Source organism: Pogona vitticeps, chromosome 3, assembly GCF_051106095.1.
Source record: "Pogona vitticeps strain Pit_001003342236 chromosome 3, PviZW2.1, whole genome shotgun sequence".
In the NCBI taxonomy this organism is placed as follows: Eukaryota; Metazoa; Chordata; class Lepidosauria; order Squamata; family Agamidae; genus Pogona; species Pogona vitticeps.
Genome location: NC_135785.1, coordinates 206280285 through 206424463, shown reverse-complemented (window position 1 = coordinate 206424463; position 144179 = coordinate 206280285). Strand labels below are relative to the sequence as shown.

Genomic DNA, 144179 nt, shown 5'->3' with positions numbered 1-144179 from the left:
GTGTTTTTGAACTGCAACTCCCAGAAACTCCAGCCAGCACAGCTGGTGGTGAAGGCTTCTGGGAGTTGCAGTCCAAAAACACCAGAGTAACCCAAGGTTAAGAACCACTGATTTAGTGAATAAATTCTTGAACAGCCTCATGGAACTCTTAAGCAAAAGGAGGCCTCCCCGTGCCTCCCCTATAAACTATACATGTGGCAGTGTCTAGCCAGTATGTGAGGTTGGCTGAGACACTTTCCATCTCCTCAAGGTTTTTTTTAATTGCTATTTTAAACAATAGGGAAAGACTTAGCTTCAATCTGAGTCACTTATGGTGATCAAATTTGGAACATGGCACATAGAGGAACAGAGGTCCTCAGAATTGTATTTGCATTGCTGGGCAAAAGGCAGGATTCATATTCAGATTGTGAATGTAGAGAAACCAGCCTTCCTTTGAAAATTATGGGACTTTCCAGTAGAGAAATGTTGAGTGGAAAAGCAGTGCGCTGTCTCTCTGAGTATCCATGGTAAACAACTTCCTCTATATGTTAATTGCATTTTCTTTCTCAGAAATCAATGAGTCATTGGAACACTTTTAAAATAATTATTCTTTCAGTTATCCTTTCGGATTCCACGTTTCTTGCTTTCTGTACCAGCATCTCAGTTAGCCACCTGCTATGTGGTTGATAAATGAATATATAGATGGCATATGTTCTTATATTACCTTGAGGAGAAACTAATATATTCTGGTGGGCGGGGGGGAGGAAAGACTTTTAAAAAGAGTCGTTGCTTCCCAATGGCTTAGTTAATTTTGTTTTTCTTTCATTAATCTGAAGATTCTTACAATATCTATACATAAGGCGTAGCACATGTGATGATTAATACCCTCATTGGAAGTGTTACTTTGTGAGACCTGAATCTCCTTTTGATGTCCTCTTCCATGTAAATGATATTATCTGAAGAAAGTGTCTGAGCCCGTCTGCCTTAGGGTGAAAAAAAAGATACTCTTGAATCTTATGTGCAGACGCTGGTTGGATTAGGGTTTCAATCTTTAAAACAAATAATAGGATAGAATCAACTATCTTGTAGGCAGGAGACTGGCCTAGAACAATTGCACAGTTCTTCCTCTAGAGTCTAGAAGAAGGGAATGGACAGTGGCTCAGGATAATTAATCCGTGGGGGCAACTGCTGTCCTTCACTATTCACCGCAAGGCATTAAAGCTGGCTGAACATTTTAGCACCTCTGAATAAGCAACCTGTTCAAACAAGAATGAAGGTGAACTGAGGCCTTTAAAAAAATCTTTTTAACCTGAACTAGCCCTCTCAGGCCCTACCATTTCCCACTAAGAGGGAAGTCTTAAAGGCAAGACTTTTGACTACCATTTAACCTCTCTCCGAGAATTCATGCTTGGAATGCTGCTGGTCCTAGTGCACCCTGCTTTGGAATGGTGGAATTCTTGGGGAAGAATAGACTGTCCCTACAACAGACATGGTGGCACTGTGGGCTAAACCGCAGAAGCCTGTGCTGCAGGGTCAGAAGACCAGCAGTCGTAAGATTGAATCAACGCAATGGAGTGAGCTCCCGTCACTTTGTCCCAGCTCCTCGCCAACCTAGCAGTTCAAAAGCATGTAAAAAATGTGAGTAGATAAACAGGTACCACCTCCGTGGGAAGGTAAAACAGTGTTCCCTAGTCATGCTGGCTATGTGGCAATGGAAACTGTCTTTGGAGAAGCGCTGGCTCTACGGCTTGAAAATGGGATGAGCACCGCCCCCTAAGGTCGGACACGACTGGACTAAAAAATGTCAAGGGGAACCTTTACCTTTACCGTCTGTTAGTGCTGGTTCCAGATGAGGGGTTTCATGACTTGGACTCAGGGGAGCTTTCCATTATCTTGTTATTGGAAGCCCCTATTTTCCAGTGGTTATCATCATCATCACACCACAGCTTCCAGAATCCTCCAGCTAATGTGGAAGTTTCTTGGAGCTGTAGTCCTAACAAGGAAAATTTCCAAGCTCTGTCTGTCATTGAGATCTTCGAAACATCAGGATTCTCAACACCTGGATAGAGAGAACATATGTGCAGAATCTATGTTCAGAGCATTTGAACACCCAGCATATGAATGGCAGGGGTGCAGGACCAAAAAAAATAAAACAGAACAGCTGGGGCTGACAGAAATGTGTCCCGTTTCCATAAAATGTAGTTTTTGAAGAGGCAGCCATGTTAATCTGTGCTAGCATATCAAGCATAAACAAAATGAAAATGAAAAACAAAGAAGACAAAAATGCTGTGGCATCTTAAAGACTAACTGCTATATTTTAATGTGAGCTTTCATGGACAAATCTGAGAAAATGGAAATATAGCAGTTAGTCTTAAGGTGTCACAATGTATTTGTCTTCTTTTTTAAATTTTTAATTTGTTCTCCATAAGATGTGGATCACATGCATGAGAATGTCTGAACAGGATACCAGTCATTACTTATATCTGCTTCTACTCCTTTTGTATCTGATTAAAACAAAAGCAACAACAGAACTATGGTGATCCGACATTTTGCCGAATACTGTCTACTTAAGAACATGCAGTTAATTCGGAGATTCCAATTACAAGAATAGGTCTCCCATGGTGATTTCTATGGTTCATGTGTCTGGCTGACAAATGAAAGATGTAACAGATATATATGTAGCAATTTCACAGTGCTCTTAATAATCACATGATTTTAAAAAAATTCTACCCACCCACACACAAGAAGCACTATTAAATCACTTTGACTGACTAAGTCAACGTTACACAATATGTCTTCTGTTGTAATTATAGTTCTATACTTATTTGGGATACATCACATGGAGGCGACATTGATAGTGTGCATCAGTCACACTTGCCTGCTGAGCTTCTCTAGCAACACATGGGGCTATTCTTGTGACATCACAAGAGTTGCTGCCCAGGATCAAGTTTTGGACATGAAATATCAGGGAATGGATTACTACTGACCTGACAATTCTACTACTACCTAAGGCAGTTGCATCACTGTGCCTAATGCAATGAATAGCAGGCAACTGGCTTGACTGAGAAAGGTTGTCCAAGGGAAAGGCAGCTAGAAGGCCAACTAAGAGGTGCCTAAGGTTGTCTGACAAACACAACTTATGGAAGATACAGAAACATTGCTACAGAGGTCATATTGGGAGGGTAATGAAGAAGAGAATGAAACCAGTCAATAACAGAGATGGGGGAGAAGTCTCAATTTTGTGCAATACTTGATGGAATTAATCCCATTTTATTAAATCTGTTTTGCTTTAGATAAAGGGACTATAACCTTTTGAGGCTGGCCATCTTCTGGCACATGCCTCAGATCCATACAAATTTTAAAAGGGCTTCTAAAGACTTCTAGAATGTAGGTTCTATATCATTTTGCTAAGAGTAGTGATCCAGAACATTTTTATGGTATCTCTTCTGAAAAGCCTGATCTAGCCACCCAGAGCGGTCGACCAGACCAGATGGGCGGGATATAAATCAAATAAATAAATAAATAAATAAAATAGATAGATAGAGTGAAAGAAATCTATAAATCGATGAATGATGCTGTCATAAAATGTCTTGCAGAAAGCCTGGGAAATCGTTGCTTAATGAGAAAAAAACTGTTTACACTATGGCTGCCATAATGGATGGATAGCATCTACAAGCATGCCCTTTCTGAAAATCACATCTATCAGAAGAAAACTGCAAAAGCCTTTGAAAATAAGATAATGCTTAGCACACACTTGGTATCCCTCTGTTTATTCGCTACAGTACATAGTAATTTGAACCTTCCATTCCAGGCCCTTCTTCATACTTCTTTCTTGGTTTGGAAAGTAATAATTATGATTTTTTAAAAAAATTATATCTATTTTGACTCTTTTCTTAGTTTTGCAAATATTTTACTCCATTATCAATTTTCCATGAATGATATTTGATGCATTTGTTGTATAGTATTGTTTCTTTATGAAAACTTTGAAAAGGTTCTTTGATTAAATACGAATGCTCAAAAGTGGTGACATCATTGTTGGAAAGAGTTACAGTTAAAAATGTGGAAAGGAGGATTTGATTCAGATGCAGGTGGGATGTTAACTGCCATAGATACTAGTCTGCACAAGTTAAATGGAAACCTGATTCAGAATGGCCTGCAGGCTGACAGACATTCAGAGCAAAATAGTGTAGTGACTCATTGGTCATTTCACCTTGCTTGGGTGAGAAACAAAGGAGTGTTCATAGGGCAATTAGACAAAAGCGGAACAGTTTTGGGAAACTGTTTTCTCCAAAGCATTTTTTGGGTTGAATGCTTGGATCTGCCTTTTCCATAACTAATATTCTCGTCTGCTAACAGACAAAAGAAAATTGGCAAAGTTGGCACTGAGCACTTTCTTATATTATCCTCTAGACCAGGCAAATGTGATCTGATCTACAATAAAATGTTGCACAATCAAGAGTTCCTTTCCATGGTCTCATTTTTATTTTATTTATTTATTTGATTTATATCCCGCCCATCTGGTAAGTTATACCACTCTGGGCAGCTAACAACAAACATGTATACAATTAAAATAATATAAATCCATGAACATGATTACTAACAGAACATTCCAAAAGATAATAAATGATAGATAGACAAGAGAAAGAAAATTAAATTAAATGCTGGCAGGAGGGAAGGCCTGGATGTAAAGCCATGTTTTTAGTTGGGTTTTAAATGTACTCAGCGTAGGGGCTGCATAAATCTCAGGAGGGAGATTGTTCCAAATGCGAGGAGCCACCGCTGAGAAGGCCCGGTTTCGAGTCGTTTCCCTCCGGGCCTCCCTCGGCGTCAGGCTCCTCAGCCTCACCTCCTGGCTCGCGTGGGTGGTCCGGGTAGATCTTGGTGGGAGCAGGCGTTCCGCCAAGTATCGAGGTCCCAAACAATTTAGGGCCTTATAAGTAAGCATTAAAACTTTGAAATTGATGCGGAACCGAACGGGCAGCCAATGCAGTCTGGCCAGGGTAGGAGAAATGTGGTGGTATTTTCTCCCTCCAGTAAGGAGCCTAGCCGCTGCATTCTGCACCATCTGAAGTTTCTGCATCAACCTCAAAGGCAGCCCCATGTAGAGCTTATTTGGGATACAACAGAATTAATACCCTGAAAAAGGGGTCATCAGTCAAATGACCCCTTTTTCAGGGTATTAATTCTGTTTCCTCACATTTTCAATTCCACTCCTCAACAATCTGTAATCATTGAGCCCACAGAGCATGCTCAAATTTCAGATGTCTCCTGACCCTTTTTAGGTTTCTATTTTATTAAAGGAACATTTGAGGTCTCTAGGTGTCTTCTTCTGACACCTCCTTGTATGGTAATAAGTCACATCACAAAAGCTCCACACATGAAGAATGAGTATTCTGGGGGGAAAAAGAAACCCATATTAAGGTAATGTTGTTTTTTTGGCTAAAATGAAAGTTCACAAACACTGCACAAACAAGTTCTCCAGAACTCTTCAAGAGGCTTCCCCACCCCACCCCCACCCCCAAGAGATGGAGGAATGGCAGATATTTAGTCCGTGGAGTTGGCTTAATAAAGAATATTACCCTGAAGTGGGTACCTAGTGTGGTGTAGTGAGTGATGGATTAGGACTTTGGAGAACCAGAGTTTGAATTCTCACTTGGCCATGGAAACCCACTGATAGTATGGAACTGGTAAAACCATTCCTTAAATATTTCACTTACCTTGAAAGCCCTATAAATCCATTCCAAATGGATGGGACATAACTGATTATTATCTGAAACTAAAGTTTGATTGATTGTATACCAACACTCACTAACAAAATTTAATGTTGAACAACAACTAAAATATGAGTCCACAGTAAAAACCCAAAGCCTCTGTATGCTAGGTTTTTATGTAATATGGATAAAATGTGGATTGTATAAATAAATGATGAAGTATTTTTCACTGGTATAAAATTATTACCTCAAACCAGTGTGGTCTACTGGCTATAGCATCCATCAAGGACTGGTAAGACCAAGATTCAAATCTCTACTAAGCAATAAAAATAATTCTGAGACCTTCTAGGCATTTACTAGCTCTCTTTTTATTGGTACATATAGGGAAAATAAACTAACTGCAAAGCATAAATTGATTTTAACCAATTTCCTTAGACCAAACTTATTGGAGGGGGCAGCTCTTACTGTCAATCTGTCTTTTGTTTTAATGAATATGGTATAAAGTTCCTAGATCTTGATGCCATGAATAGAAATGTGTTGAAATTAATGAAAAAAATCCATGAAGGAAATGTGCTAAATCAAGGCTGATGAACATATGTTCTAAAGCAAGGTGTTTTGAATCATCATACATTTTGTCTTCTGACTCACAGTTTCAGTGACTGTGAGTCTCAGAGATTTTGAGGGCAGAAAATTTCTCATAGTGCTGGTAAACTTAATTCTTCTTCAAGAAGAGAGGTACTTTTAAAGCCATTTTCCTCTATAGATACAGGTAGTCATTTAAAAGGATGGGTGGGCAAAGTGCACCCTACAGGCCCCATGTGGCCACCAGGGGTCCCAAGGAAACGTTCCCTTGCCCCAACAGCCCTAAAATCTCCCCCCCCCCAAATTTTGAAATTGATTGGAAAGTCCCCATATATCCTCTGGAGGTGAGGTTGTTAATCTTATCATGTTTCTCTGAGTTGGTTTAAGCAAGGGACATCTTCCCCCTCCCAATAGACTGGAAGCAATTCAGAACAACTTAAAAGGAGTGCCCTCTCTATGGGCAGGAGATAACACAACAGGATATATTTTCAGTTAAAAAATATTGGCGGTCATTGACATGGAACTGAGTAGACTGCAGATGGACTTTGTTGCCCTGCAAGAGACAAGATTGCCAGACTCGGGATCTGTCAAAGAAAAAAACTTCTCATTCTTTTGGCAGGGAAAACCATTGAATGAGAGCAGGGAATATGGTGTTGGCTTTGCAGTCAGAAATACTCTGCTGAGATCCATTGTTCCATCGACTGTGGAATGAAAGAATCCTGTCTCTGCAGCTCCACTCATCAGCGGGACCGGTCACCCTCATTAGTGCATATTCACCAACACTGTCATCCACAACAGACATGAAAGACAAATTCTACGACAATCTGGCAGCTACTATCAAAAAAGTCCCTGAGAGAGAGCCACTGTTCATTCTCGGATATTTTAATGCTAGAGTTGTTGCTGATCACAATTCTTGCGTTCATCCTGGAGCGTTCAGCCTGGAGGCAGGCAGTGCATCATGGCCTCTTCCAATTTGAAGAGACCCTTGTCCAGTAGGCTGAGGCAAAGAGGAAGTCACAAAAGCAGCAAAATCAGAGAGCTGGACAGGGGACAGATGGGATTTGTCTTCCGTGTGGAAGGGATTGTCACTCTCGAATTGGCCTTCTCAGCCACACTAGACGCTGTTCCAATCCTCCATACAGAGCACGTTACCATAGTCTCTCAAGACTGAAGGATGCCTAATGATGACAGTAATCATAGGTCCATTTAATCTCCTCTCAGCCACATCCAAGAAAAATGCTGATAAGTGCCATCTCATTGTCTTCTCACCAAACAACCAGAGGCTCAACAGCTATAGAGGTCAAGATGGACATAGGCCAGATCATAGGGATTCCACAGCCCATTTGAAGCTGCTGCAGCTGTTCAGAATGAGGCCCTTTTTGCTGGCACAGAAAACCCAAGCCAGGCTAAGGATATCCAGTCTGCCCTTTGCAAAGATGGTAGCTGCAGCTTCCCTACCGTAAAGGAAGACGGAGCTGCCATCTTTGCAAAGGGCAGCCAGTCTCCCTTTTTACGTGCATGGCTGGGAGCCCAGAAGGAGACCTCAGCAGCAGCAATTAAGGTAAGGGGGTGTTGGTGGGTAGGGGCTAAGGTAGGAAAAGGAAGGGGGTGTGGGGGTAGGCTGTTGGGGTGGCTGACTGTGCAAGGGGGATGGCTGCCTATCTGCCAGACTGGTGTTTTGTTGTTGTTGTTTTTTAATAGGAAGGGGGTGTCGGTGGGGGTGGGGGAGAGCTAAGGTAGGGAGAGGAAGGGGGTGGGAGGGTAGGCTGTGGGTGGTGGCGGCTGCGCATCTCCCACCGATTAGCTGATCGGCAGCCGGTAGGCAGAATGGTGTTTGTTTTGTTTTGTTTTGTTTTTTTAATATGACGCATGAATAAAAACTGGTAAATATTCAGCCCTTTGTATTTGTGGGGGTCTCTGGAACCCACAAATATGAAGAGAGAAATATTTAATGACTTGGCTATTTTCGTCAAAAAAGCTGATCTGTTTTTATACTTGTCCCCATCTCTACACACGATTATCAGCAACAGCACTGTTTCTTAAAACAGTGAATTTTTTTTCAAATCTGAAAGGTAACAGACACTGAAGGGCTGAAGGGTTACAGATACTAAACTGTATGCTGTATTTCTAAGCATTTCCAGTGCTTATTTGAATTTTGTTCACATGATTATTTAACTACTTAAGCAAATATGCATAAGCAGTCTGATTTTTTCTCTGTTTTCTTCAGCTGCCCGTCTATCAGTTTTGAACTGCATCTTTTTTCCCCAGCTGCACATTTTGTTTCCAATTGCACACTTAAAAAGGCCCAGAACAACAGCAACTCACTTCCACATCAACCTAGGTTCCATTCGAATTTAAGCCAAACAGGTCTAACTATCTTACAATCCATTTTTTTGTTTGGGACATTGAGATTACAAACATGAGAAATGATAACAACATTTTGTATCTATCATGAAATGTGTAAATCTGTTCAGATTCATCTCAACAGGGTTCTCATTTATCCAGTCCCTAAACTACACACTGTACCTTTCTTTTCCTGGATGGATGTCATATTTATATACATATTTCTCAAAATTCACACATTTTGTGTATGTGTTTTTCACATTGATGTGTTTTTTTCCTTATTAAGGAATGTTAGCATGGATACTTCAAATGTACTATTTTTGCCTGTACCTTTCCCAAATGTCTACCTTTTTTAAAAAAAAAAAAGTCTTATCTTGTCTTGTAAATTTCACCACAAGCTAGGAAAAGTATAGATTTTGGACAGCAAATTGCATTAAGATCTCTTTCAATTCCAGGCACATTGAAACAGAATTGGATAATCCTACATTAAAATGTGAAGCTCTCCTCAATTTTTAACCAGTCCTTAATTTATACTTAGCCAATGTCAAGTACCGTTTGAGACACTGGATTATGTTGCGAAGAAGCAAATACATAATCTTGTCATTAAAAATTAAGAGGGATTGGGAACTAACATACGAATAATTGTATGATCCAAGCTTGCCACCTGGTGGTTTAAAAAATCCTCTCCATTACTAACATCTCTTAAAATGTTTTAGAAGGAGAAATGATGTCAATGAAGGCGGGACAATGTCTACTGGAGTAATTTGGATTTACTTGTGCCGGGAATTCAAGTGTGTTTCAGAGATCTTCTTGCCAAGAACATAAAGACACACACTCAAGTATGTATGTTACGAATATGTTTTAGGAATTATAAACAAATCATTCTAAATAATAGAACCAATTCCAAGCTAGCCAGCAGGATACAGAACAAGACCATTCAGATATAAGTCAAACTCAGAGTAAACAGAATATTACTTGAAACAGTAAAAGCTGAAAACAAACAAGAGTACTGAAGGAAACAAGGCATTTCATTTCATATTCATAATGAAACATGACAAATAATATGCTGTTCTGGTGGGCCTCTCTGTCTTTGCTATAAATCTACAAAGTGGTCACCAGAAGCTGCCCTGGGCCTTGTTGAAGCACCAAAAGAAGGAAATCCAAAAAACTCAGTAAAATAAATAATTGTTAAAGGAAGTTGTATATGAAGGCATGAACAAATCTTCAGCTTTCAGAAACATTTTGTCCCTTTCGTATTGCTTTATCTTTTTGGTAGGAGGCCCAGCTTCTTCACTTCTAATGAGTATATCTGACATATTGCAGATGATGGTGTCTAGAGCTGGAAAGAGAGATGCATCGGCCTAATTCCAAGAAGCCCTCAAGATCATCTGACATTATGGTCACTGCTTGGCCTACCTGTGCTTTTTAGCCCACCCACCTGGAAACCTTTTTTTTTTGCATGTGTGTGCTTGCACAAATACACATGTGCTAGAAATGTAGGGAAATGATAAAGTGGCCTAGAAGGAGAAAGAGCTATGGGTGCCTCAAACTACAGTGGCAGGGTGGCATGCTCTCTCTGTTTAGTCCATAGTCTACTTATAAGCTAAACAAGCAATTCAATAATACCATAAAGGTACCCCAGGTCCACCTTTGGCAGACTGGAAGCAAAGTTATGTTTTCTCTGTTCACAAATATTTGAACAGGAGTACTCCTGCCTAAGATCCTTCAGTGACCTGCTATAGCAGGTGATTGATATCAGAATATTATCAGGATTTAGTTCCTTATTTCATCTCATAATAATTTATTGTAATGTCCAGACTCAGAACTATGGTTCATTGAAACTATAGTATACCAGGAAAAAATAATGACTTATTTCAGGAAACCATAATGTAGTGAAGGCTTGTCCTTTTTTGGTTACATGCTGCCCAGTCCCTACTGATTTATAGCAATTGTATGAATTAATGACTTTCCAATGGGTCCTGCCATTAACAGCCCTGCTCAAGTCATGCAAACTAAAGCTTATGGCTTTCTTTAGTAAGTGAGCCCATCTTAAGTTAGGGGGTTCTCTTTTCCTCTTGGCTTCCACTTTTTGCTGTCATTCCTGTCTTTTCCAGTTACACTTGTCTTCACATGGCATGTCCAAAATACAATACAGTGGTGCCTCGCTTAACGGTGATAATCCATTCCAGGAAAATCGCTGTTGAACGAAAACATTGTAAAGCAAAAATAAAAAGCCCATTGAAACGCATTGAAAACCTTTCAGTGCATTCCAATGGGCTTTAAAACCCACAGTCCAGCGAAGATCCTCCATACGGCAGCCATTTTTCGTGCCTGTATAGCGAGGAATCCATCCCTAAACACAGCAGGGAGCCATTTTATTTACCCGGTGGCCATTTTGAAACCGCCGATCAGCTGTTTAAAAAAAGGCGTTTTGCGAAGAATCGGTTCCCGAAGCAGGGAACCAATCATTGCAAAGCGAAATTCCCCCATTTAGACCATCGTTTTGCGATCGCAACTGCGATCGCAAAAAGATTGTTGTAATGCAGATTCGTTGTAATGCGGGGCAATCATAAAGTGAGGCACCACTGTAGTCTTGGTTTATGTCATTTTAGCTTCTTGTGAGTGGAGAAGCTTGATTGGATCTAGAATGTATTTTCTTTCGCCTTTCTGGTGGTCCATAGTTTCTGTAATGCTCTTATCCAGTGCCTCATTTCAAATGAATCCAGTTTTCCTTCCCAGCTTTCTTCATTTTCTATCTTTCACACCTATACATTGTAATCAGGAACACCATAGCATGGATGATCTCAGCTTTGATTTCTAGTTACCCTTCTATCTCACCATTTTCTTCTGATTTCTTGGCTGCAGTCTGCATTTGGATCAATGATTCCGCCAAGGTATTGAAAATCCTTAGCTATTTTATTTCTTTAATTTCAGCATAAAGGTTTTTTTGTTGTTACTTTTGTCTTTTTAATATTCATCTGTAATCTTTCTCTTTCACTTTCTTCTTTAATTTTCCTCAGCAGTCATTTCAAATTATTGCCTTTTTCTGCCAGTAATATGGTGTCATTTGCCAACTAAAAACCATATTCTGCCCACAGTTTCCAGACTGAGAGCCATTTTGTTGTTTTCCATATTTGTTGGCATAGCCTTCTGCCACCAACCTCAAACAAAAACTGCCACTCCTAGAGAGGAGAATCTCAATTTTTTTTAATTTAAAACATTACTTTTCTTTCTTTTTTCCTCTGGGGTTGGCCTGGGAGCCTGCAAAAATGCAATTTTTGCCCACTTTTGAGCCATGGGGTCATGCAAGGGGAGTGAAAAACAACCATTTCATAGTATACAGGTCTTTTTAAATATCTGCATTGCCTTGAAACACCATGCATTAAATACATCAGTTATGTTTGGCAGTGTACACAGCATCTGAAAAAAATCTAAATGTACATATATTTGAGAGTACATTGGCACAAGCAGAGCCTGTAATTAGAATGTTTTCTTGTCACTCTGTCCATGGTCAGTCTCATTCACAGTACTTTTTTTGTCTTCACACTTGGAGTTCTCCAGTAGCTTACAGAAGCCAAGTTGACTCACAAGGGGTTTTGAACCTGGCAGTTGTATTGCCCAGATGCCAGCTGCTAACATATTCGCTAGCGCTCAACAAGCACTTTAACCAGTGTCTGTTCCCTCTACCCCAGGCCTAGGAGACTTAATTCTTAATCACATGAAAACAGAGGATTGCCTGGGGGGCACTTTCAGAAGTGACGTATGGAAAAATACCTTCTAAATTTTTAAAGTAGTACATCTTCAAAAGCAGAGGAGGGCAAGTGGCCCTTCACATGTTATCAGGCTGTAAATCCCACTATCCTTTATTATTGTCACTACTGACTAGTGCTGCTGACTAGCGCTGCGATTTGCAGTCCAGCGACCATTGTCTACCCTACATCTAAAGGATGTATTATGGCATTTATTGGTGGAACGGGAAACAAAGATTCTTGTTGCACAGAAATATTGCTTAAAACAGAGTAAAGGATCTGCATTACAACATTTCATATCTCTCACATATATAAATACGAAAATCAATTACCCACCATCTTCTTAAAATTGACATGTTTTAGTATTCTGTATTATGACACATTATTTGTTTCTTTCTCTGTGGGATGTATGTACTTATGTCTCTGATTTAAAATTCTCACCTAATGCTAGTATTCAAAAGTACTTTTCTTTGTGGTTTAATAAATTGCATGGAGACAAAAATACATATATGGCATGTTAAAATAGTAAAATACAGGTAAATGTAGATTTTAAGCCAGAACTCTTTTTATTAAGCATAATACCAGAGAGCTTTGATAATCAGAATGTATACTTAACACTGCATATTTTAACAGCCGCAAGGATTATATTTGCACAATATTGGAAGAATGAAGAAACACCTACAGATCAAGAAATAATTAAAAGATATTGGACCGCACAGAAATGGACAGACTGACACTGAAAATCAAAGGAAAAGAAGATACAAAATATTATCAAACATGGAACCTGTTTTATCAATGGTTAGAAGCACGTTGTATAGATTAAGAGCTTAATATGTATTGTAGTTATATTAGCAAATGATTATAAGCTGAACCCAGGTGATACGATGTTAAATAAGCATGGGTGGACTTTATAAACAATAGTAATAAGAAAAAAATTAAAAATTGCTTGTAGTTATGTACAGCATATGGTCTTTCTCCCCCCCCTTTCCTTTTTTAAGTGACCCTCAAAACCATCTTCACTGAAATGTCTTTATAGTGGTGTTACTTTTCAAATAAAAGCTAAAATAATTTATGCCACACCACATAGTTGCTGAAGATATCCCAGTAATAGAACAGAGTTTGCTGCTACTATGTGTGGAGTTTTCCTATCAGGAAGAAAAATTACTCTTACCACAAAAAACAAACAAAAACTACCATGTGCACATGAGGGTTTTTTCCCCCTGGAAACATGAAAGATCTGCTGGAACAGATTTGAAATGTATGCTATGCTTATGCCTGTAACAACAGATACTGTATATGGAATACAGAGTTCCTAAGCTTTTCTGTAGAGATTTTCTATGGTTAAGTCGTAATGGGTGTAATTTTTACAAGGGTGCCTCTCTTTTTTTGGCTGAAGTAGCTACTAGGATACGAGATTTTAAAGTTATACTAGCAAGAGAGATCTGAAACCTTGTTACTTTGGACTAAACCTTTCTTGATCCAAAGAGGGCCACTTGATTCACACAGTGGCAGAAATCTAGTAGTAAACTGCAACTAGAATAGGCCCATTGAGTCAACAGAAATTATGGAGGAGTTGACTCACCAAATCCCCCTGATTCAACGGGCCCATTCTACTTGCAACTAACTATTGATTTCTGACATAGTTAGACAAACCAGTAAGGAATATATATTCACAGAGCATTTCCAAGGAGCAGCATCAAGGTAAGAAGCACATAACATTAGTCAACAAAGTGCTAACAAAGTGTGCAGAAACATGGGCTAGGAAGAAACCTATTGTTCTTAGAAGAGAGAAGTCCTACCAATACAGTCATTGGCCAAGTGCTGAAAGACAAAGAACAGTCTGTGGCATAACATAACTGTGATTTGATACCAAAGTCAAGGACTGTCTGGAATGTATGGAGTCAGCGATAGTGTGAAGCTCTGTTCCCAACAGTTCAGAATACAGCCAACAAAGCATTTATACAGATGCTGCCAGTCCCACCTATGGCACAACTGATCATCCCAGGGTTAGCAACAGGCTTCAACTCTTGAAGTTTCTTATTTTCAAGAACCTTTTTCTGCCTTTTCCTCAGCTGAACCCCTCTGTCCTGTTTCTTCATTCTTGGGGGCTTAAGAATACTTCACTTTCAGAGTCAACATCTTAACTCCTTTCCTCTGAGGAAAGTGGGTCCTTTGCTATCATTTTGAAGAGCTACAGATCATCCTGGATGCCAGTGGCTCCTGCATTATTCCACCTTTTGATGTTCTGAACCCTCATATGGTGAGGATTCATCTACTATAGCTAGAATACCACACATAGATTTAGCAATTCATTTTTGGTCTGAAACTGCAGCAAGGTGGGGGGAGGAGGAGGCAAGGAATCCCTTTTTGCTGCCACCTGCTAGTGGGAATTGTAACACCTAATGCTATTGCTTCTGCTAGAATCAGGTATACAGCAGAGCAGGGATGCTGGCAAGTCCTTGAGCCCAAGTCCGAGGCCATGGGTCTGAGTCTCATGTCACAAGCCTCAAGTCCAAATCACGAGTCATTGCCCTGCCCACCCCCAGGCTCAGGACTTGGGACCCTAAGACAGACTATGTGCCTCCCAGATGATAGGCAGGTGCATGCAAAGAGACAGTGAGCTGACTTCCCTTCCCTAGGTGGCCCTTGCCTCTGTGTATGCCCTCCTATCAGCTGGGTGCCAGGTGCATGGGCAGAGGCAGCAGGCCCTTGGCCCTTGGCTCCTTGAAGGAGAGTGAGGCCTCCTGCCTCTGAAGGTGATTATTGCCACCAAGGAGAAGGGGGTGGGGAAAAAACAAGGTATAACCTGCATAATTAAATTGTAAATGGCCCAGAAAGTGCTTTAAGTGCTATGTGGTGGTATATAAGCAGCTCACTTTTTTAAAAAAAGTAAGTAAAAAAAAAGGTATGGACACCAGCCTGTCCTCCAAAGCAGTGCTGATATTGAGTAACTGGTAGGTACTGGACTTTCTGCCACAATGGACTCCCTTCATCCATGATAGGGGGTCTCCTCCTGGTATGCCTACTGCTGAGACTTGGATTGTGTCCAGGCAGCTTAGCTATATAAGCCTCATTCCTTGGCATGGAAGACTGTTGGATACGTTGTCCTAAGACTGGATCTAGGCCGTCCTAGCACATCTCCTGCTCTATTCTATATCTTTTATGGTTGACAGTAAATTGTCCTTTGACAATCCAGCCTCATGGTGCAGTGGTTAAACTCCTGTATTGCAGCCAAAGTCTGCACACAACCCAGGGTTCAATCCCAGTTAGCTGGCTCAAGGTTCACTCAGCCTTCCAGCCTTCTGAGGTCAGTAAACTGAGTACCCAGCTTCCTGGGTCGGCGATAATATGTAGCCTGCATAATTAAACTTTAAACTGCCCAGAGAGTACTTTAAGTGCATGAGAGATGCTGCAATACAGAAGGAATGGAAAGCATACGAAAACAAGGAAGGAATGATAGAAAAGACAATGTCTCAAATATCAGCTCTAAGGTGGGCAGTCTGCAAAAGCACATCGTTGGAATGACAAAAAAATCTAATTAAGAAAACAAAAATATTTAAACTTAAACAAATTCTTAGTTTAAATAGAGAAATATCAGTGTTTATCTTTGTCATCAGAAAATATCCCTGAAGCTGATGCATAAAATAAAAATGCTGACCAGTCATTTTGGTAACTAGTCTAGAATTTTGGACCAAAAATAAGGAAGATGCTTTCTCCAGGAACATTATGAAGGTGGTAGAATGACAACTGAACACAAATAGTCACAATTGGGGGCCCCTTATCTTCAGTAATGTTTGCATATTTGCATAATCAGATGCCCTGATTTTTTGAGAACACAACTTGGAAGCAGCTAGTATGCAGAGGAAGGGAAAAGTCTATTTTGTTCTTGTGAAATCTAAAAATACAGAGAACTTGATACAAACTTAGTGATTTTTGCCAGTTTAACACTGTGTAGTTTTATTAGCTCAGGGGTCAGCAGAGGGTAACTTTGGATCTATTGGCCAGTATACTGTACCTCAGAACAGTAAATTGCACTGGAGTAGGTCCACTAAATCAATGAGAAGTTTGTGACTCAATTCTTCCATGCATTCCATTGATTCAGATGGGTCTACTCTAACTGAAACTTATATTAGCATAGTATATTTCAGTCAGAGTAGACCTATTTGAATCAATGGAACCTATGGAGAAGTTGACTAACTAAATCCCCATTGAATCAATGGGCCTAATTTAGTGCAATTTAGTATTCTTAACAACAGGATTTTGGCCATCATATAGCTGTGCACACATAGCCTTTCAAAATTCTCTGACCTGTTTAGTAGCAAAGAAATTATGAAAACAAATTCCTCAAATTTCTCCAGAGAAAGAAATTCAATCATTTCTCAGAAATGAGACTACAATGCCCTTTGAGGGATCATTTGTATACATTCAATAAGGTAAAAAAGGTAAAGATTCCCCTTGACAATTTTTGTCCAGTCGTGTTCGACTCTAGGGGCGGTGCTCATCCCCGTTTCCAAGCCATAGAGCCAGCGTTTTGTCCGAAGACAATCTTTCCGTGGTCACATGGCCAGTGCAACTTAGACACGGAATGCTGTTACCTTCCCACCGAGGTGGTCCCTATTGATCTACTTGCATTTGCATGCTTTCAAACCGCTAGGTTGGTGGGAGCTGGGACAAGTGATGGGCGCTCACTCTGTCACGTGGATTCGATCACGACTGCTTGGTTTTCTGACCTTGCAGCACAGGCTTCTGCGGTTTAGCCCACAGCGCCACCACATCCCTATACATTCAATACATCACATATATTTTCACATCCCATGATATTTTGTAGTTTCCATCAATGTATCTTGGGATTATAAACATTGCATATAGAGATATTTCCAGTAATCCCAATCAGGGTCTTCAATTCAAGTCTAGTGGAGTAGTTCTAATTCAGAAATTTTTTTCCTTGTTCTTTTTATTGCCATGGTTTATTGCCTTTCCTTCCTTCCTTCCTTCCTTCCTTCCTTCCTTCCTTCCTTCCTTCCTTCCTTCCTTCCTTCCTTCCTTCCTTCCTTCCTTCCTTGAGTTATACGTTGGCTTATTATGAAATCTTAAGCTCCAGTTTTTATTATATGGTGTAAGTTTGTCATTGGCCCATTGCTTTAAAATAACAGGTAAAAAGAACAATTAATAATTAGCAGTTACACTCTGTGCATACCTACTCAGAAATAATTCCTATACCTTGTGTAGGTATACTGGCAAAGTGGGAGTGACATCACCAGCAGTAGCAGATTGCTGCCAATTAAGGAGTACATCAATGTAGGTTTTGGTTTCTCTCTCTCTCTCTCTCTCTCTCATTGTACACAAGTCTTGCATAAAGCAAAATAGAAGCAGGGACTTTTCATACAGTATTAATTTGCTAGTGCCAGTGATGTCATTCCCCCTATGCTGACATGGGTGCACAACATGATAGTTGCCAACATGTCCTATACAGTTTATGACCAATTAAATCTGCGCCCTTAATTAATTAATTATACCTATTGCACATACCATACAGAGACCGCATATTTAAAATACTAGAGTATAAGTACTTCATCTATTTGTCATGTTCTCCTAAATATCTGAAGCTTCTCTGGAATTCTCAACCAAAGGAAATATCTTAGTCATGTGTACAATGGCTTTATTGCCTAAGGATCTTGCACAGATCACAGCATGATACGAATGCCTTGTGCTGTGCAGAGTGAGACATTTGTTCAGTTGCCTTCAGTAAACAAGCCATTCTGTTTCTTAGTGTCTGTGTCCAACTCCATGCTTTAAAATCCAAAAGACTAACCATAACGAAAAAAATAAGTACATTGTTTCTTGTGTCCAGACTCTTGACTAGTAAAAAATTGCTACTCAATTCATTTCCTAGCATGTGGGGTCGGGGGGGGGGGGGGAAGCAAAATATTTTATTTTGTTAGCAACTCCCTAAACATTCAGCACTGGCATTAAGAATTAAAAGCTAACTACTAGGTACAGAAAGAATAGACTGAGCTTTAAAGTGTCACCCACTCCCGATCCCTCCCAAATAAGAGAGGGTTACTGTATATTCTCAGCAATACAGATGATAAGAATATTTATGTTGACTCCAGTATTCTTTCCACTTTGATCTACTGTGGGTAAAATGGAGGGGAAAGGTTAAACTTTTGAAGAAGTGTATTAAAAAATCAAATTGCAATTCTCCTTCTGCAGCAGATAAAGTGTGTGCCTCTTTGCAAATCCCTAGCAATTAGGTTTCTCCAAAGCATTTTTTTTTCAAAAAAGGAGAGAAAGAGCTTAACAGAGAGTTTCTATTTACTAAAATACATGAGAAAAAGGGAAGCAGGAAAACGCTGAATTACAAGGTAAACAGATGGAAAGCAGAAAAGTCTGACCACTTCTGCTTCTCAGTCAGAGCTCGCCTGATTGCTGAGAATATTAGACTAGAAGGTCTGGCAGCAGGTTGCTCTTCAGCCTCCAGGCCACCATAAAACATTTTTTTTCCATAAGAAGAAAAGGCCAGTGTCTCCATAGTGAGTGTTTCCACACATGATTCTTTTTTGTTGAGAGAAGCAGCCTGACCTGGTGCCTCAGAAAAGTGAAAGAAACAGCCTTTTCTTTCAGCAGAAACAGAAGGATTGGCTGTCTTTTTTCCTACCAAAATAAAATATCCCTGCTTCTATTCAGTCTTCAAATCTTTTAATATAATACCACTGTATGCGAGAAATCAATTTTATTGATATTTATGGGCATGGGAGAGGACACAGATTTTTTCCATCCCTGCAAACATAGACCATAATGATTCAGTCAGTGCAAAAATTAAGTGATTTCCTAATGTTGATTTATTTTTAGACAGGCCAATTTACAGGGTTATATTTATCCATCTTTTACTTGCACTGCCACAGTCTGACCATGAAGTGGTGCAATCTCAAGAAGACTATTCTGCATTGAAGACCTGCCCTAATATCAGTCAGTTAATGAGACTGTCAGTTAATATCACTGTTATTTCTACAGCCAGAGAACTGAAGAGACAAATGTGGGATTTTCTGATTCAGGGAAGATGGACGCTGCTTGGTATGGAAACTGGTGACATTAGCCTGATTGGCCTTGGATCCCACACAAAACAACAGGAAACAATGTGGGAGAGGAGGTGTCAATTGGTGCCACTCCTCAGTCTTAGGCCATCCCTCTTCCTTTTGAAAAGGTAGAGCAGTTGCAAGCAACTTGTTGCATTCACATAGATAGGAAGAGCCTTATTGAATCAGACCAAAAGCCCCCCCTAGTCCTAATGTGCTCACAGAGTGGACAAACAGCTGCTTCCAGGGAGCCCCGCTCAAGATAAATGTGTAAACAGAACATGGCTATGTGTTAGAGACTGCAAGATAAAAGATGCAGTTATACCCACTTTATCTTGCCATCTCCAGACAGTAGCACCCAAGGTTTTTGCAGTGTAGCAAGTAGTAAGCAGATTGGGACAAAAACCACTTGAAATGTCTCCACCTGTGAGATGGTGAAAAAATTCATTTTGGGAAGCAATATTATTCCGTTTCAAAAAAAAACTGTTGTGTACAGAGAACATAGCTAAGGGCTAAATCCAATTGTTAGTTCCAACTACTATAGACTCCACTGAACAGGGTTTACGTTGACTTAAGAGGATCGCACATATTCAGTGAATCTGCTTTATTCAGGATTAAAATTTGGCTTTAGCCCTATCCAACAATTGCAATTAATATAGTTCCTCGGATGTTCAAAATGAGCTCTCAAAAGTCATGGATAAGCTTTAAAAAAGTGAGTTTTTAAAATCTTATTATTTGATTCTCACCTTTTCTTAAATATACTCTTCAGGTTACCTAAATGTACTCTGGGATGTTTATGTCATCCATGGGATATATTCGAAGGTGTCTTGTGACTATAGCAGGTGGGAACATTTTAGGATAAGAGAAATTTTAGGATAAGTTCATAGAATATTGCCTGTACTAGTTAAACTCTTCAACAATTTTGTTGCTCCAAAGTCTCTGGAAGGCACATTTTAAATGCTGAAACTGGGAATTAGAGACTTGGTCAATTTCCCTCTTTTTTTTCAGAAGCATGTGAATTAGGAAATGTTAACATTAACAGTCCACACAATTAGGTTTACCGGCAAAGAAGAAACCCTTGGACAAAAAGTCATGTCCACAGATAAGCAGGAAATGTAGAAAACATGTGTTAAGCAATTTACAGCTTACATTACATAGTAGCTCGACTGTGTTTGATCAACGTTTGGCTGAACATGGTTATTTAACTGCTTCTGTATATGCCCCATTTCTTCCCTTACTTAGATCATAATGTTGTTTTTTTAAATTTGCCTTTAACTTGTTAGTACCTCTCCTTTGAAGGAGAAGAAAAGAAAACATTAAGGATGAGAACAATACCACCGACCTCGGTGGAATTAATTCTGTTTTATCCATGTGTTGAGAAAACCTCTGTCTGATTATTGTCCAAGTGAAGTTCTCTTACTTGACTGAACTTGCAACATACAGGTTTGGGTCTCATATTTATTTATTTTTTCATCAGTTCTTCCAGGAACATGAGGATAATCAAGAGCAACACTGAAAAAGTTAAAAGTGAACTTTGAGTAATATTGTGGCTACTGGATAGGAGAATGAATTCATCCATCCACTTTCAGTCATTATCTCTCTAAAGACAGGACATGAATCCTTTTGCTTTTAGCTATGAAAGTGTTGAATTAGGGTTCACATCTTTCCCCTGAAAGGCTCTTTATGTTTAATACCTATATGGTAGACAGGTGGAAACTGATATTTTCGATGCTGGGAATAGCTATAGCTTTTCAATCTGGATGGTGCAGAAGGAGAATTATTTTATTTTATTTTATTTTAATGCCACCTTTCTCACCAAGGCAGAAGCTCACAATCAATGAAAACAGCTTAACAATGCTATTTTAAAAAGGAATATATGGCACATTTCAATGTTATTTTGTAACATAATAATATTGAAACATGCCATTTTAAAACACTTTAAATGTACCCACTCAGTTCAGTACATGCAGCATCACATTATCTCCCCTCCTTCTCCACTACTTAGAAATTTGCCTTGAAGAAAGGTCTTTTTCCTCTACTAGAACGACAAGCCTTTCCAGCCTGGAAGCAGCTGTTAAAAGGCTTCATGTCATATCCTCACCAAACAAGCCTGTGAGGAGATATGAAAAGATGGAGAGGTTCATACTGAGCCTGGACTCAAGCTGTATGAATAGCCCAAGCTATACACATCATAATGACTGACACTAAATTGGGCATGGAAATGGACAAGCAACCAGTGGAGCTCCTGTAATAAAGAAGCCATATGCTCTTTGTTGTTTTGTTGTTTAGTCATTAAGTCATGTCTGACTCTTTGTGACCCCACGGAGCAGAGCACGCCAGGCCCTCCTGTTTTCCACTGCCTCCCGGAGCTGGGTCAAATTCATGTTGGTAGCTTTGATGGCACTGTCCAACCATCTTGCCCTCTGTCTTCCCGTTCTCCTCTTGTCTTCACTCTTTCCCAACATCAGGGTCTTTTCCAGGGAGTCTTCTCTTCTCATGAGATGGCCAAAGTATTGGAGCCTCAGATTCAGGATCTGTCCTTCCAGTGAGCACTCATGGTTGATTTCCTTTAGAATGGATAGGTTTGTTCTCCTTGCAATCAAGGGGACTCCCAAGAGTCTCCTCCAGCACCACAATCCAAAAGCATCAATTCTACAGCGGTCAACCTTCTTTATGGTCCAGCTCTCACTTCCATGCATCGCTACTGGAAAAACCATAGCTTTGACTATGCGGACCTTTGTCGGCAAGGTGATGTCTTTGCTTTTTAAGATGCTGTCTAGATTTCTCGTCGCTTTCCTCCCAAGAAGCAGGCATCTTTTAATTTTGTGGCTGCTGTCACCATCTGCAGTGATCATTGAGCCCAAGAAAGTAAAATCTATCACTGCCTCCATATCTTCCCCTTCTATTTGCCAGGTAAATTGAGTTTGAGACCCCTGCTCTAATGATTTTAGGGAAACGTGTCATTTTATACACAGAAAAATACGGTATATAGCACAGAGTGTGTAACTAAAAAAGTGAATGGATGGATATTGCACAGTTCAACTGCTAGCTTGTGCTGTTTCATCACATGCTTTCAAATAACTAGAAAGTAACCATCCTAGTTTCTTTTAGGAAAGAAGAATGCAGAGAATTACTTTTAGGTATAACTTAACAGTAACTAAATGCTTTCTGAGTAGAGATGAGCACGAACTAAAAAATGAAAAGCAAAGTGGCTGTCCAACAAGGCCTTACAAATAGTAGAGAAAAGAAGGGAAACAAAATGCAATGGAGATAGGGAAAGTTACAGAAAATTGAATGCAGACTTCCAAAGAATAGCAAGGAGAGACAAGAGGGCCTTCTTAAATGAACAGTGCAATGAAATAGAGGAAAATAACAGAAAGGGAAAACCAGAGACTTGTTCAAGAAATTTGGAGATACAGAAGGAACATTCTGTGCAAAGATGGACATGATAAAGGACAAAAATAGTAGGGACCTCACAGAAGCAGAAGACATCAAGAAGAGGTGGGAAGAATACACAGAGGAATTATACCAGAAAGATCTGGATGTCCCGGACAACCCAGATAGTGTGGTTGCTGACCTAGAGCCAGACATCCTGGAGAGTAAAGTCTAGTGGGCCTTAGGAAGCCTGTCTAATGCTTTCTTGCATTTCCTTTTCTTTGAGATGGTTTTTGTTGCTGCCTCCTGTACAATGTTACAGGCCTCCATCCATAGTTCTTCAGGCACTCTGTCCATCATATCTAGTTCCTTAAATCTGTTCTTCACTTCCACTTTGTATTCATAAGGGATTTGGTTTAGATTATACCTGACTAGCCCAGTGGTTTTTCCTACTTTCTTCAGTTTGAATGTTGCTATAAAAAGCTGATGATCAGGGCCACAATCAACTCCAGGTCTTGTTTTTGCTGACTGTATAGAGCTTCTCCATCTTTGGCTGCAGAGAATACAGTATAATCAATCTGATTTCGGTATTGCCCATCTGGTGATGTCCATGTGTAGAGCCTCCTCTTGTGTTGTTGGAAAAGAGTGTTTGTGGTGACCAGCTTGTTCTCCTGACAAAACTTTATTAGCCTTTGCCCTGCTTCGTTTTGAACTCCAAAGCCAAACTTCCCTGTTGTTCCTTTTATCTCTTGACTCGCTACTTTAGCATTCCAGTTCCCTATAATTACCATCTTTCTTTGGTGTCAGTTCTAGAAGTTGTTGTAAGTCTCCATAGAACTGGTCAATTTCAGCCTCTTCAGCATTGGTGGTTGGTGACTGTGATGTTGAAAGGTCTGCCTTGGATTCGTATTGAGTTTGTTCTATCATTTTTGAGATTGTGTCCCAGTACAGCTTGTCCCACTCTTTTGTTGACTATGAGGGCTACTCCATTTCTTCTATGCGATTCTTGCCCACAATAGTAGATATGGTAACTGTCTGAATTGAATTCGCCCATTCCTGTCCATTTTAGTTCCCTGACGCCCAGGATGTCAATATTTATTCTTGCCATCTCCTCTTTGACCACATTCAGGTTACCAAGGTTCATAGATCTTACATTCCAGGTTCCTATGCAGTATTTTTCTTTGCAGCATCATACTTTCCTTTCACTTCTAGGCGCATCCGCAGCTGAGCGTCCTTTCGGCTCAGCTTTCGACTTTGGCCCAACCACTTCATTAGCTCTGGGGCTACTTGTACTTGTCTTCCACAAGGCAGCAATCCATCAAGGATATGCTCTTTGTACCCAGCCCCAATCAGCAGCTTAGTTACAGCATTTTGAACCAAAGTGCCAGAACAGTGTAATATAATGCTAGTTAGGATTCAGTATTGTAAAGGTCTCTATGCCTTTATTAGGTATCAATTCCCTTTAAAGATTTTTTAAAAACCTGATATTTGCAACTGTGGGCCTAAGCACACCTTGCAAAAAAAAAACTCCAGTTATACTGATTCTTTCCATACCCCTGTTCTACTGATTCATTTATTTTTGCAGTTACGTGGTATATATACTGGTCCAAACATTCCCATTGTTTTTAACCATATTGATGCATTTCTTCCTATTTGAACCTTTATAGCAGGCTACATTGCTCTTAATTTTGAATCAGTTCATTTTCTCTACTGTTTCTTGGGATAATCAGGCACCCTTATCCTTTTTTAAAACAAAAAATAGCAGAAATGATACATTGACAGTGTAACAGAGAGGTCTGAGCCTTCTCTCCTCCTCCCCTTTTTTCTTCCCTCATTTACCTGACCCTTTGCAAAGTATCATGAAGAGCAGGAATGAAAAGAGAGAGAGAGAAAGTTCCTTTCTTTACAATTCAAAGCAGCAAGTGTCTCTGCTCAAGCCCGTTTTCACCCAAAAGGGAGGGAGGAAGGCTTAATCCTTTGAGCTGTCTCCTTTGAGCAACGTAGTGTATTCAAGCCAATTTGTCAATATACTTTTAAGCCAATTTGTCAATATACCTTTAAAAGAAAAATAATATTTAAAAGGGGTACAAGTGTAGTGACCATGAAGTGGTCACAATGCCCAGAAACTCTACCCCTTTGCAAAGGAACTAAATCAACAGCAACATTCACACAAGCTGAAACTATAAGTAATGAAGCAATTAATCATCAATACAAAATAAACAATCCTCCCACCAAGGGGGAAATAAACTGGAAATAAACCATTAGCCAGGAAAATGAGTCTATCTTGGATGTGCATTGTGTGAAACTATCGGGGAAAAAATGGCCAAATAAGTATAACTGGGGTTCTTTTGGCTCGTGTGATGAGGCCTTGTGTTTCTTACAAAGGGAAGAGAATAAATTATTGTGAGCTTTCTGCTCCTTGCTTCTTCTTAAATTTTCCTCTGTGGAGTTGATTTGCAGAATATATTGTAACAGACAACACTGTAACTCCATTCACAGAAGGATGTTATTGCAAATAATATGGCGATAAGCGCTGGAAGTTTTCCTTTTTAGTTTAAAATGAATATGCTCTTTCTTTGTTAAGAGCACCTCCCTGAAATATTTTTTCTCTCTCAATAAATGTTGTGCTGTTTACTCAGCATTATAGCATAATATGGTAAATAAGCATAGAATATAAAGACTTACTATGCCTGAAATGCAGTAGCAGGTTGCAACTAGAGTAGGCCCATTTACTCAGTGAGGATTTGATGAATCAACTCCTCTGTAAGTTCCATTGATTCAGTGGGCCTACTCTAGTTGCAACTAATTACTGGATTTTACATAAGAAGAGCCCTGCTGGGTCAGGCCAAGGGTCCATCTAGTCCAGCTTCCTGTATCTCAAAGTGGCCCACCAGATCCCTCTGGGAGCACACAAGTCAATTATGCACCTGTCTCCTGATGCCCCTCCCCTGCATCTGGCATTCTGAAGTACCTTCTTTTTAAACCTGGAGATTATAGATCCCCATCATGGCTTGTAACATGTGATGGACTTTTCCTCCAGAAATTTGTCCTCTCTTAAAGGCATCTAGGCCATATGCCATCATCACTTCCTGTGGCAAGGAATTCCACAAACTAACAACACACTGGGTAAAGATAATATTTTCTTTTCTCTGTTCTCACTCTTCCAACACTCAGTTTGAGTGGATGTCCCCTGGTCCTGGTATTGCATGAGAAGGACTGCTTCCCTCTATCCACTTTATCCATCCCCTGCATAATTTTATATGTCTCAATCATGTCCCCCCTCAGGTGACTTTTCTCTAGACTAAAGAGTCCCAAACACTGTAGCCTTTCCTCATAAGGGAGGTGCCCCAGCCCAGTCATCATTTTAATCACTCTCTTCTGCACCTTTTCCAGTTCCACTATGTCTTTTTTGAGGTGCAGCGAACAGAACTGTACATAATACTCCAGGTGCGACCTTACCAGCATTTGGTACAATGGAATTATAATGTTGGCTGTTCTACTTTCAATCCCCTTTTTAATGATACCTAGCATGGAGTTGGCCTTCTTGACTGCACACTGGGTTGACACTTTCATCATGCTATCCACCACCACCCCAAGATCTCTTTCCTGATCCATCATGGACAGCTCAGAACTGACCAGCTGATAAATAAAGTTTTGATTTATTTATTTATTTATTTTGCCCCAATGAGCATTACTTTACATTTTCTTACACTGAAATGCATTTGCCATTTTGCCACCCAGTTTGGAGATATCCTTCCAGAGCTCTTCACAATCCCTTCTGGTCTTCACCACCCAGAAAAGTTTTGTGTCATCTACAAACTTGGCCACCTTACTGCTTATCCCTGTCTCCAGGTCATTTATGAACAGGTTGAAAAGCACCAATCCCATTTTGGCCTACATTATTTATTTATTTGTCTCATTTATAAGCTGCTTTTCTTCAGATAAGGGGACTAAAGGCAGCTATATGTTATATGAGTATTGTAGCTGTAAAGTAGTAGTAAAAAGAAAGTAAAAAGAAGACAGTGCTTTTGAGGATAATTCAAGTTCATTCTTTAGTAGTAGAAGGCTGAGCATCCAGATTGGTGTGACTAGAAGTGCTGAGGTAGCCATGAGCCCTAGTACTAATGTAACTCCTATGGTTATTTGGTTCAGCCCAGTGGATGGGGAAATTCTTCAGAAAAGGCTGTGATTGTCGGTTTTTCAGTTGAGAGAGAGACGGGGGGGGGCAGGAGTGGAATTTCTATTCCTTTGATAATTAGGCCTTAATCACCTTCACCTTGGTTTAGGTAACAGGATTTGAATGTCTGGGTGCAGGGACATGAGTGCAGGAGGGGGGCACAGCAAAAATATTAAGAACAGAAAAAAAGAGAAAAATATTGGGGAATTTGTTTTGCCAAACTCCCTCTGATCTCATTGTCATTAAAAGATGAAAAAGCTTTCCCACACACCTTTCTTCACAAAAGATCGGAGTTCACAACCACTGAATTGTGTGCCAACATTCTTGTAAAGCTGGCATGAAACAAAAGGGCCACAGACCATGCAAGAATTTTGACTGGGCAAGAAGTCAGATTCTAGCAGCACGAGTCCCTGAAAACAATAGTGATAGCAGGATCAAAGTGGCAAGCACAGTTGAGCTCAAAGAAAAGACAAGATGGAGGTTCAGCTCAACTTCCTGTTATAGTATTGATCCTTCACCCAGTAAAATATCCTAACAGATGTTAGGGACACATAAAAAAGCCAAGAACAAATGCAACATATTCGCCATAATTCTCTGTACCTTTAAGAGAAGCACAAATGCTCCGATCACTGCCAAGTCCCCAACTTTGGGCAGGGCGAACACTCTTTGCCAGCCACCCGGGAAAGAGCGAGACTGTTTGAAGTCTCTCAAGACTTGCATGTTGGGGTGGAAAGCTCAGGGTACTTAAGGGGCTTTCCACCCTCTCACCACCCTCTTCTTTTTCGGGCACCCACCTGCCCTCTCTTTTTCTAGTGTGAGTTTTTCTGGTCGCCTTTCAGGGTCTGGATAGGAATTTTTGACCTTCATCCTGATTGGCCTTTGGATGGGGGGGGATATTTCACCTATCCTACACTGGAAGAGGGTTGTTGGCAATTCGGTGGATAATTTTTGGTCACACAGGGAGGTAGTGTGGAAAGAACAGGTATTTTCGAAGTGTCCCAATTGTAATCTCAGGTAAACCAACAGCGCATCCGACCTCCCGGCACTGCGGATCATGCGATTACAGTGCCTGTGGAGGGAAGATGCACTGGGCCACTTCTGGACCAACATTCATCAACTAAAGATTGCTTGAGGTCTGGGGATGTTTATTAGCAGCCGACTGGGTTCCTGCTGTTTGGTGACTGCTGTAATTTGGGGCTGGGGACTCACCCATTTCTTGATCAAGGGGTATTTGGATACCCCTGCCTTTCACCTGTTTCCTCATTACAGCAGGCCCCCTCTTTTTTGCCAAAAGATGGCAAATTTCGTATTTGAATGTTATCAATAAAGTATGACCCATATTTAACCCATATCATTGTCTCGTGTCTTTATTCTGGGATTGGGAGGGCAGAGAGAGGACTTCTCCTCTGTGCAACTATTACAGGTACAATAACCTTGTCTCTACTTCATGAGATCTCTCCGTAGCGCTGCTGCCCACCACTGTATCACCTGGACAGCTTCAGCCTCACCATTCTGTATATGCACTATGTTTTAGATGCCCACTGTATAGAAACAAATATTGTAAGAATATTCTGTTTTGTGACTGCATTAAAACATTCCATGTACACTTGCTATTAAATAAAAAGAAAACGGGCAAAAGCATGGTGGCGAAAGCAAAACAGTGGGAAGACTTCAGGAGTCACAAGTTCTTTTCCTCCAGCCAACTGCATGCAAGATATTAACTGTTCCCAAGTTTCCATCACAGACAGATGTGTTTCTGAACTTCCATCACTCATCACCATTCCAGAATGGATAGTCTTCAACTGGTTGAGCTGAAACAGAACTCGTAGTAAGTTTTGGCTGCAGAGTCAAATGACAAAGTCACCAAGTGGAGTCCATAGTCTGTGTCTCTGTACAATATCCAGGGTGGATTACAACCTAGTTTTTAAAAAATCTGTAATTTTAAATTTTCAATATTGTATTCACTGATCTTATGGTTTCAATCTCTCTCTCTCTCTCTCTCTCTCTCTCTCTCTCTCTGTGTGTGTGTGTGTGTGTGTGTGTTTCCTTCACTCCCATGCAGTTCAAAGCAGCATGAAAGAATTTTTTCCATTGTCATGAGCTGCCCACCCTCTGGAAATATATTTGTTTCCATGGCCAAGAAAGTTATTTTAAGACTGGAAATTAACATGTACCTCCCACCTTTCCCGAATGAGTGTCTGAACTCTCTTCCATCATATTAAAGGAGGAAAATTACAGATGAGATAAATTGATAGCTCTCTTTGAAATGTAACCTCCTCCTTCTTTCCTCAGAAAAGCCAATCTAACTCTCACAGAGCATGTACCAATCGGAAATATTCAAAATATGCAGAGAGCTTTATCTTCTGAAACTCTTTTCAGTTCGGTTAACAAAGCATATTTCCCACACTTATTTTTACAGCAATTGGTACAGGCTAGTTATTCACTGTTTCAAAAAATGTGTCTCTGTGGCTGCAAATTTCTATGTGAGGTTTCTAAAGCTACATATATACAATTGCATAACTGTAAAACTGTTTATCTACAGGTCTTATCAAGTGGATATAAAGAATTTCCAAATAAATTCATGATATCCACTACCTACCCTAAATACAGGTTGATTAAATCCACCCTGATGTCATGATATGGTGAAGGGGCCACAGGCTGACTTCACTTCCAGGCTGGCTGTCACTTCAACTTTAGTTCTAAAATTTACCTAGCAAAACCAGATTTCACATGGTAGACAGGCAAGGGTGCATTTACACTTCCCCCATATATGTTCCTAATTGAATTGAATTGAATTTATTGTCATTGTTAGTTGTTACAGAGAGCAGCAACTGGATTTTTGACAAGCCTGAATAGCAACCAGTTGTGCATGTAAGTGCACAAGTCGGTGCCTGCTGGACCCAGAACTAATGTCTATGCTGAAGGTGTCCCTGCCCAATCTATTCCTGATTGTCTTGCATTGAGCAAGGTAGGAGGTCTGGGTGGGACATCAATTCCTATTCACTTAAGAAGAAGTATGAGCATCCATAGGACTGATAACCCTAAATCACACCTTGAAATTTCAGGGACAGAATGAAAGATTGTCAGTGAGTATTGTGATGTTGGAGAGATGGAGGAGGCAAAGGTTAGGGGAGCAAATATGCTCTTGGGCCATCTGATTGTGGAAACAGACATGAAGGTAAATTGCTGCAGAACTGAAGTACAACTTTACTAATAAATATGGCATCCCAGAGTCAGGCATGGTGGTGAAATGTGCCTTACAGCTACAATGGCTGCCAGCTTTCCCACTAGATCTCAGATTCTCCATGACCTACCTACAAGACTTATGATACATGGGGAGTCCTTCCAGGCTTTGTACTGTTGCAGGTCATGTGGAACACTCATTGGCAGCCCATGGGACATTTTTCTCTGTCCCTGTGTTACTGCTCAGAGGGCATGTACAGTAAGAAGGCTCACAAGTTGCAGTGCTCATTCCTCACTCCCTGCCTTGTTCCAAATTGCATGATGGGTCCAAACGCATGTTCCCAACAGTGCTCCTGCTTCCCCCAGTTCCATTACCTCACTTTGGGCTTTTTTGTACACTAATTTGCACAAGAGTATTGCACACTAATTGGTGAGCCATGATGCCAATTAAAAATTGCTAGAGGGATGCCACACAAAAATCAGACTCCTGGCCATGTACTACTCACCCTGCTGACTTGGAAATACACAGGAGTTTCCTAAGACTTGCCAGCACCTCGAGACATGGTCACCTACTTTCAAAGCCCCATCTCCTCTGGTAGGCACCCACTCAGAGGCAGCACTTAGAGGAGGTGGGGCAGGAAAGGCAGGCAATTCATGCCCATCTCTAGAAGCCACTGTCAAATCTTCCCACTCATTAAACAAGGAGTGGAGAAAGACTAAGAATGGAATTTTTGATGTGCTCTGTGCTCCATGTATGTAGATGCTGTCTGTTTAGGCACAACACATAGTAACCAATTTAGTTGATTCTATACTTATTTCAATGTACTAGTTTTAGTATTTAAACCAATAATTCCCAAACTCAGATCCCCAACTGTAATCAGACTTCATCTCAAAGATGGTTATAGACAGAAATTCTGGAACACTTCTCAAACATCATCTGGTGGCCCAGGTTTAAGAACCAGTACTTTAAATGATATGGGCTCCAAATATTTGAATGCTAGTTTTTCCCCATATAACCTGTCCATACACTCCAGTCCTTACAGAAAGCCCTCTATGCTCCATTGTGCTTAGAGCACTCTTGGTAATAGTATGCAGGTTATAGAAATAGTAAGTACTCTTTGCCACATAGAATCTATTCAGCCCTGTTACTACACCCCTTCAAACACCAGCTAACCATTGTCTTTAGATAGACTTTTTGCCCATATTCAACATTACTATAAACTGCTAGTAATGTTGATGTTTGGGACAAACAGTACAACACACACCTAGCATTCATCCCCTCACCTCCAACCCTCTCACATTGTTCCATATTTGTGGATATAAATCAACTAAAGAGATTAAATACTGGTTGTTTATGTAGATTTTCTAGCTAGCAGCTGGCTTTCACACACACACAGAGAGAGAGAGAGAGAGAGAGAGAGAGAGAGAGAGAGGGAGAGAGTTGAGACCTCTGGGGATTCTGCCCTCTTAAACTGAGGAGCAGATTATCTCTGGCCAAGCTAAGAAGGATTGGCTCCTTTTCGCACAGCTGAATCCCTCAAGAACATGGTCTGCAGATAAGTGCATATAAATCTGTGGCTCCTGTCAAAAACAAGGGCAATGTTATAAAAACTTAGAAAAAACGGAGGGGGAGTACATAAGGGTTGCATATGCCCAGAATGTTGCACTTGAAGGAATCCAGAGAACTTTTCTAAAGTAACTGCTGACAAGCATATGAAGATTTCTGTTGGTTTAAGAGACCCTGAATCGGTTGGAACAGAATATTGTGTACTGTTATTTGAAAGGATCCACAGTCTACTCTGCTCCTTAATTTTGCAAGTATTAACCATTCACTGAACCAAAGTTTAACTCAATGACATGTTTGGCTGTACTGCCCATTCTATTTCAACTAAAGGTAAAATAAGGCTGCTGACTCTCAGTTACATCATTCTTTTATTCCTGCTTAGGAGATTTGACCCTTTCTATTGCACAAGTGAGATACCCAGTTTGATGTAGTGGATAAAGTGACAAACTACGACTCTGGAGACTTTTATGTATGCATAAACAAATCCTGGACAAGGATTGAAAACTGCATTTCTTTATTGGGCAGCCAGGGTATTGAGAATAGTTGTCTTTTTGAACTGCCTTCATCAGCAGCTGCTTCCCTGATGGCCTTAGAGCAGCATGCTCCGCTGGATAAAGGAGTGCAGCCTGACCTATCAGCTCACACAGGAACAATTCTCATCTGCCTCCTTTCCCACTTCTGCTTTGTGCTGGGAGGATTCCAGCTGGTCATCAAGTGACTTCATTACATAACAGTATGAATGAGTTGGCGGTTGAATTTGCTTGTCTCTCGCATAGTAAGTCATTATTTTAAACTGCTAGCCATTATCAATGCTTTGCAAGTGTATAAACACAATAAAAATGAATTAGTATGAAAATATGGAATGGGTGCATTCTAAGTGGCATACTGGAACCAGTAGAGATAAACTGGGTAGAAAGAAGATGCAGGGTCCATGGTCAACATTCAAAATTATGCATTATTCATTTTAAACAAAATTCATTAAAATACTGAACAAATGTATCAAATCAAGCCCTCTCCCCCATTCAATTTCATTTCTGTTGCTTGAAGAAAGCAATTGATTTAAGTGCCATCTCACATTTTCAGGAATCAGGGAGAGCAGCCAGTTATTTAGCTGTGATTCCCAGAGGAAACATATAAAACTGATCAGAGCTCTCCATGTTAAATAGCAGCTTCATTTCAGAAAACATTCATGAAGGGAGTCATCACTGTTCCTCTCAAATGTACCAGTGTTTATACTGGCATAAATGTCTAAGGAGCAGACTGTTCAACTTGAAGTGTAATGTTCTATGAAAGGAGTGTTTAGCCTGTGAGGGCTTAGTGTATTTTACTTGTAAGGCCTACAAAACTAATGGAAAACTGGGATTGTCAGAGCAAGTCTCTACTGTAATGTTAAGGTTATATTATATTAAGGGTGGTCTAAAGAGCTCTGTGGAAACTCCATCTCATTCAAATGAATTTTTTTCCTTGTGGAATCTGGAGTTCATAGCTTGACACAAGATCATTGATATATGAAGCAGCATACAGTATATGTCAGTTTTGAATCTTTGTATATCTTTATATTTTCATCAGATTTCACTCATTCTTTAAAATTAATACAAGTTACTGATCTGTGTCTTAAGATTTTAGTATGTGAATTGCCTGGTACATTTGATGAAAAATATTTCAAGTACCCAGCTAGACATGAAACATGTCTGAGTGAGTAAGAAAGCAAGAAAGTCCAGTTGCCATGACTCAACTTCCAGATATATGTGCATGTATGTGTGTGAGAGAAACAAATTATGTGGATGCCATGCACTAAGCAAATATTGATGTGCACCGCACACATACAAACATTCCCGTATTGAACCTTTGAATCCTGTCACTAGATGGGAGTGGGGGAGAACTTGGGCATCCAAGCTTTAAAGCCATATTGCATAAACATTGCCTTCCTCCTGCACTACTGGACCAGATAAAAAAGAAAATCTCAGTTCTTAAAATTCAAAGACCTTTCTTTGCGCTTCTTTCTGTGTATGGCCTTATCCTCTCTTTCCCTCCTTTGTTCACGAATGGGTTTTCCTTATTTTCTATGGAAAAAGATTAGTTCTTAGAAGAAAAATCTCCCTGCATGCCAAGAGATGACAAATTTTGTGATCCTCATGTGCCCGTGTGCAGAGAGTTTAGTTATAAGAAATCACTGAAATCACTATAGCTTTTACAGACCAGGGTTAATGATAGGACTCTGGGACTCAAGAAGATGAGGAGGAACTGGCTTGGAAGAAGGAAGATGTATCCAACTGGACCGCACATATTTTTTTCTTTTCTATGCTTTAAAAATATTTTAGCCGAAATCCTATTACTGAGGTGTGCTAGCATAAGGGAAATCATTTAAAACTGTAGCCAATGGCTGTTAATTAACAAAGTGCTGGCAACAATGGCAAAGTATTCTTCAGTGATCAGTATAAGCACATGTGGTAAAAGGTAAAGGTAAAGGTTCCCCTTGACAATTTTTGTCCAGTCGTGTCCGACTCTAGGGGGCGGCACTCATCCCGCTCTTCAAGCCATAGAGCCAGCGTTTTGTCCGAAGACAATCTTTCCGTGGTCACATGGCCAGTGTGATTTAAACACAGAACGCTGTTTACCTTCCCACTGAGGTGGTCCCTATTTATCTACTCGCATTTGCATGCTTTCTAACCGCTAGGTTGGCGGGAGCTGGGACAAGTGACGGGTGCTCATTCCGTTGCGTGGATTCGATCTTACGACTGCCGGATCTTCTGACCCTGCAGCACAGGCTTCTGCGGTTTAGCCCACAGCGCCACCACGTCACTCCTAAGCACATGTGGTAGTGGTGTTTTCTAAAAAAAAGTTTGTATTGCAACATACAGTTTTTGACCTCACCACATAAAATTTCTGACACCTAATGCACTGTTATTCTGTAAATATGTGGTCAACCAAAGTATGTTATCTAATCGAAATGTATTACCTCTTGCACCAAGATCTGTCCTGCGGTGCAGTATAGGAAAAATGGGTCTGCCTGCATAGAAATATACATGACCAATGTGCAAGTATTTTCAGGGAAAGATACCCTGTTTCTGATTAATTTAGTCATGTAACCAAATACTTTTTTGGAATGTAATTTCCTTTCTGCTTCCAAGAAAATTGACTTGAGAACAGAATTCTCATGTGCTTCCTGAACCAACTGTAATCATGACGGCATGATGCTCTAGGGAATGAGTCCTTTTGATAATATGGACAAATGTATTAGCTTCTGTAATAGGAGATGAGAAGTAGGTCAAAATGAAGCAAGCACTTTTTTTCTGAGAAAAATTATTGCACTCGATTGCAACATGTCCTAGAGTTTGTGACAACTCTTGTGCCTTCCTCCTTCGTAACTTGAAATAATATTCCTCATATCAATATTTGATGTATCACTTATGTCCTGTTGACCAAAGATACTTGTCTGTCCTAATCATGCCAGTCCTATTAATCTGCCTATCTGTGATTTGACTTTGCCACAAGACAGTGAAGATTTTTAAGGAAGATTAATGCAGTTGGAAATTAATAGTGCAGAAGAAACCAAAATCATGAGCTTTTGGAAAGTAGGTCATCCACAAATGCTCTGCAGACATGAAGGAGCTCAATAAGTATCACATAAATACTTGTTAAAAGTAAATCATGCTTGCCTATTTAATGATAGGATGTTTTTAAATCTTGTCTTCTCTTTTCAAGAATAAAACAAAATAGAATCTTGTCTTCAGCAGCCATTTAGGTTACTTAAATTCACAAGCTGGCCCCAAAGTGAATGAATTAAAGGCTATGGTTTACTGCCACAATCATATAATCTTTGTTTACTGCCAGAAGAAATAATAAACCAGAGAGCAGATGAAATTCAAACAGAGCTGGAATGATACATCAGTTATGTCTTAGGTTGATGAACAATTATCTTCATATAGTAAAATGTCAAATTTTCCTTCCTTCTAACTTTACCAGTTTTTATTACCTATTTTTCTTTTAAAAAACAGCATCTTCCTCACTCTACCGCAGCACTACAGTACTGGCATAGTCAAACTGATCATACTACTGAGTATGCATAAAATGAATCCATGTCACCCAAATCACTGATTTTGTGTTTTGCCACCCATGTAGGCAAGTCAGCTGGCTGGATAGCTCAGTGAGTTAGGTATTTGCTACAGAGCTGGAAGTTGGTGGTATGATTCCCTATTCTGCCTCTAGGGAGCAGAAGCAGCCTATGTGGCCTTGGGTGAGCTGCACAATCACAGGGCACCCCCAGACGAAGGAAATCGTGAAGCCCTTATTTATTTTATTTATTTATTTAACTTATATGCCGCTCACTCTACCCAAAGGTCTCTGGGGAGCTTACAACAATTAAAATACAATAAAAAATAAAACGATTAAAATACAATTAAAATAGATACTCTAAAAGTTGCCATCAGGACCCACAGTTGATATTATTTCAATAAAAAGCCTTCTGGAACAGGAAGGTTTTGGCCTGGTGCCGAAATGTTATCAGCGTCGGCGCCAGACGAATCTCAGTTGGGAGAGCATTCCATAGTCTGGGGGCAGCTGCCAAGAAGGCCCTTTGTCTACAAGCCATCCCTCTTACCTCTTTGAGGGATGGCTCTTTCAAAAGGGCCCCCTGGCTAGATCTTAACTGCCAGGTACGCTCATATGGAAGGAGGCAGTCCTTCAGGTATCCAGGGCCCAAGCTGTTTAGGGCTTTACATGTCAAAACAAGCACTTTGAATTGAGCCCAGGCATCAACTGGTAACCAATATAATTTAATCAGAATCAGCTTGATGTGTTCCCTAGCGGCCCCACCACTCACCAGCCATGTAGCTCGATTCTGGACCAGTTGCAGTCGCCAGACCGTCTTCAAAGGCAGCCTCACATAGAGCGCATTGCAATAATCTATACGAGATGTTACCAGTGCATGTGTAACTGTCATGACACTCGGCTCGTCCAGGTAGGGCCGTAGCTGGTACAATTTCCGCAGCTGAAGGAAGGTGCCCCTGGCCACTGAGTCCACCTGGGCTTCCACAGTTAGACTGGATTACAGGAGCACATCCAGGCTGCAGCCCCTGTCCCTTAGGAGGAGTGTAACCCCATTCAGGGCAGGGAAATGGCCCTCCAACCTGTCCAGCGAAGCACCCACTAACAGCACTTCCATCTTGTCTGGATTGAGTTTCAATTTATTAACCCTCATCCAGTCCATTATCAGGTCCAGACACGAGTTCAGCACAGAAACCCCTCATCTAGATTGGTGGAAAACGAGAGGTAGAGCTGAGTGTCATCAGCACATTGCTGACTCCTCAGCCCAAACCTCCTGATGACCTCTCCCCGCGGTTTCATGTAGATGTTAAAGAGCATGGGGGATAGTATCGAGCCCTGAGGAACCTCATGACATAAATGTCATGGGGCAGAGCAATTGTCCCCCAGCACCACCCTCTGCACACGGTCAGCCAGGAAGTAGCAGAACCACCATAAAACAGTGCCCCCAACTCCCAACCCAGCCAGCCTATCCAGGACGACACCATGGTCATTGGTGTTGAAATCCACTGAGAGGTCCAGGAGTATCAACAGGGTCACACTCCCCCTGTCTGTCTCCCAGCAAAGGTCATCGCACAGGGTGACCAAGGCAGTCTCCGTACCAAAACCCAGCCTGAAACCCGATTGAAATGGATCCAGAAAATCTGTTTCATCCAGCAGTGCCTGGAGTTGCCCGGCCACAACCCGCTCCAACACTTTGCCCAAATAAGGGAGGTTTGCCACTGGTCGGTAGTTAACCACCAGCCTTGAGTTCAGGTTAGGCTTTTTAAGAAGTGGTCAAATTATTGCCTCTTTCAAGGTGGTAGGGACCACTCCCTCTCTCAAAGAGGCGTTCACGGCCTCTTGGACCCAAGTGCGACCCCCCCGGCAGATCTTCCAATTAGCTAAGATGGGCAAGGGTCGAGCAGAGTGGTGGTAGAACGGACAAATCCAATCACTCTGTCCACATCCTCTGGTCTCAAAAATTGAAACTCATCCATTAATGTTTGATCTAAGCACGGCACACTGGACACATCCTCCGATTTTGCAGTAATGGTGGAGTCCAACCCACTGCAAATCTGAGTGATTTTTTCCCTCAAAATAAATGGCAAACTCATCACAGTGAGCTGATGAGCAGTCCGTGACCTCCACCGGATTTCCCGGTTGAAGAACATCCTGGACCACCCGAAACAGCTCTGCTGGATGACATTCTGAGGAAGCAATATGGCTGGAGAAATATTGCCATTTTACCAGCCGTATTGCCACAAAATAGGTCCGATAATGGGCTCTAAGTTGTGTTTGATTAGACTCCCAGTGGGACTTCCTCCATCTGCGTTCCAGCCATCTCGCCCGCAGTTCAGAAGTATACCAAGGAGCTGTCTGGGCTTGGCGTACAGGGAGAGGGCACGTAGGCGCAATCATGTCAACTGCCCGGGTCATCTCCCTATTCCATAGGGTGACCTGAGCTTCGACAGGAGCGCCGACCATATCAGACGGATAATGTCCCAGAGTGTCCAGGAAACCATCCAGATCCATTACTCTCCGAGGGCAGATCATCTTAATAGATCCCCCACCCTTGCAGAGGGAAGAAGCTAATAGACTAAACTTGACCAGGAAGTGGTCTGACCATGACAATGGGGTCACAACCAGCCCCTCCACATCCAAACCACCATCCTCCAGTACCATTGAGAAAACCAGGTCTAAAGTATGGCCCTTCTCATGTGTAGGGCCAATGACACATTGAGACAGACCCATGGTTATCATGGCGTCCATGAAGTCCTGAGCCACCCCAGTAAAGGCAGCCTCAGCATGGATGTTGAGGTCCCCCAGCACCAACAGCCTGGGAGTCCTCAACACCAGGTCTGAGACTACCTCCATCAGGCAGGGAGACTGTTGGTTTGCAGGGTGGGCGGTACACCAACAGAATCCCTAATCTGTCTTGTGAGCCCAACACACAATACAGGCCCTCAAGACCTCCTCTCAAAGGGATAGGAAGCCTGGTCAAGGAGACAGAACTCCTATAGACTATAGCAACTCCCTCTCCCCAACCCTCCAAGTGACATTGGTGCTGGACCAAGTACCCAGGCAGACACAGCTAGGAGAGGGGGACACCACCGTCCTCTCCCACCCAGGTCTCAGTAATGCATGCCAGGTCAGCACCCTCATTCAGAATTACATCATGGATGAGGGCAGTCTTATTTTGTACTGACCTGGTGTTCATCAACAGCACCGTGTGGCTCGAGGGTTTGCTGATATGGTCACCTGATACCATCTGGTTGGGGGTAGGACTAGAAGAGGAGATATATGTAAAACGGTGTTCCCTAGTCACGCTGGCCACATGACAACAGAAACTGTCTTCGGACAAGCGCTGGCTCTACGGCTTGAAAACGGGATGAGCACTACCCCCTAAAGTCAGACACAACCGGACTGAAAATGTCAAGGGAACCTAGAAGTAAGGTATCTAACCTCTCTTCTCCTACATAGGCATGTTCTACCCCCATCCCCATTCCTTCCCCTACCCAGCACCAACTCAATGGCTGCCCCCTCCAACGCCCTCCCCCCTTCCTGTTCCCACATTTCCACTGTGGGTTTCTATGCAATCTGATGGCAATTAATAATAACAATTTTTAAAAAATACCTTTCTGAGTATTTACTACCTAGAAACCCTTAAAACGGTCAACATAAGTCAGACTTGACTTGATGACGCATGATTATTATAAGTGGGCAGGTTGCAGGTGTCTTTTTGTTTAAACTATCAGACCTGTACTATCATGTACCTTTAATTCCTATCTGTAATGATCAGGTATTTAATACTTATCAACATTTAGCAATATATGACCCTTGATTACTATACAGTGATGCCTCGCTTAGTGAGCACTCCGTTTAGCGACGAAATCGCTTTGCAATGAACTTTTTGCGATCGCAAAAGTGATCGCTTTGCGATGTTCCCTATGGGGGAATTTCGCTTTGCGATGATCGGTTCCCTGCTTCGGGAACCGATCGTCGCAAAGCGACCATTTTCGCACAGCTGTTTCAAAATGGCCACGGGGTAAACAAAATGGCTGCCTGCTGTTTTCTGGGATGGATTTCTCGCTTAAAAGGCACCGAAATTGGACGCGCTATGGAGGATCTTCACTGAACGGTGAGTTTTAAGCCCCTAGGAACACATTAATCAGGTTTTAATGCGTTTCTATGGGCTTTTTAATATCACATAGCGACATTTTCGTTCAACAGCAATTTTTGCGGAACGAATTAACGTTGCAATGCGAGACACCACTGTATATGTATTAATTGTGAAACAACTAAAAAGTATTTGAACTCCTAAACAATATGCTAGTAGTGTGTGTCTCGTCAGAAAGTCACATTGCTCTTCCATTCTAACATCTGCTTTGGTTTTCCACAGTATTTATGGAACCACTCAAGGTATTGTTGAGTGTAAATCTGAATATACAGTATGAATCTGCCATTTGATGGTAACACAGAAAAATTAAGCATCCTCCTCTAGCACTGTTGGACATGAGGTTTGTTCTCTCAGTGGAGATCAGGGAACCCTTTGAGATGTCACATTCCTATCTTTAATACTAATTTTTCTTTTCTGAAGCTATTTTGTATCTTCCTGCAAAATTGTATATTATGTAGCTTAGACCCATTTTTATTCCAGATATATCAGGGCTCTAGGATCACTGGTTTGCAATTGACATCAGGTGACAATATCCGCAACAGTCCAAGCTGAGTGGACTTCTCTGTCCCATTGATTTCACTTTATTGGAATTTGTTTCTTGTTCTGTGATGAAGTTGGAACTGCTAAAATGGATTTAGCACTATCAATAGATCTCTTTCTAATTGGCTAAACCTGTCATATGAAGGTGGATTAGACTCATACAAGTTATTTCTCTCTGACAGTAACTTTGGAGAGAGAAAGAGGGAAAATTAATCCCAAGGAAATATCTAAATCCTGTAAATCATTTTCATGACAGATTAGTCGATTATTACTTTTCAGGCTAAGGTAAGACTCTCAAACTAGTATTTCAAGGAACTTGAGTGAAGACAGCAAAGTTGTTTAAGAAAAGGAGCAGGAGACAATGAGACAGAATTTGTGGGTCTTCTTCCATCATTTGATATAGCTGGTTTCTTTTGGCACATTTCTGGATATATTTGCATATACTGTATATTTAAGCCATCATAATTTTTCATTCCATTTAAAGCTTACTACATGTAAAGTACTTGTGTCTTATCTTTAGTATATTCTTCTATGTACCATACCAATGTAAAATACCCAGCTGTCTTTATGCCGTGTTATGGGTGCTTCTGTCTGGCCATTCCCATGTTAAAGCAAACAGTGACCTAGGATTTACCTTTGATGCTTTTTCACAGGGAATAATGTTTGAGATACTCTAATTTGCATTTGGGAGCCGCAGAGAAAAGCTGGAAGACTAACAGACTGTGATTTGGGAGGAAAAATGATGCCTTCTTATAGTGTGGTTATAAACTGCTCTTATAGATTAGTTTAGCTCCACAATATTATTGTGATATCATCAAGCTGATATTATTATGATTTTAACTTTGGCCTTTTAAATAAAACAGTTAGGCCATAACTACAAAAGTAACTTAAAAGTTACAGTTACAACACAAAAAGTTACAATTGTATGGATATTGTTACAGTTCTATTATTGGGAAAAATAATTGATTACATCTTGTTAGTTGTAGCTACTTAATATGAGGTAAGCCCAATCAGTTCTAACCTGTCACCTTCTCAATAAGTGGGGAAGTCATCATAATTCAGCATTAAGACTGTGTTCGCTTGAAGAGAGACTGAGAGCTGTGATGGAGTCAAAAAGCAGAATCAACAGTCCAAGTGCATTTGGGAGTCACAAATATACGTTGACTGTACGAGCAATTCCAGCAGAGAGGAGAAAGATTATGCCAGTTAGACCAGCAGTAAATGGAGGGTTTAGTTATGTGGGTTTTATATAGGTTGTGAAGAAGCATCTCAGTATTGCTCAGGAAGAGGTGAGAGCTTTGATTGGTCATCAGTCACAAGGGGATGAACGCTGGTCCAGAAATGCCACTTCAGCACACCCAGTGAACTTTAGCTGAGAAGATCCATGAAAGCTGAGGACCTGATGGCCTTTTGCTGTGGAGAAGCCAGGCGTGGCAAACAATCTGGGCAGAGTGAGTAACATGGAAAGAAATTACCTAGGGCCTGAAAGTGACAAAATGCTTATAGACTTTCCCATCCAATGTGTACCTGTGGAACAGAAACTAGAGGAAGAAAAGCTGCAGATGTGTGAGACGGGTGTACAGCTACAGTCTGGAGACAAGTTGAAGAAAAAACCTCATATTAGCTGTGCCTGTGGGAGCAGATACAAAAGCAAATAGAAAGAGAGAGTGGGAAATCTGATTCGAGTTTAAGACCATTCCTTACATTGGTGACAAGGATAATGGACATAAAGGAGGATTCAGTCACCTGGTTTGAGCAGAGAAGGCCAGCTGATCTAGGAGAATACAAGAAAGTTCATGCCAAATCTTAGACCTAGCATTTAGGTTGAGACATGAGTTGCATTGTTCTGAGGATGACATTTCCAAACCAAAGGGAGGAAATGAAACTCTTTCCTCAACTTGCTGTAAGGATGGTGTGATGAAAACTTTCATTTCATCCTTTGAGGAAATCTGCCTGAAGATCCTTTGCGCGCTAGTGCAGATGAGAACATATGTAAAACTTTGCTTAACCACAGAATAAAGAGAAGCACAGTTTACCAAGGAAAATGCATGCTTCCCAGGTTAGGAGGGAGGTGATGATGGTTTTTCTGTTAGTTTAAGGGATTGATTCCAGAGTTTCTGGGGGAATGTATGCCAGGGGTCACTGGAAGTAAATGACTTTGTGAAAGGGACTTTCCCATTTGGCTTTTTGGAAGTCATTAAAAAAGCTAACAGATTGTGATTTTGAAAAAAGAGATGCTTACTCAAGATAGTGTAGTTATAAACTGCCCTCATAGATCAATTTATCTTTACAGCATTAGTGATATCATTGAACTGGTATAGCTATGGGTTTAGCTTTGGCCTTTTAAATAAACAAAAACGTTTGACTTAACAATGGAGCTACAGCTTTCTCATAATGAACCGCTGCTCAGACTGAAATAAGAGCTTGTTTCTTAATTATTCCCTCTATTCTTGATTTGGCTTCTTGTCATCCAAGAAACAGAAGTAGCTAGTTTCGCTAAACCTTTTATCTGATGGAGACAGGATATATAATAGGAGTTTCAAATATAGCCCATATTCTCTATCCAATTCCTTCCGGATAATGATAAACAACACTATATTTGGGATATGCTTTGCAGTCTACCCTTAAACAAAGCCGGCAGATATACAAACATTTTAAGTAGATAACTAAAATAATGAAATGCATTTGTTTTTATACTGCACCATTATGGTGAACTGCATGAAATATGCCAAAGTGGCATTGCCATTCATGACATTACAGAGGCAATTGTAGCTATTTATTTTATTTATGTATTTATTTATTACATTTATACCCCGCCTGTCTGGTCATATTGACCACTCTAGGCAGCTTACAACACACAAAGGAAACAAATATATAAAAACAATATCTAAATAAAAGGAAGTTTGTAGATAATTAAAATTTTGATAAGATGGAGAAAGAGAACATAGTAATGAAAGAAAGGGAAGAGGTCAGGGATTAACTAGGAGGGGAAGGCCTGCCTGAACATCCATGTTTTCAGTTGTTTCTTAAAAGTACCCAGCGAGGGAGCCACACGAATCTCCGGAGGTAGATTGTTCCAGAGGCGAGGAGCCACCGCCGAGAAGGCCCGGTTTCTTGTTTTTTCCTTCCGGGCCTCCCTTGGCATCAGGCTCCTCAGCCTCACATCCTGACTCACACGAGTGACACAGGTAGAACTGAGTGGGAGTAAGCGTTCCGCCAGGTATTGAGGCCCTAAACCGTTTAGGGCTTTATATGTAAGCATCAGAACTTTGAAGTTGACGCGGAACCAAATGGGCAGCCAATGCAGTGTGGCCAGAATAGGAGAAATGTGATGGTATTTTCTCGCTCCACTAAGGAGTCTGGCCGCCACGTTCTGCACCACTTGGAGTTTCCGCATCAGCCTCAAAGGTAGCCCCACGTAGAGCGCATTACAGTAGTCTAATCTCGAGATTACGAGCGCATGCACCAAGGTAGTGAGCACCCCCACGTTGAGATAGGGCCACAGCCGGGCTATCCGCCAGAGGTGGAAAAAGGCAGTTCAGACCACCGACACCACCTGTGTTTCCATGGTGAACGTCAGGTCCAAGTGTACCCCCAGGCTGCGGACCCCACTCTTGGCGGCAAGGGACACCCCCCCAAATGAGAGAGTCACCTGCGCCACCGATAGTGGGGGCACCCACCCTCAGAACCTCCGTCTTGTCTGGGTTCAGCCTTAGCCCATTCTCCTGCATCCATTCCAGTACAGTCCCCAGGCAGCGCTGAAGGGACAGGACAGCATCACCTGCAGTTGGTGAAAAGGAGATGTAGAGCTGGGTGTCATCGGCGTATTGATGACACGAAGCCCCACACCCCCTGATGACCCCACCCAGCGGCCTCATATCGATGTTAAACAGCAGTGGGGAGATAATCGACCCCTGTGGGACCCCACAATTGAGACTCCACGGGGCCGAGGCACTCTCCCCAAGCTGAACTCTCTGGGGTCGGTCCTCCAAGAAGGAACGGAGCCAGGCAAGTGCCAGGCCACCAATTCCCAACTTAGAGAGCCTCCCCAGGAGGATACCGTGGTCGACGGTATCAAAGGCTGCTGAGATGTCGAGGAGGACCAACAGAGATGTTTTTCCCCTGTCAACCTCCCTCAACAGGTCATCGTGCAGGGCGACCAATGCCGTCTCTGTGCCGTGGTGCGGCCTGAAGCCCGACTGAAATGGATCCAGGGCATCTGTTTCCTCCAAGAGCGCCTGAAGCTGGTCGGCCACCACTCTCTCCACCACTTTGCTCATGAAAGAAACATTGGCGACGGGCCTATAATTGCCAATTTCATCTGCCGCCAAACTAGGTTTCTTTCTTATGGGCCTAATGAGTGTCTCCTTGAGGGCAGAGGGAAACCTGCCCTCAAGGAAAGACCCATTTATTATTGCAGTGGCCCATTCAGTTGTTATCAGCCTGTGGAAAGAGAAATATTGACCGTATATAGTGAGGTCCCCCCCCCCATGTGAACATTTTAAATCATATATACTGATGCTATTTCCCAATACTGGCTCTCTGGATCAAACTGTAATGCAGATAGTACACCATCAGATGCTGAAATCCCATTCATGTTCCACAGACATGATTCTGGCATATTGTCACACCTAACCATACACACAAATAAACCTTGTGTTTCCTTCTTGATGGCCACCCACAAAGCAAAGTAATTTACAAACTACAGGATATGTTATAGTCTCATGCTAGGAACAGTAATAGAGAAGACCTCCTCCTGATACCCCCCCAAACACACCTGTGAAGGTGATGGGACTGAGTGAACCTTTGCTTTAGACATACAGGAGGAGGATTTTCAGACAAGAAAACAATCATATTGTTCTGTTACCAATGAATTTCCAGCAGATCTTAAAATAGCCTTCCCAGACCCAGTGTTTTCCAAATGTGATGGATTGTAACTAGAAATGGGGACAAAACACCAAAATGAACCACAAATTGCCTCCCCATGACCCTAGGAACAATGAATCAATTGTTGTTGTGGGTTTTTTGGGTTCTTTGGCTGTGTTCTGAAGGTTGTTCTTCCCAACGTTTCGCCAGTCTCTGTGGCCGGCATCTTCAGAGGACAGGAGGAGCGTGCTACTCCTGTCCTCTGAAGACACCGGCCACAGAGACTGGTGAAACATTGGGAAGAACAACCTTCAGAACACAGCCAAAGAACCCGAAAAACCCACAACAACCATTAGATCCTGGCCGTGAAAGCCTTTGTGAAAACAATGAATCAATTCATCATTCATCAGATTTTTAAATTTTTTTAATAAAAATTTGCTTTCCCTCCTCTTGCTATGCCCCAGGGCATAGCAAGAGGAAGGAAAGCAGGGATCAAAGTGATCATGCAGCTGTGGCTGTGAGATTGCTTTAATCCCTTTCCCCCTCCTTTTGCTAAGCCCCCGGGCTCAGCAAGAAGGGGGAAAGCAAGGATTAAAGCAATCCTGCAGCAGCTGGGGGATCCCTTTGATCCCTCTTTGATCCCTTACCTCCTTTTCTTATGCTGTGCAGGCATAGGAAGAGGAGGAAAGGGGAACCAAGCCATCCCCCAGCCCTGGGGGTGTGATTCCCTTCGGGCAGGCTTTAGCAAGCCATCCAAAGACAAAATTCCTTTCTGCTTATGCCCCAGAGGAACAGCTGATCCGTGGGGCGTAAGCAGATAGGGAACAAAGGGACAAATATAAAAGGATTATATTCATTGCTTCGTACTGTTGGGGGTCTATGAACCCCAAGAATTTGAAGCAACGAATATCTAACAAATCAGGGATATTTAGCAAATATCCTGATTCATTTTTATATTTGTGCCCATGTCTAATTGCAACTTTCATCATTCTAATCAATCTTTCCTTCAGTCCCAAACTTTCAGAAAAATCTCAAGTGCATAAGCAAAATGTATGGAGACACATGTTGCTCTAGATCGCATATGTAGTTCCTTGTTTGATTTCATTGGCAACTGTGTGTGGTATGAGTGGGTGGGGGAAGACATAACTTTTGCTCAGTCCATTCGATTACAAACCATCTATGCTAAGCGAATCTTAGTTTCCAAGCTTATTTCAGTGAACGCTGCACATATGTTAAAAATAAAAGCCTCCATTCTCCTTGCCTATGTCCCTGTGGTACTTACTGTTCAGAAATGTGTATGTAATTAGCTTTTTCATTCTTTGACGTCTTCTTGCCAGTAGCAAAAGCTCAGCCCTGGTCCTTCCTTTCTGAACCATAACAAACAGATTTAAAGCTAAGATCATCCTCTCCGGATGAAGCAATCCTTTGCCATCCAGTTTTCATCCCCATTTCCTGGAAACAGAGCCCCGCCCAGGGTTTCTTTCAAGCTTACAGCCAATTGTTAATAGTGGTTTTCACAAATGCTTTCAAAGGAACACAAAAAGTACCTAGGAGGTTTCCATTTCCCCTTGCAGCAGACTTTTGGGAGCACTTAACCACACCAGGCACAAATTAGAAACAAAAGCCTACTCCATCGCTTTTCACATCTATCTGAATGGATCACTTTGATACAAAGGGAACCTAAGAAACTGCCTTATACTGAGATAGATGGTTTGTCCTTGCAGCCCAGTCTTGTCATCGTTGACTAGCTGCAGCTCTCCAGGGTTTCAGATTTAAATCCCCAAAATAGTTAATACTGGCTGTGCTCAGGGTGGTGGGATTTCTTGGAATGGTATACTGTTCAGTAAAATAAGCAGGAGTCCTGTGAAGCCTATGGAGACCCCTCTGTGGCCCACATTTTGTAATTAAGTGTGGTTGACCTATGCAAGTCTCCTCAAAGGCTGCCCCATTGAGTTCATTGGGACTTTGCTCCTATGTCAGTGACTGCAACTTGAGTTAAGCTGAGGAAGAGAGTCCTGAAGGAACAGCTGATGTCCAGGGAGGAGAGGGGAGGAGAGGAATCTCTTTCCGGACTTCATCTGGGACTCTGGTTTCAAAAGCAATCCCATTCTCTTACTCCTGTGGCCTTCTAATGCTGGTGACAATTACGTTCAACATTATAAAAAGTGTCTGCTTTGCATGCACCCAAGGGATGGTGAAATGATCTACTTCTCTCTTGTGATAATTCATAGAGCCATTCATGCAGCTTTTTTGCTGCTTTAAACTGTATTGCTTTTCTTGCAAACTTCAGACTTCAGATTTGTATTTAAATGCACACTTTTGAAAACACCCCCTCCCCAAATAAACATTTTTAAATGTATGCTTTATCTTCAGACACAAATTTTATATTCATTTGAGATATTTTTCTTAAACATTCAAAGTATGCCACTGCAAAATTCTAAGCACAAAATTGGGGTGGGGCATATTCTAAACTGCACATTAATCTGGTATGTAAGGAATAGTTTGGTCTACTTTGAAATCTGCAGTGAACAAAACTCCTAAAGCATGTGTGCCAAAGAAGATGTTCCTGCATATAACGTGATGATAACCTGCAACCTGTTAGCAATGAATACACATATTCATGTTCATTTAAAGAGGAAGGACTTTCCTATTTTTATGGACTCAGCACTTTTATGAGATGAATTATGTACTTCATGTATTATATGTAGCTTATATACTGTTTATCAGTTTACTTGAGCATTCAAGCTGCATCCAAAAGCTGAAATTCAAATAATTTTACTTAAGTTCTAGCTGTAGATAAGAACCATTAGCTTTTACTGTTTCTACTATGAGAATTAACAATGTGTATAACTCTCCCATTCAAACCAATAGGATTTAACTATTGACTGCTCATATCTTTCATAAATCTCTGCCATTTTTGGACAGCATGAGTGTAATTAGTACACAAGTGGTGTGGTGGCGAAACATACTTCATTGCACATTCTTCTTGAGATGCAGTTTGAGTAAATCTTAATTTAGGCCTTACATAATGTCAGGAGATTAAACTGCAATAAATCTGGTCAGCGGACTAATTTAATGAGCAGTAGACCATTTCCTTCAAGGAAACTACAATTGCCTGCTTGTAAAGATATTTTTAGCTCAGGAATGTGTGTGTAATTTCAAAAGGGCTTTGGGAATGTTTATTAACTCATTAGTTCCATTTTAGATCCTAGGTCTCCTTCCTTTGCTGTCGCTATGAGGGACACCTGTAGGAAATATAATTGAGAGGTATATGTACACATACACACACACACACACACACAGAGAGAAAGAGAATAATAAGTAATTCTTACTCTAACCCACTTGTTTGCAGTGCCTAGAGCATGATGCAGATATAAAGTAATTCTTGAAATGTTATTTAATCCCAAAGTAAATGCTTTGGTGAATTGGAAAAACATTTGGATACAAGGTCATCCAATGCTTTGGTTAAGCTAAAAAGGCAGTTTTGTTAAAATCCATTTTTGTGTTTATTCCCCCTGTAGGTGATGCTGTAATGTGACATAGACCAGTGAACTATTAATTGATTCCTCCTGCTGATGACTTTAACAAATGAAAAAAAGCACATATTCTAGATATGCAAACCTCTGAATAAGCACAGCACTCTGTGCACTATGATCTCTACAGCAGCATTCAGCGTGAAGGAAGCAGGGAATGTTCAGTATACAATGGTATACTGCAACTGCACTGATATACCTGACCTTGAAGATCCATGATTTTGCCAGTGTAGGTAGTCCTTCCCTCCAACTATGCAGACAGTAGCTGTGTTATTCCTACAGTCCTTGTGTTCATCATTGCAGTGGCCAATTAATTCATCATCTGGTGCCCAATATTCTGTGAGAATTCTCTCCATAGTTTGGCAGGCTGTTTGGACACTAGAATGTAGTCTCCTATAGGGGCTGTACACTTTATTAGAGTAGCCTTTGAGAATTAAGGTTCATCTCCAAACCACAAAGAAGAAGCATAATGGGATTTCAAAGAGACCCATTGACAAAGACTTAAAAAAAAAACCAAGAACACCCTATTTCAGTCCTGCATAAAGCATGGTAGCTGGAAATCTTTAGGAGCATGGATAGGGCCCTTGAGCCCATTCCCGCTGTTGTCTTTCTTCGTCACTGAAGTCAGTGGAAAGCATTCCCAGTTTGAACTGAGGCACCATTTTATATGATAGAAGCAACTGAGAGCAGGCAGGAGTATAATTTTTACATTAAATCAAGATCAGTTTTTGAAACTATGCTGTTATAATACTACAGCATTTTATATCATCTGATCAATCTGCTTTGAAGCTCATCAAAGTAGACCTTTAGTGAAGCCATAGTATCAGAGGTGGAAAGTAATTTATGCTCTTTGTTTCCTTCCAGCGAAAAATATGTGAGAGACCCTGTGAAAGTAAGTGACTCCAAGGAAACACCAACACCCTTATTTCTAAAATTTGGCTCTTACGTTTCTCACTCATTCTTCAGTGCTGTAGGTTCTCATCACAATTCTCTTAATATTTTTAAAAGATGTGTGGCATAAGGATGTGCATAATAGATCAAGGATGATTACTTCAGATGAGGTGTGTTGAAAGTACTTAGAGTGATGTAATTGCCAATTGTCGACCTTGCCTTCTAATTATTGCCATCTGTGTCAATGTAAGAATGTACAAACTAGGATGGAGAAGAAGTAGATTTTGTGTGTGGGTTTATCTGTGACGTGACCCTGTCTGATGCTGCTCTGGATATCGGGAATAGTAGTATGTGTTTAATTGCCACTGAACTTGCCAAGGCCATTTCATTGCTCATGGCTGTCATTTTGCTACTTTTCTAGATTGCAAACCAAAATATCACATTATTTCTGCTATTCCCCATGTTTTCCTTAGCAGATTGCTCTTCTTTCTCTCATAAAGTTTCCTTACAGTGAAAAACAATCCCTCTGTGCTGCTGAATCTGCTGTATCTGATGACAAGAATCTTTTATAAGCTTGAACGTTTTTCTTTCAAACCCCTGTGGTTGGCACTTAAAAATTTATAGCAATGCTGTATTGCCAGCTGAGCAAGAAAACTGAGTCCTTGTGTTGTATATGTGAAACACTTGGCACGCAGAGCTGTTTGGAAGCAACTTGAATTACTTCAGGGAACTTAGGTGGATTGGTACCAAATGCAATTCAAGATTCCAGAAAAAAAAGCTGCTGACACTGGATCCTTCGAGTACCATGCTTGGTTTATAGGCCTATGACATCACTTGTGAGGGCCTTGTGTGAGGATTGTAGAATACCAGGACACACATTTCAGCTGACATTGACAAACCAGTAATGCTGTGATGAAAAGGTCTTCCACACAAATTCTGCCCTTTCTCAATCAAATTGGTTGAGCGGGTGGTAGAAAGCCCATTGACAAAATTTTCCAAAGAAAAGAGATGTTTGATTCCTCATCTTCCTTATGTATGATGTGGCTGAGAAGTGTGTGTGTATGTCTTGTCTTTCACTGTGAACCTGTCTCTGAGGCATCCAGCAACTCCCTCCACAAGTGCCAACTTCCCGTATTTCAGTTAAAATCCAGCGGGGGGGAAAGTCATAAAGCAACCCCTTCCTCAAGGCTTTCCTCAGGAAGTTTGAGCAGCCAAGGCACGAATAATGTCACATGTGTTGTACAAAGTCCAAACAAATGCAGCTCCCTTCGATGTTATGTTAAGCTGAAAAATGTAACCAAATTATACACAGACTTGAGAATAAGGGACAAAAATGGACCACTCTAGCCACATAGAGTGGTCATGTTACCAGATAGGTGGGATATAAATAAATAAATAAATAAATAAATAAATAAATAAATAAATTCATGAGGAAATAAACCCATTGGGAAACTGGAGGACAACCTAGGGAACAGCACTAGCTACATCTTTTTTCATGGCGTTGGGAAAAAACACTGCTTTTCCTCAACCTGACTACAGGTCTGATGTATGATATGATATATGATATGATATATTATAAACATCGTCTGCCATAAAGTCAGAATTTATCTACAAAGACACCTCCAATATGTAGCATTGAAAGCTGGGTTAAGGTACTTAAGCAACAACAACAAAATCCATGAATCAGACCAATTCATGGTTCTGGGGAAATGCACCTGCCAAGAACGAAATTCCCAACAATTATTTCCATTGGTGATTCATAGGCTTCATTGTTCGTGTGATTCAAGACCTTTGGGGAGCTGTAGTATGCTTCCCATGTGACTAAGAGACACTTACAGAGAGTTTTCAGCTGATCTTTCTCCACACCCTCTTCAAGTTTGATAAAGTTTGGATTTGGGGCATCCAAGTTACAGCACACACCCCCAAAGCAAGTCTCCTCAGCAAAGTGCTCTTTAGCCAGCTGCTTTTTACTCCTTTAGAAATATGATAACTCCTTGGGTTTTCTTTTTACTCATTTAGAAATAAAGGGCCTCTTTGGAGAATCCCTTGCCCTGGCATCACAAGCAGGTGGCAAGGCACTTTTGCCTGTGCTCATGGAAGATGCAGGGACATGGGGAAAGGGTGACATTGTTTCATCACTTTTCCAGTGAGGGGAAAAGAGTTTATAAGCTCCTTCCCACAAACCAACTCCAATATCTTCTTGTTCACTTGTGTTCAACCCATCTACCTGCCGTGTCTAGGAGTCAGTGCAGACTCTTCAGCTTGCTTTAGGGCTAGATTGGAATTTTTGACCTTTACATGGGTTATTGTACATTCCCTGCATGGTTCCAAACACCAGGAAACTTGGCTTAGCTAACCCCGCCATACTTCCATCAGATTTCAACAAGAATCTATTATTGTTATTTTTCTGCCTTACCCAGTTGTGAACCTCTTCAAACATATCATGTATGGAAATACAATATACCACTAAAGTGACTGGTAAGTTGTAAGAGTTTGATCGCTGGAGCATCTTATATCCCCAAGAGTCTGTTGCATTGTCAGGTCTTCCACCTATAGAATGCAACCATTATTGTGCTTCCCCATTATCTAATTTGTTTACTTTATTTCCATCACCCCTTTCTTTCCAAGGCAGGTCCCAATGAATCTAACTGGATATTAAGTATGTGTTCCACTACTCTGTACGCCTAGAGTGGTCTAATATGATCAGATAGGCGGGATAGAAATAAAATAAATAAATAAATAAATAAAATAAAATAATTACATGCTAGAGGGACTTACAGAAGATGCAAAACTTCGCTTCTTTTGTTTAACTATGAAAGGCAAAGGAGCAGTGTACTTCTAGGCATCTGGTGAACATTAGAGTTCAGTAAATGGATCTAGTGGACGTTAGACTTCAAGCGGACATCAGAGTTAAATAGACAGTTTTGTCAAGGCAGCTTTCCCTCTCTCTTTAGGAATAGCTTCTATTCATCAAAACTGTGGAAATAACAGATATCACTTCTTTATAGAATGCCACCATTGTCTATTTTAACAGCAATATTTGCAGTCTATTATTCAACCATGCTACCAAGCCTACATTGAACACTGTACCTACAAAGAGAATAAATGTTGTCCATTCTAGGATTCTGACCCTAACCACTTCCCGTAGATGTTTTTATTATTGTTCTCTCTGAATTCCAGCTAGATTGGAAGATGGCAGAAAAAAAACTGAAATACCATTTTTTTAAAAAAAACTTTACAAATCATTTATAAGATTCATGATGTCATAAGCTGGAGCAACTTTTTCAGAAATAAAATGGGGAGAAGTCTAATTAGCAAAAATTGCTGCAGGTATAAATTAAGCAGAATAAGGCTGTGATCACACCAGTAAAATGTTTCTGAGTTTCCCTTCATGAATTTTGACACTTTTTCTGGGTTCAGATGATGCAAGGCCATTATCAATTCTTTCCCCCCCCCACCCCTTGGTGCTATCTCCACAACAAACCCAGCCCACTGGGAGGCTACTACTCTATTTGTTCTGTGTTTCATTGTGCAGTACAACTGACATCCCGCTGAGTGTGTACTCCAAAACTGATTCATTTCCTATGCATCTAGCATGCGGTCCCACCTTCATCACCTGCTGTTGTTGAACTCCCTTAATTTTTAAAAATTCATTTTCAATTTGGAATGTCAATGCATTGGTATACTTCTGTCAAATACGGAGCATCAGTCCCACTATTGTCTTTGACTGCCACTACAGTGCACTGTGAGTTATCTTCCATAGAGGGTAATGAAGCACAGATATAGGAAGAAATGGCCCAGATCAGTACATGGCCAGCAAGGGCATTTTGCCAACACAGCAATGTACCCACACAATTTCTTTTTTTAAAAAACGGAGGGGAAAGGGGGCAGAGAAAGGCACAAGAAAAGGAAAGGGATATGTCCCACTTGAGGGGTGTAGACAAACTTACCCCCCGAAAAAAGTGGAATGGGTAAAAAATGTATGAACCACTATAACAGGATATAAGCCATGCAACCACAATGCACAACTATACAGAAAGCGGAATATGTGAAAAAGAAGGGGGCCATTTATATAATGTGACTGTGGTGTGACTTATGTGGCAGAACAAGATTTAAGTTTTATTCTTACAGCCTTTAAAAAAGCAATCTAAAGAGGTAAATGCATTTTTTAAAAATTGTGAGTTGTGCAGTTGAACTTGAGTAGAAAAGTTGAAATAAAGCATTCCCGGGTGTTTCAGGACAGTGTATTGTTTGATTGTTTTTTAAATTTCATTTTACTTTGGAAAACAAAAAGTGATGTTTACAAGGTCAAATTAGAAGCATAAGCTGTTACCCAAAGTGTTTATACAGTGCTAAACACATGTGTTTGGCAACTGTATGTCTTTGTGTAAAACTTTAAATTCTGACTTCATTGTTTACTTCTCGGCTTAGGAAATACCCAAGATAATAGAAAGAATAATTTCTTAATGATATACTTCATAAGTAGTGTGAGTGTGTGTGACTCCTTCTTAGCTCATGCATGTCAGATGAACTGAAATAATACTTACTTAAATGGTTTTGCTGGAGTTGAATTCCTTGTACTGAATAAAATTAAAATAGAGCTAGTAAAGTATTTTTAGCAGATATAAAGATGAGAAAGGGGAGCTTGTGTGCTTTTAGAGCAATGGAAGTAAAAAATCTTATTCAGTTTCAATCATCTATTCAAAACCATTCTCAAATAATGATGATCACCAATCACATATTGAGTTCCTAAATACGCATAAACATTTTATAAAACTGGAAATATAGCAGTGAAGTTAATGTTTTATGCCAAAACCTTTAATATTTTATTTAATATTTGTATAGCTATATGAATTTATTGCATAAGTAGGAGTTCAGCAGGGCTGTTAAGTGAAATGACATTTTGGAGGTCACCCTTTCATAGGGTCACTATACGTCAGAGATAACTTGACAGAACACACTACACTAGTGGGTCTAATTTTTGCTTTAATTTACTTTAAATAGAAGTGTGTTGGAAAAGTTCTGGTGGATAGTGCCCTTTACCCATATATCTATGACCCCTAATTACATCTTAGATCAGAGGTAGAAAACATGATGCCCTATGTATTTTATCTGGACTAAAATTATGATGAGCTGTACCTCAGTGTAGCCAGTGTATTATGTACCCAATAATGAGGGATGATGGGAAGGCCACACATTACCCATCCCTGTTAATATATTTTCTTCTGGATCTGGAAAGTGTGTGTGTGTGTGTGTGTGTGTGTGTGTGTATGGGTGGGTGGTTTCTCTCTCTCTCACATACACACACAGACACTCACACACTCACTCACACTCACACACATTAGAGAGTGAGAGTCTAAGATGTAAACATTCTTTTTTAACACCCAGATTTTTTTAAAAAAATAGCCCATTTAAAAGCTGAGCAATGACTGCTATAAGTAAAAGTGGCTACTACTATTTATGAATTAGTCTCTGTGCATCATGCTTTCAGCAATTTAAAATAATTATCAATTGTTTAATTTTGAGTGGAAGAAAATGTCATCCAATGCCAGCCTGGAGGGGGGCTGGGACAAAGCAAAGTACACATTGTGCTTTGGCCATGAAAGAGCTGACAGGGTTTTTCGTCAGAAAGAAGAATTAGTGAAGGTATCACAGGGCTTAGGCGGTGTTCAGTTGTGATATCTCAGGAAGTATTATCTAGGCCACCTTGGCCACCCCACATCCAGTTACACTTCCTTGCCACCCTCCCATCCTGTCCCTGCTGTTTTATTTGAGGCTTATCTGCCTCTGTAATTGACTTTCTTAATCCTCCCTATAGGCCTTGTGTGGAAATAACCATTTCTCCATCATCACAAAAATGGGCCTTGAAAGAGTCGCACCTATAGGAGTTACTTTATGTTATTATTTCAGTAGGAAGCAGACTTTGCGCTGATTTAAGCAAAGCCACAGGATTTTCCTGACATGAGGGAGGTGGTTTGGTGTGGTTTTTAGCTATCTCAGTCACCAGCCCTCTCCTCAGACTCTTCCCTTTCCATTGTCTTTCTCCAGGAAAGTAGGAAAGCTAGATTGGAGAAAATCATATCTGTCAGAAAATGGCCACTTTATTCTCAATACTTCGAAACTCTTCTGGACCTCTCCCAGGATAGATGTTGTACTTTACAGAACTGCATAGAAGGGAGAAATAGCCTTACAGAATAGTTAAGACTACAAAAGGTAGAGCTCAGTTGTAGAGCTTGTGCTTTCCATGCGGATGACTGGTTTCATCTCCAGGCAGGGAAAGGTCCTGTTAGGTCTAGTGAGCTAAATGGACCAAAGAACTGACCCCCCCCCTAAAAAATTGGTCAACTGATACATACCCTGAAATTCAGGCAGAGTTATCATTTTGAATTGTAAAACCTAGATGGATCAACTGAAAAGATGAGTTCTCTAATAATACAATAAGACTCAGAGCCTTCATAAGACAATGCATGACCAGGACAACATGAACATCATTCTTGACTCCAGGAAAGACTATAATAAACCTATGCTTATTTCAGTCTTATAGGTAAGAACGAGACCTTTCAGGGTGTTTGTTTGTTTGTTTAATAAATGGATGAGATTAAAAGTATTGGGCATTTTTTGCATTTTGGGATGTTGCTTGCAAAAAAAAAACCACCCACTAAAGTATTTCTTGTGCCAAAAACCCCCACACATGTATTTTGCATACTCCTCCATATTTTGTACAAAGAAGTAATCAGATACACTATTTCAGATCTTCAGCTAAATCATAAAGGTCATTGCCTCTTATTTTACGTCCACATTGTCAGAATTTACCCAACAAATGGGAAACAAGGTTGCAAGCTGCTATAGGAATACAGTTCAAACACATGACTAAAAAGGAAGGACTTGCAAAAAGACAATGCTTCACTGTGGAGTGATCCTCTTGTTGGTGTCAACCACCCAGCCATGCCCCTTTACAGGATATTCCATTACATTCTCTTTTCTTTCTATTTTTTCACATATAATAAGTACGTGCTGGGTTCTCCCAGTCTGACTGTCATTTGAGCCCAATGGTTTCTGAGCCTGGAGGTACAGAATAGCCCACACAGATACAGTGGGGTCTTGACTTAAGAACGGCTCGAGTTAAGAACATTTTGACTTAAGAACCGCTCTCATAGGAAAATATTGACTTGACTTACATACTTAGATTTGAGTTAAGAACTGAAAAAAAAACCACGTAGGAGGCAGGGAAAGTGCAAAATTTGAACTTTCAGTTAACTGTTGGCCAGTGAAAAGGGTGCCTGTCTGCTTCCTCACTCCTCCCAGCGTTTAGAGAGTGGATTGAGAGACAGTCTTCAGACTGCCTGGTACTGCCTGGGCTGTATTTTCCCTGCCTTCCCTGAACCTTTCTTGACCTAAGAAAAAAAGAAACAAAATATCCCCCTCTAGTGGTCGAAGGCGGAATAGCAGCTTCCCATTAGTTTCTATGGACGGAAAAGAGCAGATACGGATCAAATGGTTTTCAATGCATTCCTATGGGAAATGCAGATTTGACCTAAGAACTTTTTGACTTGAGAACCACCTTCCAATACGGATTAAGTTCTCAAGTCAAGACCCCACTGTAACAGCTTTTTTGTATAAACTGGCACAACTTTATTGGTTATTTGCTGCCAGCTGATGATAACCTTGACATGTGGGCCCATCTGTCACCAGGGAGCAGGAGTGTGCCACAGTCTCTGATCACGTACTTTCTGCTTCCACTTCCACAAAACAAAGAATCCTAGGGGGGGTCCCACACCCATGGGGGCCCTCCTCCCTCTACTTGAATCTGTCCTCATGCCTTAAACTTCTCCAACACAGCTGTGATAAAATAGTAAGAAAATCAACTATTTCTCTTTCACATATAGCACCACAGAGTGATGGTGACGAGGGAGAATCTCCAAAGCAGAATAGCTAGCAGGCCCTGATACAACATTTCTGAATCCTCCCCAGGCAGACCAGAGTGAACAATTCTTTACTGTGGTATGCCTATTTGTTTGTTTGTTTGTTCCATTTTTACTCCACTCTAAGGATTATTCTAAGGGACGTGGTGGTGCTGCGGGTTAAACCGCAGAAGCCTCTGTGCTGTAAGGTCTGTAGATCTTCAGCTGTAAGATTGAATCCACGTGACAGTGTGAGCTCCCGTCGCTTGTTCCAGCTCCCGCCAATCTAGCAGTTCGAAAGCAAGCAAATGTGAGTAGATAAATAGGGACCATCTCGATGGGAAGGTAACAGCGTTCCGTGTCTAAGTCGCACTGGCCATGTGACCACGGAAGATTGTCTTCGGACAAAAACGCTGGCTCTATGGCTTGGAAACGGGGATGAGCACCGCCCCCTAGAGTCGAATACGACTGGACAAAAAAATTGTCAAGGGGAACCTTTTCCTTTACCTAAGGATTATTCTGCATTAGAGATGGAGCCAAAATGTCAAAATGGCACTTCATCTTGGTTCGTGGTTCACATACTGCCCCCAGTGGCCCAACAAACCACAAATCACTTCATCAGGTTGTCGAGTCTTTTTTTTTTTTTAGTCAGCCTGTGGGGCTATCTAGAAGAAGAAGAAGAAGAAGAAGAAGAAGAAGAAGAAGAAGAAGAAGAAGAAGAAGAAGAAGAAGAAGAAGAAGAAGAAGAAGAAGAAGAAGAAGAAGAAGAAGAAGAAGAAGAAGAAGAAGAAGAAGAAGAAGAAGAAGAAGAAGAAGAAGAAGAAGAAGAAGAAGCAGTCCTGGCTCCCACAACCTTCCTATGCCACACGGCATAGGAAAAGGAGGGAAGGGATCAAAGCGATCCCCCAGCCCTGCTGCCTTGGATCGTGCAGCATAGGAAGAGAAGGAAAGGGGACCCATGCCATCTCACAGCCCCACTGCTTTTGCTTTGATCCCTTCCCTCCTCTTCAGCTGGTCCGCAGAATATAAGCAGATTGGGATAGACAAAGGGACAAATATAAAAGGGTTATATTAGTTCCTTCATATTCGTTGGGGTCTCTGGACCCCAAGAATATGAAACAACGAATAGCTGATGAATTAGGGATATTTGTTGAATATCTCTTTATTTTTATATTTGTCCCCATGTCTATTCTACATGTTAGAAACCAAGATACTCTAGAAAGTTAAATTCCCTGAAGCCTGAAAAATATGGCATATTATACTAATGAGGGTTCCAAGAATGGAGAGGGAAAGGAATTCAGGCCTCACAGAGATATCCCTTAAATGAAACCTCCCCTTGTAAAATGTAAGGAAAGAGGAAAAAGAGTAGGACTGAGGACAAGGTTGGCAACTTTCAAGGACTAATGCCCTCCACAAAACATACTGTGGGTTGCATTGCATTTCACCTCTACATGCCACTTATTTTTAGCAGCAGAAATGCAAAAAGACGCCTTTTCCAGTTTTTTAAAAATATGAAACAAGATATATGGGGAACATGTGCTTTATCATAAAGAAGAATCATGTTTCCAGAAGTACGATCCCTTGATTTACTGGATATATTTGGTATTTCTAAAAGGACCACATCACACACCACCAGTGGAGGTGGGAATGTAGGGGATCACTATGAAGGGAAAGACCAGAGACCAGAGGTCTTTCTGGTGGAGCCGTCTCTCCTTAAGACATCCAAAGAGACTCAGACAACCCCACCCCCTACCCCACCCCAAAAGAAAGACCAAGGGATAGACACCCGAGAGTTGGAGCAGAAGAGCATGAGCGAAAAAGGGATATCACGTGCAGTGGATACCCAAGACTTAGAGAAAGAGTTGAAAGGGTTAAGTGTGGCTACTCCATCTAAGGTAGAAATGGCGGGAAAAGAGGAGAAAGGGCGGGCTCTGGAGGAAGGGGGGTTAGGGAAAATAAATACATCCAGGGACAATATCCCGGGGGTTGGGGAAACTGTTTGGATGCAGGACCCTTGGACAGGGAAATGGGAACAGGTTCGGGTGCCCAAGGCTGAAGCAGAGAGCCATAGAAGAAGAGGCCTACCCCAGAGACCTTCCTATTGGGGTGAGTCTGAGACCCGGGAATGGAGGAGAAAGATTAGGGAGGAGAAAGAAGCCATTACCAGAGAAAAAGAAGCACGCCAGGCATGTCATCTAGAAGAATTGCAGAAGATGGGGTGTTTTCTGGACCTTGGGGCAACTCACAAGGAGAGGGATCCCCGCTGTAAGGATGGATGGGGGATGAAGAGACCCTCCCACTTTTGAACCAGATCAAACCCGAGTTCGAGAATGTTGATCCCGAACGGGTGATTGCTGGACCCTGGAACGTTGATATGGTTAACCCTTTTGAAGAGAATTTATGGTTACCCTTGAGAGAGCCGTTGCTCGAACAAAAGACTCAAACAAGCGAACATGTTAAAGGTGGAACCCCGTTGGTTGAGTTAATAAATGACACAAATCCTTTTTGTAAAACTGAGTCTGGAGATTTATTTAAGAAAAGGGAAGCCCGCATACATGAACCTTCACAATCACAAAAATGGGAACAGCATGTATATTATATGGACTAGAATATCTAATCATGTTTACCTTTCATCATCACATTAAGCAGACACAAGTGAAATGCCCCTGCATTCCATAATAATGGGTGTCAAAGGAATGGAAAGGGGCCAGAAAAAGCTATAAATTGGCCTAGGTGTAATTGCTGAAATATATAAGAGCATGGAGGTTGGGGACAGTGGTTCAGGAAAAGTGTTTCAGGGGTATAGTATCAAGCATCTAGCAACAAGTCATATTTGTTGGTCAAATAGTTCTCCATGGCAGCCATTCTCAACAGGGGCCATACGGCCACCTGATGCTCCCTGGCACATTTGAAGGGAGGCACAGACCGAACAAAGTGTGGGTTTTCTGAAAGATATCTGTTCATGTTGTATCCTTATTTGATAGGGAGTTCTGGAACCTGAGAAGAGTTCCTAAAAGGGCCATGGCCAAAAAAAGGTTGAGAATAGCTGCTCTATGACATTCAGATTTGGTTGACTCAGATTTAATCATACACCAATTTATATGCCATCCAAATTACAAACCAAGTATCTGTATTTCCTTTCCCACTGAACATAACATGGTGTAAAACTACTAGATCAGATGTTTCATCTTCCCATTGTCCTGTTGCAAGCAGTTCTTTAGATTTTCAGCCCTATAAAATTATCTCTAACAAATGGTATATGCCTAAACCAGCCAGTGTTTTCCATTCCAAAGGCCAGTGTCTTTGGTACACAATTGAATAGCTCTGAAACTAGTGTTAGACTGATAGAAACCTCTTTCTGAAATTTGTTTCCTGGAACACATCAGATGTATAAATTAGATTCTAGTGTACTGTGACATGTTGGCTTTTTGTTGCAATTTTTTTTTTCAAAAAAAAAGTGAGGAAGCCTCCCATTAGTCAAATTGTCATATGTAAACTACATCAGGGTGCAGTCCAAATGCTTTACCACCTTGGCTGTGGTTTTTTAGGAAAATCAGAATATTTTGCAACATGTAGTGGAGAAAGTTCCACGAAAACAGTGGCTAAAATGCTATTGGCATTTGTATAATATGCCACAATTGTATGTCAGCAATAGAATAATGAATATGACTCAGTCTCGGAGTGTTATTGCAGGTTAGTGATTAAGTGGCTGAAATCCAGTAGTAAATTTTAACTAGAGAAGGCTTATTGGATCAGTGGAATTTATGGAAGAGTTGAGTCACCAAATTTCCATTGATTTAATGGGCCTATTCTAGTCCCAATTTACTACTGGATTTCAATGAATATATGGTTTTGTGATATACTGATGGCTCAGAATCTGGAGGAGATCAAGTATTCATCTTAATATATTGCAGCAAGAAGAACATCTTTAAAGACTTTAAAGACTCACATCTTTATGGTTCCTGAAGACTCATTATATTAATTTATTATAAGCTTTCATTGTCTTTAATCCGCAACGTTTCAAATGTCACTCCCAGCCACAAACTTTCTAACTGGTCTTAAGCAAGTCATTACCACTCAGCCTGAGATCCTGATCTGCAATATGGAGATAGTGAGACACTTATTTTGAGCAATTGAAATATGGTGTGTAGAAATCCAGAAACACTGCTATTACATGAGTAATTACGCATTGAACTGGACATATTTTGAAATGTGAATACAGAATGTTTGTCTTCAAATGTTCCCAGGGAGGAATTACTGAAAAGAAAGCCAATCCAACTTGTTGAAAAGGTGGAAGAAAGAACCTCTGTCTTTGGATCAGAGCCTTATTTGTCTGGCTTCAGTTTGGATAGCTTCATTTTCATCCAGTTTTTAAAATCTTAGTTCACTTCTGCAGCCTTCTCATTCTTCATACTTTATATTAGTTCTCACTGAGAGCTTCAGGACAAGACAAAGTAGCACAGAATTTTAACACTTGACAACACTCAAACAACAATCACCATCAAAGATGGACATTCTTACAAAAAAAGATAAATACACTGGAATATTATGTGATAATTCGAAACACATCCACAGAAATGATCAAGGTAGAACCTTACAGGAAGGAAGATATGCAAACTTGCAGATTTGATCATGGTTTCAAGCCTGATCACACACAGCAAAAAACAACAACACATAATTAACTAATCAGGATGCTGGTCATATAGAGAGAGAAATGTAGGGGTGAGATGGATTAAAGTCAATTTTACAGCAATTTTCTTTCAGCTTCAAAAGAGAAACATTACTGTATGAAGAGTCTCTACACTGATACGTGTAACTGTGAAAGCAGGTTGAGATGTGGAAAGATGGTGAAATGGTAGTCAGATAATAATTCTGTAATCGCTTCCAACTCCTGTTTTCAAAGTCTTATTTTACTCCACCATCTTAGTGGCTGCTGAGACATCTAATAATAGTACAATAAATATGTGACCAAGATAAAAATCAAGACTTGGGGGAAGTGACCACAAACTACCCACCATCAACAAAATCCACCTTAACATAGCTCATATCCATTCATCTCATTCCTATGTCTCAGTATGTGATATGTAAATAATATCCTATGATCTAGAACAGTGGTTCCAACCTTGGGTCCCCAGATGTTCTTGGACTAAAACTCCCAGAAGCCTTCACCACTAGATGTGCTAGCCAGGATTTCTGCAGGTTACAGTACAAGAGTATCTGGGCACCCAAAGTAAGGAACCACTGTCTAGAAAGTATGATTCCCATATTCTTGTGTCTGCCCTTGTAATACTATCAGTTACAGTATTTCTGAACAAGGCAACCTCACAAATCTGGTAACTCTCAGATTTCTAGGCCTCAACTATTCTGTTCCAGATATAGCCACTCCCTCTCTTAAAGCTGGTGAATTATTTAGGTCACTGACAGGAAATATTATGTCAGTAAAATATCTAATAGAGCTTAGCTCCTGTTGGGTCTTTGGAATCTAATCTTAGCATGAAAAGACTTTGAAGAAGAACTTCTTCGGAAGCATTTTAGAAGGGGAAAACATTAAAGGCATCTGCATTAAATAAGTGGCAATGAACGTTCATTCATACAGGTTTCTCTTGAATCCCCTTTGGGTTGATCACTATTCTTCATTCTGTCTCACCATATCATTTCTTTGAAAAAAAAGTCCTCCTGAGTATGCTGTTCACGCAGCAGCTTAATTTCCACCCTCTTGCTATATTTTAGTTACCATCTAAATAATGACAGGATAGCATTAACTTTGTGTGTCTTTCTTAGTTCCCATAAAATTTTATTTTCTTTGACTTTTCCCCCATTGTTTGGTTTTTTGGTTTGTTTGTTTCAGCTTTGTTTTGTTTCATTTTGCTTTGTTTTTGTTTGTTCTTGCTACGCTTTCTTCTTGCTTGATCCTGACTGAATTCCAAATCACAGAATTCCTTACCTCATCTGAGACAGAGATCTGGTGCCTATATGTTATTAACTGCCATTCCCATTCCCACCGATGAGGACAACAAGCCATAAACAAACAATTTTTTGAAAATCCTTTAATCTGCTTTTTTTAATTAATGTTGATTTACCAAAAAAGGAGAGTTACGAAGTGCATCAAAGAAATTCTTTTTTAAAAACATATTCCACATCTACTTCTCTGGGCTCTAGACTGATTCTTTTAGTCCAGGGATGATGTGCATCCCTCTGCCCCCCCCCCCCTTGGGCTGCTAGCAGGACTGGGGTCCTCCAGCTATAACTCCATGAGCTCTGGCTCAGATTCTTGGCTCAGAACAGCTTTTATTAGTTGTACAGCATCACTTCCCTAAGCCTTTTCTCCCACAGTCTCATAGGGCTGAATTATATAGTCTCTAAGTCATTGGGCAACACTTACCAACTTGGGTACCCATTTAACTTAATTGGAGTTCCCTGGAGTCCAGGTTCTGGAAAGCAGAAAAGGAGAGGAGAGTTTAGGTCGCTGAAGCACCACCCCTTTTAGGGAAAGCTTGTATAGATGAGCAAAAGAAGTCAGGCTCTGAAGCTCATCAGTACCCATCCCCTCCTTAAATGTGCCTGTTGATCGCCTCTCCAGGACTGTGGTGGTGTCCAGGCTAACACAGCTTTGTCCAAACAGGGGGTTGGAGACTTCTGCTGCAAGGATAGACAGCTTCCAGCAATCTCCTCTTTTTCATCCTCTCACAGGTCCTCTTCAGAGATAGGTGACAATCCTCTGCCTTTCCAGTCTTGCCCTTTTCCCCTCCTTGTTCCTGCCTCCTTAATTACTTCGTGTGGCATTCAGCTCTGCTCTCACCTGTCTGTCACAGCTGGGCAGGGGAACCTCAGCCAATGAGAGGACGGAGGGTGGTGCAGAAGTGGGAGGAGCTGAGTTATATAAGGTGTGTGAGAGGAGTTTTGGGAGATCAGTTTGAGAGATGAGTGATTAGAGACATTGATAGTGAGTGAGAAAGAGCCTGTCAGTGAGGGAAAAGTCTGTGTGAGCTAGTGTCTGAGAAACAGTGATTGACTAATTGATTTAATACCAGTGATTTACCCTTTTATTTTTGTGTAATCAATAAACATTCTTTATTTGTTTGAAAGAAACACTTGTCCTTTTGATTTTAAGGATAGGTTGGTGGCAGCAGTTTTGGTGAAAGGTAGTGAGCACTCTTAGAGGCCTGGATGGGTAAAGGCTTCAGAGCGGCCTGCTACACTTCTCATCAGCGAACTCTCTCTCCTTCAGCTGTGTTGACCTAATCCTGAGAAAACTTACTTTCCTCCTGGCTGTTTGTGTGCTAAGGTCAAATGGCTCAATAAGGATGCACAGTTGTGCCCTCTCACAGATGGATGATTTTTTTAAAAAATCCAAAGGCCAATGAAGAAATGTTTTGCAGCCTCATACTAAGGGTGAACAGCTTACATTCCCCCAGCCTTTGCCATCCATCTATCCATTCTGTCTCTCTCTCTCATACAGACACCAATAGATACACACTAAAGATACATTCATATATGACTACCCCCACACAGGTGGAGATAATAAGGGTCCAGCCCCATGGTGCCGAACAGTCCTCTCCCCAATCTGCCGCTGCTCCACGCTCCCGTCCAGAGCTTGTAATCGGTGAGGCACTCTTCAACCTGGCAGAAAGGCTTGTCGTCCTGCCTTCTTCCAGGAGTGGCTATTCCATCGCGAGGATTACATTTATTTGTATTCATATACGAATATCCCATTGCTAATACACACACATCTCGGAAGACAAAATATCTTAAACTTCTGCTTTATTTTGTTATGCTTTAATCTTCTATTCCCAACTAGTTCTGATGACATGGTAAAACCTTACAGATTGAGATAGGAAGGCAGTTTGGTTCCTGGGTCACCTATTCTCCTGCACTCAGAAAGCCCTTCAGTGCTCCCTTGCTTCAACATGTCTCTTACCTTTCATTTGAGCACAATATGTTTCGTTGCTCTATATGGTATACTCTGTGAGTAGGTCTCTAAGCTCTTATGTATGCAGGGCTGCCTGAATGATTGTCTCTACCTCACAGTGATGGTTTGATCAAATCAAAGGTGCCAGAGAATTTCCACTATGATTGATTTTAAAAAGAGAGTAAAACCACTTATTTTAAATTGGCATATATCTAATCTGTCATGTTGTGCGGTTTTTAATTTGTATTCTTTGTTGATTTTAATAGTTTTATGGTAGGGCTGATTTACTTGACTCTATGATTTATTTTAAAGTTCCATTTGGTCTTACCTGTTCTTTAGAATTTAATAAGCCACTTCCAGGAAAAAATTTTTATTGGGGAAGTACAGTATAAATAATAAATACAAATATGGGGAATGGAGAGGCATTGACCGTGGTAAATAGCTGTATGGAAACTCTGCCTCAACTAAATAAATTATTTAGTAAATCTTTCTCCTGAGTTCCTGCAAACAATACTAAATCTGAAGAAATGAGATTTCTCTGCTTTCTGACCTTCTATTTCTTGAGAATGTACCTGGCCAAAATTATATTGCCAGAGAGGTTTGGGCTGATGCAGCCAATCTATTTAAATAATTGAGTTGGCCATATTGAACAGAATCCATTAATACATTATGTGAATCAGTGTTGTTGATGCACTGTCATGGTAGCTTCTACTGGTCTGTTCCAATGAGGTCTGAAACTCTCACACATGAATTTAGGATAGACTGCATTTCTATGTTGCTAGCACAATCTGTGACCATGTCAGCAACAGAAGTTTAGAACATTATTTTTTAAGGGTATCTATTAGCATTACTTCAGCAGTGTTGCCACATTTATCATTACTCATTGTTTTGATACCAGTTCATGACTAAAGTATGGCTTTTTATTAACTATTTATCTTTCATATTTATTTGGGGAAAAAATGGCCAGAAACTGCAAAAATGACCAATAATGAGTTTTTTTACAGTTACATTTAAACATAACTTGTTGCACCAGTTCTCCCTGTTTTCAGTCATTACATTATTTCACAAAAGGAACATCAGTATGCTATCATTGCCGCCCAGAATATGAAACTTGAAGCTATATTGCAGGTAGTGTCATGACTTTTCGTGTTCACTTCCATGCCGTGGGAATAACCATGACAAGATAATAGTCACCCTGCATATAGATATCGATATACACTTTTCCTTTCAGCAATACCGAGGTTGGAGCACCAGACCCCCATGTAGTTCAAAATCCATGTATAACTCTTATGCCCTCCAAAATGTAACTACAAAGCTATAAACACACACACACACACACACACACACACACACACACACACAGACCTTCCCAGATCCCTTGACCCAGCAACCTCTCCAGCTGCCACATTGAACTAATCATGCTAGCTGGGTCACTGCCATTGGACTGGGTTTCGCCACCTTGCCAACAATAGGGGCCTCAGTAACTCTGAGACCATCGTTTGTCAGGCCGCTTCCTGGAGAAAAATAGCAGCACAATATTTAATATTTATTTATTTATTGAAAAAAGATTTGTGTATAACTTAAACCATGCTGCTCAGACCCCATGTAATTCAAGGGAGAAGTGTAGATATAGATAAGGAATGAAGATGCTGGAAATACTAATGGGACTGAAAATAGGCACCACTTTCTTGGGTGAAATGACCTGCACTAAGGAAGTTAACCAAGCTAACCCAAACAGTATGAGAGGCTTACATTTTTTTTCTTTACAACTCATAGGTCAAAATTATCACAGGACGAGCACTTTGTCTGTAAAACAGCTTGAGGCAAATATGAAGGCAATCTGGCAGACAGAGCAGGCTGCAAATGGTTAATCACTACACTTAATTTGGCTATCAAATCTAATGAAGGTTGCCAGACAAAGCCCTCAGTCCTCTACTGCTGGAGGGGATGATTTTGCTGAACGGTTCCTGCTAGTAGGAATCCTGGAAATGCTCACTAAGTCCCACACTGTAATTCTCCCCTTCTACACTAGGCTGACAGATATGCCAATTATGCAGCCAATTAACTAAATTAAGCCCAATTAAAATCCAGTGAAACTGAACTAATAGGTTAAAAACCCCAAATACATAAATGGGGTGCCAATTAGCCAGATTAATTATGATAAAGGAAATTAAATACCAGCTACCACTTGCCATCTCTTGCCACTTGTGGAACATGAAATAGGCAAAAAATAGTGTTTATTAGCTACATTCCTACTCAGTCTGATATGTTGGTGACAAGACAAGCCCATCTGGTGCAAAAGGAGAGGGTGGGAAGGTGGGTTGCTGCTAGGGGTGCTCTGATCACCAGAGTTAAATGGTGGATGTGCAAACATCCTTAGGCCATTTGTAGTAGGACAATAGTTCCATTTTCCCATGGATGGAAATATGAGTCCATCATCTTCATTTCTCCTCCCTACAGGTGAGAAGGGCAAAAGTGAGTCCCTGACCAGGTGTGGATGAAATGAACTGGTATACTCTCATAAAGAAGAGTTGGGCTGTCTTCTTGAAGTTGAAGTGGATAGAAAGCAAAAATTGTTTTCAAAGGAAGTTTCATTTGTCACAAGGACAGACAATATTATTATTTTTTTAATGTGGAAACCCTTTGAAGTGGCTTTCCTGAACAATACAAGCCTTTGTGGCTCTTGCAAGATCTGAAGTGAGTTTTTAAAAAATTAGACAAAGTTTTCAGGACTCCAAGCACACCTAGACTATCTTAGATGAAAATAATCTATGATGGAAAAACAGGAGACAGTCCATAAAGGAGCCTTTGTATGGGAAGCAACAGCATATAATTATGTATTTATTGAGGATTGGCTGTTCTCTTAATCTTTGTATCAAATTTGGTCTCACAGAAGTATGGTCGAACAGCCAAACCATACCCTTTCCTTTCAAGTGCATCCTGTGGCTGAATCTCAGGTATAATGCATCCTCTGTAAAAACACTTCAAGCTTTGTAGTTTCTGTTCCCAGGCAGTACCCCCACCTCCTTTTAAACTGGCATGAGCTAACTTTTTCAAAGAAGTACCAGACTGATTTCTTGTTGTTATTCATAAAAGGGGGGGGGGGATGGACTTCACAGGTCTCTTAAGCAGAAAATCTAGTTAACATTAGGTAGAAAATAATACGAACACTGTATTTTTATGCTGTGCCAAGTCTTTTATATTTTTAGAAACATGTATGGCTTGGAGGTTAAGGGGATGTGAAATTAGGAATTCTGGAGACAATCCACATCTCACTGAAGTCAACAGCAATTCTTCTGTTGGCTTCCACAGCTTTGGATTGTGTCCAGCACCTTCAAGCTCTGATTCAAGAGTTCTTTCTCGGGGTTAGGGAGAACCCCAAGAAATATCTCTTGAATCAGAGCTTGAATTACAATCAAAATTCCATATTTTTGCAACTTTGTGAAGGTTAGTTTCTTTGGAATCAAATAAATAAATAAATAAATAAATAAATAAATAAATAAATAAATAAATAAATAAATAAATAAATAAATAAATAAGTCAAAATGGAACATAATGATTAACGAATAATTGTAGATCAATGAGCCTTTATTTAATTGTGCAAAAGGTGTTGATCAATAATTAATAATTGTGTATGCAAGAACACATTCAAGAAAAGTCAACAGAGGTTTGTGGTGCGTTGGTTTATCAGTCTCAAACTTGTTAATTCTGTCACAAAGGTTGAGCTGCTAAGAAGTTCTATTGCGTAAGCAGTTCCTGTGACCTTGCAATAAGCCAAAGGCAAGTATTTACATACAAGGTTTTATGGGACAACATATGTTTTCGTAACTTTCTGGCAGAATCTTGCAACACTCTGGCAGAAGATATAAGGAATTGTGGTATAGATGTACATTATAGGCACCACTGAAGATAAAATCCTCCATATGTACATTTTGTGATCACAGAGGTGTGTGGAGCACATTTTTATTTTGTGTTCAAGCATATTTCAAGTGAGGTAAAATTCACTGGAAAACATAATAGTCAGACCAGCGTCTGACCCTATCTCTTTGTTGCAGTGTAGTGTGATTAAATATTGTCGGCCCCATTTTTGTCTGCCTACCATGATAGGGTGGCTATGAAAAGTACCTTGAAACTTCCTCAAATGTAAGGTTGTGTCACTGGAGTCCAAGGTCAAGATCATGTGCACTACCATATTCCTATTATTATGGAAGCTGAACAGCAAAGAAAGCTGGTGGAGTGGCAGAGAGAATTCATTCATTTGAAATACGGTGTGAGAGGAGAGCTTTACAAATACCATGGACTGCCAGAAAGACAAACGAGTGAGTCCTAGATCAAATCAAGCCTGAACTCTCTCTAGAAGAATAAATTATGAAACTGAGACTGCTGTGCTTTGGGCAACCATGAGAAGACACGAGTCACTGGGAAAGGCAATAATGTTGGGAGAAGTTGAAACCAGCCAGAAAAAAAGAAGAGTAAATATGAAATGGGTTGACTCCATAAAGGAAGTGAAATCCTCGCATTTCCGAGACCTGAGCGGGAGCATGAGTAATAAGACTTTTTGGAAATCACTTGTTTACTGGGTCACAGCAAATCAGAAGCAACTGAATGGGCACATAACAACAGTACAACCATGTTAGCACATTACTAGGAAGGCAGGCATTATCATATGTTCACATTTATTGTTTAAGCATTATGCTACTTAAACGAAAAGAAGGGTGGCGTCTTTTCTGATCACTAATCTTTTCTCTAGACATCCATAGATAAGACTTAATAAGAGACACTGGATACTTTTGCTCCTTTCAAGCAGAATTACTGACAAATGAGGATTATGCATGAAAACGAGAGCGGATATGAAGGAAGTAACATGTTGTTCATTTTCTTCTTTCTGATAAGAGCTTTTTCTAGGGAGTTTCTCTTCTCTAAAGGCTCAAGCAGTTTTCATGTGAAAAATGATTCACCTACGCTCATCACATGTTCCACTTATCAACTGGAAACAATTATCATTTGAAAGAGGAAGGTTTCAATTGAGTAGAAGCAAGCACCATCTGTAATGTTGTCCCCTCAGGCTATGTCGGCTAAAGGTTCAGTAAGTTGAAGTCAGCCTGTTTTCTTTTGTGTATTTTTTAAAAGGAACTTCAAATGTTTCTGAATGAAAATGAGCTTTTTAGGATTTTCCCCCCTGACCACAAATGATTGTCTTTGTGGGATGGTAGTAAGTATGCTATCTTTAGGGTCCTTTTTGAGTGGGTGGGTGGGTAAAGATTTGTTTGAAGTGTCATTCCAATGCAGCAATGAATATATAGTCCAGATGTACTCGTTTCAGAAAGGAGATGATGAATTGTGATTATTTTTCTTTATATAAATCTTTTATATAAAGTTACATAGTCATGTCAGGAGCAAAGATCAATAGAAACAGTTAAGTGGCCATGTGGAGGATAGAAATTAATATGGGATGTATTACGTGATTGTGAGGGGTGCAGGCGCCCTTCCCAGCAAACCGCCTGGGTACAGCATACAGGTAGCACACAGCTGGGAGAAATGTGAGTTTGTTCAGGATCAGGCCAGCTAGAGGGAGTCCCCGCAGCTGCAGGAGAGACATCATCCTGCTTAAAGGCAGCTGGATGTGGCAAGGTCAAGGGGAATAAAAGAGCAGAACTGGGAAGGCAAGGGGTTACTGCCAGAGATGGACATGAACTGCTGCTTGGGTGGTTTGTGTTGGCTTGTCCTTCAGTTCATGCCCATCTCGAGTCATCGTCTATCTTGGAAGACAATAGGCTGACCTCACTGAAAGTGGACTTTCCCCCCAGTATCAGTGTTCTGCCTCAATGGGTACTGGAATGTTGTTCCTTGGGGTATTTTGTGTCTCTTTGCACAATCTTCTCTAGCTGGATGGGCCTGGTGAATTTGGTTGGTGTGGTCTACTTTGATGTCCCCGTTATGGGCTTTTTTTTTTCCATTCAGGGCCATTGTGTTTCATTCTGGTGGGTTCAGGGTTAATGAAAGGTTAATGAAAGACTAATATTCTTTGGGTTTGTGGTTTAAAATATTGTTTGGATGTTTGTTCAGCACATTTCACAGTTTTTGGCATCAATTTTTATTAAGAAGTCCCTGTTCTGTTCCATTCCACTGCAGTTTTTACCTAGTCTCTTTGAATAGATATTTTTATGATCTGTATTTGAATGATAGATGGCTTCTGTTTAGCATAAAGGCATGCAGCTCAGTTCTGAGGTAAAGGAGCCAATGATGTTGCCACCCACCTATTTCAATGGGCATAATACTACCTCAAGTGGGCCATGTAATTTGGGCACATGAGGGAGGAAATCCTACATAATTTCTCCATCCATAACAGTAAAAAGTGAATAAAAATAATAATAAAGTTACAAATGACAACACTGCCTTTTCATGACACCACCTGAGATGGCTGTTTCACTTTGCCTAGTCTTATTGCCCTTTGTTTTTTCTTTAATGTCAGTAAGAATATTGAAGCAGGTCAATGGGGCTGATCTGACTGTGTAATTCTTAATGCTGTGCATCCACTAAACCTGCAGTCTTGATTCCTGTACTCTTGCAAGTGGTAGGTAAATATGATAGGGATTCCTTTCTCAATGTGCTTTCTCACATCTTGTGCTATTTGAGTTGACCCCTCTGTAACCATTTGCTGTATCTCCTTCCAAATATATATCCATCTCTAAGGATTCAGAGTTTCTCCATCTCATCCTCACAGCTGGAGTAGTATTCAGTTGGATTATCCAACACTGTTAAGTATATGTTTTGTTGAACAAACAATAAAAGCATTTTTGGCACATGCCTTAACAGAACTCTGAAAACAGAGACATGGAAATTTCAGCTCTGTAGCCAGTTTTTTTTTTTTTTAACAAAAATCACTTTCCTGGTGTCACTCACTGATGTTGTCTTTCCAGTCACCTTAAAATATGTTCTTTTACTAAAATGTTCACTGTCCAGGGTAGCACGTCATCCTGTTCAGCAAATGAATTTGACAAGTATCCACTCATTTTACTTGTTTTGTTACTATATCTATCATTCTAACAGGCAGCCTTCTTAAGTAGCCCTGCTTCACAAGAACATGAGATCAGCTGAACAGATAGATATTGTCAAAACACTTTTCACACATTCAGGCAAACTCACCCAAACCATTGACCTGATTCATAACTGCCTGAAAATGAATCAGCCACTTTATGTTTATAACCAACTAAATGGGCAAATCCTGTCCACCTAATTCCAGAGTTCAAGGGCAAACCTTAATCTTTATCTCCAAAGCTTTTTTTGGGGGGGGGGGGAGAGAACATAACTTGAAGGAGTGGGACTTCTATAATCACAAGCCATTTCCAGTTCCATCTTTGCTACATTTACTGCCCTGTACAGGTTGCATGGAGTGGGGAGAGGAAGTAAAATGGCAAATCACAGGATTTGCAAAATGTAATGGTTCTCTGTAAGTTTACAGCACTTTCTGTAGTGAAGACTTTCTACCATACACATTCTACCCAAGGGTGAGAAAGTGATTCTTGCTTTATTGATTTTCTTATTCATCCTGATAAATAAACCAAGAGAGATAAACAAATCCACTTTTCACAGTTAGCAACAGAAGTTCCAATATAGGTTCCAAAATTATCAGATTGCCCTTCCTCTGCTTCTTTTGAACGAATCCTATTTAACATTGGCATTATTTCATTTGTGAATGTCCAATAATAACAACTAGAGGAGGCCAAATGGCATTAATTTTGTGTCTTTCTTTAAAGCAAAAACACAGATCATATTTGTTCAGATGAAATGGTTATTTTAGTACAACATGAATATTCTTTCAAGTGAGCAGAATATTCGGAGTTTCTAAAGAGCATTGCTATGCATAATTCAAAAGAGATTTACTTCAAAGATTTAACAACCAGTTAGCACATTGACAGTATTCCCTTCTCTGCCAGCAATTTCTCATGCCTAAGCAAATGAACAAAGGGTTAATAGCCATGCAATAAAAATAACAGAGATAGTTCATATTGTACCATGATAGAGTTCTAGTAAGACTTAAAACTGCTATCCATGTGATGTCTACAAACATTTAAGTGGGGAGATGGAATCATCAGTCCTGATATATTCCCTGTTATCCTGAGCTTTTTCCCCTTACCCTTGAATTAAAAACATAAAGAAAAAAAGAAGGTCCGATCCCTTGGGGTGGACCATCCACTCACACATCTGCCACTGGCCCCGCTCTTCCTTCCAGTCACTCTGGAGTGCCAGTCAGTTAGCCATTCCTAGCAGAAGGAAGGAAGCCGAGTCTCCCTGCAAGGCTGACGACTGGCTAACTGACCGGCAATTGCACAGTTACAAGATGGTGATACCTGGCTCAGCAGAACTGCGAGCAAGAAGGATCTTGGAATTGTCGCAGATCACAAGCTAAATATGAGCCAACAGTGTGATGTGGCTACAAAAAAGGCTAATGCTATTGTAGGTTGCATTAACAGAAATATACTTTCCAAGTCAGCACTGGTTAGGCCTCACCTTGAGTATTGTGTCCAGTTCTGGACACCACACTTCAAGAAGGATGCTAACAAATTGGAACAAGTTCAGAGGAGGTCAACAGGGATTATCAGGGGGCTGGAAACCAAACCTTATGAGGAAAGGCTGAAATAATTGGGCATGTTTAGCCTTGAGAAAAGAAGGCTAAGGAGTGATATGATAGCACTGTTCAAATATTTGAAAGGCTGTCCTACAGAGGAGGGACAAGTTCTGTTCTTGATCATCCCAGAGTGCAGGACACCCAACAATGGGCTCAAGTTAAAGGAAGCCAGATTTTGGTCGAATATCAGGAAAAACCTCAGTATGACAGTGGAACCAGTTACCTCAGGAGTTGGAGAGTGCTTCAACACTGGAGGCATTAAAAAAAACTTGGACAATCATCTGGCAGACATGCTTTGATTGCATTCATGTGTTGAGCAGGGGGTTGGACTTGATGGCCTTGTAGGCCTCTTACAACTTCACTTTTCTATGATTCTATAGTAATGAATTCTATACATAGCATGATCTCTGGCTCCCTCCAATGGCCTGTTCTGGTAAATACACTAAAGAAATATATCTAGTAAATACATATTTCTGGTTTTTTTAATCTAATATTTTCAGGCGGCACATAAAGAAATCTGTAGATGATGATCCCACAGAATAGAAGATGACCTACTGTTTATTTTTAATCTTATTCTATGTATTCTGTTTTGCTACTTCTCAGAAAATAGGAATAGTGTGGTATGTCTAACGTTTATTAGATTTGTTCAGGTGTAATACGTAGGGAGTTTAAGGACAGTGCTGTAGCTCCATCCTCCTAAGTCTCTGCTTCATTGGTCTGAATGCATAGAAGTCCAAACAGGATAGTTTCTTGTATCTATGGGGTTCTTCACAGGAATTGTAACCCTGGAAAATAAGATAACAACGGAGGGGGGCAGGGCTATGTTTGCATAGAACTATTCTTTTAGCACCAGTTCCCAGTGAAGGGGCCAGACAAATTTCGGGTGGGAGGCTGTTCCAAAGTTAGGGGGTGACCACTGAAAAGGTCCGTTTTAAAGTCCTTCCTTTCTGGGCCTCTCTTGTGGTCAATGCTCTCAACGGCCTGGCCTGGGAAAATAGGATGGGCAGATTTAATCGGGACGAGGCATTCTGCAAGGTATTGATGTCCCAAACCATTTAGGATTTAATAGGTTAACACCATCACCTTGAAGCAGGCACAGAAAGGTACAGGTAACTACTGCGGGGCGACCAGAGTAGGGGGGGATGTGTTGATATTTCTTCACCCCACTCAACAGTCTGGCCATCATGTTCTGGACCTGTTGAAGTTTCTGTAGCAGTCCCATGGGCGGCCCCACGTAGAGTGCATTACAGTAGTCTAATCTCAAGACTGTCAACATGGACCAGCATGGTGAGGGACCCAGTCTCATTGTAGGGATGCAGCTGGGCAATCCGCCTTTGTTTGAAGCAATTGCTTCTTGGAGTAACTATCCAGCATTCTTCTTTGCCATGCCAGTAAAGCCACTGAGACATGTCATTTAGAAATGAATTAAGACCTATAAAAAGCTGTTCACACAGAGCAATGTTTATTATCACTCCACCTGGGAATTACATACTTTGCTTGTTCTTTCATACTGCTCTTCCTCACCTCTGTCTTATTCAGGCTGTATCACCTCTGCCTGGGTTAGAAACATATATGTTTCCTTCCCTATCTCCTCCAACCCAATATTTTTCTTTTCCCTGTTCTCTGGATTGCCATATTAATTGCCTAAATCTAAACACCCATACCTCCATAATACGCAAAATACTGAATGATCATTTAAATAATATAGCGGATTATGAGCTATACTTCTGAGTTTTTCATTTCCAGAGTTAAACACTTAGTTCATTCATAGGGTCACCATGAGTTGGAGGCAACTTAATGGCACATAACACCTACAACAATGGATCATGAAAGCATTGGGCACAGAAACATACAAACCAAACTATTTCCCACTCAGAAACATTGTAGGCAAAATCCAGAAGGTTCCATTTCTTAGATTCCTAGGCTGACGTACTGCTTGAATTGGTGTAATGTAAACCTATGCCAGCAAAAGTATACCAAGGCAGTCAGCATTATGCAAAAAATTAACAGTTCATGTAATAGTTGTGTAATTCACATCATAGTTGCACAATTGATTGAATGGCTCACATCTCAGTTGTGCAATTGATCATGTTGGTTCATGTCAGAACTAGAGATGGGGACAACTAACCATTTTGGCAAGTTGTCCCGCTTTGTGAGTCATCAAAAGTTGCCCCCATGAAGCAATGAATAATAAAGTTATTTGTCGATTTGTAGGGGGTTATTTAAAAAACACCCCGCCTCTGCCACTGCTACCCTCACTACCACCGCGCCACCGCTGCCCCTTTCCATCCCCATCCCCTGCCAACACCCCCTTTCCTATTAAAAAACACACATTCAAAAGCCCACCATTCTGCCTACCAGCTGCCGATCAGCTGATTGGTGGCTGATGGGCAGCCAGCTATCGCCACAGCCAGCCACCCCCACAGTCTACCCCCACCCCCTTTTTCTCCCTACTTTAGCCTGCCTTAAGGGAATCCAGGCTGCCTTTCGCAAAGATGGCAGCTGCAGCTTCGCTACCCTAAATGAAGCTGCAGCCACCATCCTTTTTTTTTATTAAAAGAATACAAAACACACCTACTACTACAGAAAAAAAACTATAAAATACGAAACAAAACAGTACAGTTACCCATGTGCACCCATCACCTTCAGGACTAGCATTACACTTCATTCCATCCATTTTCAATCCAAAATTTCATTGTTTCTTTCCTCGGTGTAAACCCCCTCCCTCTCCGAAATACATGTTCTAAAAATACATTCCATATTTTCTTAAAATTGTTATTTTTCATTTGGCCTCTACTTATTTTCATATCACATGTCAGTTTATCATTAATAGCCACATCCCATAATTCTCTATACCATTCCTCCAGGTTAAATTGATTTTCATTTCTCCAGTTCCTTGCCATAATTATCCTTGCTGCCGTAATCATTATTACTATTAAATCCTTATTTTCTTTCACCAGTTGATCTTTAATCATATTCAATAAAGCTATTATTGGGGACATTGGAATATTCGATCCAATTATTTCAGATATTTCTTTAAATATTAATTTCCATTCTTTCTTTCTTTTTTCACATAGCCACCACATATGTAAATACGTCCCCTTCTCTTTTTTGCAACTCCAACATAATGTTGACACAGTTTTGTCCATCATATTCATTTTGACCGGCGTTAAATACCACCTCCATATTACTTTGTAACAGTTTTCTTTTATCCTTACTGACATGTTCTTCAAAATTCTCTGATCCCATATTTTGTCCCATTCTTCTCCTATTACTTCTTCATCCAAATCATTTTGCCATTGCATTTTAACCCTAAGATACCCTGTTCTACTTGAATTAATAATTTATATATTTGGCTTACAGTTCCTTTTCTTTCTGTCTTTTCCTCTGATTTCAATCTTTTTTCTATAATCTCTTCAAATTTTGTCATTTCTCTACCTTTCCTTTCTTTAGTATACCATTCTCTTGTCCACTTTTCTAATTGAATTAAATTTAGCCATGAATATCCTTCTCCTCCTAATACCTTTTCTATATCCCCTTTTCCTCTTATCTTCTCTGTCCAGTCTTTTAATCTGCTCATCTGTTTATTTTTTAATACATTCTTTAATTTTTTTAAACTTTCTGGAAAGTTCCTTAATTCAGCTACCTGAGATAAAGGAGATATCGGTGGACTCAATATCTCTCTGAATTCTTTCCAATTTTCCAACATATTTTTTAAAAAAGGATTTTTGATCTTTTTAATCTCTTCTGCCATTTTTTTTAACAAAATACCTTCCAGAGTTCCTTGATGGCTGCAACTCTGGAAGGAACTGCAGCCACCATCTTTGCAAAGGGTAGTCGGTCTCCCTTTTTACATATCGGGGCTGGGAGGCAGATGGAGCCCCCAGCAGCGGCGATTAAAGTAAGGGGGTGTTGGTGGAGTGGGGGTGGAGTGGGGGTGAAGTGAGAGCTAAGGTAAGGAGAGGAAGGGGATAGGGGTTAGACTGTAGGGGTGGCTGGCTGTGGAGGTGGCCTGTAGGCAGAATGTTGTTTTTTTAATACGAAGGACAAATAAAAATGGATAAATATCCCTTTGTATTCATGTAGGTCTCTGGAACCCACGAATATGAAGGGACAAATATTTAATGAATCTGCTATTTTCATCAAAAAAGCTGATGCATTTTTATATTCATCCCCATCTCTAGTCAGAATCTTTAGAAATATTTCGCGAATATTACTTAGCCATGCTATGATTTTTTCCTACTGCTTCTGCAGCTTCATACGGCTTGCCTTTGCCTCCCTCCCCAGATAGCACGAGACTTCATTCAATTTATGAGAATGACGTGGGTGGAGAGGGGGGAACGCTGGGTTTTTTTAAGGGACATTCCCTCCTATCCTCTTCTTCCTTTGCTGCCATCGGTTCAGGATAGATCTCCACTACTCGGCATCTTTGCAAGCTGCATCACCGAACGAGAGGTTTCCAAGGATCAATTTAGGAGTCTGAGGGGGGTAGCATTGGCTCCCTCCCATGGTGTGACTGTCTACTTTGTTTACTTTGGATTTAATCTAATTGATTTTTGTGATCATCTGGGATTTATTCCAACATTGTTTGGTTTCCTTTTCTTTTAAATATTTGTTTGTCATTAAGTCATATAGTAGTGGGGGATTTGTGTGCGTGCGCATTGCATGGGTCACACTGCTGTGCAATCGGAGCTCAATAAATCATTTTGGTCTGAGTTCTCAGCAGAAAAGCGATGGTGTACATCCGTCCAAATGAGGTTGTGATGTTCACCCGTGCCCCAGTTTCTTTTTCTCAACCCAAGGGCTCACACTGGTGACATTCCCTCTTTCTGCCACACATTTGATCACCTCCTGTTTTATTTATTCACTTTAACCAGTTTATCTTTATTAGTTACAGTTCTCTCTCTCTCTCTCTCTCTCTCTCTCTCTCTCTCTCTCTGCAAACCTCTCTCCTTCTCTTCTCCCTCCCTCACTCTCTCTCTCTAACTGTCTTAATTGACTCTCTGCCTCCACCCCTCCTGTCTTCTCATAGGCTTATGCAAATGAGCTCCAGCTATAAGTGACAGGCGTGATGTGGGGCATCCGTCACAGAGGTTTGGATGTCTTCCTTGAAGACATCAAGGGGGGGGCGCTGCTGTTGGAGCTTGGTGAGCTCAATTGTGGGCATGGGACTTAGCTTGGTTAGTCCCTATGCTGTGGTGGGTAGTGCGGATGTAACAGGTTTTGTTGGTGAGTCCCATTGCAAAATCAGGTAAGCTATAGCCCATCTGACCTCCCGTGCTGTGGATCATGCAATTACCATGCTTTGGGGGAAGATGTGCCCCACCCACACCCGGACCAACAGTCAACAAGGAGAAGCTGGCTTGAGACCTGGGTGTGGTCAAATTGGGGCCAGCCAGGTTCTTGCTGTCTTTAAGACCACGAGAACTTGGGGCCAGGGACTCGCCCATTTGTTGCTTAAGGGGTCCTTTGAGACCTCTGTGCTTAAACCTGATTCTCCACTATGGTAAGACACCCCACCCCCTTTGCCAAAGGATGGCAACATGGATAATGTTTGGTAAAGTGTGGCCCATGATTAACCCATAAATCTTGTCTCACGTCTTCATTCCAGGGTTGGGAGGCAAAGGAGTCTGTGGATCCAGTTGGAGGTCTCAGCTGCCTCAGTGCTCAGCCTCGTATACACCCCATCTGCAAAACAGGAACAAACATACTGCTCTGCCTCACATTAAGAGTTGAAGTAATAATTACTGCTTCCAAAATAACTGCTTCCTTGGGACTGAACAATGATTTTTTTTAAGCAGCATGAAATTAATGAAACTGTGACATGGAGATAAACCTTCACCCTTTTAAAAAAATGAAATCTGGGAAACCTGACCAACAAAACAGAGGCAAGGTGACAGGGCTAGAATTCAAATAAAGCTCTACAGATAGACACTATGACAACTGTACCATTCACTTTTTTCATATTTTTCTTCCTTCCTTGCATCATCCTTGCATCATTATTCAGACTTTCTCTTTTTACTTTCATGACCCTCCCCTCCCACCTCAGGTAATAGAATCCTCATTCAATTATTCTTTTTCAATAGATAGATGCATACATATGTGCACACATGCTAGTGTCAAGAGCGGACAAGGTTCATCAAACATCTGGATTGCACAAAAAGTAAGACATTTAGTTCTCCAGTAGAAGTGAAGTGAGATGTTAAGCTCGTTCTCACTGCATCCAACAGCAGCTGCAACTATTTGGATTAAAGCCCTACTCTTCCTGCTTTTGAGGATATAAAATCAAGAACTGCTGAAATTCAGCTCATAGTGAAAGCTGCTTAATACAAGCACTAATTTATCACCCCTCAAGAGGGTGATAAGCCAGCAGAGCAAATCAATATTCTACAAAGGAATTCTAAAAGCAGGGGCAGCTCAAACAAAATTTATAACTTTGAAACTGTATCAGCACCAAATTTGGCATAGACATAGCAGACAGTCTGGTCTTGCTCTGTGCCAAATTTGGGGAAGTTTGAGGTTTTTTGAGTTACAATTTTGTAAAATATAACAGTATTTTAACACACACAACTAGTACAGAAACAAGTGACCCTAAGCAATTCTAGTTTTAAAATAGATACTACCAATTGGAAAAGTCATCATCATCATCTTAGAACTGCAGAGCTGGAAGGGACCCTATGGCTCATTGGGCCCAGCCCCCATTAACGAGGTACACTGGGGAATTGAACTCCCAACGTCCATAGCCAAATACCTAAACCACTGAGATATCCAGCCGTTCTTGCTTATCTTAAAATAGAATGGTTGGTCCTACCCCCTTTTATGTATTTGGAAGGAATCCAGGCTCCAGAAGGCATTTCAAAAGAGGAGGTCCTTTCCAAAGGGCAGCCTGAATGTTGACAAGACCAGTGGCAGAAGCCAAGATGGTTTTCAGGATACCTTCTTGTAGTCACTACTATTCACGCTTGTTGAAAAACAGTCCTGACACTTGCTGTGTGCTTGGGTGAGAAGTGGTTAACTGATGAAGAAAGGAATCATCTTCTAGAATTTTGCCCTGCTTGGTGTCACTTTGTGAATGATAGTGAATACAAGAGATTATCCTGTAGGACCTCCTGATTGCTGCCATTGGTGTTGATAATATTCAGGTGGCTCATTACTATGTGAAGTCTAGCATCCTTTTTCCTACTGGCAATGTGGATGCAATATTCTGCAATGACCATTTTCTGCCATTTTGAATCATGGATACAGAAGTACAATAATCTGCATTCATAAACCATAAGTTTTGTGAAAAATCAAATATATCTTATGTAATCCCCATCTTATATTGTTCTTATGTTCTTAAAGCAGTCAACAGTAATTCTTGTAATTAAGAATCATGTGCTGTCAAGTCAATTCTGACTTTTCAGGGTTTTCTAGGAAGAGAGCACTCAGAAGTGGTTTACCATTCCCATCTGGGTCTGTGCAGCTTGCCCAAGGCCACACAGGCTGGCTCCTCTGGGAAACACGGTGAGGAACTGAACTCTTCAGCCAAATACCTAACTCCCTGTGTTATTCAGCTGATTCTTGTAATAGGTGCACAGAATAGAGCACTTACAGAAGTTAGTGGCCTCAGCCTGACAATTCTCATGGAATTGCTGTGCTTCTCTAGGTCCCCAGAGGCAAAACAACTCTCAGGGCTTAACTAGATGGAATGACATTGAGTGTGTGTGTGTGTGTGTGTGTGTGTGTGTGTGAGAGAGAGAGAGAGAGAGAGAGAAACAGACAGGCAGAAAAATTGCCATCATCAGGCTGGCATATGGCAACTTGTTGGTTAGTAGCATGTCACCACCACATTTTATGCAAATTTACATTGGAGTAAATCCCCAGTAGGATTCTGGCCATTGTTTTTTTAAAAAAATCAATAGCTCCTCAGCTTTTTTTATGGCCTATTTTTTATTATGGCAGTTTTTTTCTCTGTCTGTCTTTCTCTCTCTCTCTCTCTTTCTCTCTCTCTGCCTGCTTCAGTGAATCATTCCATCTGGCCATCTGGTCATGCAGAATATTGATACTCTGTCACTGGGATCTGGAGATTGCTTCATAAACCACAGTTAATTCAATTTTTTATAGTTTAATTGCCTTGCAGTCTTGCTTGCTTCCAGTAAGACTATTATTTAAACTACTTAATAAATATTTAAAAAGCTTTTGCAATTGTTGTGAACACATGAAACTTGATACTACATATTGCCACATGCACATGACGTTAGCTTCAGCATGATCTGCCCAGTTTATGTCTTACACTTTTCCATGTGCACCCAAATTTTCTGAATAAATATGATCATTCTTTCATAAATAATAGCTTGAAGGTAATAAATGGCTGTGACTGTCAGTAGCGGCAGCACTATAATCAGCGTCACTGTTTATGATAAAGTTAATTGGCACATTTAACCCTTTCTAGTAAAACTGTGTTGGGATAGAAAAATAGCATCTGTATTTTAATCCTTATCACCAAATGTGAAGCCATCAGCCTATCAATAATACAATCATATTGTAGCACAACTGGATTGTGTCGTAAGTTGGGGAGGGGGAAAGTATAAAAAAAATACTGTACATTGTGATCAGTGGTGCAGAACTCAATGTTCTGCCAACACCTTTCAAAGCATCTATTTCCAAGTACTAAAACTCTTAGGAACATTTCCAGCATCCAGAGATTTTACTTGTGGATGCAGAAGGGAGGGAGGGAGAGGAGAGGAAGAGGTAGAAAATGTATCTGAGATAAGACAGATTGATAAGAGTGCTGACTACCCGGGGGAGAGGATTGCATTATGTTGTGACCAAAAGATTATTTTCATATTCAGATATTCACATGGTTGCCTTTAGCAGGATGCACACAGATTACAGAGAAGAAGATTTAAAAAACCTTATGCATCTGCAGAATTTCCATCCAGCATATTCGATCAATCTAGAGAGGAGGGTGTTCGTATTTGTATACGAATACGAATATCCTCATGCAGCTAGACTTAACACCCATCCACTCATGCATCCAGTGGCAGCAGCAGCTTCACTCATCTTTCCAATCATCCTGGAGCTCTGCTCTCTTCCTGCTCAGCTAGCGACTCAGCAGCCATGCAGGGAGAATCCTTCTCCCTCCCACTGCCTGGAGTGGCCAGGCGAGCAGGAAGAGAGCGGGGCTCCGGGAGTGATTGGAAGGATGAGCGAGGCTGCCACCACTGCCAGTCATGTGGGTGGATGGGCCAACCGCAGGGGCCAGCCCCTTGTTAAGTCCAGCTGTGTGGGGATGTTCGTATTCATATACAAATACCCACATCTCTATTGCAAACTCTCTCTCTACTTGAGAGGGGAAGAGAAATGCTGTCACTGCATGCTGCCTTTCACAATAGTCCTTGGGAGGGGAAGAAAGAAGGAGAGAGAAGCTGAAAGACTAATGCCACGACTCAGAAGAACTGAGGATATGCAGGTGGATAGTGACAGTGATGGGCGGAGAGCAAGGCTGGTGGAATTGATGGTCAGCTCAGGTGAAAGAGACTGGGGAGAGACTTTTGCAGTTTAACATGTATTGCAATATGAGTTTGTAGATTAGCTTGTAATTTAAAAGCTCATGTTCAGCTTGTAGATCACAGACTGAGTATAAGCCTATAGAATAATGTGGCTGCAAAAGAAGCAAATACTATTTTAGGCTGCATTAACAGAAGTAGAATCTCCAAATCCTGTGAGGTACTAGTCCCCCTGTATTCAGCACTGGTTAGGCCGCATATAGAGTACTGTGTCCATTTCTGGACACCACAGTTTAAGAAGGATGCTAACAAACTGTAACAAATTCTAGCAGGGCAATAAGTATGACCAGGAGACTGGAAACCAAGCTCTTTGAGGAAAGACTGGAAGAACTGGGCATGTTTAGGCTTGAGAAGAGAAGACTGAGGGGAGATGTGATATGTTGTTGTTGTTTAGTTGTTAGGTCATGTCCGACTCTTCGTGACCCCATGGACCTGACCAGACCAGGCCCTCCTGCCTTTCACTGCCTCTTGGAGTTGGGTCAAATTCATGTTGGTCGCTTCAGTGACACTGTCCAACCATCTCGTCCTGTGTCATCCCCTTCTCCTCTTGCCTTCACACTTTCACAACATCAGGGGCTTTTCCAGGGAGTCTTCTCTTCTCATCAGATGGCCAAAGTATTGGAGCCTCAGCTTCAGGATCTGTCCTTCCAGTGAGCACTCAGGCTTGATTTCCCTCAGAATGGATAGGTTTGTTCTCCTTGCTGTCCAGGGGAGTCTCAAGAGTCTCCTCCAACACCACAATCCAAAAGCATCAACAGCCTTCTTTATAGTCCAGCTCTCACTTCCATACATTGCTACTGGAAAAACCATAGCTTTGACTATGTGGACCTTTGTTGTTGATATCTCTGCTTTTTAAGATGCTGTCTAGTTTGTCATCATTTTCCTCCCTTTTCATCTTTTAATTTCATGGCTGCTGTCACTATCTGCAGTGATCCTGGAGCCCAAGGAAGTCAATTCTGTCACTGCCTCCATATCTTCCCCTTCTATTTGCCAGGAAGTGATGGGACCAGTGGCCATGATCTTAGTTTTTTTGATGTTCAGCTTCAGACCATTTTTGGCACTCTCCTCTTTCACCCTCATTAAGAGGTTATTTAATTCCTCCTCACTTTCTGCCACCAGAGTGGTATCATCTGCATATCAGAGGTTGTTGATATTTCTTCCGGCAATCTTAATTTTGTTTTGGGATTCATCCAGTCAAGCCTTTCACATGATGTATTCTGCATAAAAGTTAAATAAGCAGGGGAACAATATAAACCCTTGTCGTACTCCTTTCCCAAAGGCTTTTGCATAGTCAATGAAGCAGAAGGAGATTTTTTTCTGGAAAACTCTGGCTTTCTCCATAATCCAGAGCATGTTAGCAATTTGGTCTCTAGTTCCTCTGCCCCTTTGAAATCCAGCTTGTACTTCTGGGAGTTATCGGTCCACATACTACTGAAACATACCTTGTAGGATTTTGAGCATAAGCTTGCTAGCATGTGAAATGAGTACAATTGTACGGTAGTTGGAGCATTCTTTGGCACTACCCTTCTTTGGGATTGGAGTGTAGACTGATCTTTTCCAGTCCTCTGGCCACTGCTGAGTTTTCCAAACGTACTGGCATATGGAGTGTAGCACCTTAACAGCGTCATCTTTTAAGATTTTAAATAGTTTAACTGGAATGCCATCACCTCCACTGGCCTTGTTGTTAGTGATGCTTTATAAGGCCCACTTGACTTCACTCTCTAGGATTTCTGGCTCAAGGTCAGCAACCACATTATCTGGGTTGTCCGGGATATCCAAATCTTTCTGGTATAATTCCTCTGTGTATTCTTGCCACCTCTTCTTGATGTCTTCTGCTTTTGTAAGGTCCTTGCCATTTTTGTCCTTTATCATGTCCATCTTTGCACAAAATGTTCTTTTAATATCTCCAATTTTCATGAACAGATATCTGGTGTTTCCCTTTCTGTTGTTTTCCTCTATATCTTTGCATTGTTCATTTAACATAAACATAAAACATAATTAATTTGATTTTGGTATTGCCCATCTGGTGATGTCCATGTGTAGAGCCACCTCTTGTGTTGTTAGAAAAGAGTGTTTGTGATGACCGGCTTGTTCTTTGGACAAAAGTCTATTAGCCTTTGTACTGCTTCGTTTTGAACTCCAAGGCCAAACTTATCTGGCACCTGGAACCATCGAAGGTAAGCTGTCTGCACTGGCCTACTATGCGAAAATCAATGGCTTCAGGGATTACTCAGGGGGTTACCATATAAGAAAAATGATAGGAGGATGGTCCAAAGAGAGGGGTAGAGTTCAAGACATCAGGGTCCCTATATCACCTCAGGTATTAGAACATATCTGCAAACAGTGGGTGCTCTTATGTAGGGATGAATATGAAAAGGTTCTTTTCGAAGTGGCATCACTGGTGACATCCTTTGGGGCTCTTAGAGTTAGTGAGGTGGTGGTAGCAGGAAAAGAAGACAATTCTAGGCTAGCCATGCAATGGCAGGATGTTATGGTTGAAGAAGGAAAGTTACAAATTCTTATTCGGCAATCCAAGGCCAATCAACGAGGCAGGGGTACACAAATCACCTTAGGGCAATGTAGCATAAGCAGCATATGCCCTGTGAGAGCCTCACATGCCTATTTAAAGCTTAGAGGACAGGTCCCTGGCTACTTCTTTCAACATAGCGATAAGTCACCCTCACCAAATATCAGTTCTGGAAATTAACCGATTTAGCGTTAGATAGAGTAGGTGTACAAGGTATAAGATTTGGTACACACTCATTCAGAATAGGTGCAGCTTCTACTGCGGCTGCTATGGGATATAGATCAGAGAAGATTAAGCGTCTAGATCAATGGTTGTCTTCCAGATACGTAAGAATGCTACCTAACGTATAGGCAGGGGCCTGGTCTTGTTATGTCTCCACAGGTCCTTTATGGTCAGTGAGACAAAGGCACATTGCAATTATCAGCCACAGTTATGTCCACTGGGTAGAGCGTTATGCTGCTGCATCCCCATGGGGGAGCAACCTGGGCCTCGGGGCCAGAGCACAAGTTACGTGGAAAGGGCTGCGAAGCATGCTGTGGAGCCAGCTGTGCAGGTTGGTGACCTTTGGCCAGTCTCCACCAGATATATTGGTCATACATCCCGGCGGTAATGATTTAGCCAGGCACCTGGGTAAGGCATTGATTCTAGACATTATTCGTGACCTGAAATGGCTGAAGGCCAGGTACCCTGCTATGCAGACTGTTCAGTCCACAATCATTCTGCGATTGGCATGGAGAGACACCAGTTTTCCTCAACGTTCCTCAAACCACAATTTTTCCTCACCGTTAACATGGCATGCAGTGATGTTAACCGTGAGGTCTGCAGAGCAATCTGCAGTGGCCTTGGATTGGTGATTGGTCACCAGAGAATACGACTGGATAGGCCTGAGTTTTTTCGGAACAGTGGAGTCCATCTGTCCGATTTGGGTTTGGATGTCTTCCTGGAAGACATCAAGAAGGGCCTGCTTGCTGAGCTCGAGCGGCTCGATGGTGGGCATGGGATATAGCGTCACTAGTCCCTATGCTGTGGAGGGTAGTGCAGAAAAAAAAGGTATCTTCCGGTGAGTCCCACTGCAAAACTAGGTAAGCTAACAGCCCGTCGGACCTCCCAGCACTGTGGATTGTGCGAATACAGTGCTTGGGGGGAATGAGGCGCTGGGCCGCTACCAGACCAACAGTCATCAAGTAAAGATGGCTTGAGGCCCAGGGGTGGTCAGATTGCGGCCGGCTGAGTTCCTGCTGTCTTTAAGACTGCAAGAACCTGGAGTCGGGGACTTGCCCATCTGTTGATTAAGAGGTATTCAGATACCCCTGTGATTTACCTGTTTCCCCACCACAGCAGGCCCCCCTTTGCCAAAAGATTGGCAAATTTGGAATTGTAATCAATAAAGTGTGGCCCGTGTTTAAACCCATATTATCTGTCTCCTGTCTTTATTCTGGGGTTTGAGGGCTAATGGGGATCTTGCAAGAGTAAAGGGAGTGGTTAGGCAATTTCCCCCCCCCTCAGCTTTTATGCAACAGTTATGAAAATTCTCAATTTATTCTGACTTTCTGTTTTTATTCTTTAGTCATCTTATACATATGATGGCATTTCTTCATATCTCATAACCTACAGGTTCATTTAAGATTGATGAGAAACTTTGTCAAAAAGATTTTGAAAGTGCATGTGTACCCAATTGTCCTTAGTGCTTGGGGAGTTGCAAAAAGAAAAGAAACTCATTTAAAATAGCCTAGTTAACATTTCAACCAACAATCTTTTGTTGTTGCTTTTATTTCATTTATTGTCTTATTGATTGCTGCTAGAGTGTGTGAATACCATCTGATTCAATCTGCATCCAAATAAAGGTAAAGGTAAAGGTTCCCCTTGACAATTTTGTCCAATCGTGTTCGACTCTAGGGGGCGGTGCTCATCCCCGTTTCTAAGCCATAGAGCCAGCGTTTTGTCCAAAGACAATTTTCCGTGGTCACATGGCCAGTGCGACTTAGACACAGAACGCTGTTACCTTCCCACTGAGGTGGTCCCTATTGATCTACTTGCATTTGCATGCTTTCGAACCGCTAGGTTGGCGGGACAAGCGATGGGCGCTCACTCTGTCTCGTGGATTCAATCTTACGACTGCTGGTCTTCTGACCCTGCAGCACAGGCTTCTGCGGATTAACCCGCAGCGCCACCACGTCCCTTACATCCAAATAGTTGCTGTATAAATAAGGACTGACCTACCTGAGTTGCTTTGGAAGTGGCCTGAACTAATTTGTTTTTGGGTTTCTGAAGATATTTGTACATGCCTGTATGTTTCTGGATGAGGGGGACTGCAGATGGAGAAATACAGGGTTCAGGGCCACTACACAGGGAACTAAGGGATTCATAGGGCTGTAGTCCATAAAAGTAATTTTTCCAAGCTATGGTCTTAGGTGTGATAAATTTGAAATGAGCCAGCTTCATAAACAATTGTTACAAACTGGCCTGATGAAAATTAAGTAGAGTTTGTCAGGAATTGGACATCAGAGCAAACTGTGGTATAAAATGGAAGCAAAAGCTTCTGAATTTCTTCTCAGAGTTCTTCCTGAGGAGGAACTTCAAACATGATTATGGCCGTTTCTTACAAATGGGGAACCAAGTTTTAGTGCTACATCTGAACAAAGCCATTGTAAGTTAGAGTGAATTGTAAAAGAAGAAAGCCAGCTAATATTTTGTGAGGATTATTATTTTATTTGTTGTGTCTTTTAAGTGGTATAAATGCTAGCTTTCATGTTAAAAACAACAATTAAAGAATCCTGATATATTTTACTAACAAAAGCAAAAGGACTCATAAAATGTGGCAGTTATTTATAGATGTTTACAGTCTTTGGAGCTATCCCAGAACATTTTATTTGTTATCTCTTCCACAGACTGGTGCACAGATAGGGCCTCCTTCAATGTTATGAATGCTGTTAATTAAAAGCAGGTCACAAAAATCTGAAGCAGTAACAACAGTCTTTAAGTTTAGTGTTATTAAAATTCAACTGCAATTTTTATTCAGATTCCATTTTTTTTCACTTCTCAGTGTTATAATGAGAGACTTCTACCCAAAAATTAAAACCACAGTTCCTTAAGATTTCTTGTGTACTTATCCAGTAAGTCTGTTTCCCTGCATATCCACTTTTCCATGGCCCACACAGACTGTGTGTTACAAGTTTTCCGCTTCCATATCCAGAAAAGTCTGTAGCATGGGTTGGCTAACTTATTACAGTGCAAACTGTCCTTTGTCTTTAGAATTTCTTCTGGGCAAATGGCCAGCACCACATCATGCATTAGCAACTGTTAAGAAATTAAGCAAAATCTTGAGGGAGAAAAAGGCACAGCCAAGCACTGTTTTTGAATAAACCCAATGAGGCTGAAGAAAACAGATTACAGGACATCATATATAGCTTCCCACAGATATAGTATAAGTGAGAAAGAAAACATGTAAGCATTCAGGTTGCCAGGGAACATAACTGGCTCAGGAAAACTCCATGTGCGGGTTGGATGTTAGGAGTGGAAGCCTTGGTTCACTGCATGGTGGTCTCCTCCTACCTCAACCTATGCTCTTTCATGGAGAATGTTTTGGATCCAATACAGACTAGATTTCCATATGCTGAGGAAACAGATGGCTAAAATTTCTGTCTTACTTTGGCAATGAACTTTTAAAAAATTATACAGAAATATATTCAACCATCCTATACGACTAAAACTAGTTTTAACAACATTTTGATATTGTTTTAAATATTTCTTCATCACATTATCAAACATACCCAGAAATGCTGGCAGTTTAACCATAGTTTGAATAATAATGCCCGGAGTTAGTGTGTGTGAAAGATCCATTTTAAAAGTTTGCATGTAATGATTTCCGTATATATATCAACTACATAGACCTTTCAAAAATGGCTTTTATTTGGCTGTAGGATGGTTCTTGTGCATTTACATCTCTCTTGCTGTACATATGACTATGTCTATTTTTTAAACACTTGTAACATAGACATGTTGAATAGTGTCACCGAAGCTACCAACATCCATTTGACCCAACTCTGGGAAGCAGTGGAAGACAGGAGGTCCTGGTGCGCTCCGGTCCATGGGGTCACAAAGAGTCGGACATGACTAAACGACTAAACAACAACAACATAGTCAAAGCTATGGTTTTCCCAGTAGCAATGTATGGAAGTGAGAGCTGAACCATAAAGAAGGCTGACCGCCAAAGAATTGATGCTTTTGAATTGTGGTGCTGGAGGAGACTCTTGAGAGTCCCCTGGACTGCAAGGAAAACAAACTTATCCATTCTGAAGGAAATCAACCCTGACTGGTCACTGGAAGGACAGATCCTGAAGCTGAGGCTCCAATACTTTGGCCATCTAATGAGAAAAGAAGACTCCCTGAAAAAGCCCCTGATGTTGGGAAAGTGTGAAGGCAAGAGGAGAAGGAAACGACAGAGGACAAGATGGATGGACAGTGTCATTGAAACTACCAACATGAATTTGACCCAACTCTGGGAGGCAGTGGAAGGCAGGACGGCTTGGCGTGCTCTGGTCCATGAGGTCATGAAGACTCAGACATGACTTAATGACTAAACAACGACAAAAAACATAGTCAAGCAGTATGTGCAATATAAAGCCATGGTTTGAAAAATATATAGTGTAATTCTTGAACAAGCTGTTGTTCATAAGGGTTTTGGTCAAAAGGAATAGGGCCTGTCAGCATGGATTATAATTACAAAACACTAAGGAAGTCTGAGTGTAGAGACTTGAGTCCATTATTATATCAGTTTGTTGCAACAGAACCAAAAACGATGACTACATAGATATAAGACAGCTCCTTGGTTGCAGTCCTCACATCTGGATCTTAATCGGGATTCAGATCAGTCAAGCACTTCAGAAGACCTCACTAGAATGAAGAGGGAGCTTCTTAGATAGCATTATTCAGAAAGCTTTTACCTTGTTAGTGTCTGCTATAAAGCACTGTAATGACTATGCTTCAAAAACCAACTCAAGATAAATGATTGGAGAACCCTCCCCCTTTTAACAATCCCTTTGTACCTCACCCTTCATAATAAGGAACAGCTGTTCAAACCAGCATCAAAAACAGTTCACTAGCTCACATTTAGCAATGCCAAGACTCAGCTGTAATTGAAAGAGAGATGGATGGTTTGTGCTGAAGAAGGTGGAAATTACCAGAAAGGGTGATGTCTGGGTATAGTCTTTTTAAACCTAATGACTAGGGAGAATTCTGCTGAGAGAAAGCAAAATGTAGCAGTATAACATTTTAAAAGTGATGTGAACGTTATCCTCAAACAATTAATAGCCGTGTTTCTTATATTTTTTTAAGACAGGTGTAATTATACTAATATGTAAACCATAAGGGTTAGATCCGCTATTTATCATGGCTTTTTGCATTTATTTTAAAGAGCAAATAATTAAATCCAGCCCAGATCCAATAATGCTGAGCTGGCAGATTGTTATTACCAGCCCCCAAAGCACTTTGCACAATAAACATTCTGTCTGCGAGTGTTTATATTTATATTTATCATCCTTTCCATCAAAAAGTCTTTGAAGGCAACTAACAAAAACAAGGTAGGTCAATTTCAAAAGAAAATGAAATGTATACTCCCGCTCCACTCCACAGCAAGGCTTCTGACATAAATAAAATGTGCACTGATATGCTTTAACTGCTGGTTCGTAAAATTCCACATGTTACATCATTGTTTTAGGAAGGTGTAATTTTTAAATGCTGTGAGCTGCAAGAAGGGTGGAACATAAATGTGCTAATAAAATAACATAAAATAAAATAAGCCAGAAATTGTGATGGTGTGGTATGTAAATGTACGGTCTCCAACAGACACGGTGCAGCCACCCCAGCTACTCATCATGAAGATATTGTGTCAATTCAACAACATTCATAGATATGGCTGACAGTGGCATTGGCTTCTTTGATCATAATGCCTGTTTATAGGGGATGTTATAATCATGGAGATAGATGTCTGATATATCCATGTGTCCATATTTGTTACATTATATTTGTCAGTTTATGAAATCAGTTGTGTGCTGGCTTTCTTACAATCCATCACAGTTGTCACCCAGTGCAGTGAAAATGATCACATCAAAATCTCCCAGACTCTGAAAAAGGTTTGGGTTGGCATTTTTTTCCCTCAGGGTGTATTTACAAATTCATTTATTCTCTTGTCCCTTAAATTCCAATACCATGATTTTACAGAGGTCTAATCAAATCTCTCTCTCAGTACACCATGACCAATGCTCTCTTGCAGAGCATTTTCGACACAGAGGGTATGACATTGCTATCAGTGGCAGATCATCATTAATTAGAAAGTTCCTTTTGAGGGGGGATGCATACAGTTTCATATCATTTTTTTAAAAAAATACTTTTTATTAGTTGTTCGATCTATTTACATTCGATTCGTTCTTGTCAAACATTGTGTTACATTGTTTACAATTATTTGTGTTTTTTTGCATCTTGGTGTATTCCCAGTTGTCCCCCCAAATTCCACACATGTTTCAAACATTCAAACCGTTCATGTATGTATTTTAGCATACAATTTCATATAATTGTTCATGAGTTACATAAACCATGAAATTAAAAATTAGTGAACTAGCGATAATGTACTCTTGGTGGTAATGTAGTTCCTGCTGTGCCCACAGAGCTCCTCAAGAGGACACTGGACACTCAGTAAGTATTACAGCCACAGCAAGCTATAAGGTTTTATTGCTGCCTGAAATAACAGCCCATGGGTGCCTCATAGATCATGCAAGGGGACACAATTTGTGGGAGAGGCATCCCCACTTGATTCATGAAATGCCACAATCGAAAAGTCTGGTTACAACACTCAAACACCACCTCTTCCTTTTCAGCCCTCCCCATATGACACGGTTTCTTCACTTTGTAGCACAGTGAGGACTGTCCTACAATGGACCCTCAACCTACGGAATTAATCCGTATTGGAACGGTGGCTGCAGGTCGAAAAGTCTGTAGGTCGAAGCTCCATTGACCTACAATGCATTGAAAATCGATTCTCCGGCTGCAAGTTGAACCTAAATTTTGTGGCCAGAGAAGTCTGTAACTTGAAAAGTCTGTAAGTGGAGCCGTCTGTAAGTCGAGAGTCCACTGTATTTGTTGCCGAGCTACATAGTATTCAAATGTTTTAAGCAAATACGCATGCCATTCTGCTTCACAAACTGCATTTTCTATTATATTATACTATAGTTGTAACATTTGATAAAAACAAAAATAAAACTGATATAGACCAGTATTCTAAACAAAATAGACATTTTTTTCTTACTCCGATGACACTGCTGTGGTATAGTTTACTTCCTTATTTACTTGAGAACCATCAACACAATTACATGCCAGTAATATTTTGTACCTCTGTATGATTCACTGAAACTGTATTTGTCACCATTCCTGTATCTTTCACATAGTTTTGTGGTATTCACATTCTATGAATGTAGGGTGATTTCACAAGTGATGGTTTTTTGGACAAAGATAATATTTTATTTCGCTACATGTGAAGAATAATCTACAAATATTTATATTCCAGTGTGATTATATGTTCTTTATTATTTATTTACTCTTTACTAGACATGGGGACAAATAAAATATGAATTGTGATATTCATAGAAAATTTCTGATTTGTTGAATATTCATCCCTTTGTATTTGTCAGTTCCGGAGAGCCAAACAAATATGAAGGGATAAATATTGATCTGTTTCTTATTTTTCCCATAGGCAGAGAGGGAAGGCTAGGCTGTCAGAATGGCAGCTTTCATTCCAACAGCCTAGCCTTTCCTCTGTGCCTGTGCATCTGCCAAACAGCCACAGGATGTCTAAAAAAAATAGTAAATTTGTGGTTTGTGGATCATCAACGAACCAAGACAAACTGCCATTTTGGTGATTGGTCCCCATCTCTACTCTTTAGCATAAAACCAAAATCAAACTTAAATGCATAAGGACTGTAAAGAGTGGAAGGCACCAACTTCATGCCCATTTTGTGAATGTTCAGAGACAGCAGAAAGATGCTGTTGCACTCTTGTCCTGGTTGAGATTTCCTGTAGGCCTCTGGTTGGCTGCTGTGGAAGAAAATCCTGGGGTAAATAAGCAGTTGTTCTGAACAGCTCATATTTTAATGTTCCCATGATCAGTGTTCAAACAGATTACTATAGCAAATGGCAGCTTGATATAGCCAGATATCATTATCTATCTATCTATCTATCTATCTATCTATCTATCTATCTATCTATCTATCTATCTATCTATCTATCTATCTATCTATCTATCTATCTATCTATCTATCTATCTATCTATCTATCTGTCTGTCTGTCTGTCTGTCTGTCTGTCTGTCTGTCTGTCTGTCTGTCTGTCATGCTCTCAGAACTCAAAAAAAATCACAAAATAGCATGTGAAGGGGCATTTCAGTTCTGAGGTTAGTAATCACAATGAAGGACACAGAAATATTTCCCTCAAATTCCTCGACTGTTAATAAATCACTTCTCTTCAGTCTTATTTTGTGTCTTTACTCCTTCCATTTCCTGCCTGTGTAGCTTTTCTCCTTTTATTATAAAATGGCATTGCTATGCTAAAAAGTCCATCATTCATCTAGGTCAGTGATTCTTTAATTACAACTCCCAGAAACACAGCTAGTGGTGAAGGCTTCTGGGAATTTTAGTCTAAGGACATCTGGAGACACAAAGTTGGGAACCACTGATCCAAATAAACCTTTGGCGATGCCAGGCAAATCGACAAGTGAGAACAATGTTTCCTGCATAGGTCATATTCATGATAAGAACCAACAAGGGATTACACAAGTAGTAATGAGATGACATCATTATTTATTTGAAGGATAAATTGGCCAGTCTAAGGTGGTATGGCCTTTAGAATCAATTTTCCTGGAGTTATGGAATGCACTTCCACAGGCTTTCTACCTTGCTCTATACCTCCTGACATTCAAGAGAGTTCCAATATTCCCTCTTCACTTGACTTTGCTATCTAGTTTTCACTGGCTTTGGTTTATTTCATATCTTTCTTTTAAATTCAGTAACTTAAGAGTATCTGTTGGCTTAGGTAAACAGATGGAAGCAGGAAAGCTCTTCAATGTTTTTATTTGGTTTTAGTATAAAATTATAAGTGTCTCAGTTTCATAATTAGAGATGGCCATTATTTAGGGTCAGAATTGTGTATGGGCAAAGTGATTTCTACCAAGCAGAAACAAAACTGATTTATTAATTAAACATTCCTCCTAAATTGGTTGCCACTTCCTGATGCAGTGCCTGCTACTTTTGTTATTTTAGCATTTCCAAGACAGAGAGACAGCATTCAAGTACACTGTCGTTGCTGGAACAGCCCAATTATTCAATGGCAGTTGGTGCGAATTGTGATTGTTGGGGTGGAAGGCACTGCAACCAGTGATAGGCACAACCGGGACAATGTATATGGGTATTCACACACATATGCTTGTGCGTGTGCATATGTATGTACACACCACAGAGTCATTCTCTCTCACACAGTATACAGTTATCTTCTTTTACATGCACAACCACACAGTAAGGCAGCCACAGAAGCATTCACACATGCTAATACAGGCCCTATACGGTACCTCTGGAAAGGCAGCAGACAGAAGTAAGCTATATGGAGTTAGCCTGAACCAGATATAGGGCATAATGGATGAGCCACCAATGCCTCTGTCCTATTTTCATGTAAGTGGAGTATTGTATCATGGGGTGAAAGATGTCATTCATACATACTTTCTCTGAGACCCACCATTGGCAAAGCAAGAGTCAATCTCCATAGCAAAAGCTGGCAGAAGTATCCTGCCCTCAAGCGTGTTTAGAGTCAAGTATAAGCCTGTGCAGTCCCAGCATGTACACTACACACACATTTCATTTTAAAGCCAATTAATACAGCTGCAGAAGAAACAGAGACAGAACTTCCATTTCTTTACTTTTAATAGCATAATTAATGGAAGATACAGACTCCTTTGGTGAGGAAAGGCAGAAATGGGCGGCTATTCCTTAATAGTATGATGTTCTTCTCAGCATTTTTGAGGCTGTATTGTTTGTTACTTCGTTTCAGGAGATTGCTATGAGTTGTACACAAAATGACAATCTGACAAATTCTCTGATATATACTTTTTGGCAAGTCTTTCCTGATGATCTCATTTAAAATATAATCTTAATCGTGCCCCACCACTGGATGGCATATCAAGACAAGTCTGATGAGAAATCTTCTAATTTGGCAGAGAAGTCAGAACTGTCATGTAAAGGTCAAATACTAAAGTTAACCCAACTGTGATATTTATGACGGTATATTTGGAAACTCCAGTAGTAGATATTATACAAGGCAATTTACACACCACTTTCCTTGCATAAGTCAAGTGTAAAAACATAGGCAAAATTTAGAACTTTGGTTCTGAAGGAATGCTCAATGTGAATTATCATGAGAATTGATTCTTCTCACTCTAAGTTATTTTCACTTACTTACTGCCCCGTTCATCTCCAAACCACATTCTTCATCCTGCAACTACATCACTTCTTCCTTGCTGATCACTTCCATCTGCAGTGTCATGATTTGTGGATGTGATTTGAATCCTTGATTCTACATTCTGATTTTCTATGATCATTTAATATTCAGTCTTGGTCTCTTGAGTCTCGCCCTCCAAGCTGAACTGCTGAAGGAAAGTCCCATCGGTTGTTGTGGGTTTTTCAGGCTGTTTGGCTGTGTTCTGGAGGTTATTCTTCCTAACGTTTCACCAGACACAGGCAGAAAGACAGATTTCCAGCTCCTGTTCTCTGAAGAAGGCTACAGAGACTGGCGAAACATTAGGAAGAAAAACCTCCAGAACACGGCCAAACAGCCCAGAAAACCCACAACAACCATTGGATCCCGGCCGTGAAAGCCTTCGAGAACAAATCGAAAGTCCCATTGCTTAGTTTTATTTGTCTTATCCTAACCAGGTAAAAAAGGTTCTCCAGAAATAATTAAGGTTGAGGTTCTCAAACCATTATTTGTGGACCACTAGGGTGCAAATACTATTAGGTGGTCCTGATAAGATTGACAGCTACATTCTTCTGAACACAGACATAGGACAAATGCTGATTATGACTGGAGGTTAATGCTAACAAATATTTCACCGAACTTCAAGAGCTTTGTTCCCCCAAATAGGCTCAGGCATAACATTACAAATGCAAGACTAGTGGTTACTTAAATATGAGTTAAAGGTGTAACATATATGCTTTGATTAATGCAGTATAATTTTATCAAATGGTCCATCAAGATGCATAGCAATTTTCAAGAGTTCCACACACCAAATAAAAAGCTTGACAACATTTGAAGCAAGAAAAATATTACAAGAGATTTCACTTATATGGTTTTGTATGCAGGAGAAACTAGTTGGAGAAATGTTAGTGTGTTCTTAATGAGCTATTAGATCATACCACAGCTTCTAGGCCATAATAGTTCTCCACACTATCTACCCACAGATACATTCACAAAGAGACATGAATGTAGGGCTGATACTATGAGAATGGAATCATGTTTTCTCCTATAAAAGAAAGAAAATAGCTGTGAATGTAAATGAAATTATTTTGTTGGTGTTTTTTTTTTAAAGTTTATCTTATACTGATCCTTTCCAAAAGAGACTTTTCTTGTTACAGTTATGAAAATGTCACAGTGGCAATTCCTTAGCAATGCAAAATAATCAGATTCATTTTTATTCATTTCTGCGAATCCCACCTGCATTTTCTTCCTGCCCTTGTTTCACATTAGGTTGCAGGATTATCTCCACTGAAATTTGAACTCAGCTTTTGCACATTTTACATATGTCAAGTTATCTATGCAGTTTACCTAAATTACTAATTTTCCCATAGGCTATAGTGCACAATCCATTTTCTCCAATTATACACATTTCAGCTACACAGATTTTGAATTGTGTTCAGATATGTGTGCATTTTATTTGTCTGTAGTGCCCTGTAAGACTAAGAGCGCAGAGTGCTGTCCTCTGAAGATGCCAACCACAGAGACTGGTCAAACGTTAGGAAGAACAACCTTCAGAACACGGCCAAAGAACCCAAAAAACCCACAACAATCATCAAATTTGCAAATCCTCCAGGTAAGTTGAGGGTTCGTCTTAAAATGTAGTATGTTCATTGAAATTGTTTAATCCAGCAATTGTCTACCCTCACAATTCTGACAGAGGTAAAATTAGTGCAGAATGCTAATTCATCCTCTTACTCAGAGGGGTTCCTGACCTTTTTGCCCTGCCCAGCCCAATCAGGAAGGCCCAAATAGACCAGCCAACAAATGCCAAGCATCCTCTGAATGCTTGTTCTGCTTCAGCTCCTTTGCTGGGATTCAGAGCACTTCAAGACAGCAAGGGGGAGAAAGGGGGCCAGACATAGCTTCCCCCATTTTGTAACAGCACAATGCAGATACAGAAGCTTGTGATACAGGGCTTAAGGACCCCGAGGCTGCATGGTTGAAAGTCATTTTGCCAAGGGAGCTGTGCACATTTTCAAACCCATCACCTTCTCTAGCATCTTCATTCCTTTTAGGAGAGCAACATACATTATCCACCTTGATACTTTGAATGTTAGTAATTCTAAAAGAAATGCAGTCTCTGCATTTGGCAATAAGATATGGTGTAGTTTAAAGCAATTTCTCTTTTTCCAGTTATTTCTTTTGTCTGTTTCTTGCTCAAATTTTTGTACTAATTAATTCAAATGGAAGCTGCCACTCAATTGCACCCTCAGAAAACACAAGCATAGCTGTTGAACCACCTATGTTAATGGTGGCATGTAAACATTTGTAACAAACATTTTATTCCTAATGAACCAACCACCCCAGCCAAACTCAAAAAGAGGTGAATGTATATTTCTATCTACATTAACATTTGCTGAATGCTTTTGCTAAAATTCTCAGAAACATTTACAATAATATTGGGCTTGGCTACACATAGTAATATTCCTGCTCCATCTTCCCATATCTTCTGAAAAAAACTGTGTGGACATAACTGTCATAGCTTTTATCAGTTGTGCGTCCACACTTATCAAATACCCTCCCAAGGGGTTGATATATTGCCCAACTAATAGTATAAAATTTGTTAGCTTAATGCACCTTATAAAGTTCCCTGAGGGTCCTTCAGCCCAGGACCAAAACCACAGGATATTGAATACAGTAAATAAAATAATAAAATATCTTACGTACACAAACCAGGCTAGATATTAAGCAGGAAAAGTGCTATAATATAATACTAGCTATGTAGTTCAGAAAAAAATGTGGTTTCATTGCCCATTACATTTCCGATGCTTTCCTAAGCATTTAATAAAATCTTCAGTGGTGAGAAAAATCCATAGAGTACATTATAAATCATCTTGTATGCTATAAGAAAATATAAACTTCTTTCTGTTCTTAATATTTCTCTCCCTCTTAAAAAACAAATCTTCAACCAACAACAGCCATGACATGGGCAGTGATGTCATTCCTTGAGATGTATGACTGACCCTTTCACTTCTACCTGAGCGCAGGGAATCAGAAAACTTTATGACAGGATTAACTCAACTTCTCAACTAAATTCCTTCATAGTATAGTAATGCAGGCAAAGATTTCCAGGCTACATTATGAGGTCACATTTTTCCCTCTCACTTTAAAATTGCCATAAATTACATACTAGCACCACGACTGTTTGCTTTTTCAGTAGTTATATTCACCTTTAAAGAATGTAAAAGGTCTATAAATAGCATTGGAACATTATAACATTATGTAGGATGAAATATCCATACATTTGTAGGGATGCAACTTGGAAATGAGGACTAGAGCTATTAAAAGTAACTTCCAGTTGGAGTATAGCAAATGTATTTTCAGTTTATGAGCACCTACACTAAAAGCATGCAGCATTTAATATTAGAAAAAGTTCCCTCCCAGCTTCCCCCACTCCACCCCATGGTAAATTGTTGGTTGGATAACTTAGTGAGTTAGGTATCTGGCTGCAGAGCCAGAGGTTGGGAGTTCAATTCCCCACTGTGCCTCCAGGGGAAAAAGCCAGTCTGTGTGGCCTCAGACAAGCTGCGCAATCCCAGGGCACTCCAAGAAGAAGGGCATGCTAAACCACTTCTGAGTACTTCCTACCTAGAATATCCTGGAAAAGATTCACCACAAGTCAGAATTGACTTGAAGGCACACATGATGGTGGTAAAATTATCAATGTTTATCCTGTAGAGGAGCAAAGAAAATGTGAGAAATTACTATTATTACACAAGTGGGGCTAGCATCAATAGTTGCAGTGCGGCTTCTTCTTGTGTATGGGTCCAGTTTCATACAGAACACTTCGCTCTCCCAGTCATTTGGCAATTCATTCCACCATCCTGAGCACATTCAATCTTGTCTGATTTTGAAAGGTAAAAGGACAGAGAACCAGAGTGGTATAGCATGTCAGACTTGGACTCAGGCTCAATGTGGAAATTCACTGAGAAGTAGCAATTGTAAACCATTCTTTGAACAGACCAGGGATCACTACACACAAAAGACCAGCTAATGACACCCATCAATCACAGTGACAGATAATCTCTGCTCCTCATCACAATACACCCACAACAAGACACACTAATCACCCATCTCCAGAAAAGGACAAAACCCTATCTCACAGCCATAAATACTCCACTCCCAAGGAAACTACACCAGAGCACAGAGTACTGTCCTCTGAAGATGCTGGCCACAGAGACAGGCGAAACGTTAGGAAGAAAAATCTTCAGAACACGGCCAAAGAGCCCCCAAAAATCCAAAACAACCATTCTTTGAACACCTCATACACTTTTAAAATGTTATTAGTGTTGTTATAAGTTGAAAATGATTTGATGGCTCATGATAACAAGAGAATTGGGTCTGGTTAATTTTTCCCCTTTTTTTCCCCAGGAAAAAATATGGAAATTTCCAGAAATTTTACATTTCTACTGAAGAGATGTTTCTCTTCAGTAGTGATGTAAGGTACCATTTTATACTAAATGTTTTTTTCTCTTGGGGGGGGTCTGAAAAAAAATGCAATTTTCAGAAATTTTACATCTCTAGTAAAGCTAAATCTGATAAAGACAGCTGTCTCTGTTCATGGAGCACTGTCACACAATCTGAATCAGAAATTCTGAAAAATCAGGGTTCCCAATTACGTGAAAATGCTCCCTAAGGAGAGACAGCTCTGCCCTTCTGCACACACATATAGCTAGGATGAAGGAGATGGGACTAGCACATTCCTATGCTTTTTGTAGAGCATAGTTGTTATCCCTGACATTTAGTGCACAGTTAATTGGACATCTGTCTTTGTTTTATGATAAATGAGATAGAAATACACAGAAAATGCATGGGGCCCAGTACAAACAAATGATCGTATTCTGAATGGCAATTTATACTTTAACATCTATCCTCTTTCATCCTTATTAGGATTCTACACAACGTCCTGTAGTGCTTCAAAATTTGATATCCATTTTCAATTAGCATAGGCTGGATAGCTTAGTGGGTTGGACCACCTCGGATCAAGAGTTCAATTCATCACTATACTAGCCTAAAGACCCAACCTCTGTTGCCTTGGGCAAGTTGCATAGTCCTAGTGCACTCTGAGACAAAGAGACTGTTGAGCCAACTCTGAGTGCTTTATTCTTAGAAAACTCAAGGAAGTGCCACCATCAGTTGTAATCCCTTTGATGGTACTGTTCCTTCAATTAGCATCTCCTTAACAAATGTTCAAGCAAAGCTTAGAAAAGTTACTTTTTTAGACTACAGAATTCCCCAACCTATGGCTATGATGGCTGGGGAACTGCATGAGTAGCAGTCCAGAACTTTTCCATGCTCGCATTGCATATGTATATGTAGTATAAATAAACATGTACATGAACACATATGAATAAATGTGTTCAAAACTCTTGTAGGACTGTATAAAGTTAAAATAAAAAGCCAGAAGTTTGGAAAAGGTTTCTTGACCTTTAAGGAAAGATTTTTTAAAAAAAACTAGAATAAGGTGTGTGTAGCAGTTTGTGTTTTGTTGTGCCTCTTTTTTTAGGCCTTCTAAAGAGAGGAAACAGGTTTAAGTAAACGTTTTGATTTAGATTCAACAAGAGCTTAGAAAGAAAGCAGTGTATGAATCGTGATGGCCTCAGAGTTTATATTACAGATACTTTGCCATACTTGAAGCCAGATCCAACATTCATATCAACAAATCGTGCATACACCCTCCACTTTGAAACCTCAAGGTAAGAAAACATATACGTAAATGAACCCTTTGTCTTTTGATTGCAAATATATATGCATTTCAAGTGTGCTTTGAATGTTTGCCACACAGGAAAATATAAGGTAGAATAAAATATAACCATCATTTTGATTAATTTTGGCTGGGAACTATTTTTAAAGCCATCTGTATTCATTTGTGAAGCATACATAACATTAGCTGCTTGCCTCCCAAATGTTGGCACATCAGGCCATAATATACATCACACTGAAAGTACCTGATATTTCATTGTGGGGGAGATCCATGCACAAAGCTGAAAGCATGTGCATCAGATCTATTCAAGTTTCAGAAGGTGCATCTAAATAGTACTTGGGATGGCTTTACAATATGCCACAAAACAATGAAAGGTTCAAAATGTGAAAAGTAACAATTTTGGACTAGACCTCCTCCCAAATAGCTAGTTGATATGACCATAAAACAAAATACAGGGAAAAAATTAAGCTCTTTAATTAACACTGAAACTGCTTATCAAAATAACACTTGTTGAGATAATAATATGAAATATGGCATCCATGATCTACATAATGTTCTACAGATGTGCCAAATTTCAGACCAATCTAATAATGGGAGAACTACGGCAAGTACCAAAGTGCTTTTTTATTGTTATTTAAATCAATTATTAAAATTACTTATTAGGTTTACTGAGGCTTGCGTTTCATTAATTTGGTGATGTTCTCAGCAGTGATTAGAAGAAAGCACTAGCAAAGTTATGTTATGAAGCCACAGTTCTTCTGAAACTATTTAATATTTAAAAATACTTTCTAAAATAGTTATTGACACAATCATTTACATCTGCAGGGATAGTTGCCTCTTCCAAGGGGATTAAGAATCCCATTTCCTGCTGCTGAATGTTGTATATCTCAACACAGTCCTCACCCAGAATAAGATCCATGGGCTCCCATGGATAAGGTACCACTTTTCATGCCAGAATGAAAGAGAGAAGAAAACTAACCATGTATTGTACCACTTTCAAAATCCATGTTTGAGTCCCCTATCATGCCATGTATTGGCAGACACACCCTTGATGGGGAGTGGGGTAGCCATGTTGTCACTGTGACCACAAAGTAGCGGGTGTTTCCCTTGTTTCCTCAGTGAATATATATCCACCACTCTTATTGTCATTTATAGCTCTGAACAGTGTGAGGGCTTCAATGTTTGCCTCTTGTTGGCGTGCTATTACCCATCTGCGTACCATGGAGAAAAATGCATATTTTTTTTCAATACATGGTTAACCCCCCCCCCTTTGCAGCCCCTTGCTGATTTTTCAGCAGGGAAGGACAGTGCGATCGTGACAAGGATGAAAGTGTGGGCTCAGTGGGAATCCGACATGTATCATGGAAACAGGGAGAGAAGTACATGAGCCCTAATAGACCTAATAGTGAGTGCTGAAAGAGAAGCAGTGCAGAAAAGCAGACAACATCAGAGTGCTTGCTTGCATCTGTGTTTGTATTTGTATGTGTCTGTACCTTGCATTTCTGTGGGGTGATTGTAGTGTGAGGAGACTTTCCACACACACTCTTTGGGGGTGATTTTGTCTAGAGTTAAAACTTTAACCAGTAAATCAGAGTGAAAACCCTGTAGCTTTTATTGATCAATGACAGCTAAAAGTACAATTATATTTCCATTCCAATCAGAGGAGAAAGTAATCCATTACAACCTGGCAAGCTGCTGCCCCTACTCCCAGCACACTGTGCACAGGAAAAGGGCTGGGCAGAGGGAGTGGGGAACAGAGGGAAGAAGGAGGGAAGTCACACCAAGGTCAGGGCACGCTGAGCAAAAACACGAAAACTGGAAGATGTGCCAAGAGGAGTGTGGCTCCCTAATGGAGTGTTGTTGTGTAAAGAAAGCATAACCTTTTGATGCAAATGAGTAAGAACAAGGAATTTTGTATCAAAGGAGCATTTGCAATTTGGATACTGCCGTTCCTAGTTTTTTCTTCTTCTGGACAACGGTTGTGGAAATGTCATAAAGCATATTTTAGAAGTCTACACAGTTCTAAGCGCAATGGCGTTTCCTGTCTTTTCTTTTTTCTTTTCTTTTGGAAGCAGTCTTCAGATAGGAATATATTTGCTTAATGCCATTTCTTGCTTGCTTGCTTTCTGGGCAATTTCCTCTGGCAATAGAGTAAGCTTCAGATGCTTCACCAAGGTATACAGAACCAGAATAATCTGGGCCATGCTGGGCCCCAGTGCTCTACTTTTGCATTTAGATTTGGGCCTGGAAGTCTAAGACAAATTTGGGTGTGTGCAAGCTAGATTCGTGAGGTCTCAGGGTGCCAGCTGGAGGGTCAGAGGCCTGCTATGTTTCTGCTTCTCCATGTTGTTGTAATGCCAAAGTCTGAAAAAGCAGATTCTCTTTGCCTTGCACTGTCCTGCTGAATCCTTGTGGTTGTTTAGTTATTTAGTCGTGTCTGACTCTTTGTGACCCCATGGACCAGAGCGTGCCAGGCTCTCCTGTCTTCCACTGCATCCCAGAGTTGTGTCAAATTCATGTTGGTGACTTCGATGACACTGTCCAACCATCTCATCCTCTGTCGTCCCTTTCTCCTCTTGCCTTCACACTTAGCTGAATCCTAATAAGGAATAAATAAAACTAAAGTATCACATACAAAAAGAAAGAAAGAAATATTTGTTTCACCTTTTAGAGTCAAACCTCTTACTATATACAGTATCCTTTAACTGCTGAAGATTAGTTTCATCCACTTAACAGGGTTCAAGCATTTAAACTTCTCTAAACCATTTAAGGTTTGCATAACCTTGTACACAGGGAGTGTTGTAGGCCACACCTCCCATAATGTCTGTGAAGACCCTCCCACACTTGGAGCCAGGTATTTGAAGAAAAGGTAGTTGTGTAGTGAGCCTTTGTTGGGAAGCATGTTGTCTCCCCCATTGAAGAGCCTCTCCTACCCATCATTACCACGTTCTCCTCTTTGTTTGAGAATGGGTTGAGCAGTTCTGCCTTCTTTCTTTTTTTTATCAGTGGGGAAGCCCTCAGACAGCCATTTGACATTAATTCTGCCATTGTCAAGGCCACCTATGGCTGAGGGATGCCTTTATTTCTTATGGGGTAGGCCAGCTGGCTGTAATAATGTCACCTCTTCAACCCTTCAGGATCAGCAACAACAAATGGAGGCAGCTGAAGGAAATTGCCTCACAAGGCTTAATGCTGCAGCCCATAGGACTGTTTCTCAGCCATGCTGCTTTTAAGAGTTGCACTTTTGAAGGGAAATGTTGTAAGCAGAGGCAGCAATCTTTTAACTTGTGATCTGATTCTTAGTTGTGCAACATGCAAACATATGAATTGCCATAAACATGAAAGAGCAAAAAACACCTTATGCTGCTACCTCCCCATTTCTTGAAGGAAATGCACGTTTCTGAACAAATAGGAAACATAGTTTTTAAAATAAAAATGTCTAAAATGTACTCCATTCCTGATGTGATGTGGAGCTCTGAAATTCAGTAAAATTAGGTTCAGGTATAGCTAAAAGCTGAAATTGTTTAAAGTTTCTCTAGATTGATCAGTTTTTAAACAATGTTAGAGCTGATGTCAGTATGAGTGGGAAAAGCATATGTTTCTGCCAAGGGCGTTTACTGTAAATTGGCAGTTAGTAACATAAAGCTTGGATTTACTAATGGCAAACATAGTGAGGCCTAGAAGAATGAACAGTGGGCAGTTAAGTGTATGTGCTGCAGAAAACAGAACTTTCAAAGAAGAAGTGACAGCCAAAGGGAGATTATGTACACATTGGAGTATATCTATACAAGGTGCACTAGGAAAGCCCAGAAGGAAAGTTCTTGGCCAAGGTTTAAGAGAAAACTTAGCCATCTTGTGCTGCTCATTCACATCTGGAAGGAAAATAAGTGGCACTTTTACATAATGTAGAATGGTAAGCTGGAAAAGAGAATTAATAAAGTAGCTGCCAGAGGAATGGAAAATGGTATGTAATGCACTAGTCAATCCATGCAAGTTGGAGTGTTCTTAGGTTGCATAAGGCCAAAACCATGATTTCATTAAATGAAAACTAATAGAAAATTATATGTTAATAAAATTCTAATACCTATGAGATAGAAAAACAAGTGCTTGTCAATGCAACGAAATGTCATATGCCAACTTTCATTTAATCATAGGATGATGGGCCTGCAATGCCCGTACTATGCAAGTCCTTGTAAATGATCAAGAAAAGCATGATTAAACACAAACACACACACTTCAACCTTACATTTGAAAATCTCTAGTTCTCCTGTGTCCTTATTTGATTTGATTCTATTATATTCCATTTTATTTTATTTTAGAGTAAAGGGATCACCACATAATTAAGACATGAAAGATAAGTTTCCTTTATGCTTTGCTTGTCTTTGACTGTTTGCTTTACTATTTTTCAAGTCAAGCATAGGCAACAAGAAACAGCTGAGTATTGAAAGACATTAACATTTTTACTAGCAGGGCTCTGCAATTTTGAAGAGCGTGAGGCAATATGAAAATGTACTACTATGGAGCAGCAGTGAGGGGATCAACCAGCATCAAGAGTAAGTTGGAGTATGAGGTAAAAAATAGAATGGCCTCCACTGTAACCCCAAAAAGAAGGACAGATATCAGCAAAAAGAAGGACATGGAAAATGAGAACACCAAAAATGAGAACAGTCCTTAAAAAAATAAAAGAACATGATATTGTTGCAACAGGAAATATCTCTAACCTTATAATTTGAAGCAAGACCATTGTACAAACAAAGCCAATCTCAAAAATCAACCAACCAATCAATCAGTCAGTCAGTCAGTCAGTCAGTCACACATTATATATGTTCCTTGAATTTCTTTGTTTTTATGTACAGATAAATTAACAGCCTTCTAAAGCAGCAGTTTCCTAACTTTTTGACACCACAGCTCCTTTTTGATTTTTGAAGAATCATACCCCGGTCTTCCTCCTTTACTATCCCTCTGTCTCCTTTTAGCAAAAAAATAAATAAATAAAAATTCTAATTTAAAATTTAAAATAGACACGAAACCTCAGCACACATTATTTTAAAGTAAAAATAACGACAATGTTTTTCTTGTAACAGAAGGTTAATAAGCATTGGATTTACCTTAAAAATGGCAGAAATGAAATAAATCCAGTGTGCATGCATATATCTCACAGTCTCATGCCCTCTTGGAATTTCTTTACGTCCCCTTTGAGACATCCATCTCCTCACTTTGTGAACCAATATTGTAAAGACACCTTAGCATTGCAACCAGTCCAGTGAGAAAGGGAAATCTGGAACAACAAAGACGGATAATTTAACTCGTGTGGATAAGAAAGTAATTATTTATATTTGATTGTAGAGATATTAGGTTAGGCAAGGTGTACCTCCAGCCGAGAAAAGGTCCTAGAAGGGGTTTCAAGTGCATTTCGAATGTGATAGTAAAATAGGCAGCCATCCTAGGGAGGTATTTGGGTGTAAGTGAGTTGTTCCATTGGCTTCATTCCAGTATGGTGTTCATCCACCAAATTCATGTACCATTTAAGAAGCAAGTACCACACTTTTAAGTAATTAGAGTAATTAGTAAACTTCATCTTTCAATGCAGGTAAAATAAACTGCTTCAAAATTGTTGAAAATAAACTGCTATTTCAGTTCTAGAACTAGCCTCAGTTTATGCTTATGCCCAGGCCTGGCCCTAAGTGGTTTAGAGGGACTTCATAAAGATTGTGTCTTAAGGGGAAATAATGGTCAAAAATAAGATTTTATATTCCATGTAGCAGAACAGGTTCCTTTAGATAAAAATATAGGTGTTTCCTTCAATTGTACTCCATCCTTTGCACTTGTATAACTACTTATTTGTCATCTGATAATTTCACCCTGTTGTTTTCCAAAAATTCAGAATTTTACCCTGTTGGCCTAATAACTCAGTGGGTTGAATTAAGAGTTTGATTTCCCTCTGTGCTCCCTAAGGAAAGGGCCAGCATGTGCAGCTATAGACAAGCTGACCAATCTCAGGGTACCATCAGAAGGAAGGTCTGGTAGATCACATCTCAGTACTTTAGATCTTGAAATGCCACATGATCAATCAACTTTACCTTCTGACCAAAATACTTGGTCGTCAGAAACATCTGTAAAACTGGTGAGAACAAAGGTAGGTACAGACATAATATTTTCTGTATATTCTCAACAAAATCAGATAATTTTAATTTCTCAGATGATTTCTCAAAATATATCAGCTATAGAAAAACCATCTAGGTTAATTGATCAATCAATTTATTCATAGGCTGATTTTCTAAACTATATTCTGATCTGACACAAGCTTGGTTCATCCAGTGGAATTTCCATGTGTCTACTACAACTGGACTGAAAAGGACAAGTTCAAGTGAGACAGCCCTCCCCAGCGAGGAGCTATAATTTTGTTGCTCTTTAACAGCCATGCCCAGGCTGGAATCACATTTTTCTGAGACCTGCTGTTGTTCAAGGAATCAAAAGGAGAGGGGAAATTGGAATATTTGAGGACTATGGAAAGATTGTGTACATCTTTCTTCCCTCTAAACCTCTGGAATCAAGAAGCTATAAGCAATAAAAAATTAATTAAGAGTAATGTTCTTGTCATATGGTTATATAACAATTTCTCCTCCAGTAATACTTTCCAAAAATAATCCTGCATGGGTCTGTTCCAAAGCTCCGTGTGGTCACTTTCAAATGACCATTTTGGTGCCTTTCTTATTTATAGAAAGAGTTCCGTGGATTTGTAGTAATTTAGTTTTACTAATCTTAATTCCATTGCCAGACTTAAAAGCGCAGCAGGAGCTTAAATGTCGAATCTTTCTAAAATTAGCAATGCTGTTAGCACTTTGAAATAATGCTTTTGTCATGTGAGCTTGAAATGTTTTAATCCAAGTTCATAATTTAGTAATCCTCACATGTGGATTATGGTTCAGAGCACAGAAACCTTTTAAGGTCTCAGTATGATGCTTGAGAGACTACCAGTTGTAGCAGAACAATTTTATTGCAAAAAGTTTTAACTCTCAGTTACCATAAAAATATTCCAGCTAATTCATTTGGTAGATCCATCTGAGAAAAAATACAGTATTTGCTTACAGCTCTGTGTTGTTGTTTTTTACAAGTATATGTTTGAACTTTAATATATCTGCCTACTTTTGTGGCAATCTCCAAATTCCTAAGACCCATAAATAACAAGTTACACATGGGGGGGGGGGGATATTCAAAGAGAGAGTCCAATTTTAAAGGCCTACAATTTAACCAGCCATACCAGAAAAAAGCCCAGTTCACATTCAAAATGGGAAATGGCCAGGGAAATTCTGCTCTCAGTGAGGAACTGAGAGTCCATCTATGATCAGTTAGGATCAGACTAGACAAGACTCTTGGCTCTATATTTAGAAGCAGTGTTTCCTAAAGTGATAAAAGAAATCTGATTTTCCCAGAATAAGGTTTTCTCACCTCTGCATTTTGCAACTTAAGTTGTTTTTCCTCAGTAACTGGGCTTCAGGGAAGGAAACAGGTGCTTCAGTAGCAAGCCTGGTTGTTCAGGGATGGAGGGGAAACATGCAGTCATTTTCCATCTGACCTCAATATCAGGTGTGATTTGACACTAAGTCTCCTTTCTCTCATTTTTACCTCATTTCTACCTACGAGTATGAGGCGAAGAGCAGGAGTACAGGCTCCAAGGATGCTGCCATGTCCCCACTGGCCTGTTGGAGATGTCTGATGAGGGAACCTAGCCTATGAATATAAATTCCTCTGCCAGCATGAACTTATAAGTAAACCCTGTTGAGTTATTACCCCATGTGTCTTTGTCACTTTTAGAGGGGAGCACCTAGACCAGTGATGGCTAACCTTTTTGAGCCCAAGTGCCCAAAATGGGGGGGGGGGAACCAGGGGGAAGCGGACGGTGGTGGAAGCAGAAATGGCGGCAGCGGAAGTGGCAGCGGAAGGGAAATCCCAGGCATGGATCCCACTCCATATCCGCCTCCAGTCATGCCCAACCCCCACCAGTGCCAGCTGCTCCAGATCCTAGATTGCCACCTGTCAGTGTGCTAGTACCACAGCTACAGCCACCTCCTCAGGTTTGGCTGCCAAGGGTAGTGATCCAGCGACTTATGGCTCACGTGCAGAGAGGGCTCTGTGTGCCATCTGTGACACACATGCCATAGGTTCGCCCCCACTGACATAGACTCTTCCCATCAACACTTTTACCACAAGGATAGTGATGTGTCTGAAGAAGAGGGTTCTGCTTGTGTGTAGGCTTCCCATGAGAGCAGAAGATATGGAAAACTAAATAAGTAATGACTGAATGGGGCTAAGAAGTCTCCCCTGGTTTCGTCAACCAGTGGGTAGAGGAAGTATAGATCTGGCAGGAGAAGATATAATATGAATGAAATCAGGAGGTTTTATGCTGTCTCCCCCTCATGCAGTTAATCAATGAGGGAATGCCAGTGGATTGGGCTGTTGGATATTTTGATTCAAGGCTTTAGTTTTGGAATGGGGTTGGCCCTTCCTTCCTTCCTTCCTTCCTTCCTTCCTTCCTTCCTTCCTTCCTTCCTTCCTATTATGTTTATGCCACCCTTCCACACCATTTGCAGCACTCAAGACAATTTGAATGAATGGATAGGTGGGTGGATAAAAGCATGATTGAATGTATTAATTTTAAAAATCAATGAGCAAACAATAACAGCAAACATCCACAAAAAATAGGGGGATGGGTGAGACAAATAAAAAACTGAAAAACAAGGGATCTGCCATGAAACAATACTAAGCCCAGAAAGTGAAATGTAAAAGGATAATGATAGTAAAGCACAATGGAAAAGGATAGAAAGGCTTGGTTAGGCAGGGGGGAAATTAGAAAGAGAAGGTAAGAGAAAAATAAACCTTGTAAGGTAGGGAATTCCATGATCTAAACTTGCCCACAATGAAGACTTCCTTCCTCATCCCAACAAGTCATTCTCCATCTCCTTTTTAGATCTAAAAAAAGAGGATATGCCCAGCATATTTGATAGGCTGAGAGGAAACCTGGGTCAAAGACATTTAGAATATCAAAGATCACAACATCTTCAATTGTGCCTGGAGATGAATTGGCAGCACTCATGTCAAATAGGTGTAATATACCCCTGTGGGTGAGCAAAGTGAACATTCCAGAGAAATTCTTCCAATTCTTCTTTTTCTAAAAGGAGGAAATCCTTTTGTGTGGGGTTGGCCTTGATGAATGTTGGTGATTTCAGATCAATTAACATGAGGTCCAAACATTTCAAAATTGTCCACTCTGCCGGGGTACTCTCCTGCCTTGGCGGGGACGCTTTGCCTTCCTGCTCAGAAAGCAGCATCACACAGGTGACACTGCCTTCGGAGGGAAGGGAAGACAGAGCTTTCACAAAGGCTCTGTTTCCCCAGCTCAGCCTCTTTTGCCGGTTGAGTCAGCAATCCCTCCTGCCCACCCTTGACACTAGCTGGCTGCCTCTGGAGCCGGATGGGAATTTTTGACCAACATCTTAATTGGCCTAAAGTTGTGGCTGTGTTTTCGCCCATCCCATTCTTAACTACAGGATGTGGCTTTATAAATATGTTTGTAAATAGAGTTTAGTTAAAGCCTTGCGTAGTGCAAGGAAAAAAGTAGGGGTGAGTTCATGTTGGCACGGGGTTGCCAAAAATTAGGACATCTCGCTGGCAGGTCGAGCTTATCTACTACCAGATGAGAGGTGTCCTGTATGGAAGGAACTCCCTGCCAGCTGCCCATTTAGGGTCTCGAGGCTCGATGGGAAGAACTGGTTGGGGGGACCATTTCATAGAGCTACTGAAGGTGTTCTGTTCAGAGGACAGCACAATTCAGTAATAGGAGCTCACCCTGCTCTGGGAAGCATCCGGAGATCTACGATTATCAGGACATAAAAAGAACTCGCACACTACGGTAGGCCCCCTTGTATTTTGGGGGATATAAGTTAAATAAATAAACTTGTGGCCCAAGCCTTTAATCCAACAATCTGTGTCTCACCTCGTTATTTCCAGGCTGGGAGGGCAAGTTCTTCCTTTTAGAAAACCTAGAAGGTTGCTCTCCCTTCTATTTGCATTTTTAGAAGAGGTTGAGAAAAGTAACCTAGAGATGTGCAGCTGTGAAACCATATCCTTCACAGAATCTACAGGATCCTGAAGTTTACCTGGACACAGAATGCTAGATCTGTATGTAGTATTGTCTCCAGGAGCATTTGATGCTAAAGGTTGAGGCTGCCAAACAAATTGTACATTGTTCCTCTAAATCAGCTAAGTATCATACAAAATTAAAGCATATGGGTCAATCTAATCCAATGGTAAGGAACCCCCCTCACTTGATAAGAGAGGGAAGATTGGCAAGTTTCAGAAATCATCCTATTTCAATCTTTGAGTGAGGTGACATCCTGTGAAAATGGGAAAAATACTTTAGAATCAAATGGAAAAGCAAATATATCTGCGACCTCATCCTGTTGTACTGATACCCCTCTCACCAGGCACCACTCAAATATTGGTGGATAGGTGTCTGAAACACGCAAAACGTCTTTCCCATCCACCTTTGCATACAACCAGAGTCTTGTGAAAGTGAGGTACAACCATGAGAGCCGCCATTTGAAATCTGACATAATGCATGCCTGTCTTCACCTCCTGATGACTACACACAAAGTAAGTAAGCTAACATGCAAGCTGTGGGAGATGAGAGGAACTTGTGAGAGAGCATGAGAGAATTTGCTACTACCGATAATGAGACCATACAGTCCAGTTTATTTATTTATTTATTTATTTATTTATTGGACTTATATACCGCCCCATAGCGCTACAAGCACTCTCCGGGCGGTTTACAATTTTTAATTATACAGGCTACACATTGCCCCCCCAGCAAGCTGGGTACTCATTTTACCGACCTCAGAAGGATGGAAGGCTGAGTCAACCTTGAGCCGGCTACCTGGGATTTGAACCCCAGGTCGTGAGCACAGTTTTAGCTGCAGTACAGCGTTTTAACATGTACCATGCATTAATTGGTATACTGTATTTTACAAGATCGTTTTTCATTTCCATAACCAAAGTTTGACATAAGTCACACCAGCTCCTATATAGATATGAGGAAAAGGCAAAGCAGAAACAGTGCAAAGGGAAACTCTTCTAACTTAAGGGACTGGCACCCACTGGCTGTGATGCTTCACACACACATCCTAGCAAGCCCACTCCTACTTGCTTCCTTAGAGCCGATCAGAGAGAAGTAACTCATCAAGACTTTGCAAGATTTTGAACTTTTGTCAAAGTTCACAATTGTAACAGTATAGGTAAACTGTAGAAAAAAATAATGTGGAAGCAGTCTGATATTTGGAAAGACTTTTGCAATTTGAAACCTGAAAGTGGGTATCAAGTGTTCATGATCTCATATGTAAGTCCATTTGTGCTATCACTTCTATCAGTTGTTTAAAAAACTGCATACAGATATGGGATTGTCTCCTGAGAAACTCTAAACCCATGCATGAATTCAACAGATCTATATATTCAGTAGATTCCAGGAGTTGGGGAAATAAAGGCCTTTTCTTATCAAATGAATCGGATCAAAATAGATTCAAATCAAAACTAATAATCAGATGTAAACTGAATAAAGCCTAGGGAATGTGGGATATGGGTTTATGTTGGCTGGCTTTATCTAATTCTTCAAGTAATGTGCATTACTGGGCTTTTGACTTCAGCATGTTCACCATCTTCCTTCCTAGAGATTCAGGAAAGCCTTTGGCATATTTTGCAGTGAAATATATGGGACTTTCGTGTATTTGAAGATAACAATTGAGAATATTTTATTGAAGTTCTAATTTTAATAGTTGCTTCTGGATTTTTCTTTTGGCAGATTTCTGCAGCACGATCATATACCGTTGAGAAGGTAGGATTCTTTCTCCCATAGAAATGTTACTTCTTATAGTCAGGAAAAGTTAAATTTGAAGTGTTTGGGCTAGATTCATATGACTGCTACCAAACCATATTCTGCCCTCTGGGAAGGGCAGAATATGGCAAAAGTGCTTCCTACATCCCTTTATTTAAAAATAAAAATATTTGTGGGTTGTGGGAAATCTGCTGCCCGCATTTGGACTCCGGGAGGCTTCATGTGGCCCATAGTCTACATTTTCTCCACTTTTCTTCTAGAGTAGACTTACAGTCTAGAGGTCAAGTAACACAGTCATATGACAGTGGCTAGTCTGCTGCACTGTTTTGTGATCAGGAATGATGCAATGCAATGTCACAAACTATGCTTGCTTCCAATTTATCCTCTGTGCACCTACAGACTGCCTACTGGAAGTGAACACAAGCTTAATTTGCAAGTCTGATGACTGAGGCAAGAATGTGGAGCATAAACAGGATAGTCATGGGAGACAGATGTTTCTCTGAACCTCTATTTTGATTACAAAATTGTGCATTTGTTATGCTGAGAAAATCTTTTATGAGCTATTTCACCAGAACTGTTCACCAGAACTGTTCACCCAACAGCCAGCCACTTCTAATAAAAATGTTGTGTTGGCGATGGGGGACTGTGCCTGCGTATTGTCTCCACACACACATTCACAATAGTGCCAAAATATTCATGTTCATGTAAGTCTTCCTTGCTTCCCAGAAGCAGACACATATTTTATTGAATCAGGTGTGTTGAAAATTTAGCCACCACGTCATTGGAGTGGTGCAAGCCACATGCTCCAGAGGCACATGCAAATACATGTATGTATGCATGCATGCACATGATATTATTTATGAGATCTTTTGCTTCCTTACACATTTTATAGGTTTACAGAGTGTTTCTGCATAAAACTATTCAGCTCTGGAATTTCTAAAGGAAAACAATATGAAAAATGCACTGTAGCCATGGCACCAACTGAGCCATTCATTTGTATGAATAAATATTCAACATGTACTTTAAGAAGTGAGTATAAAAAGTGAAAGAAATTTGGAATAAGATCTTCCATTGGCTGTACCTTCCAATAATACTGAACAAGTGACTGGGAAGTAATTTTTCAGATTTGTTTTCACAAGGTGAAAAGATTGTCGTGGTATAAATGGCATTTTGTTTCCCAGACACTGCCTGCACTGCACTTTCTGGTATATTGCATATGTTACAACTATAAACTCAAGCCATAGCTACCAATTCTCTTTGCTTTTGGCATTGTTATAGGTAGAGACATAAGCAATCAGACTGGCAGTCCAGACCTCGTGTACATGGCAAACTAATTCCTTGCAATTTAATACTTGTACTAATTCTTTGAGTTCTTGATATCCTTTAGCTCCTTCCAGAAATCACAGTGTTCAAATTACTGTGCATGTAGTTTTGCAGAAACTATAGAGTGGTGTTTTGTTTTTTAATTCTGAACTTTTTTCTTTTGGATAAGCTGAAAAACTCATAAAATCAATTGTTGGAAAGATGTTAGTGTGTTGTCTCTTTTAATTCTCCTCCGTGGGGTAGAATAACTTAATGATGGGAATATCTTAGCCTCTCACTCTTAGACAGAAATTGAGCAGTGGGGGTGGGGGAGAAATGGCCTCTTTTTCCTTCTTGCAGTAAGATTTTTCTTTGAGTTCCCCTGTTCCCCCCAAAAAGGTTTTGTGTCATATTCCTCCTGGAAGAAATGGCAAACTATGCAGTTCCTTAAAAGACTGACATCATTCCTCCCCAGGATACTCCTGGGAGGGGCAAACAAAATACTGAGCTGTACAAGATTGTGAGAATTCTTTTATAGAATGGCATTGTTTCTGTGTAGGATTCACCAGAAGAGGAATTAAGTTGCAAATACTTGACAGCTTTCTGCATAGAACAACAGATGAGAAACAGAAACAAGTTTATTTTTGCAGAAAGAATACTTTGGCCATCTCATGAGAAGAGAGGACTCCCTGGAAAAGACCTTAATGTTGGGAAAGTGTGAAGGCAAGAGGAGAAGGGGACGACAGAGGATGAGATGGTTGGACAGTGTCACCGAAGCTACCAACATGAATCTGACCCAACTCCGGGAGGCAGTGGAAGATAGGAGGGCCTGGCGTGCTCTGGTCCATGGGGTCAGGAAGAGTTGGACACAACTAAACGACTAAACAAACGAAGAAATTTTGGTAGTCAAAGAGGGACTTTGTTTTCTTCACATGGCTCAGTGGTCAAGTAATCCTTAAAGTGATCAAGCACACCCTGAAGAATGCTAGAGACACCCCTCAAAGATCAATGCAATATCCAAAGGTGAAGCACTCTGGACTTAGAACAAGCATCTTCATGGTTTTGAATGAACTGGGGTTGCACCTTCTGCATGGGGTCCTAGAATAACAGATACAATTGGTTGTGGGATTCCATATCTGATTGCTCAATTGAAAGGCATTAGAAAGCTCAAATGAAAGTTTTTCACTCAGAAAACTCATTGGCTTCATGTTCATTCAAAAGGTCTTTGGAAAATGCCAACTCGGATAGTAGATTAACAGGAACCAGCTGATTTGGTCAGCTGGTTGTTTAACTGCTGCATCTACAAGAGGAAATGGATCTGGGGAGGGAAACCAGTGGGAAATTGAGTCTCCCTGCAGCCAGATGTCTCAACTTTGATCACAAAGTCAAGATCTGGCAAATGGCTCATAACAGTACATAAGAGTGAAAGACAAGAAGAGAAATGGAAGCAAAGGCAAACAGCAGGCACCTAGCTTCACTCTGTGCTTTTTAAGCCAAATCTTTACAGCAATCTTTGCTGTATAACTTCATAGACCAAAAAAAAAACCAAAAACCTAGACCTCAATGCAAGCTATCTAGGTGCATCCTTGAGGTCTGCTGAATTTACTAAAGCTTTTAAAACCAAACATTGTGTCTTAAACATTTCCTGTTCAGAAGGAGTGTAAACACTTCCTTGTGAACAGCAATTACTGTTTATTATTGATAAGTAGCTTTCCAGGCACAGCTTATTCATTAAAACTTGTCTGGACTGCCTTAAATTTTAGGGTGGCGGGGGAGGGATCAAAAAGGTTTGGGAAAAATCACAGGATTGAAAACTGCTGCTTTTCTCTATAGTGTATCAGTGACATCTTGTGGTCAGAACACAAAATTTTCAATGGAGAACTTCAGCTATCTGGCAATGGGGGTGGGGTATTTTTAGGACAAAGAGTATTCTGAAGTAGAGAGGTATTGTTGGACAATAAAGAGACTTAAGGAGGCAAGAATCTCCTTTACGCAATGTACAGCTCAACAGCATCCTGTTGTTCCTAGGATCAGCCAGGAAAAGTTACTGACTCCTATATTTTCCTAGTCGGTTTGACTAACTGTGGGGATTCAGGGAGCTGTTGTTCAAGAAAGTAACTTTTCAAAGTTCTGATCATAGCACAGACCTCTAAGTAAAAAGTATGCCTATGCAAGCAGGGGCAGGGAAACTGTCCTAATAGAAATGTGGCTTTACTAATATCCCTTTTCTTTTTCTTATTATTTCTTGGCTCTCAACATTAGAGTTTTTTTTCTAAAATGTCACTGTAGAGGAATCAGTTGAGATATGATTACTGCTCCTAGCCTCTGGCTAACATTTGTTTGCACATTTTAGAACATGTTACAGCTGACCTTCGTCTGACCCTCTACGGCATGATAACATAAGATAGCTCATTCATTTCAGTTCTTCCACTGAAGGTCTAACTTTGATAATTAACAGAGCTGAACAGAAATGAAGCCTAGTAAATCCAGAAACTATTCAAGCGGTCTCCTGCTCCTGGATTTGAATAAACAATCCTGTTAGAAGCCCTCCACTTTACTTTCCCCTCTCACATCCAGCTTGTACACTGAGCTTGAGAGAATGCTGTAAGGAGCCTTACAACATCTTGCATTGAGAAATCAGTATAGGTTTGGGGGAGTATATACCTCCCTCTTCCCCAAATCCTAAATACGTACATCTATCCAGTGTATACAGATTAAGCCTGTCCTCTTACATTATCAAGATTTTCTTCCATGAAACATTCTACTTTGCAAGAGCATCCACATGATTCAAAATCAAGAAATGCAAAAAGCTTTTATATTAGCTGATGTAAAGAAGTGGCAGAACCACTAGGAATGTGTGACAAGTAAAATGAATGGTTGGCGCCTCTACAGCTACAATCCCAGATAAAGGGTAATCATTTCTTCCCTGCCCCCAGCCAAAGGTATCCGGTGCAGATCCCACTGCAAATCTATACATTTAAAAAAAACCTGGTGCTTCCAAGACAAAGAAAATGATTGTAAATGGTTAGACCTCTGGCTGGGGAGTTAGAGGTTGGGCGTTTGATTCCCCACTGTGCCTCTTTGACACAGATTGGACTCAGTGATCCATAAGGTCCTTTCCAGCAATACAATTCTAAGATGATGATGGTGATGATGATAACTGAAGAAGGGGAGCCATTTCTTGACAAGGCTTGCAAAACAGTCAGCATTGTAATTGGGGGGGGGGAATAATTAGTATATTCTTCAGCACCTGTTTGTTTGTGTTCCTGCCCCCACCACACACAGACTTAGCTTTTTTCTTAAGTTCTCTCACTCAGCCTCCTGTGTTCTATATTAGCAATGTCAAATTTCAGATCCTGAGGATTCCCCTCCTACTATTTGCAGGCTTTTAAATGTCACTGACCATAAAGAAAGCAGACCGCCGAAGAATTGATGCCTTTGAATTGTGGTGCTGGAGGAGGCTCTTGAGAGTCCCCTGGACTGCAAGGAGAACAAACCTATCAATTCTAAAGGAAATCAACCCTGAGTGCTCACTGGAAGGACAGATCCTGAAGCTGAGGCTCCAGTACTTTGGCCATCTCATGAGAAGAAAAGACTCCCTGGAAAAGACCCTGATGTTGGGAAAGTGTGATGGCAAGAGGAGAAGGGGACGACCGAGGATGAGATGGCTGGACAGTGTCTGTGAAGCAACCAACATGAATTTGACCCAACTCCGGGAAGCAGTGGAAGATAGGAGGGCCTGGCGTGCTCTGGTCCATGGGGTCACGAAGAGTCAGACATGACTAAACAACTAAACGAACGAACGAAATGTCACTGAATGTGTCACTACGGCTCAAAGCACATTTGCACACACAACTAATATCACAGATGTTTTGTAATGGCCTGCACTATGCATGCACATTAAGGCTACAAACCACTGTGCCAAGATTTGTCTTGTTTCTCCCCCTTCTCTTTCTAATGGAGCAACTACTAGTGTAGAATCCAACAAGAAAGCCTCCCGGCTGCTAACACAATGACTTAATGTAAAGCAACAACTCGGATCTCGCCTTCCGACATCTCTGCTGGGTAAGATGCCTTGACAGGCCTCTTGCCCAAAAGGTGGCAGGTAAAGAAAGTCACCACAAGCCATAATAAAAGAATGGCTCACTGATTCATTGTTTAATGGTAGATTGGCCCATTATCAGTTGCCCTAGTTTAGCTCTGCTCAAACATATTCAGGATTACTTAAATTAAAAAATTGTACTGCTCTGTCCAGTTTCTCTAAGAAATATCACTGGCTTCAATAGAGAGCTTTCCTCTCCTTCCCATCAGCCTATAAGTTTGTTTCACTCCTTCCAAACTATTCCCAGAAGAAGAATTTGAAATGCTTTCTTTCATATTTATTTAACTGCAACTTCCACATCATTCACATCTTGATTTTTTGTTTGTTGCCTTTTAGCCATTGAAAAGGTCAGGAAAATGATCAAATATTTTCCCAAAGCATTAATTCTTTCTTTTTTAAATGCTGTCTCATTACAAGGGCTAACATCTTACCTGAAGTATACAGAAATTGCTACTAGAAGTGCCTAGAACATAATTAAAAGAGGATCAGTTACACAACAAGCTGAAACCACATAAGATTTCAGAATTACCTGAGCTATTTTTAGAAAGAATATAAGAAAGTATCTAGGCACCAACAATAGAGCATGGCAGAGTTGAAAGAAGTGATTAAAATAGTAGCACAGTTTAGAGAATTAACTTAATCTTGTGGAACAATGGATAGAGCTGTGCATAGCAGCTAGGGCTGTTATTTCTGCTGCAAGGATTTGGATTTTTTTTTCATGGATTGGCATGTTATGCAAAATGGGGAGATACCAGGGTGCATTGTGAAAACAAACCCTTTTGTCTGCACTCCCATGCTCATATCCTGTTGAGCGTAAAGGAGATGCTTCTTTGTGAACATGGATAGGGTTGCAGTGTTAGGTACTTTTGCATATAGATGGTTGTTGCTGGAACAATTCATAAACTTGTTGCTAGTTGGGAGAATGACATAAATTTGGGGAAACCTGATTGGGCAGTCTGAATCAGGCTAAGAAAGTCTGGAGTACAGTTAGTGACACTTAACAGAAGAGATTAGCACAGAATTTCTGTGCTTTGCTAAAGGAATGATAGCCTCAGAGGTCTCCTGTTCAAATGTTGTGATTTTCTACCCTACAACCTGACAGAAATTTCCTCTCATCACTTCAAGATTGCTTACAGTGTGCTAACCTGAAACATTTTCCAGCAAACCACCTGCAATGTCCTTTATGTGCTTTGCTTTTATCTCAGCTATGTTGTCATAGTTCAATGGTCAAAAACTATGAATGATATCACTGTTAACACTGCTGTCACTGTTCAGTTAATCTATTTGTTGTATCTACAACCGAGTGGCCAAAGAGCAATATTACTCAGACACCATGCTGAGAGAGCAAATTTCAGAATTCCTTGCTTCAGGTAGGCAGTAAGATATTGCCTCATATGATATTTGAGCCTGACCTCACAAAGTCTCTTCATGAACAAATTATACAATTCTGCAGTCAGATGGTGAACATCTCCTTATGACTTCATGGATTTATATAGAAGAAAGAATAGTGATGTGGTTGTAAAAATGTTGAATTGTGGGTACTCATAATCATGTCAATACATATATGACTGACTCAAAAGTGGAGCATTACATAGCATACCGTATTTTTCCATGTATAAGATGCTCCCATGTATAAGACGACCCCCACTTTTCTAATCCAAAATTAAGAAATCTAACTGGGGCTTAGCAAGTGTAGGGGGCAAGGGATCAAAGTGCTCTAGGATCACTTTGATCCCTGCATTCTCCTCCACTCCTTTTTGTTCTTTCCTCAGCTTACTTCTGTGTATAAGAGGTGTTTTTTCCCTAGGAGGCTTGGCTGGGGCTGAAGGCCAGGTATGTTTGCATGGACATTTTGCTGAGGAGTTTGCTTTGCTGGGTTTCTTTTGTTCTCCCTCGCCGCATGGCCAGAATATTTACTGGGGCTGGTTACAGGAAACATATAACTCCCTCTTACAGAAGCTCCACTGGCTGCTGATCCATTTCTGGGCACATTGCAAAGTGCTCATTTTAACCTTTAAAGCCCTAAATTGCTTGGGTCCAAACTGTCAAAAAGACCACATCTCTCTCTATGAACCTGCCCGGGCATTACGATTGTTAGGGGAGGCCTTTTTCTCAATCCCACAATCCTCACAGGATGAGAGAAAGGTGGGGAGGTCCTTCTCTGTCACTGCTTCCAGACTCTGGAACTCCCTCCCATGGGAAACCAGCCTGGCCCCATCTTTATTGTACTTCCATAAGCAGGCAAAGACCTGTCTCTTAGAGCAAGCTTTTCCTTAGTGACTGGATCTCTGAGAGTGTAAATGTATTTTTAGTATTAGATTTAATTACCATTTGAATACAATACTTGTTTAATTCTTTTAAATATTTGTATACTTAGTGTTTTTTAGCTTTTAAAGATTGTCTTTTTAATTATATATGCCACCTTGGATTTTTTTAAGGAGAAAGGTAGGTGAAAATATTATAAATATATTAAATAAGTCAGTCTGTCTGACACACATGTACACCCCGCCGCCCTGTCTTTCTAAAAAGCTCCTAAACGTTAACAATTTTATGGCAGAATGGTTCAACACAATCCTCTCCTTGCTAGTTGTACCAGTTGAATTTCGCTACTGCAAAAACAACAGTGTTGCTTTTAGTTTTCTTGCTGTTGTGGTTCTGAAGAATTGACCAAAATATGCACAATTCTTCATATTTGGAATGAGGAAAAATGTGAAGGGTCAAAAAGTCAAAAGCAGAATGAAAAACAGACAGTTTGGGCCATCTCTGCCTTAAAAGCACCTGTGTCTACCTATCTGTTAAAAAGACAGTAGGAAAGGACCTGACAAAACTGTCTAGACTCAGGAACCACAGTGCCAACAAGAGGGGGACAGAGGGTATGAGGCCTACCAGTAGTCCCGAAAGTAGCCTTCCTTTGGTCCAGCGACCCAGTGAGAGAAACAGTAGAACAACTTTTTCCATACTCATCATGTTTTTCTAACTTTGTGGTCAGGGACCTCCTAAGAGGTCTCAGCATAATTGGAAGAGGCAGGAAACTATATTAGTTTTTATATATATATACCATAGACTGATATTTGCAGTAAAATAAGATTGTACACAGGAATGAGCTTTTAGCCTTCCGGAAGAGTGCTTCAACTCATCCAAAAATGTTAAGGTCACAGTTCCACTTTGTATGTATTTTTTGCATTAATTTCCCATCAGAATGAAAGCAGCTTTCGGGATCTGTTCACAAGGAACATTTGGATGCAGTTTTATGCAATTTAAAAATTAATACTGAAAGAAGACACTGAAGAAACATGCACATCTTCAGCTGTGTTCCAAATACATCACAGCGTAACAGAATGGCCCATGACAGATTTTACCTCATCAGATCTTGGAAAAAGTACAGTGGAATTTTATAGGTTTTACAGTTGTTCTTATTCCTCGTTTCCCAAGCTTGTAATTAAGCAGAGAGAGTGACCGGGAATTTGTCCAACCAAGTTCCATTTCAAAACTAGCAGGCTTGCATATTGCCATTGACAGTTCAGGTAAATAGAGCATCCTTTCTCCCCCATGGGACAGCACACACGTTGTAGCCTCACAGCATCTGTAATTTCCCTTTAGCGTGCAAGACAAAGACTTTTTCTGCTGCTTCTAATCAGAAAGAAAGAAAGGCCACCACAAAGACAGCTGTTGGAAATGACAATGAAGACAATATATAATACACCAGATCCCATCCTTGGTTGGTTAATACAGAAAGTTCTGAACCACTGCTAAAGTCTCAGTGCCCTGTCTAGAAAAATATGATGTAAAGTCATTTTTGTATTGTGGAACTAATCAAAAAGATCTGACCAAAAAGACAAAGGACATAACTAAAATTGTAAAAAAAGGCTTCACTAATGAAGGTTTCCATAAATAAATAAGTGATTATTATTTATTCATTTGCAATCAGTAGGAATGACTCCATTCAGTACTCCTTTATAGATAGGAAACTAAAGACAGGATTTTTTTTGTTTTACATTCTCTGCAGTTTTGGTGTTTTACATACCCAGGCAAACCCTTTTCTTTACCACTGTACCCCATTCACAGAATCGCACCCTTAGCAGCTGCAGGAAGTGAAGATATTCAACAGGTATAACTATTCCAGAAATGGTGATTCTACCAAAAAAAAAAATCCTTTCTGCTTCAGGAAAAATAAACACTTGCAAAATTTACAGCACAACTCAGGCATCTGCCCCCAATATTACAAACATCAATTTTGGAGAAAGTGAAGCTTTATAATCCAGACACAGATAGTCTGCCTGTGGTACAAGCAGAGTACATAAGCAAGTGGATACTGATGAAGACGGTGAGTTGTAAGAACTCACTTTGAAGCAAAGAGGAGCTGTTGGGCTTAAAGACCTGCAAATGTCCCAGGGACGCATCACGTTTTCATGGAAGTGGATTGAAACAATTGGCAAACATTTCATTTTGGAACAGCACATGTTTCCAGACTCAGGGTGATGTAACATGTGCCACTCCCAAAATCTCAAGCTTATCATCCACAGAGGAGTTGCAAAACATTAGTGAAGTTAGTGAAGTAGCATGCATGACAGCTATAACCCTCATAACCATTATGTACAGAATCTAATTGAACCTGTGCTTCGTCTCCACCCACATTCTGTCTGCAAATTGGAAACAAACATACTCACCACAGACAGGCAGAGGTATATGCGCACATAAAATGACACTAAGGCACAACATTTCAAGTCGACTAATATCCCTATGTCTGTATTTCATAACCTTGAATGTATCATTTGTGTGTGTTTATGTGTGCATAAACACATACAAACACGCAATTGAGTAGTTCATTGTGCATAAACAACAACAGGAAGCCATGCACGAAGCAACATTAATATTAATATATGTAGTAAGTGTGATGCATAAATAGAATATTCAGAAGGGTTTGTCATTCTGACAGAAATTGATGAACAGGGCAAAAAGCCCTCAAAATAACCTGATTGAACCCAAAAAAAGTGATGATACAGAAAAGGTCTACATAGAGTTTGATAACTGCAATACTCCTCAAAGACCATTTTTATTCTTTTCAAACCAAATACTGGAGAAAGATAAAAGAAGTGATATATCAGTGAAGGTTTGGAGCAAAGAATGCCATCCTAGAGATAGCAGTGTTATATTTTTAAAAAGAGCTTTACACACTCAAAATAAATTAAACAAAGGAGATTACATATTTACAATAGCCTTTTGAGAGGAAGAAAAAAAACTATTCCTCAGCTGGCACTACATGAAAATGATTTTAATCAACTTAATGGGGCAGATGAAAGAGAGAAAGGGAGAGCGAATACCCTAACAGAAGGTACTTTTTCGAAAGCAAATTAACTATGATTTTACCTCAGGAGTAAGTTAACAATTTTGTAAAAGAATTTATAGTGGGCCTCTTTTGAACATTTCCTTGCTTAGAAGTGCCATTCTCTAGCTAGAGTTGGCATGTTTTGTTAAAAACTAGTAGACTTAATTATAAGAGTGTTTATATTATGCAAAATATTTTACAAAATGGTGGTGTGTGCAAGAAAATGTCCTTACATTTCAATCTTTTCCACAAAAACAGGAAAAGTCTGAGGGCCAATCACACAATATATATCATCTGGGATTGTTAAACTTTGTACTTAGGGTGCAAGTCACATCTGTGAACACAATTTTTCCAACATGTACCTGATTATTGCAAACCACCACCACTTCCACAAAGCTTCGGAAAGTGCTTTCCAAGTCACATAACTAGGCCACTGCTAGTATGTCTGGGTCCCTTTTTATTTCATCTTAATTTCCATGTAGATGGCACTCTTTATCTAAAGGAATCCAGACATACTTACTTAAAATGGTTCTGTGAATAATGCCAATAACAAATAGCATATTTCAAGTGCAGTTCTGGGTGCCAAAATAATTGGGGATAAGGAAAAATAAAAATGTACTCAATCATATTTCTTCTGTAGAACATCTCCTTCTCTTGCCTGTAGAAAGACAATAATGCTGTCTTAGAAGTTTGGCTCTCTCTTTTTCAATGAAATTTACTGCTGTGCAAGTGGAGACATAATTACTACCTACTGAAATCAGCAGCAGCAATGTTCACGCCGATGAGGGACCAGAGGGATCCAATCATCGTGGCGGGGCTTTGGCAGCTTGCCCGGATTAACGCGTGACGTCAGGTGGCCGGACGCAAGGACGGCTAAGGGGCGTGGGCAGGTCAGAGGGCATTTAAAGGGGGTCACCCCCTTTGTTCTTCAGCAGCCATTGCTGAACTGGCAAGGGGAAGGTAGCTGGTCGTCCTCGGTGCGAGCGCTTAAGCACGTGCGCACGTGGAGGTGCCTTACGACCGTTACCCCTCTTCCAGAGCAGTGTGTGCAAGAGCCGGGCATTGGTTACGAGCGGCAAACCAGGGCGCAGAGAAGGGCGAGACGCAGCGGAACAACGGATAGGGAGGGGAGCATCGGCTCCCATCCTACGGTGATACCGTCGGCGGGCACCCCCCCCGTTAGCGTTGGTGGGAGGGATAGGGGCAGACAGTTCACGGGGCCAGAAGAGGACATTCCCTTGGTTTCAGGCTACCCCCACCAACCCCCCCTTTTGTCGCCCTCCCCCTGCGCGCCCAGCGCAAGAGGCGTTCTTGCTGCCCACTCCTTGTGACGCCAGTGGATTCCATTCCCTCCAGCAAGCCAGGAATTTGCCCCCTTTAGTCCTCCGCACCCAGCACCTGATCAGCGGCGGCGGCGGCGGTGGGGTGGATCGGAGATTAGCTGCGGGAGTGAGGGAGCCAAGCGACTTACGTGTGCATGTTGTGCCTTTACACCAGTCCTCCACCCAGCTCCACGTGTTTACCCAGAGGAGCAGGGATTTAGCTGTGGGACGCATTTGCCGGGTGCAGGGGGCTTTAAATAAGTTTTAAAACAAAAAACAAAAAACCCTTCGCCTTTTGTTTTTTCCCCCGGCGCCACGTGGTTTCTAGCAAGGAACCAGTGACATTTTACTGACGTCAGGGGCTTCCCCAAGCCTTGGGAGTCCTTCCTTTTCTCCCAACACAGCAGTCGAGCGGCCACAGGGCTTGGGGTGGCTGATTGGGAAGGGGAGGGGTCCAGTAGGCTTTTCCGTGAGGCTGTGGTGCTTTCCCTCACGACATCTGATCAGGGTGAGATCTTTGACTCAGAGGGCTCTCATCCCGATCAAGCTGATGTTACCAGCGCCACGTGCTTTGGGAATCCCTCTTTGTTTGCCTCAGTAGGCAGCCTCAGGGGGCGGGGCCAGCAGCCTACAGAGCTGGACGAGCCCTGGCAAGCTGAGAGCTAGCCTTCTCCTTGGGGCTGAGGGAGAGTAGATCCTCCCCCACGGTACAGGCAACTTAATTTAAAAAAAAAAAAAGATCTCCAAGGACATCATCATTGCCTGCGAAGTACAGCAACAATAGAGTAATTAAAAAAAAAAGCAAACAAACAAAAAAGCAAATTATTGAAATAAATAAGTATATAGATAATTCACTAAAAAGAAAGGAGGTAAAGACAAAAGGGGGGAGCCAAGGCATACCATAGACTATTTGCGAGACGGGTTTGGCCATGGCGGCTCGCAAAGGACAAGGAACAACCCAGAGAGGAAAGCAGCGCGCCAGGAAGCGCCCGGTACCCGAGCTTTCCCCTCCTCAGTCTTCATCAGTCGAGGAATCATGGCCCATATGGCAGAAATTACAGCAGAGGATGGATGCCTTGGGAGGGGCACGGGCAGGTCAGGCGCCCGCAGCCCAGGGTGGAAGGCAGCCACGCAGGTCAACCAGGGATGCCAGGGGGCACCGGAGGGCGAAGTTGCGCGCCCTCGCCCAGGATATTCATAATAAACTTGCGGTTTTAGAGGCGGAGCTGCAGACGGACGATGCAAGCGAGGATGCTACAGCACCGTCAGAGCGGAGCACGGAGACTGAGGTCCCTACTGCCTCAGAGTCTGAGGCATCTTCAGCGGCGGCAAGAGGCAGTAACGGAGCACCGGGCGGGGGCAATATAGTGGAGACTCCAACGCTGCAGGGATCAGGTGGGTCTTCCTCACAGAATATCACAAACCCAGATCCCCCATTGACAGGAGGTGCATGGCCATGGGGTGGGACCAGTCAGTCAGCGCCTGATTCAGGGGCCAGGCAGGCCGCAGCGAGCGCAGACATGGCAGCACAGGACACATCCATGGTGGCACCGCCGCACAGTGGGGGGGGCGGCCAGGTAGCAATGTCGGTTGGTGTTACACAAGGAGCAGCGGCACCAGCTCCACACACAGGCTCGACTGCTGGAGCACAGGGACAGGGAGCGGCCGCTCCGCTCAGGGGATCAGGTAGTGGCACGCAGGCAGCAGGCACAGGGCGACAGACACCTACATCACAGGAGGGATGTAAGTTTTTAGGCCACCACCTGTCCTTGGCGACAAAGGAAAGGATTTGGCGAGGCGAATTCCTTGATTTTTTTGAACTCTTGAACAAGGAGCCTGACAGGAAGGAGGGAGAGAAGGAGGATGAGAAGGAGAAGGAGAGGAGGAGACGTAAGAAGCCAGCACGGACGTGGGAGAACTGGCACCCTGGATTTGTGATTTACGCCACGGTAATGGTACAGGCGCAGCCCGAGCGGGCCGCCGCATTGTTCCATTATTGGGACATTATATACCGGGCGTATAATGATTTTGGGGGCCAGGCCTGGATAGAGTATGATGAGTCTTTTAGGAGGATGGCTGCCGAACAGCCTGAGTTACGGTGGGACGAGCCCCTACCGAGGTTATGGTTGCAGGTGATGGCACCCTATGCAGGTGACAGGACGGACACTGGGCACCTGCTCCGGAGATCTACCTCAGCCCCCCGCCGGAGTGCGGGGCAGGTGGTTCAACCCCGCTTGGTGTGCTGGGAGTACAACTCCAAGGGTGTCTGCTCAAGAAAGCAGTGTAGATTTAGGCACGAGTGCTCGGTCTGCGGGGGCCCTCATTCTTGCTCCAGCTGTTACCGTGCGGGGTCATTTAAGCAGGCTGGGGGAAGGAAACCCGGAGGCGGAAACAGCAATCCGGGTAAGGGGCCCCACCCCAATTAAATTAGAGGTACTTGAGGCATGGCTGAAGGAGTACCCAAACAAGGCAGATGCACAATATTTGCTGGCAGGTTTTAGGGAAGGCTTCAGGATACCGGCGGAGGGTGAACGACAACCATATTTTTCAAAGAACCTAAAATCGATACAAGGAAGGGAGAAGGTGGTGCAGGATAAAATTGACAAGGAAGTACGGGAAGGAAGGGTGTTGGGGCCTTTCCCTGAACCGCCTTTAGCCACTTTGAGAGTGTCTCCCTTAGGGGTAGTTCCAAAGAAAGCACCCGGACAATTTAGATTAATCCAGCATCTGTCATTTCCGGAAGGGGCTTCAGTCAATGATGCCATACCTCAAGAATTTTGTACAGTGCGATATACTTCATTTGATGAGGCGGTCCGGATGGTCCGCCAATGTGGTGTGGGAGCGGAGATGGCGAAGTGTGATGTCCAGGCGGCGTTTAGACTTCTGCCGGTGAACCCTTTGGACTTTGACCTTTTGGGGCTCTATTTTCAGGGCGCCTATTACGTAGATCGGGCTTTACCAATGGGCTGTTCTATTTCTTGCTCTGCCTTCGAGCGCTTCAGCACTTTTGTTGAGTGGAAATTGAGGAGCAGAGTCAGGTGCAATAGCACAGCCCATTACCTTGACGATTATTTGTTTTGCGGGGAGGCGAACACAGGGAGGTGTAGGTACATTTTGGATAATTTTAGGAGATTGGCAAATGAGCTGGGGCTTCCTTTGGCCGAGGAAAAAACCGAAGGACCAGCCACGACCCTTACTTTCTTGGGGATTGAGCTAGACTCAGTCCACCAGACTTCCCGGTTGCCGCAAGGAAAGCTTGAGGACCTGAGGAGGAGAGTAGAGGTGCTCATGGGCAAGAAAAAGGTCACCTTGCGGGAGCTGCAGGAGATAGTAGGCCATCTCAACTTCGCATGTAAGGTTGTGGCTCCGGGCCGCGCCTTCCTGCGAAGGTTGAGTACAGCCATGAAAGGGTTGCGTCGGCCATTTCACAGGACTAGGGTTACGACAGCGATTAGGGAGGACTTGGAGGTATGGAAGAAGTTTTTGCTGGAATACAATGGAGTGTCCTTTTGGAGAAGCACGAGGCTGCTCAGGGCCGAGTTCCAAGTCCAGTCCGATGCAGCAGGGTCAGCAGGCTTTGGGATTTACTACAGAGGCAGATGGTGCTCGGGCACCTGGCCAGTAGAGTGGCACCAGACCGGGGTCACTAAGGACTTGACGTTCCTGGAATTTTTTCCCATAGTGGGTGCGCTGTGGCTGTGGGCTGAGGAATGGGCCAATTCAGCTGTGCGTTTCTGGTGTGACAACCAGGCAGTAGTGCACGTAGTTAACAACCAAACTTCCCGGTCTGAGCGAGTCATGGCCTTGGTGAGGGCGTTCACGTTGCGGGCATTGAAGTTCAACATATTAATACAGGCCAGGCACGTCCCTGGCATTGATAACCGCATAGCGGATGCCTTGTCACGCCAACAGATGCAACGGTTCAGGGAGCTGGACCCACGGGCCAGCGCGGATCCGGAGATTCTTCCTCAGGAGGTTTGGTCAATTGGCATGAAGACGCGGAGAGGGTGATAAACATGGCCCTGGCACCCAGGACAAGGAGAGGGTACTCAGCAGTGAGTAAAGAATTCCATAAATTAGAGAGTCAGTGGGCTTGGACCAAATTTGGCCTGTCCCAGTCGACCATTTACAACAATTTATCATTAGCCTGCACAGACAAGGCCTGGCCCCGGGAACAATACAGGGCAGGCTTTCAGCATTGGCTTTTCAGGCCAAGGCTAGGGGCTTCCCTAATTTCTCTTCCGATTTTCGCATAAGAAAGATGATTGAAGGTTTGTACAAAGAGAGGGGCAGGGCCATGGATACCAGGGCGCCAATATCTCTGGAGCTCCTGAAGGGAATGGGCCACCAGTTGGGAACCATCTGTCGGGACGAATACGAGGTGAGCCTGTTCCGGGCAGCAGCGTTGGTAATGTTCTTTGCAGCCCTCAGAATCAGCGAAGTAGTTGCTGGAGGGAAGGGTGATCGGTCCAGAGCTGCATTGCAGATGGCCGACGTTCAGAACGAGGACGGCGCCATGCGGCTGCATATACGCCGGTCCAAGACAGACCAATGGGGGAAAGGGGCCTGGGTGACGTTGGCCCCATGTCATGATGTAGGTTTGTGCCCGGTGCGGGCTATGGAGGAATACCTAACTAAGAGAGGGGCGGAGCCGGGATACTTGTTTATTCACAGGGACAGCTCCCCCCTCACGAAGTACCAATTCTGGAAGCTGACTGAGGAAGCATTGAGAAAGGAAGGGGCCCAGGGACAGCGATTTGGCACACATTCATTCAGAATCGGGGCCGCATCAACAGCGGCGGTTCTCGGCTACCAACCAATGGACATTAAGCGGATTGGCCGTTGGGCGTCGAAATCTTACCGACGTTATATCCGGCCGCTACCTAACGCGTAGGCAAGAAGCCTACTTTGTTGTGTCTTTCAGGTGCTCCGCAGGTACGGAGGAGGAGCCACATCATCATTATCGGCCACAGCTTCGTGTTCTGGGCAGGGAGATATGCTGCCACATCCCCATGGGGGAGCAACCTGGGCCTCGATGACCGAGCCCTTGTGGAGTGGAAGGGGTGCCGCGGCATGCTGTGTAGTCAGCTTTGCCGAGCGGCCGCCTTTGGTAGGCAACCACCAGACGTGTTATTGATACACCTGGGTGGCAACGATTTGGCTCAGTACCCAGGAAAGGCACTGATCAGCGATGTGGTGCGTGACCTCAGCTGGCTGAGGCGCACGTATCCGGAGATGCGGCTGGTGTGGTCGACCATCATCCCTTGCTGGATTTGGAAAAGGGCGAGACACTTTTGGTCTGTAAACAAGGCCCGGAGGAGTGTCAACAGAGAAGTCGGCAGAGCAGTCTGTGGCAGCCTAGGTCAGGTGATCGGGCACCACAGAATACGGCTCGATAGGCCGGAATTGTACAGGCCGGACGGAGTGCATCTGTCTGAGCAGGGTCTGGACGTAGGGAATAGTAGGCTATTCCCATTGCTGTGGCGGGTAGTGCGGATTCAAAGGTACTGGATATTGTTTTATGGGGTAGTGGCAACAAATTCCAGCGCATCTGGACCAGTAGCATGCCCGGGTAGGCAACCGTGGTGCTGGAAGGTAAAGATGCGCTGGGGACGCTACCGGACCCGCGAAAGGTACAGAGAGAACAAAGGGGTCCGGGGAAATTCGGAGACCGTCAGTTATTCCATGTTGATAACGAAGGGAATAACTGAGGCCTGAGCCCAGCCTTGCAGCTGGGCAAGAGCCAACCTGTTACCCAGTGAGAATTTGAATCCGCACTACAGCAGGACCCCCCTTTTTCCTCAGAGGATTAGCATGTTCATGGAATACGAATGAATATTAATAAAGTGTGGCCCATGTTTAACCCATATACCTGGTCTCGCGTGGTTATTCCGGGATAAGTTGGCAATGTTCACGCCGATGAGGGACCAGAGGGATCCAATCATCGTGGCGGGGCTTTGGCAGCTTGCCCGGATTAACGCGTGACGTCAGGTGGCCGGACGCAAGGACGGCTAAGGGGCGTGGGCAGGTCAGAGGGCATTTAAAGGGGGTCACCCCCTTTGTTCTTCAGCAGCCATTGCTGAACTGGCAACCCACCCGCCCGCCCTATTTACTAGTGTGAGATTAGCTGGTCGCCCTATTGGGGGCCGGATAGGAATTTTTGACCCGCCACCCAATTGGCCAATGGAGGCGGGGATTTTTCGCCTATCCCACACTGGACTAGGAGCGTTGGCCTAACGAAGGTGGTAGCATTTGGTCACACAGGGCGGGTAGTGCGGATTCAAAGGTACTGGATATTGTTTTATGGGGTAGTGGCAACAAATTCCAGCGCATCTGGACCAGTAGCATGCCCGGGTAGGCAACCGTGGTGCTGGAAGGTAAAGATGCGCTGGGGACGCTACCGGACCCGCGAAAGGTACAGAGAGAACAAAGGGGTCCGGGGAAATTCGGAGACCGTCAGTTATTCCATGTTGATAACGAAGGGAATAACTGAGGCCTGAGCCCAGCCTTGCAGCTGGGCAAGAGCCAACCTGTTACCCAGTGAGAATTTGAATCCGCACTACAGCAGGACCCCCCTTTTTCCTCAGAGGATTAGCATGTTCATGGAATACGAATGAATATTAATAAAGTGTGGCCCATGTTTAACCCATATACCTGGTCTCGCGTGGTTATTCCGGGATAAGTTGGCAAAGTCTATAACTGTCAGTCTTTCTTGTCTTAAATGTGCTCTGCACTCTTTTGGATCAGCTACAATTTCTTCTTGATCGCTTACGAATATAGTCAGGTTTTACAGAGCACCTCCTCCCGTCAAGATCTGCCCAGTCTACCTGATTTTCTCAGGTGGGGTGATTGAGAGGCCCAGAGAGAGAGAGAAGACTAGAAACTGGGCCTTCCCAGTTCCCCACCTCTGGAACAAACTCCTGCCTGAAATCCGTCTGGCCCCTTCCCTCGGAACCTTCAAATGATCCCTTAAGACATGGCTTTTCAGGCAGGCTTTTCCAGAAATTACATCATGATAATGCAGTGGCAGTCTCAGCGTTTATTGTTGTTTCACCATCTTGCCTGTTAAATTATTTTTGTTGTTTGCTTTTATTTGTGTTTATGTTTATGTTCTTGTTGTTTTGGTTATTGTGATGGTATATTGTAATTTTGATCTTGATTTTTGTATAAGTATTATGTCTGATTTTTTTTTAATAGTGTTGGTGCTATTGTTTTATTGCTTTGTTGTATTATATAGTAAACCTCCCAGAGTGTCCTTGCAGCCAGATGGGTGGTATAAAAGTCAAATAAAGATGTGCTTTATTATTAAATGGAATCCATAGAAACACACAGCAAGCAACTCACAGACCTCAGGACCAGCAGCTTCCAAGTTTTCTTTGTGCACCAAAATGGAAGCTGAAGATCATAGAACATGATCAGGTTCACAATAAACCATGTTGTGGTTTTTTGAAATCTGACATTGTGATATGTGAACCTCCATAATGGTGTAACTTTCCACACTGATCCCAATCAAAGGATTAGAGGAATTATGTATTGTTCAAAATGCTGCAAAAACATTGTGGCCTACTATATTTGAATACATAACTCTGGGTGAGCAACCTGGGGCTCTCCAGATGTTCTGTGACTGCAGTTGCCACCAGCCAACAGGGAGAATATGGATATCGCACTCAAAGACCATCTAGAGGGCCAGTTTTCCCACTTCGACATCAATAATAAACAGATTAAAATTTCTTTTCTGACAATTTCCTTAAAAAGATTGTAAGATTGGGGGGGGGGGGGGTGAGAGCATATTCTTTCCATGCACGAAGTTCCAGTCCAGTTTTTGTTAGGGCAGTTTGGGGTGGGGTGAATCTTGCCTAAAATACCAGACAGCCATTGTCTTTCCATGTCAACAGTACAAGGCTAAATGGGCTAACTGTCTGATTCAATATAAGATTACTTCCTTTGTATCAATTGCTGCATTCCTATTTTTGTTGAGCATAAACATGATTCTGAAATAATGGGTGAAAACGAGTAGTAAGTCACAACTAGAGTAAGACTATTGACTCAGTGGGGATTTGGTGGGTCAACTCCTCCATAAGTCCCACTAAATCAACGGGCCTACTCTAGTTGTGACACAGTGGATTTCAGCCATTGTATTTAGTTAATACATTAATTTTTAAATTGCTATTTTTGGTGATAAATAGGAGGACACATTACAAAATACTGCCATTTAAAAAAATCAGACTCAGTCCACATATTTTATGTGAAAATCACAACTTTACCATTAATATTTTAAATCTAGCATGTCATTTCCAACTGCTGGGTATAAGCTGCCAATGGAATAGTAAGAGCTAGTTACCAACACTTCAGGCATATAAGAAGAAACATATAGTATGTTAATCATTCATGGCATTCCAGAACATACCTTTTATAACTGGCAAGCAAATGAATGAAATTCTCACTACAGCACATAACAGTTCTAAATAGTGTAAGCTTTAAGAGGTTAAGTAATATCAGAAACTGGAGAGCACATTGAATTCCACCAACTGTGTTACGAATGTCATGAAGCTCAAAATCATTATAGTTATTAGTTTCATTTATATACTGCATTCCCCCCCCCCCAGTCCCGGAATAAAGACGTGAGACAGTGATATGGATTAAATATGGGCCACACTTTATTAAATCAAATCACATCAATCTATATCTTCAAACATTATCAAAAGAGGGGGCCTGCTGTAGTGCGGAAACAGGAGAAGGTGGAGGTATCCAAATACCCCTTGATCTGTCATTGGGCGAGTCCCCGGCCCCAGGTTCCAGTGGTCTTACAGACAGCAGGAACCCGACCGGCCGCTAATAAACACCCCAGACCTCAAGACATCTTTAATTGATGACTGTTGGTCCGGAAATGGCCCAGTGCATCTTCCCTGCACCAGCCCTGTAATCGCACGATCTGCAGAGCTGGGAGGTCGGATGCACTGTTGGCTTACCTGAATTACAAACAGGACACACCGAGACTACCTGTTTTTCCACACTACCTGCCAGTGTGACGAAATCAACCACCAAAAATGCCAACAATCCTTCTCCAGTGTGGAATAGGCAAAAAATCCCCACATCCAAAAGCCAATCAGGATGAAGGTCAAAAATTCCTATCCGGTTCCAAAAAGGCAACCATAAAAATCACACTAGAATTAGGGAGGACGGGTGGGTGCCCAAACAGGAAAGAGGGCGAATGAAGGGGAGTGCTTGCTTAAATAACTGGACTCCCTCACCCAAACTAGTCACGTGACCCGGGACAGTCTCACACCATCCAGGACATTGAGGCAAACTCAGCTATGCTGTTCCAGGGCAGCAAACCATCCGTCCAGCAGCTGAGACCTTCTCCCCACAAGGAAGCCAAAATCATCTACTTGAGCAAACTTTGTCTTTTTCCCCCAGATTTTAATTTCTACATTGATAGCAAATGATTGGCATTTACATTTCAGGCCATTTCCAACCAGTCAGGTGCTTTTAAGAAATAACAAGTACTTCTTCATCTCCTCTTCCTCCTCCTCTTCCAATCAATAGTATTGGCTGTTAAAGATTAGCAACAGTAAAATTAAACACCATTTTATTGATGTGCTACACAGGTTCCCTTGATATTTTCAGTCCAGTCGTGTCCGACTTTAGGGGGTGGTGCTCATCCCATTTTCAAGCCGTAGAGCCAGCGCTTGTCCGAAAACAGTTTCCGTTGTCACGTGGCCAGCGTGACTAGGGAATGCTGTTTTTACCGTCCCACCGAGGTAGAACCTATTTATCTACTCGCATTTGCATGCTTTCGAACTGCTAGGTTGACGAGGAGCTGGGACAAAGCGATGGGAGCTCACTCCGTCGCGTGGATTCGATCTTACGACTGCTGGTCTTACGACCCTGCAGCAGAGGCTTCTGTGGTTTAACCCACAGCACCACCACGTCCCTGTTGTGCTACACAAAGTATACATTTTAAGAATGGATGAAGTCTGAAATGATCATTTGAATAAAGGACCAGGGAGAAATTCAAAACAATAATTTAACACCCACTGTGCCAACCCCTCCCAGCCCTTAAGTATTGGGCCACATGTTTTTGGCTCTATAGGAAAATGTTTTGTTCTCTTTTCAGCTATCTCTCAACACATCCCCTTGAAAAAAGCAAGATGGAAGGTAAAAATATGGCACAGTGGGTACAACTAAGAACAGGAACAGCTTGGTCACAGTGTTCTGAGGACATAGTCAACACATGTTGAAGCAATTGCAAAATTCTTCTCAGAACAAGTTTTCCAGATAGATGGAAGATTCATTCAAACATTTAGAAATGATTCAGCTGGCAGATGAATTTGACCTTGGGTCTTTAGGTTCTTCTTCCTTTTTCTTTTCTATATGATGCAGGAGTTGTTTACAACACCTCTATAAGAAGAATATGCTACTGATATTGCAGGGTTATCAAACCAGGAAACAGAAAATAGGTTTTTGACTACCATGCTGGAAACATGAACAAGTGTATCATAGATAAAATCAAACCTCAACTTTCCCTAGAGAAAACCAAAGGAAATCATAAGGTGAAACTCACAGGAAAATGCAAGCTGAAGTTGAAGGCAGAAGGAATTGTTGAAGGCAAAAGGAAAAGAGAAATATAAGAAGAGTTGATGCCACAAAGGAAGTCATGGCCTTTCGTTTCCAATTGCTGAGCAGGGCTCTTGGATGCTAGGATACTTGGGACATCACTCATTCATGGGGTCATCATAAGTAAGAGGCAGCTTGATGACACAGAACCAACCAATAATGGAAATATCTTACGACAATGTTGTTGATCCAAGAGTTGTAAGAATGTAATTAAGACAATATATATGTTTGTGTGTGTATTATTTCAGCTTGACTGTATAGTATGATGCGATTACACAACATACACACTAACAGCAAGCATATACATGGCTACTCAGAAGTTAGTCCCATTGAGCTATAGGTAAGTACACTGGGATCGCAGTAGCACATATTTGGCTGCACTAGTTAAAATCCACTTTTCTGTTTGACAAGTCTAAAACTAGTGAATTATCTGCACCTAATGAAAAAAGGCCCCTTCATGGATTGCTGCCTTGTCATGGCAAAGGTAACTCAGAGAATCTATGGGCTATGCCGTGCAGGGACACCCAAGATGGACAGATCATAGTGGAGAGTTCCGACTAAATGCGATCCACCTGGAGTAGGAACTGGCAACGCCACTCCAGTATCTTTGCCAAGAAAACCCCATGAACAGAAACAAAAAGCTAAAAGATATGACGCTGGAAGATGGGCCCCTCAGGTTGGAAGGCGTCCAACATGTTACTGAGGAAGAGCGGAGGACAAGTACAAGTAGCTCCAGAGCTAATGAAGTGGTTGGGCCAAAGCCAAAAGGACGCTCAGCTGTTGATGTGCCTGGAAGTGAAAGGAAAGTCTGATGCTGCAAAGAAAAATACTGCATAGGAAACTGGAATGTATGAACCCTGGGAAGCTGGATGTGGTCAAACAGGAGATGACAAGAATAAACATTGACATTCTGGTTGTCAGAGAACTAAAATGGACAGGAATGGGCGAATTCAATTCAGACGATTATCATATCTACTATTGTGGGCAAGAATCCCATAGAAGAAATGGAGTAGCCCTCATAGTCAACAACAGAGTGGTAAAAGCTGTAATGGGATACAATCTCAAAAATGATAGAATGATTTCAATACAAATCCAAGACAGACCTTTCAACATCACAGTAATCCAAGTCTATGTACCAACCACCAATGCTGAAGAAGCTGAAATTGAACAATTCTATGCAGACTTACAACACCTTCTAGAACTGACACCAAAGAAAGATGTTCTTGTCATTATAGGGGATTGGAATGCTAAAGTAGGGAGTCAAGAGATAAAAGGAACAACAGGTAGGTTTGGCCTTTAAGTTCAAAATGAAGCAGGGCAAAGGCTAATAGAGTTTTGTCAAGAGAACAAGCTGGTCATCACAAACACTCTTTTCCAACAACACAAGAGGCAACTCTACACAAAGAAATCACCAGATGGGCAATACCGAAATCAGATTGATTATGTTCTCGGCAGCCGAAGATGGAGAAGCTCTATAAGGTCAGCAAAAACAAGAACTGGAGCTGATTGTGGCTCTGATCATCAGCTTCTTATAGCAAAATTCAAGCTTAAACTGAAGAAAGTAGGAAAAACCATTGGGCTAGTCAGCTATAATCTAAACCAAATCCCCTATGAGTACACAGTGGAAGTAAAGAAGAGATTTAAGGAACTAGATTTGGTGTACAGAGTGCTTGAGGAACTTTAGGTAGAGGCTTGTAACATTGTACAGGAAGCAGCAACAAAAACCATCCCAAAGAAAAGGAAATGCATGAAAGCAAAGTGGCTGTCCAATGAAGCTTTACAAATAGCAGAGAAGAGAAGGGAAACAAAATGCAAGGGAGATAGGGAAATTTACAGAAAATTGAATGCAGACTTCCAAAGAATAGCAAAGCGAGACAAGAGGGCCATCTTAAATGAACAATGCAAAGAAATAGAGGAAGATAACAGAAAAGGAAAGACCAGAGATCTGTTCAGGAAAATTGGAGATATTAAAGGAACATTTTGTGCAAAGATGGACATGATAAAGGACCAAAATGGGAGGGACCTAACAGAAGCAGAAGACATCAAGAAGAGGTGGCAAAAATACACAGAGGAATTATACCAGAAAGATTTGGATATCCCGGACAACCCAGATAGTGTGGTTGCTGACCTTGAGCCAGACATCCTGGAGAGTGAAGTCAAGTGGGCCTTAGAAAGCATGGCTAACAACAAGGCCAGTGGAGGTGATGGCATTCCAATTGAACTATTTAAAATCTTAAAAGAGGACGCTGTTAAGGTGCTACACTCAATATGCCAGCAAGTTTGGAAAACTCAACAGTGGCCAGAGGACTGGAAAAGATCAGTCTACAACCAAATCCCAAAGAAGGGCAGTGCCAAAGAATGCTCCATCTACCGTACAATTGCACTCATTTCACACACTAGCAAGGTTATGCTCAAAATCCTACAAGGTAGGCTTCAGCAGTATGTGGACTGAGAACTCCCAGAAGTACAAGCTGGATTTCAAAGGGGCAGAGGAACTAGATACCAAATTGCTAACATGCACTGGATTATGGAGAAAGCCAGAGTCTTCCAGAAAAACATGTACTTCTGCTTCATTGACTACGCAAAAGCCTTTGACTGTGTGGACCACAGAAAACTATGGCAAGTCCTTAAAGAAATGGAAGTGCATCATCACCTTATGTATCTCCTGAGAAACCTATACTTGGGACAGGAAGCAACAGTTAGAACTGGATATGGAACAAATGATTGGTTCAAAATTGGGAAAGGAGTACAACAAGGCTGTATATTGTCCCCCTGTTTATTTAACTTGTATGCAAAATACATCATGCAAAAGGCTGGACTGGAGGAATTCCAAGCTGGAATTAAGATTACCGGAAGAAATATCAACAACCTCCAATAGGCAGATTATACCACTCTGATGGCAGAGGAGGAATTAAAGAACCTCTTAATGAGGGTGAAAGAGGAGAGCGCCAAAAATGGTCTGAAGCTGAACATCAAAAAAACTAAGATCATGGCCACTGGCCTCATCACCTCCTGGGAAATAGAAGGGGATGATATGGAGGCAGTGACAGATTTTACTTTCTTGGGCTCCATGATCACTGCAGATGGTGACAGCAGCCACGAAATTAAAAGACTCCTGCTTCTTGGGAAGAAAGTGATGACAAACCTAGACAGCATCTTAAAAAGCAGAGACATCACCTTGTAGACAAAAGTCCGCATAGTCAAAGCTATGATTTTTCCTGTAGTGATGTATGGAAGTGAGAGCTGGAACATAAAGAAAGCTGACCACCAAAGAATTGATGCTTTTGAATTGTGGTGCTGGAGGAGACTCTTGAGAGTCCCTTGGACTGCAAGGAGAACAAACCTATCCATTCTAAAGGAAATTATCCCTGAGTGCTCACTGGAAGGACAGATCCTGAAGATGAGGCTCCAATACTTTGGCCATCTCATGAGAAGACTCCCTGGAAAAGACCCTGATGTTAGGAAAGTGTAAAGGCAAGAGGAGAGGGGGATGACAGAGGATGAGATGGTTGGACAGTGTCATTGAAGCTACCAACATGAATTTGACCCAACTCTGGGAGGCAGTGGAAGACAGGAGGGCCTGGCGTGCTCTGGGTCATGAAGAGTCGGACACAACTAAATGACTAAAGAACAACAAATGAAAAATGATATCTGTATGAGCTGCATGGGATGGAAAGACTGAAAGGAATAAAAATATTTTAAAATACATCAACGACTAAACAACAACAACAACAACATGTGCTATTCTAACCCACTCAAATCTAGGTACTTATTTTAGCATAATATAAGAACATACAATGTTTAATATTCCAGAATGCTCCAATGAAGCTTGAAAAAAACATTAAAGATAATATTATGGGCCCTGAAGTCAACTAATACTAACTTTTATGCAAACAGATCATGAGTTTCCTTTATGGGAAAACAGATATGGAGCATGAACCAGTTTTTATTTCGAGTACTACAGGAGCTTTGCTGAAATAAACCCCATTTCTCCTCAGGAATTTATTCCTAAACTCTGGGGCTGTGAAAAAGATTTCTGATAGACACTCAGAGGCTAATGCTAAATTGTGTGTATGTGGGTGGGTGGGGATTTCTAGGTTTTTTTTTTCCTGCATCAAGACATATGTGTAATCAAGAAATCTCTCATAGATTTTCATTTATAGCAAAAAAAAAAAAAAGATTCTATACCTTAAGTAAGTTCTGAATGAGATGCAGAGAAAAAGTTAAAAATACAGATATCATTATAGGAGTTTTTTTTAAAGGTTTATTTCAAGTTAATTGCATACAGGTTTAATCCAGTGATGAGGTATTATGTATGATTGGTTTCATGTTCTAATTGAACATGCAAATACATTCATTTTGCTAAAATCATAACAATGTATGTTTTGTTTGTTGTTCATTTTAAAGGATCAAATCTTCTGTCATGCAATTTGTAGTCCCAAGTACTATAATATTAATCGATTTCAATGCAGTACATTATATCTTGGACTGTAAAGTTCACATTTAGCTACGCCAAGGTCTTGATCCACCCGAGTCTCTCCCACAGGTCCCTCTGAAAGTATAAACACAAATATTGCAGTCATGATCCATAATTTTAAAGACATTTTATGTCTCCATGGTGCTTCCCCTGTTCCTTGTGTTTTTCATTGTTTCCAGCAGAGATGGGCACAAACCTTGGTTTGGAGGTTCGTGCCAATTTGTATGCATGTCACCACAGGTGCCAAGCATTCCCTTGCCTCACCTCCCCCACTGCACCCCCTACTCACCAGCTGGTGCACACCCACCTCCTCCTCTTCAGCTGTTCTACCAGTCTCCAGCAGGAGCATGGGCTTCCTTGCTCTGCTTCTTCGGCTGATTGCCCACTCAGACAAGACGGCAGGACAGGCAAACCTGTGCTCCTGCCAGGGACTGGTCAAACAGACAAAGAGGAGTAGGAAAAGAGTATGCACCAGCTGGTGAGTGGGTCATTGGCCATGCAGGTGGGGGAAGGGAACATGTAGCGCCTGTGGTGCCATGCATTCAAACTGGCATGAACCTCTGAACCAAGGTCCATACCCTTCTCTAGGTCCCAGCTCTAATCTGAACTGTATGGACACAACATTACTGGATGAGAGAAGACAATTGTGTGGCAAAACACAGATGCTCACGGTCAGTGCTAATGTCCTCAATAATATTTTTCCTCCACCATCATCCTGAAAATCCATACACTCTGTCACATTCATATTGATTCAAAATTCTGTGCACCAGATTTCTGTTGCTCCAGTGTTGGGTTCAACATTAGCTGTAGCTTTTACATCTGTATTCACTAGAGGTTCTTGATCCAAGTCTAGAGGGAGAAATCTGAAGAAACGCAAAGAGGCAGTGATGCAGCACATCTTCAGTTCTTCTTTCATGTCCTCTTTATAGGGCTGTGGTTCCCAACCTTGAGTCCCCAGGTGTCCTTGAACTACAGCCCTCAGAATTCCTGGTCAGCACAGCTAGTGGTGAAGGCTTTTGTGAATTTTACTCCAAGAACACCTGGGGATGCAAGGTTGTGAACCACTGTTCTAGGGGCTTGATGAACTGGATGTCCATTCCTTCATTCTGAAGAAATTTCCAAAAATTGCTCTCCTTTTTTCCTTTTCCTTTTCTTTTTTTCAATTCTGGCAGGCAGTGACATCCTCATAAATTCCAACATTCTTTTTATATAAACTGATGAATGGAAATCAGTGACAGATTGCTGAATGACATTTGGTGGACTTTCCTAGCCCTTTCCTTTCCTAGTCGGAGCCTGCTTTCAAATTTCTGCCTAGCTCTGAAAATGCATTCCCAGTTCCTAGGAAGAATTTTGGACAGGAGCAAACAAATCTGGCTGGAGCAAACAAAATCAACAAAATGAAGTCTGGGAAGTTGATCTTGCTCTTCAAACTTCCCTTTTAAGGTTGCCTTGTCTTGTGTGATACAAGATAATGAACACAATGCCAGGAGGAATACAAAAGGTTCAAGCAGGTGTCATGATTACAAACCATTCTGTTGCTTAAGATGGGAAGCTTAAACTTGGAAGATTTCAGGAACAGAAGTTAGCTTAGGAAGCTGGTGGAACTGAGAAAGCGTGTCCAAAAAAGATATTTCTGATAGCCTGGACCCAAGTTGTATGGGGCTTTATAGATCATAGCTAGGTACTTTGAACTGGGCTTGGAAACAGACTGACAACCAGAGATGCTGCTATAGTAAGGGAGTGATATGTTTCCTGTAACCTGCACCTGTTAGCTATGTGGTGCAGCATTTTCAACCAGCCAGAGTTTCCAAACATGCTTTAAAGGCAGCCTCCATGTAGAGCAAATAGCACTAATCCAAATGATATATAACAAAGGCATGTTTTACTGTGGTCAGATCCAACATCTCAAAGAATGGGCACAGCTAGCACACCAGCTTCAATTATGTTGAACTATGTTGAAATCTGGGCATCCAAGCTCAAGGTTGAATCCAGGAGCACATCCACACTGCAAACCTGCCTTTTTGGGGAGAGTGAAATCCCATCCAATATGAGCTGAATAACTATTCCCTGATTTGCCTTTTGCCTTACAATGAGCACCTCTGCCTTGTCTGGATTAAGTGTCAGTTTGTTGCCTCTCATCCAGTCCATTACTGACAGCAGGAACTAGTCTTGGCACAAAACATTTTTCTTGAATCAGATATAAATGAGAAGTGGAGTTGGATATCATAGCATTCTAGTGGCACCAAATCCCAAAATTCTGGGCAAGCTCTATCAGAGGTTTCATGTAAATGTTCAAGGGGGGGGGAGGCCTGAACCCTGTGGGATGCCACAGACCAATGGCCAAGGTGTTGAACAAGATCCGTCAGTACTTCTGATTTTGTCTATCCAGGAAGGATCAGAAACACTGTAAAACATACCTACAAGAACCAACACAAATAGGTGCCAGGAAGGAAGGAAGGAAGGAAGGAAGGAAGGAAGGAAGGAAGGAAGGAAGGAAGGAAGGAAGGAAGGAAGGAAGGAAGGAAGGAAGGAAGGAAGGAAGGAAGGAAGGAAGGAAGGAAGGAAGGAAGGAAGGAAGGAAGGAAGGAAGGAAGGAAGGAAGGAAGGAAGGAT

At 41.3% G+C, this 144179-nt stretch overlaps 2 protein-coding genes across 4 annotated transcripts; both read left to right on the top strand.

Moving 5' to 3' along the window:
* The first annotated feature begins 58333 nt into the window (after positions 1-58333).
* Positions 58334-125738, top strand: LOC140705663 (uncharacterized). 2 transcript variants are annotated; one of them, XR_013542884.1, is made up of 5 exons: positions 58334-70668; positions 98260-98405; positions 102450-102528; positions 114388-114420; positions 114820-125738. XR_013542884.1 is itself a non-coding variant. In XM_078388945.1 (4 exons), exons 1-4 carry the CDS (start codon positions 102416-102418, stop codon positions 116395-116397), a joined length of 399 nt encoding a protein of 132 aa, XP_078245071.1. In that variant the 5' UTR covers positions 98448-102415; the 3' UTR covers positions 116398-125738. The 2 variants fall into 2 exon arrangements, 1 of the variants encoding a protein (XP_078245071.1); XM_078388945.1 differs by lacking the exons at positions 58334-70668; positions 98260-98405 and having other exon boundaries at positions 98448-102528; positions 115313-115449; positions 116282-125738.
* Positions 125739-125916: 178 nt separating this feature from the next.
* Positions 125917-133121, top strand: LOC144583025 (uncharacterized). Of its 2 annotated transcripts, none has more exons than XM_078388943.1 (2): positions 125917-130527; positions 131397-133121. In XM_078388943.1, the coding sequence occupies exon 1, from the start codon at positions 128618-128620 to the stop codon at positions 130481-130483; it is 1866 nt and encodes a 621-aa protein (XP_078245069.1). In that variant the 5' UTR covers positions 125917-128617; the 3' UTR covers positions 130484-130527; positions 131397-133121. The 2 variants fall into 2 exon arrangements, with proteins under 2 accessions (XP_078245069.1, XP_078245070.1); XM_078388944.1 differs by having other exon boundaries at positions 125926-127867.
* The last annotated feature ends 11058 nt before the right edge of the window (positions 133122-144179 follow it).

What these genes read in the sequence shown, in the direction of transcription:
- LOC140705663 (XM_078388945.1), top strand. Translation starts at nt 102,416, where the DNA reads ATGAATCGTGATGGCCTCAGAGTTTATATTACAGATACTTTGCCATAC. An exon ending in CTCCACTTTGAAACCTCAAG is followed by an intron (nt 102,529 to 114,387) that starts GTAAGAAAACAT and finishes TTCTTTTGGCAG; the next exon opens with ATTTCTGCAGCACGATCATA. An exon ending in TTCAACATGTACTTTAAGAA is followed by an intron (nt 115,450 to 116,281) that starts GTGAGTATAAAA and finishes GTTTCTGTGTAG; the next exon opens with GATTCACCAGAAGAGGAATT.
- LOC144583025 (XM_078388943.1), top strand. Translation starts at nt 128,618, where the DNA reads ATGCAGGTGACAGGACGGACACTGGGCACCTGCTCCGGAGATCTACCT.